General features: G+C 38.9%; 1 protein-coding gene across 1 annotated transcript; it reads left to right on the top strand.

Annotated features, from left to right (window-relative positions):
* The first annotated feature begins 31,395 nt into the window (after window positions 1-31,395).
* Window positions 31,396-103,366, top strand: LOC140616584 (ankyrin repeat domain-containing protein 26-like). The gene is given in 18 exon segments (XM_072797195.1): window positions 31,396-31,562; window positions 33,278-33,311; window positions 33,689-33,842; window positions 43,689-43,850; window positions 43,853-43,898; window positions 45,765-45,861; window positions 55,180-55,368; window positions 55,456-56,130; window positions 61,466-61,536; window positions 62,082-62,175; window positions 65,938-66,050; window positions 74,172-74,304; window positions 82,259-82,552; window positions 83,830-83,962; window positions 84,184-84,271; window positions 86,161-86,389; window positions 102,100-102,145; window positions 103,121-103,366. Coding segments are annotated over 18 exon segments (2,844 nt in total). The 5' UTR covers window positions 31,396-31,413; the 3' UTR covers window positions 103,258-103,366.
* Window positions 103,367-144,179: the final 40,813 nt, after the last annotated feature.

Below are 144,179 nucleotides of genomic sequence, written 5' to 3'. Positions count from 1 at the left end.
TTAGATTCACAGAAGACTAGGTTTAATTGTTAGCTTGACTCCTTGCTGGGTATGTGACCTTGGAAACATTACTTACCATCACCAGATACATATCCTGATATGAAAAGGAGGATAATAATATATCCTTCAAGAGTGGTTGTGTGTAAATAATTATATATATATAATCATGTGATTTAGTGCCTACCACATGTTTAACTTAACATCATTAACTGCAACTATGACTGTTTTCTTATCATTAGTGTGAATATTACTGTTTTAAGCCTACAGATAGCTTTTATACCAACCTGGCCTCCAGGTGGTTTGGAGGTACACTGTACCAGTTTAAGGAAGAAATGGGGATTTTTAAAATGATTTTATTTATTTATTCATGAGAGACACACAAAGAGAGGCAGAGACACTGGCAGAGGGAGAAGCAGGATCCAGAACTCCAGGATCATGCCCTGAGCCAAAGGCAGACACTCAACCGCTGAGCCACCCAGACGTCGCAAAATGGGGATTTTTTTTTAAAAAAACCCTTCACCTATTCAGATCAGTGACCTCGGCATAGTTTCTTGTTCATCAGAGGGTTTTAAATTAGCAACTTCTACTATGATACCCAAGTGGAACCAGAGACTTCTTTTTTGTCCCTTCATTTTAGCCGTGGGGTTAATTTACAAAAATGAGCACTTGGACATGTTAGTGGTCAATTCTGTAGCAACATGTGAGATATTACCCTGATGAAGTATATCAGATTAGGTGCTTAAATACTCTGAGTTCTTAAGGATGAAGTTATCTCTCTGTTATTTTAGAATAGCCCTTATGCTTGCTGTAAAATATGCTGTAAAAGATGAACCATGAAATATAGTCAGTCTTCTCTTTAGGAAGGTTTTCCTAAGATGTATATGGATGGACTGCAGAAGAATATGCTATTATTAATAGTATTAATATGTTAAAATAAAAAAAATAGTATTAATATGTAAGTTTACATTAAAATGCTAGTTATTACTAGGATACCTGGGCGGCTCAGCGGTTGAGTGTCTGCCGTGGGCACAGGGCATGATCCCGGGGCCTGGGGATCGAGTCCCACGTCTGGCTCCCTGTGAGGAGTCTGGTTCTCCCTCTGCTGATGTCTCTGCCTCCTCTCTCTCTCTCTCTCTCTCTCTCTCTCTGTGTGTCTCATGAATAAATAAGTAAAATCTTTTTTCAAAAGTGAAAATAAAACATGCTAGATATTTCTCAACTGAGGTTTAAAATATAGTAAAATAGTGTTACTTCCTATGTAACAGCTGAGAAGGTATAATTTGATTCAGCACTTTGGGATGGCAGTGAGTTAGAGCCTATCATCACCCAGAAACCAAGCAAAAGGCTAGACTAGTTAGAAGTAGCAATGGGTGCAGGGTTCTTTATGTCAGGACTCTTGAGACCTTTATCCTTAGGGATCCTCACTGTATCTGTTTCATTCCAACTATAACCCTTCTGCATGGGGTTCACATAATGTTATACCTGGGTGCTTTTTAAAAAGATTTTACTTACTTACTTACTTACTTACTTATTTATTTATTTATTTATTTATTTATTTATTTATTTATTTATTAATGAGAGCAAGCACAAGTGAGGCGGAGGGGTGGAGGGAGAGGGAGAAGCCGACACTCTGCTGAGCTGGGAGCCCAACACAGGGCTGGATCCTTGAGGCCATACCTGAGCCAAAGGCAGATGGTTAACTGACTGAACTACCCACCTCAACGTCTGTTTTGACTAACTATTACTTGTGTCCTAAGATGTTCAGTTTCATAGAAAACTATACTTTTCCTTGTGGGTTATCGCCTATACTTTCCCCCTTGAATTTCCCGAGAACCTAAGGGTTTCCCTAAGACCAGAGAGACAGTCCTCTTTCATAAGCCTTTTGGGTGGAAAAAAGGACATGCTCATCATTCTGTGGTTTCCTTTGATTCTGTTCCTGCAACATTGCTGTTGAAACTGGTTCTGCAGTCCAGTCATGATTGACTTTTGCTCATAGGATGCCCTTGCTGATCCTCATTCGTCAGTCCTCATGGTGATCCACACTTAGAATTCAAACTTACAACCCTTTTTTGTTTATTACATATGCTTATATGCTCAGCTGCTATTCCAAAGCCACCGGCGTGCTGTTCTGGCAGCTGGGCCTTCTGGCTTTAGCCCCATACACCCTTCCCTTCACACTCAAAAACCTTACGTGGAAACCATATATTAGCCCAGACCTTCATGATGAATTAACCTTCGAGGATTTTGTTTGTCTTTTCTGCTAGCAGACTTTAGTTAGGACCATTCTAAACTATTAAAGGAGTTCAAATAATACTACAAGAAGAGACTGGACTTTCCTTCCCCTTTGTTCCTACATCTGTACCCGAAGCCTGCTTTATTTTTTTAATTTTTTTAAGATTTTATTTTTATTTATTCATGAGAATACACAGAGAGGAGAGAGAGAGAGGCAGAGACACAGGCAGAGGGAGAAGCAGGCTCCATGCAGGGAGCCCGACATGGGACTCGATCCTGGGTCTCCAGGATCATGCCCTGGGCTGAAGGCCATGCTAAACCACTGAGCCACCCGGGCTGCCCCCCAAGCTTGCTTTAACTCCTGTGGAATACCTTTTTTATTAGGTCATGGAAGGTCTCATATTGCCCTTCCCAGAGTTGTGGGCATCACCTTGCCTGAGAGACCACGTTTTGGGTATAATACCTCATTAAATCCTCCTAACAGCCTTGTAATATAAGATGGTAAGATTCCTGTTTTATAGAGAAAGACTTTGAGTGGAAGAGAAGTGGCTGGTCTAAGAACAAAAAGCTGCTGGTTTTAGAGCTGGGACTTTGGGATTTGAGACACTTTCCATTATGGCAGGCTAACTCTTAGTTTACTGAGCAAAATGCCTTCAACTCATGACTGGTTCATCTTACTTTTGTTTCTCCTTTAATTATAATTACATACTTGATAAAAGTTTTTAGAACTAACAAATTTGAAGTACCTATTCGGGTAATTTAAGTTTTGATGTTAACCCTGATATTCTTTGAAAAATCTTAAGAATTTGATATATCTGGTAAATATTTTTCATATCAGTATTAAAAAAGTCTCATTGTTTATCACTCTTTCTTATACATAGCAGTGACCAACTAATTTCTGAACATGAAGAAGAAATGAAACCTGAAAATTCTTCACAGAATCATGATCTAGGTATGATTTTTTAGAGTGAATTACTTATGGTGGTCCTAACATAGATGAAGTCAGAGTAAGGCAGTTTTGATAATGAAAAAGCAATGAAAACAAAACGAAACAAATCGGATGTGTAAATTGCATGGGTGTTTGGTTTCTTAATTTCTTTCTTAGTAGTCTAGGATTCAGAATTTGAGAAGTTCTTTTTGGTAATTTAAAATATGAGGCAGTATTGTCTGAAAATAAATTCGTTATCTTAGTATTTTTTAGAATTTATTTCTTTATTCCTCAGAGACACACAGAGAGAGGCAAAGAGAGAGGCAGAGGGAGAAGCAGGCTCCATACGGATGTCTGATGTAGGACTCAATCCCAGAACCTGGGATCACAACCTCAACCAGTGAGCCATCCAGGTGCCCTCATTAGTTATGAGACTTAAAATCCTATGGGATAGCTTTGTGTAAATAAGGAAAAAAGATTTTCAAGTTAGTATGTTTTATGTTTCCTCTATAAACATGTTATAAAAATTACTGGTTATACAAATGGTATTTTGACTTTTACAAGTGGATTTCATTTAGTAAATATTATTATAGCGTGATTTGTCTCATTATCCTTAAAACTGGAACTCTGCAATACCTTGCTGGTCCTTTACACAAATGGCAAACAATAAGAACTGCAAAACTTAGCTAGTGTGCAGAAAGACCAATGAGATTGCTTGATTTTTTAGGTGATGACCTATCCTACGGAAGCCTGTTGAGGAGCACAGGTTATTTTAGATGCTGTTGCATCAACACAATCTCACTATTAGTGACTTCACTTCTCTTAAGTCAGAATGTGATATGTTGACTTCATTAGAACAATGTTCTCTCCTGTTTGTTGCATAATACTGTAGTTTTTTGGAAATAAGATACTCTGTTATTAGTCAAAAGATGATCATAATAAATATTCAAAAAGGGCAACTTGGGCTCAACAAATTATAATAAAAGCACAAAAATGTTCGCAGTCACAAAGATGTTACCGTTGCTCCCCAGAGGTGGCACCTAGTGTGTTGCATGGTCTGAAATGTAGGAAGAAACCTTTAACTTAGTGGATCTCTATCACAGAAATTCTTTAGGTTGGCTTTGGTTTTGCAAGTTATAGGAAGCAAAGATGGAATAGAGTTTTGGTCTTTCAAGGTGCTCATAATAGAATAGAGCTGTCTTTGTGTTGTGTTTTTTTTTAAGATTTTAATTTATTTATTCATGAGAGACAGAGAGAGAGAGAGGCAGAGATATAGGCAGAGGGAGAAGCAGGCTCCAGGCAGGGAGCCCAACATGGGACTTGATCGGGGAAGTCGGGGATCAGGGCCTCAGCCAAAGGCAGACACTCAACCGCTGAGTCACCCAGGAGTCCCTGTCTCTTTTCCTGCTTGGCTAATTAGCAACAGCTTCAGGCATATTTTCACATGACAATATCCATGACCAGAAGAACTGTGTTTGTCTTTGTGTCTCTTTTATATAGGAAGAAAACTCAGCAGCTTTCAGTAAACTTCCCCTAACATTTTATAGGCTAGGTAACATGACTTGCTTGTTCCTAAACCAGTCGCTGGTAAGTCAGGTACTGTGATTAGCTTAGAATAATCCTTTCTCCTTTTGCAGCTGGGGCGAGACCACATTCTTTGTGTATTGGGACACTAAATATCCAAATAAAGCTGTGGTTCTCCAGCAAGAATGAAGAATATGGAATGGCTGTTGGGGAGGGAGCCAGCAGGGATTGATAGGAGAATTTGAAATAGAAGAGTAATCAGATTAGATTTGAATTAGGGCCCTTTGGTTATGGCATAAAATGGGGATCACCAGGCTTTTCTTAAAAGGGCCAGATAGTGAATATTTTAGGCCCTGGGGTCTCACACTCTGCCATTGTCGTGTGAAAGTAGCCATAGCAATATGTATTGAAATAGATGTGACTGTGCTCCATTACAACTTTATTTACAGAACCAGATGGCAGGTTGGATTTGGCCTGTGGCCATAGTTTGCAGGCGTCTCGTGTGGAGGATAGATTGAAGAATACCAAGTTAAAGATACTGGAAGACAAAGGAAGCTTTTATTTCCTTAGCCAAGTATCAGTCCATTTTGAAATTTTCAGCCCTCTCTACTGAACAAGTCAGGAGGCTCAATTCATTCCATTTAAAATGTTGTTCTTGGGATCCCTGGGTGGTGCAGCGGTTTGGCGCCTGCCTTTGGCCCAGGGCGCGATCCTGGAGACCCGGGATCGAATCCCACGTTGGGCTCCCGGTGCATGGAGCCTGTTCTCCCTCTGCCTCTCTCTCTCTCTCTCTGTGTGACTATCATAAATAAATAAAGAAAAAAATATTTTAAAAAAATAAAAAAATAAAATGTTCTTTTTCTAGGCCTTATGTCTTTCTCTAGAAAAGGTTTTGAGAAGAGTTTATTTATTTATTTGAAAGATAGCACAAGCGAGGTGGAAGGACAGAGGGAGAGAGAAAAGCAGACTCCCTGAGGGTCTCCACCCAGGACCCCAAGATTGTGACCAGAGCCGAGCCAAACTTTGTGATGAGGCATTTCATCCTGAACTTAGCAGTCTCCACTGAGGAGCTGGAGAGGTTCCATTGTGTTCCAGCTAAATATGTATAGTCTGTTTTAACTGCTCCTAGTAGTGGAAGTCCAGGAAAATCATGCTATTTAAGTTTGCCATTGTCACTTTATGATAATGATTCTGCTAATGATACCATTTCCTGTCAGTCTCATAGGGTTTGGTTTGGTTACAATAATGGTCATTAGAAACATCCACTTGTATGTACCACATCCTGATAACTAGAATTCTTTCTTGCATTGGTAAATATAGAGGAGAAAATGAGATTTCTTAATGCATTAACTGCCTACCAATAGTACAATTAATATCCACTGTAGTGTGGTTTCCAGGTGTGGTCCCAAAGGAATACTTTTGAACAAGTCATCATCTGTCTTACAGTTTTAATATTCTGTATTTTTCTATTGTTGACTTAAAATGTATTTTCCTGCTTTCTTTACTAGTGGCTAAGAAGTCTGAAGAAGTCTCTTTAAGCAGGTAGGACTTTTATGGATTTTTTAAAAATGATGTGTTAACCAAGGAAGTGGAGAGGAAAGGATTTGTTGAGTGTTGTCTTCTGGGCTAGACACTGTATTATGTGCTTAATACGTCTTACTTATTACTTATTAGTCATTGCAATAGTTTCACCAAGGAGCTGTGCTGTTATAGCCTACTTTTTATTAACTAGTCAGCTGTAGTTCAGGGAGATGGATAAACTGACCCAGGATTCCATAGTTAATGAGTAGCAGACCCATGATTTGAATGTTAGCCTGCGTGGCTCCCACATACATGGTTTGCCCCTCAGCAGCACTGGAATTAAGATACAGATCTTAGATCATCCCAGAATGTCAAATTTCATTACATGTTAACTCTGATTTAGAGTTTTCTTAAGAACCAGGCAAGTCCAAGCATTTTCCTAATATATTTGACACAACTAGTGATAGCTAGAGGTAATTATTGCAGTGGTAACTAGTTTCTTGTTTTTACTGTCAAAGATTTTGGAGTGGATCTCAGTTACCTATGGCCACAGTACCATAGCTTTTACATAAGCAAGCCCTAATCAGGCAAGCTCTTAGATATAGTGACGTCTGCTCTCCTTGAGATGAGTGATATTTCTGAAAGTGAAGGATATGTAATCTAGGTATAGACCATGTAACGTTAATTAAATTTATCATCTATTTAGAGGGTATTTCTAAACAGTTGTCTATTTACTGACTTCTCAGTCTAATTTTCCCTTTAGGCTGGCACCCTTGATAAGTTCTGTGAAGCTTTTTCTTTTTTTGTAGACTTTTTTGCTTTTATCCATGTCCTTTCTATACTCTTTTCTTGATTTTTTTAAACTTTCTTCTCCAATTTTCTTGCTGTTTCTTTTATTCCATTACTTTTTATCATTTCTGCAGCTAAGGATTCTCCATTTTTCTAAAGACAAAATGAAAAGCAGATAGAATTTCAGGGTTTTAAAGAATCTTAGAGATGTGTTAATCAAAATACTCTCTGATGCTGTAACCCATGTTTAACATCCTTACCAAGTGGTTGTTGAAGTGGAGAATTTGAAACTCAAAAGGGATTAAAGTGACTTACTTGAATTTGATAACTGACAGAAATGAGATTTAAATTTAGATTTTTTCCCTTTTCTCTCATCTTTGATTTAATAATATAAAGATAGGGAGTGGGTCTAGTGTACACGAGATGGGAATTAGCAGGAGAGGGCATGTTTCAAGAAGAACCACACTGGGTTGAATAGGAAAAAGAGTTTTAGAAATGATGACAGAATATTGGAGTTTATGACAAGATAGACAAAGGTCAATTACACAAAGAAAGAACACAAGATATTGATTGTTGTTTATAAAAGCATATTAAAATAGAGCGTTCAAGAGAGTCCTGAGCATTTCTTTTTGTTGGTTTATTTATTTATTTATTTATTTATTTATTTATTTATTTATTTTAATTTTTATTTATTTATGATAGTCACAGAGAGAGAGAGAGAGAGAGAGAGAGAGGCAGAGACATAGGCAGAGGGAGAAGCAGGCTCCATGCACCGGGAGCCCGACGTGGGATTCGATCCTGGGTCTCCAGGATCGCGCCCTAGGCCAAAGGCAGGCGCTAAACCGCTGCACCACCCAGGGATCCCGGATAGCTCTATTTTTATTTAACTTTTTGAGGAAGACTTTGTATAATAATCAGGGGTAAGAAAACATTTTGGGACTATTAAATCTCTTATAATCTTCACCCCATGAGAAAATGTAGGTTAGTAAATGGCGGAACTGAGATTTGAATCTGTATTTGAATGATCTCCAAAACCTGTGTTCTTTTTGTAATGGTGTTCATTTGGTAATGGTGAATATTACAATTATTTTTACGAAATGTGATACTTGTAATCCTGAAAACTATCAATTTTTTTTCTAGACTGTCCCGAAACTAAACTTAAGAAAGCAAATGGCTGCTTTTCTGCAACCCAAGAGTAAGCTATTTGAAGATTTGTGTTTTTCATGGAGTTTTGTCCATTTTTGTGTTATTTAGTAATTCAAAGTTACAGATATCTTCATGTACTCTTTACTTTGTTTTTCATTAAATAGAAGCAAAATGTGGTCTTGTGAGCCAAGAAGATAGACCTTTATTTGCTGACAACAATTTTGCAAGGGAAGATAAGACTGAAACTCTCTGTAAACCATCAGTCAATGTCTCTGACTATTCTCCTCTTGCTTTTGTATCACCCGAAACTCCTCAAACGTCTTTAGCAATGCTTGGTGTTACAAAGGTAAGTTGTTTTGAACTTTGTCCCCCATGTTTTTTCACATACTATCCTCTTGATATCCTTATAATGAAAAGAATCTTAGGGAGAAATGGAAGCCCTCAAGAATATAAGAGAAAACAGTGTAATAACAACAGAGAAGTAAGTACTGGGTTGAGATTTATTACGGTTGGTGGGAATAAACAAATCTTAGGTATGCCATTATGGAGGGAAAGAATTAGAAAGCAACTGGAAAGAATAGCTAGATGGATGTGAAGATGAGGGGAGGGGTTGTGAGGTAAGAATTCATTTAATAAGGATGAGATGAATGTAAAGATAGGAGAGTTTAGAGAGATTATTATTAAAAACACAGCAGTAGTGAGACTAAGGTAGAACAGATGCTGTATATTATAAAATGCGGTAGAAATTATTTTAAATGCAAGTTAATAAAAGGCAATACAAAACATGCTCAGATTCTTCAGAATGACAGCTGGTTTTTATGAAGAACTGGGAGGAAATTTTACCCTTTTAAGTTTAATAAAGTATGATAGCCTATATTTAATTTAGCAAGAGTTGTGTTTATACATAGTACAAAGTGAAGTCTGTTTTAAGCCATAATCAGATTTATTATGAGTTTTGAACTTTGGCTGTTGTCTTTCTTGTGGTTTCTAATTAAACTTACTGTGTGGTATAATCTTGGTCGACTTTATATCTTTTGAGAATAGAGAGGACGTAAATAAACATTTTAGTTTTTTCATTAATTAAAACTGAATTTTTTTCTTAGGTAAGTGAGGTTCTTAATCTCTATCCATTAAATGAAAAAAAATAAATTTTAAGCTGCAAGATTCTTAAAAAATATAAAAACTATTTTCTGGATTCTGATGTATCTTTTTTTAAATATAAGCTTAGAATAGAGACACATGTCAAATGAATAAACTCATGATTTGTCATTTTTTTATAAGATGATTTATCATTATAGAATCGTAAGGAAGGAAAAGTTGCCCATAGAGTATACAATATTATTTGTAGAAGGATGACCTTTATTTTCTCAAAGATCTCCAACAGTGGATACATTTTACGTTATCTCGGGAAACTTTAGTCTTCATAGTTGTTATATTTTGTATTTTGTATTTTTTAATTTTGTATTTTATTTGTAATTTTTTTTTATTGGAATTCAGTTTGTTAACATATACCATAACACCCAGTGCTCATCCTGCCAAGTGACTCCCTCAGTGCCCATAACCCACTCACCCCAACCCCCTGCCCGCTTCCCCTTCCACTACACCTTGGTCATTTCCCAGGGTGAGGTGTCTCTCATGTTTTGTCACTCTCACTGATATTTTCACTCAATTTCTCTATTTCCCTTTATTCCCTTTCACTAATTTTTATATTCCCCAAATGAATGAGACCATATAATGTTTGTCCTTTAAAGACTGACACATTTCACTCAGCATAATACCGTCCAGGTCCCTCCACCTCAAAGCAAATGGTGGGTATTTGTCGTTTCTAATGGCTGAGTAATATTCCATTGTATACATAGACCACATCTTCTTTATCCATTCGTCTTTCGATGGACACCGAGGCTCCTTCCACAGTTAGTCTATTGTGAACATTGCTGCAAGAAACATCGGGGTGCGGGTGTCCTGGCATTTCACTGCATCTGTATCTTTGGGGTAATCCCCAGCAGTGCAATTGCTGGGTCGTAGGACAGATCTATTGTTAACTCTTTGAGGAAGCTCCACACAGTTCTCCAGGGTGGCTGTGCCAGTTCCCACTCCCAGCAACAGTGCAAGAGGGTTCCCCTTTCTCCACATCCTCTCCAACATTTGTTGTTTCCTGCCTTGTTAATTTTGCCCATTCTCACTGGTGGGAGGTGGTATCCCATTGTGGTTTTGATTTGTACTTCCCTGGTGGCCAGTGATGCAGAGCATTTTCTCATGTGCTTGTTGGCCATGTCTATGTCTTCCTCTGTGAAATTTCTGTCCATGTCTTTTGCCCATAGCATGATTGGATTGTTTGTTTCTTTGAGTTTACTAAGTTCTTTATAGATCTTGGATACTAGCCCTTTATCTGAAAGGTCATTTGCAAATACCTTCTCCCATTCTGTAGGTTGCCTTTTAGTTATGTTGACTGTTTCTTTTGCTGTGCAGAAGCTTCTTACCTTGATGAAGTCCCAATAATTCACTTTTGCTTTGCTTTCTCTTCCCTTCAGGGATGTATCTTGCAAGAAGTTGCTGTGGCCAAGTTCAAAAAGGGTGTTGCCTGTGTTCTCCTCTAGGATTCTGATGGGTTCCTGTCTCACATTTAGATCTTTCATCCATTTTGAGTTTTTCTTTATGTATGGCATAAGAGAATGGTCCAGTTTCATTCTTCTGCATGTGGCTATCCAATTTTCCCAGCACCATTTATTGAAGAGACTGTCTTTTTTCCAGTGGATAGTCTTTCCTGCTTTGCCGACTATTATCTGAGCATAGAGTTGAGGGCTCACTTCTGGATTCTCCATTCTGTTTCCATTGATCTATGTGTCTGTTTTTGTGCCAGTACCTCACTGTCTTGATGACCACAGCTTTGTAGTACAACCTGAAATCTGGCATTGTGATGCCCCCAGCTATGGTTTTCTTTTTTAATATTCCCCTAGCTATTTGGGGTCTTTTCTGATTCCACAGAGGTCTTAAGATGATTTGTTCCAACTTTCTGAAGAAAGTCCATAGTATGTTGATAGGGATTGCATTAAGTGTGTAAATTGCCCTGGGTACCATTGACATTTTCCCAATATTCATTCTGCCAATCCATGAGCATGGTATATGTTTCCATCTCTTTGTGTCTTCCTCAATTTCCTTCAGAAGTGTTCTGTAGTTTTGAGGGTAGAAACCCTTTACCTCTTGGTTATGTATATTCCTTGTTACCTTATGCTTTTGGGTGCAATTGTAATTGGGATTGACTCCTTCATTTCTCTTTCTTCAGTCTCATTGTTAGTGTATAGAAATGCCACTGTTTTCTGGGCACTGATTTTGTATCCTGCCACACTGCCAAATGGCTGTGAGTTCTAGCAATCTTGGAGTGGAGTCTCTTGGGTTTTCTAGCTGCATTATGATGTCATCTGCAAAGAGGAAGAGTTTGACTTCCTCTTTGCCAGTTTGAATGTCTTTTAATTCTTTTTGTTGCCTGATTGCCGAGGCTAGGACTTCTGGTACTATGTTGAATAGCAATGTTGAGAGTGGACATCCCTGTCTTGTTCCTGATCTTAGGGGATAGGCTCCCAGTGTTTCCCCATTGAGAACGATATTTTCGTAGATGGCTTTTAAGATGCTGAGGAATGTTCCCTCTATCCTTACACTCTGAAGAGTTTTGATCAGGAATGGATGCTGTATTTTGTCAAATGCTTTCTCTGCATCTATTGGGAGGATCATGTGGTTCTTGGTTCTTTCTCTTGCTGATATGATGAATCACATTGATTGCTTTACAAGTGTTGAAGCAGCCTTGCATCCCGGGGATAAATCCCACTGGGTCATGGTGAATCATCTTCTTAATGTTTTGTCAGATCCTGTTGGCTAGTATCTTGTTGAGAATTTTTGCGTCCGTGTTCATCAGGGTATTGGTCTATAATTCTCCTTTTTGGTGGGGTCTGTGTCTGGTTTTGCAATTAAGGTGATGCTGGCCTCATAGAACGACTTTGGAAGTACTCCATCCCTTTCTATCTTTCATAACAGCTTTAGTGGAATAGGTATGGTTTGTTCTTTAAACGTTTGGTAGAATTCCCCTGGGAAGCCATCTGGCCCCGGACTTTTGTGTCTTGGTAGGTTTTTGATGACTGCTTCAGTTTCGTCCCTGGTTATTGGCCTGTTCAGGTTTTCTATGTCTTCCTGTTGCAGTTTTGTAGTTTGTGGTTTTCCAGGAAAGCACCCATTTTTTCTCGATTGCCTAATTTATTGGCGTAAAGCTGCTCATACTAAGTTTTCAAGATCGTTTGTATTTCCTTGGTGTTGGTGGTGATCCCTCCTCTCTCGTTCATGATTTTATTTTATTTTCTTTTATATTATTTTTTAATTTTTATTTATTTATTTATGATAGAGAGAGAGAGAGAGAGAGAGAGGCAGAGACACAGGCAGAGGGAGAAGCAGGCTCCATGCATCGGTTGCCCGAGGTGGGATTTATTCAGTAAAGACACAGAGAAAGCTCTTAGGAGTGGGAGGGGTCCCAGCAGGGTTGCCCTCAATGAATGTTCTTATTCTTCCGTTCTGAAAGCTTACTATACTTTTTGAAGCATTTCATACCTATATCTAAAATCTTTTGCTATTATTTAAACATAATTTCAAGAAAAGTTTTTCTTCCTACTTTGCCATTTCCTTCAACCATTTTTTCCTACCAATGAAAATTCCAAGCCTTTGTTATCTAAATGAAGCAGCAGCCACCACAGTGTTCTGTTTATACTCAACATGATGTACCCCGAAGTTTCTTATCATGCCAAGTATCTTATTTTAAGGCTAAAAAACTTTCTGCCATTAGGAACAGTTTAAATGTATAGCAAATGTACTTATTAAAGAATTTGTTTCAATAGTTTTACTGTCCTTTTATCCTGGTGGAAATAGAAAGTAGAGTTAGGTGTTTTGTTATTTCCTTGTTGAAATGTACTTATAAGTCAGTCTTCTTGTCTGTGAAAATATTTACTCTGGCCTTCCATGTTCAGTTAGAGTTAATGGCCAAATGAAGATGAAAAGGTGCACTTAATTGAGATAGCATAGATGAGGTTTTTAAATGTGTTGGTTTTCAATACATGCTTTTCTTATTTGTATGTCTGATTGTGATTAAAGTAGAGCATTTGAATATTTTCTTAGAAAAGGATTTGGAAATCTTTATGCAACTCATTATTGATGTTAATTTTAACAGAGTATTTCTGCAAGACTTCCAAAGAAATCTGTTGATTGTTTACCTGGAGCTGCAGATCAACAAGGGCAAAGTATATTCAGTGAACAAGTAGAAGGTAAGAATTGTATTTTATAAAAAGTCATTTGACAGAATGTTGATTTAAAACAGAAATTCTCATGTATCCTAATTTCCAAAGAAAATCACCTATTACATGCATAGAAAGGAGAAAGATGAGAAAAGGAGGTGAGTTCTATATTTTTTCAGGTGTCAGCTGCAGATTAAATTAAGAGTACGGCTAAAGGAGCTAAATTACTTGTTCCATTTCCAGGTATTCCAAGACCTAAGGAATGCCTGGAAATAGTTGGAAAAGAGCAAAGAGGGAATGATGAGAATGGCTGAGAGTACAGGGAGTAAATGGAGGAAAATAAGCAATGCTTTATAGTGGAAGGTGGTCAAATGAAAGAATTTTTTTAGGAGGAAGAGCAGGGTATCCCTGGGTGGTTCAGTGGTTTGGTGCCTGCCTTCAGCCCAGGGCATGATCCTGGAGTCCCGGGATCAAGTCCCACATCAGGTTCCCTGCATGGAGCCTGCTTCTCCCTCTGCCTGTGTCTCTGCCTCTCTCTGTCTCTCTCTGTCTCTCTCTCTCTCTGTGTGTGTCTCTCTGTGTCTCTCATGAATAAATAAATAAAATCTTTAAAAAAATAAAAGGAGGAGCAAATTATTTGAAATGTGGGGATATCAGGTGAGCTTCCAGTACCAAAACTTGTCAGAGTAGTATACCAAAATTTTCCCACTCTTAACAGTTTTTCTCGCTGTTGGGAAGACATTATGGATTGACCTAGCTGATTATGCAGAGCTATGTCCTAGTCAGCTATAAATGTATGTATGTTAGGGGTGCCTGGGTGGCTCAGTGAATTGAAGGTCTGCTTTTGCCTTGGGCCATGATTCCCGGGACCTGGGATGGAGCCGTGCTGAGCTGGGAGCCTGCTTTTCCCTCTCCCTTTGTCTGCTGCTCTGTCTGCTTGTGCACGCTCTCTCTGTGTCAAATAAATGAAAACATCTTTTAAATAAATAAATGTGTACCTCAATGTCATATAAAATGGTGGCACTTCATAAGTTAGTATTATTTCATGCAAAAAAAAAATTGGAAAGAAAAAGAGAGCAGGGTCAATTAGATGGAGATCAAGGAAGCTTTAGCCCTGATAAAAAGTCCGTTAGAACATTATGACTTTTAATACGTCTTCACTTTCAGAATTGATAGTGATGAACTTGAGGTTTGATCCTAGAAGGTTAAGGTAAAGTAATACAGTGGCAGCGTTCAGTATGACCCAGGATTTCTCAAATTGTAGGGAATCACCCGAGACCTTGTTAAAAATGCAAGGTCTGGAACATCAGGTCTGGAATCTGCATTTTGACCTCTCAGGTGATGCCAGTGTCTGTGGTCCTTGGGTCATGTGCTCAGTAGCATGGGTATAGACTTTCCTGTAGAGAAATCTGGAAGAGCTGTTGGATAGTTCAAGACATAACAAGGTCAAGAAAAAGCATTATTTTGTTTTTATTTCTGAACATGTTTATAACCAGAGGGGAGCAGGAGATACAGAAATAGAAGGCATAGATGTAAGATTCTATTGCTAAACAAAGAGGAAAGAAGTGGTGGAGAAAATCCATAAAACGGTTGTAAAAGCAAAAAAAAAAAAATCAAGACCATAGATCATGAATTACTTTTTAAAAAGATTTATTTATTTATGTTAGAGAGTGAGCGAGCAGGGAGGGGGCAAAGGGAGAGGGAGAGAGAGTCCTTAAGCAGACTCCTTAAGTCTCCTGCTGAGTGAGGAGCCCACCATGGGACTTAATCCCAGGACACCGAGATCATGACCTGAGCTGAAATCAAGAGCTAGACTCACAACTGACTGGGGCCACCCAGGTGCCCCCAGAAATTACTTTTGAAGACAGGGGATAGTGAAGGGAAAGAGGGAAAAATGAAAGAAGTCTTAGCTAGGAAATTTTGGAGTTGGTGAGGAAACTCTAGAGAATTCACTTTTTTTTTATGACAGACATAGAGAGAGGCAGAGACACAGGCAGAGGGAGAAGCAGGCTCCATACAGGGATCCCAAAGTGGGGCCGGATCCTGGGTCTCCAGCATCACACCCTGGGCCGATGGTGGCACCAACCCTTGGTCCACCGGGGCTGCCCAAGAACTCACTTTTTAGATACCTTGAGTTTATTTCTACTGAAACAGATTAGATCACAGCTGCTCCACAAAGAATACTGAGAGCAAATGGAGTGCTAGACTTGGGATAAAACATAGCCACCATTCATCTTCCTCAAATCTATTGGACCTCAAAGATATATGTTGCTTCGATATTCATTATTCAAATGAGACTAATTTGAATATGGAAGCATGGGTGTTCTTTTTTTCAGATAGCTCATTTTGGGGGATGATAGCTGTTTCAAAGAAACCTTTTCAAGACTGACATAGTCTACCAAATCAAACTAATTTTGGAAAATAAAGAAATCATAGGGTCCATTCCTTAAATGCTAAAATTGTTACTATCAATAAAGATGACACTGATTTTGAAATACAAAAGATTTTTAGTATCTAAAAATTCGGTGGCAATTAAATTGATTTTTTTTTTCAGTTTGGTAGTCATGGTTCCATATTGAAAGCTTATTATACATTATTTCTTAAATGTGTTTTATATACCTTCTTGTGTGCATGGGTCAAGAAACTTTAACATGGCTAAACTAGAGGATACAAGAAATGTAGGCATACCAGTGGCCCACATGGGTATAGACAAAAACGAATACTTTTATTGACTATTATCCTACAAGTATATCCAGGCTGATCAATTCATAACACTGTTTTTGGTGACAAATAAATTACGCATTCAATAAATTATGCATTCATCATAACTGCGTACTGCCTAAATTACGGGACAAATTGAAGAACATGGCAAATACTTGTAGTAGAATGGTATCGATGATTCTGCTGTACTGCAATCAGGATGTGCTGTTGCCTTCAGCTTTCACGTTTATCCTCTCAGAGTCCTCATTTGTTCCTCTGATTAAAGATTGCTTTTCTCCCCCATCAATCAGCATGTTCACGTTGGTATATGTGCAACATTTAGTGATTTCTGTTTTAATTATTTCATTTGAAACATCATCTTACTTTTGGAATCCTAACTGCATGTTATGTTGAACATATATTTCTATTTTTTATAGTATTTATAATGGGTTCCTATTTCTGTCTTGTTGCTGTCTTAATCCACCTTCCTGTCTCTAGAATCAAGACCAAAGCCTAATGTAATCACTTTCAAAGCCAAGCATGAGGATTCAGCTTAATCCTAACTGCATGAATGTATAGTTGGCTTTCATATTTACGTATAATTAACTACATGTCCCTTTTGTGTTTTAGATTCTCCTGGAAAAGATCTTCTTCACTGGGAGGTAAAGCTTTTGTATTTTTATTTTGAATTTTTAACTACAGATTGTATGAAATGCACATTGTTTTAATCATATTGTTTCAATACCCATCCAGTCTACCACTAAAGTGAAAGATTCTGTTCCTAATGAAGCAGTCGCAATGAGTGATAAACAAACACCCAGATCAGGTATATTTTACAGTACAAATATACCTGTGGAAAGATGTGCACTAAACTGTTGAAATGCCCATTGTCTTCTTATACCAAATTCTTCTTTGTGTGTGTGTGTGTGTGTGTGTGTGAGACAAATTTAATCGAAGGATGTGACATAAATAAGGTAGATGTCATTGCTGATATCCACGTTTGAACAAAAGATATTTACAAGCATAAGAAAAAGAGATTTTAAAAATGTAAGCTTTAGTTCAAGTTTCTACTTTTAAGTTTTGAAATCCTAATGTCCCTGGTTTGGAATTCCTTTACTTCTAAGGGGTTCCCAGAAGTTAATTATTAGACTCTAAGATTTTTCTGGTGTTCACCATACTTATTTGAATTCTGACTTTTACCCAGAGTAAAGCTTCACTTGCTAACATGTCAGTTGTGTTAAATGAAGTTAAAACTTCATTTCATCTTTGTGTTGTTATATTGATCATTTTAAGCCAAACACTTGTTCTGATTGTGTGTGTGTGTGTGTGGTGACTTTGATTATTAGAAATGTGGGACGGAATTAGTTGTATCTTAATATTTGGTAGACACAATCTTTTAAAAAAGTAATTCTGAACCCTTTCAGCCTAGGGTCCTTTTCTACTATTTAAAAATTATTGAGAATTCCAAAGAACGTCTGCTTAAGTGGGTTATATCTGTTGATATTTACAATCTTAGAAATTAAAACATTTAAAACAAGGATACACAATCTCATGTTGTTAGCCATTAGAGCTGTGATCCACTGATCATGCGAGTTGCGATGCTATCACACATTTTATCTTTAGAAAACTTTATTGTACACTTAATAAGAAAATGAGAGTGAAAATGTCAAATAGCATTTAGTATGCTTGTGAAGATAGTTTTCACCTCTTGGATTTTGTGAATCGATGGATCTTGGGACTCTGGGGATTCTCAGATGACATGGGAGAACTGATTTAAACCATGTACAGGGTTCATGGATGCAAAATGATAAAGGGGCCCTTGTGATGAAATGGGCATTAAAGTTTCATTTCTGCATTTCTTGCTTTTTTGTTTCCCTTGTCTTAAAAGGTTTAAATCAGACCAATCTTGTTTACAAAGGGACAATAGTTTTGTTATATATTCATTTTCTGTTTCATGGCATTTTCTGTTTCTGTTTTTGGATCTCAGTGTGGACTGAGACTTATTTTGTTTTTACATGGAAAGGATTATATTACCCAAGTCTTTCATTTCTCATATAAATATGATATTTGTCCAAAAATTAAATTCTGAGGATGTTGGTGCATTGAGGAGAGACCATCTCATTATTATTAAAGTAGTACCATTCATCACAAGTTTTTTAAATCTCACGTCTTTAGAACACAAAATGCATATTTAAACATAAAATAAATGATTAGACATCAGTTTTGTTGCTAAAAACATTCAGACCTTGAAGACTCTTAATTATTAATGGACAGAGCTTTTATGGAATATAGAATATGTAATAGAGCTTGGTGAGTGAATTAAACTGTGTAATAACAGAGAATAAAAAAGAAAATGAGAGAGAGTTAAATTCATCTGTGTGAATGCCAAGTATAGGACATATAAAATATAATTAGCTACGAATGAGTAGTAAGTAGTGTGTCTGGGAGAAGAGCAGGCCTTGTGGCTGTTTCTCTAACAAAAGAATTTGTACAGATTTGTTAAGTTTGTATTGTTTACATTCTAATAAAGGAAACTTTGTTTTCAGATTTTTCTGATTGTGATTCTAGTTTGTCCCTCAGTAATGAGACTTGTCAAAGAACTGGGGATTTGAAAGTTGATAATAAATGCCCATTTGTATCACAACCAATGATCAAAAATGAGTCAGCATCCACAGAATTTGGACAGATGACCTTAATAGATAAAATATTAATATTGGAGCTATGTTTCAGTTAGAGAATTCTGTGCTCCATGGCCTGTGTGAATCACTGCTACTAGAAAACAGCAAAAAAGGTAAAGAATCAGAGAGAGTTCCGTGTCCTCATGATTTCACCATAGTTCTGATTTTTCAAAAATAATTTTGTGGTAAAATTTACTTTGTGTTTACTCCTTTCATGCAACCTACCACCAAACAGAGCATCTTTCAACAAGACATTTTTGCATTCTTCCTCTAACCAAAGCCACATATAAATAAGAAAGAGAATTAGGAGAAAATAATTTCTTTTAGGCTCGTATTCAGCTTTCACTTGAGAGTGGGTAGCGGGATTAGATTTAGAATTTGGGGACCAGTTGGGAAAACTAGGTAGAGATGTAAAGATTGTTTACTCACAATGTAGTTTCTTAGCTTTATTTTTATAGCTCTAAATTCATAAGTATTGGTCACACTATATTCACTGTAACAAACAAAAGCACCTTCCCAAACAGAATATTAAAATATTTCCTATGTTCTCTATGACTTTATTTTGGAGTTGACTTTCCCAGCAGTAATTGGAATCATTGAGAATTTACTACATAGTGTCCTCTTCTCAGCTGTGTAGGCATAGTCCATCTCCTTGTTTGATTATTTTTATTTTACTTTTTTAGAGAGTGTCAGAAAGTAAGGAGGGAGGGATGGGCAGAAGGAGAAAGAGAATCCCAAGCAGGATCCACACTCAGCACGGAGCCCACTGCGGGACTCAGTCTCTCACAACCCTGAGATCATGACCCAAGCTGAAATCAAGAGTTGGATACTTAACTGGCTGAACAACCCAGGTGCTGTTTTATTATTTTAAATGAGTAAAGAGTTCCCAAGGAATATTGGTTTTAAGTATCAAATATCATTTAAAAAGAATATATGGAAAGTCAGTTCTAATTCTACTAAGATTTTCAGTTGATTAACCACATCTAACATGTGTTCTACTTAATGTATCAGTTAATCCAGTGTCCTTTATCAGTCATATGATCACGTCTGTACTAACATATCGTATAATATTTTTTCACCCCTGTAGTTTTGTTATTTTCTTTCTTCTAGAATTAACTCATTTTCTAAAGATTTTCAGTTATCTCCAGGAGTAGTGAGTATAGGCTGTAAATCGAAGTGTATTGATCTATACAAGTGATTTGTTTGCTGTTACTTCTTTGTGAGCTTGGTAGATCCAAGAAACAGGACTTTAAAAAGAAAACACCTATAGGCTCCTGTACCACAGGAAAATGTGAAACAAAAACGATTACAAAGTACATGCAAGCAACATAAAACAGTTCATGTAAAATATATCTCTTTTCCCTTGATGCCAAGATTGTTGTTGATTCACTTAATACAGATTTATTCTGTACTGAGCCCTGATGATTTTATATTCTGAATATTTCTGGAACCATTCTGTCAGTTCAGGTGTGTATCATCTTTGTTTTGCATTACACTTTCTAATTCATCTCCTGTCTTTGATCACAGTACCCCTCACACTCATCCCTCCCCACAGTATTTAGAGTGATCTGTCTCAAATGCATATATGACCGTGAACCACTGTTGAAAACATATTTATGTCCAGGCATCTTAAAATTACATACAAAGCTTTCATAATCTTGACTTCTGCCTAAGTCTTCATCTTTAGCCCTTTATACCGTCTGCCCTTATCTCTGGTATCCTGAACTGCTAGTGATGTCTTCCTCTGTAATCTCTCTATTTTAGACAAATATTTACCCTGTTGTGTGCTTCTCTACCTTATCTTACTACAGCCTTGCATGCTCTCCCCATTTTCTGCCCTCTAATCCCTTTGAATCTGTCTGACGTCACTGTTGCAGTCTCAGTTTAGGCATTATGTCTAGGAAAGCTATTCCTGACACCTTACATCTACATGCTTCTTTAAACCCGGTCCCCTATCTATCACTTAGTGGGAACTCAGTAAGTAGTACTAAGTAACATAAAGACTGTTTACTTTCATAAGTACTAAGTAACATGATTTAAGAGATTGTCCCCTACAGGGATGCCTGGGCGGTTCATTCAGTTGAGTGTCCAACTCTTGATTTCAGTTCCAGTCATATCTCAGACTTGTGAGATGGAGCCCCGGGTGGAGCTCAGCACTGGGGGTGGAGCCCGCTCAAGATTCTCTCTCTCTCTCTCTCTCATCGAGATTGTCCCCTACAGTGTAGGAGCAAAAGAACTAGACACATAAAGAAGTAGTTTACAGTTCAGGTGGTGAAGGTGCACTAGAAAAAGCTGTAAGGTATTAAGGTAACCCCAAAGAAAGAGATGCATTTTTATCTGAGAAAGGATAGCCATAATCAAGGATGACTTTACACAGCAGTCTGAGTCCTAAAAGATGCAAGGAAATTTGTCAAGTAGTAGAGGAAAATAATTTCAGAAACGTTTACTTATTGGGCACATACACCCATAGGATGTATGTCCAGTGTATCCCAGAGGATATACACTGATAAAGACATGAAAAGTACTAATAATTTTGGAAATGATGAATAACGTTGTGGTTGAAGCTTCAGGTGTTGTTTAAGAGGTACTGTTACAAAGTAGAGAATAATCTCGTGATTTTATATGTTTCTACTGGATTTTAAACTTTTGTTTCTGATTGTTTTGTTCATGGATGTTAGTGGATGAATTTGTGAATGAATCTTGGAGATGTTTGTGTGCCTTTAACCTGGTGACGTTTAGTATTTCTCAAATGGTTTGTTGAAATTTTAGATAATTAGAAGTATTTCTTAAATATTCAGCTAAAGATGAATTTAAACTCTTCAGTGATAAATGATATTTTCTATTTTTATAGAGGTAATAGCTTTTATCTAACCATTCTAAGTAGTCCATTTTAACTAAATATATAGATTTGTCGTCAGAACCAGACTTAGAAGTGGCATCACAGCAAAAGCAAGAGCGAGAAAGGCCTGATAAAAGTGAAAATAACCACCCCCAGGTATGTAAAGCTTTAAATTTAAATTTCTGATTTTATATTGTTTTCCCTGCTTTTCTAATATTACATGTTTCAAGTGAAACTCTTTGAGTGGATATATTGAAGTCAATAGAGTGTAATTTAATACTTAGTTTTTATAAAATTTTACGAGTTACAAAACTTAAAATGCTATGATTTTTAGTAACTAAGTTTAGCTAAACTTCATCCTTGGAATTTAGGCAAAAAAAAATCTTTTGAGACAAAAATAATTCTAAATATTCTTTGCTTCTTCTATTTTTGTAACTTCTTTACATGATAAAGAAGGTAGCATCAAATATTGAGTCATGTTTAAGCAGTTGAAATTATGAGCAGTATAACAATGATGACTACTGACTTAGACTCATGTACAAGGAGTGATTATTCTCAGTGGTTCAAAGTGTCTAGTTCTCTATTTCCAGTTACAAATGCCAAGATTAAAGATTTATTCTGCTTTGTGATCTCTGTGTAGTTGACTTGAGAGAATGGGGTCATGAAATCAGCACGATCGCCTATGTAAAATCACACCTTCCAGGATGGGACCTTTGTAGTTGGATTATAAACAATAACTCTTTCAGTTATTTCAGCATAGGAAATCCATATTATTAATATTTTTCTTATCCACTCTCAGTGGACATTACAATATATTAGAGCTGGATACAAGCAGATAATCTATAGCGATGTCTAACACTATCATAGTATATAATTTAAGTTAAAATATAGGAATTTATTTTTCTTTGATGTTAATTGATATTTGCCCCCCAGAAATGAGTTTGCCTATTATCTAGGTTTCAAACTTGTAAAAACTCCTGAAATGCATTGTCGGGGCTCACTCTTTAAGATACAAGGGAATAAAGTGTTTTTAAGTTTGTAACATTAAAAATCATCTGATTCATTTTTTGGTAGATGTAACTGTATTGAATTGTTTAGTTAAGAAAAACCTGACAAAATAGAAGTGAATGGATTTATGCTTTTCTTCTGTCCTCACTTCTTAGTTATAATCCAGTGACTTAGGAACAGCTAATAACTAAATTTTAATTATTTTCTATTTTTCTTTGTCCGTATTTGATTACCTAAGGATAAAATTATTTTACAAACATGTATCCTGGCTGAAAAGACATCTGAAAGCCAAACCAAGCAAATTAACATTCCACTTGTGCGACTGCAAAATATGGCTTGAGAACCAGAAATGAATATGGAATGTGATAGACAGGGTGATAGATCTGTACATTCAGAACATCCTCGTGTGCACAAGAAGTATGAGGAGATACAGATGAAACAAGGCAAATTAGATTGGAAAAATAATGTGAAACGCATGAGCAGAGAGTTAAAGCAGAAGATTGGTAAAACTTGTGAAAAGTACCAAATTATTACTCATCCTAAGTTAGAACCACTACGTGGTAATTCTAAAGAAACAGACTTAAAGGAAATACCTCCTAATGTGACAAAAGTTACACTTGATTGTGAGGAAAAAGATGAATTTGGAGTGTCTGTCTCTGTAGTACCTCAGGCCTTTCCTGAACAAAAAGAGCCTATTCTCGAAAATGCTATTCTCTCTCATTCATACTCTGGGTCCCCAGACTATGCTTGCCAGTCATCTTCTAAGCTTTCTTCCCATGAAAATGATAACAAACCAGGTGAGCATGTTTTTAACAAAAATGAGAGTCTTGATAGCGATCCAGAAAATAAAAAAGTAAGGAACCCACTAGTTACATTTGAAGTGAAAGAAGACCAAGAGTTTGACATGCAGATGGCCAAAAGTTTGAACCAAAATACCACCAATAGTAAATTAGACACTGGATATATCCCTCCGTATAGTGACCCAGAAAGCCTTTTTGATTTGCGGCTTGCCCACTCCAATGTGGCGAAACAAATGATTCAGAAGAAAAGGCATGATACTTCTGCTATTACAAACACTTACAAGAAAACAAAACCAATACAAGACTCTTTCCAGAAGCCATTAGATGCAGATAATGACAGTACTAATAACTATAAAAGTACGGAACCTGCATTAGAAAATGTGAGTTCTTCACCACGTCCTTTCAGAACATCAAAAGTATATCAAAAAGAAGAATGACAGCAAGATATGCAAAATCTGCAAAGGTTTAAGAATGAGAAAGGCATGTTACAAGTAGAACTCCTGGCTTTGGAAAAAGAGAAAGTTGAACTTCAAAAAGAGGTAGAGAGATTCACTTTGCTGCTGCTCTTTTGATTTTTTTGTCTTTGTCAATTATCTGAGCCATTTTGATTTTCCACTTAAGAAAAAAGCTCATGTATAAAATGGGGTCATCTGAATATATAATTGTGTTCAGAAATAATATTATTTCTGCTATCTAAATGATAGGAATGCAGGAAAACATAAGATTTGTGTTCCTTAAGTTTCTTTCAGTTTCCCAAGTGGCGTGTGAACTGGGAAGCTCTTTTCGCTATGCACCCTGTGACCTCATGAACCAGAGTAACCATAGAGAAAATTGCTTTAAAAATGCGATTATCTTGGGGCGCCTGGGGGGCACGGTCAGTTGAGAGTCCTAGTCTTGTTTTTGGCTTGGGTTGTGATGTCAGGGTTGTGAAGAGGAGCCCCACGTCAGGCTCTGTGCTCAGCATGGAGTCTGCTTGAGTTTCTCTCTCCCGCTGTGCCTCTCTCATGCTATCAGTCTTGTTCTCTAAAATACATAGATCTTTAAAAAATATATCATAATATCTAGGATTTTTATCTATTGGCTTAAATATAAGTTGCACTTCTATAAACAATAAAATGGAAAAGAAGTTGGGATGCCTGGGTGGGTGGCTCACCTGTTGAGTGTCTGCCTTTGGCTCAGGGTATGATCCCGGGATCTGGGATTGAGTCCCACATCAGGTTCCCTGCATGGAGCCTGCTTCCCCCTCTGCCTGTGTCTCTGCTTCTCTGTGTGTGTGTCCCTGATGAATAAATAAATAAAATCTTTAAAATAAATGAATACATAGCATGAAAAAGAAGCAATAACTAAGAGAAGGGATATAAACAAATATTTCATCTAAACCAATCTATTTATTGCTTCTGTTTATTGCTTCAGTATGTATAGTCTTCTCTGCTTTCCTCAAACTCTTGGAACTTCAAATTCCAACACGACCACTTTTTGAGATATTTTTAAGAACAAATATTTGCATTATCACCAGTTTTTTTCTCCCATGTTTTTAAAAACAGACTCCTTTTTTTCTTTTAGGATTTATTTACTTACTTACTTACTTACTTATTTACTTATTCATTTGAGTGTGTGAGCAGGGTGAAGGGGGTAGAGGGAGAGAGAAAGGGAGAGAAGCAAACTCCCCAGTGAGCGTGGAGCCTGAAGCGGAGCTCAATCCCATGACCAGGAGATCATGACCTGAACTGCAATCAAGAGCTGGAGGCCCAACTAACTGTGCCACTCAGGCATCTCCTCTACATTAAAAAAAAAAAAAAAATTTTTTTTTTTTTTTTTTTTTTAGATTTTATTTGACACCGAGAGAGAGAACACAAACGGGAGCAGGTGTAGGAGGGAAAGGGAGAAGCAAACTCCTGGCGGAGCAGGAAGCCTGATGCACGGGTCTTGATCCCAGATCCCGGGGATCTTGACCTGAGCCAAAGGCAGATGTTTAACTGACTGAGCCACCCAGGTGACCACGTGTGTGTGTGTGTGCATGTGTGTGTGTGTGTATACACATATATGTGTTTGTTTAATCATCACTCTCAGGTGTTTTTGTTGAATCAAACCTTTACATTTTGTTTAATAAAGTATGATATATTTTGACACATACGACTTTTATCATGTAGGTAGCATAGATTTTCAGCAAACCTTCAGTATTTGACTCTAAGGGAGAAAACTGATGTTTGAGGTGAAAAATAAACAAAATCTAGAGATATCCTCCTTTAAAATAAAAATTAGCTAAGCGCCTCATCCCCAATTAAGGTATTAAATTACTGTGCCAAAGTCACACTTTTAGCATAGCTGATTAATAAACTTGTTGGGTCATTTATTTGATTCAGCATCAAGGAATTGTATCATCTCTTTGATGCTAGGTAATGCCACTTTAGGAACTTTGGACAAATCATGTAACCTTTTTTGGTTTTATTCCCATTATCAATAGAAAATGGGATTAAAGTTGATAATTACTTTTATATTTTATATACTATAAAATTTTATGGTTATGGAATGTGAAATTTGGGGAGCATTACTCATTTCCCAAAATTCTACACTAATATTAGTTTTGCTCCTTTTATGTTGTGGTGAACTTTGGTTCACATATTTTAATGAACACTGTGACTTTTTTGATAGCCCTGGGATCCAAATGAAAAAAGAATTATAAAAGGCAGTTGGGGAAAGAATAGCTCAGTGCAGAAATGGAAAGCTTCGTCTTTGTTCCTGGAGCATCACAATGTCACATCCTTTGAATCTTTCGGTGTAAGCAAAATCCAGATGGTAAAGACGGAAGAGGACAGATTTTTGTGTCTTTTTATTTCTTTGTATCTGCTGGTCAGATGGGGTGAAGTTGGGAATGTTAGGTGGCAAAGTGTAGATATGAACACAAAATTAAGAAAGTCCTTTTTGGAATTCTGGAAAATTATGTTGTTCTATTCCAACAGAAGTGAAGCAGAATTTCCAAAAATTGCAATTACAGGTAATGATAAAGTTAAGTGCAAGATAGTTTTATTGATTAAAATTACATTAAAGAGTCAAATGATACAATTAATGAAAAAAGTTCTTTTTAATGAATGAAGTTGTAACTATCAAATTTCCATTCAAGACTGGAAAAGAAAGGAAGCAGCACACGAGTAATAAAATGGAAGGAGCAGAAAACATATATGATGCTGCTGCTGCTGCTGCTGCTGCTCCTGCTCTTGGTACTGCTCTTGCTGTTGCTGCTGCTGCTGCTGCTCCTGCTGCTGGACTAATTCAACAAAGAAAGACTGGAGAAACTGATAACCACCTGTTTCCTACTACGCAGAATGAAGATTCTGATAGGTAAGCCTATAGCAATATTTAAACAGTAGATAATTATTATTTTTCTATAAAACAAATTCTGTTTGGAGCTAATCATGTTTAACACATTTTATATTTTTAGTAGAGATATTCCACCCAGGGTGCTAAACAGAAAAAGGCAAAGACCGGTAAGGTATCAAATTGTTTTGCAGGCATAGTGATAAATATTTAACTAAAAAAAAAAAATAACCTAGGTTAGCAAATGTAAGGAAAAAGTCATTCTCATACACTGTTGTTAGGTGAAAATTGTCAGATCCGTTGCACCTGAGTGGCTAAGTGGTTGAACGTCTGCCTTTGGCTCAGGTTGTGATCTCGGGGTCGTGGGATCGAGTCCTCCATCAGGCTTCCCATGAGGAGCCTGCTTCTCCATCTGCCCATGTCTCTGCCTCACTCTGTGTCTCTCCTGAATAAATAAATAAAAATCTTTAAAAGAGAGAGAGAGGAAGAAAATTGACAAATCCTTTCTGAAGAGTGATGTAGCAGTGCATTTCAAATTTCACATATGCTGTCCCTATATCCCAACGGCTTCATTGCCAGGAGTAGATCCTATAGGAAAACATGACTTGTGTCAACACTTAGACACACATATTCTAAGAACATTTATTATATATTATTATATTTATAAAACATGACAGATATATTAAGAATACTTACATAAACATGTTACATATATATGTTAAGATTATCTATCAAAAACTTGGAGGGAGTCTAACTCTCCATCCATAAGGAAGTAAGTTTTCACACCTATAAAATAATGCAGCATGTAACTATCTGAGAAAATGAATTTAGGTCTGCAGGGTTTTGATTGTTTAACAAATTTAAAATTTTTAATTTTTATTTTTATTTATTCATGAGAGACAGAGAGAGAGAGAGAGAGAGGCAGGCAGAGACACAGGCAGAGGGAGAAGCAGGCTCCATGCAGGGAGCCTGATGTGGGACTCGATCCCGGGCCTCCAGGATCACACCCTGGGCTGGAGGCAGGCGCTAAACTGCTGAGCCACCCAGGGATCCCCCAAAGTATATTTAAAGTGTTTGGTTTGATGTCTTACAATAACTTTAGAATACTTTTAATATCTGCTGAGTTGCAAAGGGAAGTTACCTGCTACACTGGCACTCTACCTTATTACCAACAAAACTGCTAATTATTAGGTTTTTGGTTTTGGTTCCCAATGCACGAGTGCTCAAATGTTGGACTCTCAAATTGATCTGAATATTATTACGAAGAGATTTCACATGGCAACTTGTCCCATATTCTGTATAAACATTTGATCCCTATGCTGTAAACCAAGAGGTTGTTAATGCAGTGAATCTTCTTTTTCAGGCACTTTGCATACAGGCTATTATTTTTCCTTTAAAAATGTTTTTAAGATTATTTATTTGAGAGAGAGAGTGTGTGAGTGCAGGGAGCGGCAGAGGCAGAGGGAGAAGCGGGGAGCCTGAAGTGGGGCTGATCCCGGGACTCCAGGGTCATGACCTGAGCCGAAGGCAGACGCTTTACCAACTGAGCCAACCAGGCGCCCCTTATTCTTCCATTTTAAAGAGCATATATTTCAACATGCACCACATCAAATTTTTCAATAGTGACTTCATATTATATAATCTTCGAAAATTCACTTTCCATTAATTCTAAACACAGTGGATCTATTAAAACATAAGTCAGATTATGTCCTCCTCTGCTCAAAACCTAATGGCCTCCCATTCACTCAAGTTCTTTCTAATAGCTACAAGGCCTTATGTGACTTGTTCATCTCGGGTCCCTCCCTATCCTTTCCTCCCTCTGTCTCTCTGATTTGAACTACTTTCTATCCCTTTCCTTCTGTTCAGCCACACTTGAATTTCTCACTATTCTTACCCCCCACCCTCATTATAAACACTTCAGGCATACCTCTGTACTTGCTATAAACTCTCTGTGGAGTGCTTTTCTCTCAGGTATCCTCATGGCTTACTCCTTGCTCCCTCTTTTTCTCCCTGGTTTTTGCTTCAAGGTCACTTTCTCAGCAAGGCCCTTCTTGGTTTATCCTGACTAGTATTTCGACCACCCCTTCTGCTACAACACATTGAAATTTGATTTCTCTGCTTTAGTTTTTCTCCTCTCATACTGTGTAGTTTGCCTAGGTAGTTTATTGTTACTATGTTTACTATCCTCGTGAGTAGGGTTTTTTTCTGTTCATGGCCGTGTCCTCAGTGCTTAGAGAACATTCTAGCATATATAGTGCTATTCAATAAATGTTTGTTGAGTGAATGGAGTTTAACTAAACCGTGTGTATTGTTTTTAACATAATACCAATTCTCACTTAAACAGAAAGAACGGTTGGTATGGGTCCATTCTGACAATTTAACCTGTCCGTTATCTGCATTTTGTGGATTATTTGGGCCTAATCTTGTGGTTACTTGCTACTTATTCTTTTACTGGTATTTATGTTAGTTTTAATTATAGTAGAATGGAACAAAGGAAGAGCAAACTTCATTTATGTTTCATTAAGGAAAATGAAATATGGTGGTAAATTATTATAGGACTTTAAACATTTTTGCCAGAGGATATGAGCCCTCAATATCTGAAATATAAAGGTGAAGTCGGAATTTACTGCTGACTAATAAGAGGGAGCTATGCTGGCCACTTACAGTCTTTTCTGACAGAGTAGTCTTCGCTTTCTATATACAGTTTCAGGAAAAGTGGAGTTTAAGACTTGGGAGACTTTCAGAGAATTAAGTGGTTTGTCATCATCTGAAGCCACCATGGTAATTTGGGTAAGACTGTTGTTGATTGGTTGGCACTCAAGACATGCGTATTGGAGTGATTTTGTCCCACATTGGCTATACTTCATGAGGGAGAAGCTGACATTGGTTGGCTAGTGAGTGAGGACAGATGGCATTGATCATTACAAACATTTAAAACTGGTTCTGATGGGTTCTCGTTACCATGGCTGCATGTTAGCATTCCCCCGCCAACATAACTGTGAGGTGTCTTTAACCAGTTGTTTTCTATTTAAAAGTTGCTTCTATTAACTGTTTTCAAAATGAAAGCTATTTTGTATCCATAATTACAGATTTACTTCTGAAATTTGGGTCGAGAAGAATTGTTTAATAATTGCTTTCAGGAAGATCCATCTTTTTTGGATGTTTAATTTAACTAGAAGAGTTATCTGTATGGCAGTTTTAAAACAGTAATTGCTGGTTTTGTTTTTGTTTTCAGTGCCCTAAAGTTATTCAACCGATAATCTCCTATGGGAAAATTCAGTCTTTTTGTAAATTTACATAGCTATATGCTCATATTTTCTTGCATGCATTTAGTCCATGAAAAAATATATATAATTTTCTGTTGGTAAATCTAGCTTTTTGTATTAGGATTAGATACTAGGCTAAAAGTATGCACAAGTTACCAAAACATTTTCTTTTTCTTTGTCCCTTTAAAATTATTTTTAAAAATGTATTTATTTGAGAGAGAGAGAGAGAAAGAAAGAAAGAAAGAAAGAAAGAAAGAAAGAAAGAAAGAGTGAGCAAGTGGGGAGAGAGAGAAAGAGATGGAGAGAGGATCTCAAGCAGACCTGGGGGTGATTCCACGACTTTGAGATCATGACCTGAGCCAAAACCAAGTCAGACACTTAAACTGACTAAGCCCTTCCAGCTATTCATTAAACTTCTCATTTTGTTTATGTAGTGTATTCCTCATTTTATTGAATTAACTGTTTTTTAAAGATTTTATTCATTTATTTTAGCGAGAGAAAGTGTGTGAGCTAGGGGGGAATAGCAGAGGGAGAGGGACACTGTGCTGAGTGTAAGCCTGATGCAGGGCTCAATCTCATGACCCTGAGATCATAGCCTGAGATGAAATCAAGCGTCAGACACTTAATTGCCTGACCCACCCAGGCACCCCTGAATTGGCTTTTTGTGTTTTCTGGTAGCTCCTTGAATTTCCTTAAGACTGAGATTTTGAAATCTTTCTTGGATAAATTACAGATCTCCACGTGTCTGAGATTGATTACAGGAATATTATTGTAATCCTTTGTTGGTGTCATATTTCCTTGATTTTGTCATATCCTTTTGCATTGCTGTCTTTGCCTTTGAAGTAGCAGTCACCTCCTCCAGTCTTTAATGACTACCGCTCCCATGTGTCCAAACCTGATTGTTTTGCTCTGGTGATGTGCTAGAACTTCTCTACAGGAAAGCTGGTTTTCCACGAAGACTCTCTACCCCCATGGGTGATTATCTAAGTGTTTTCCAGGGGCTCCCAGATGATGGCTGTGAGGGTGAGGGTGGCGCCAATTTATGGGCTTTTGCTGGATCCACAGCTGGGTGTGTAGTGCGTATGCCTGTTACCCGATGCATGGGCAGATGAGACTTTTCCTCCGTGCCTTGGTGAATGGCACTTGATTCCACAGGTCCTACACAGGCAGTTTTGTCCCCACAAATGACATTGTATCATAATTGTATATGTGTATTTCCTTGCATATGGTTGCACTTCATAACTGTTCTATGAATTAATAAATGAATTCAGATGGGTAACAGATGTTTACAAAAATTTTTTTCATTCCTTACCAGTAAAATTATTAGAAAATATTGGCTTTCTAATGGATATTTTAACTGGATTTTTGTTTTAAGTAATGATCCTGGTTTGTCTATCATGGAAATAAAGAAAGATAAAAATGTAAAGTGGGCATCAAAAGCATCTGTGATTACACCAGGCTTTGAGGAGGCCGATTCCCTAACTGGTAGTCTACTATGAGTGAGTAATGACAACAGTCTAAGTGAAATGGATCAGGATGAAAGAAGGTAAAATCCCATAAATTCTTTATTTCCCTCTGAAGGAACGTTAACTATGATTATTATATAAGTAAAACACTGTAATATAGTGTCGTACAGGCTGAGGGAAGAAATACTCAAGTATATCAAAAACACCACTTGAAAGGTTAGGATGAGGAGGAGTGACTTTTTTTTTAAGATTTCATGTATTTATTTGTGAGAGACAGAGAGAGAGAGGCAGAGACATAGGCAGAGGCAGAAGCAGGTTCCCTGTGGGGAGCCCAAAGTAGAACTCGATCCCAGGACCCCCAGATCAGGATATGAGTTTTGTGGTAAGAGGTTGTTTATTTAGAATCAGTTCCACCGTGCAGTATTCTCATATAATTGAATATTCAGATACTATCCTTCATCGATTGAAAAAAAATATATATATATATAAAATAGTAAATATACAGACACATAGGTGATTCTGAATAGAACTAATCATTTCTTGATAGGTTTTAAGGTATTCAGTACCTTTGACAGTATCATGAATAGCTATGATTTTGTGAGGGGCTTTGGAGTATCTGATTATATTAAGTTAATATTTGTTTAGGTTCTGGGGAAAGGGGAATGGTTTTGTTTATTTACAATATGTTTATTTACAATTGAAAAACTATTCATCTATCATAGATTATTACTTTTGGATTATAAAGTTCTAAATTACAAGAGCCACGGTTACTGTACCAGCAGCGTCATTGACACATATTGTGTGCTTCATGAGTAATTGTTGAATCCATGAATAAACATTTGAATGAGTAAAGGAATGCCCATTAATGAACTTCTTTAGACGAATTAAATCTTCAGTTTATTGAAAGTAGATTTTCAATACTGCCTAGGTATGAAGTGTTTTAATTAAAAAATGTGTGTGGGATGCTGGGGTCGCACAGCAGTTGAGTGTCTTGCCTTGGGCTCAGGGCGTGATCCTGGGGTCCGACACCAGGCTCCTTGTGGGGGAGCCTGTTTCTCCCTCTGTATGTCTCTGCCTGTCTCTCTCTGTGTGTCTCTCTAGTGAAGGAATAAATAAATAAAATCTTTTAAAAAAATAAAAAATTAAAAATGTATGTGAGATTCAGAAATTATTTCTAGAATAATTATAGCTAGAAATGGAATAATACTATAGATTCAATTGGTATCACATTACTTAGAAATACTTAACTTACTTTTACCACATATTTTAAAACACATGTTTGGAAGGGACATTTCCTAGACTTGAGTTCTGGGTGGTCTGCTCCTACCAGGTGTATGGGCTTGGGGAAGTTCCTTAGAATTTCTGTGCCTCATTTGCTTCCTGTGAAAAGATACCCAGTATAATTGCCTACTTCATACGGTTTGTGTAAGGCCTAAAAACCCTTTAGGATATGTAAACTGTCCCAAATAATGCATAGTAGTTGCACAGTAAGACTTCAAAACACTAATATCACGATTATTTAAAAAGGGCTTATGTCATTAAAAAAACTTAGTTTGCACTTTCCAAATTGATTTAGTGAAAACTTGTTTTTATTGAAAATGACAACAAAAAATGTGGTATATTTACCCCTATCAAATAATGTAAGTAACGTTATGATTTTCCTTTACTTTTGCAATTTTGATCTAAATTTAATACTTTGTTAATATTGCTATTAATATTGCTTAGATATGCTTTAAATATTCTTTGTATTTTAAGTATTTAATATTTTCCTGAAAAGAATCCTTCCTCTTTTTAGACCTGCAAAGAAAACATCTAAGGAAAAGAACAAGGTAGACAAACAAAATATATAATTCTATTTCATTTATGATATATTTTTATTATAATTCTATTTCATTCATGATATATTTTTATTATATTATTTTGATATTTCATATTTATCAGAAACATTATTCCATGGTAAAAAAAATTACTTTATGAAAGCATAGTGAAAAAATGAAAATTTTCCTTTGTTGTATAGACATCTGCTGTGAAAAAATTATTCAGAAACACCAATTATTGATAAAGGTCTTTTTGATAAAAATCAGTTCTTTTAAAAAGTACCTATGTTTTTGCTTTTATAAAAAGATGGATATTTATCATCTTTCTACACTTAGTATATTTTATAAATATTTGGATGACATTTTGAAATAGTATTATTTATTTGTAGGTCAAAAAGCAAGTGAATTCTGCGGAGCATCTTGATGACGAGCATCTTGATGACTTAACTCAGTCATCTGAAGCAGCTTCAGAGGATTGCAAGTTGCAATACTCTGATTATAAGAGTTCCCTGTTGCTCATTGAACTTGGCATGGATTGTAAAGGTAGGGCCATCGTATAAATATAAAGCCTTTTTCTGTATATATGGTTGTAGTAATATGTGCACATCTCGTCTAGCGCTGCGCCACACAACACTGAGGAGTTATAGAGCTACTCATCTCAGAAGTATGTTTTATATTAAAATAGAGAACTATTGAATACTCTCAGCCAAAGAACTATAATTTCCATTGTGGTTGTCCACGTGGGAATGGCACACTTGATGTGTTTGTGAACTCTGCTTCTCTTCTGTGTCTTCACCCAAGGTCAGGTTACCATTATTTTTCTCCTAGATTACTGAGCTAACCTCAGGACTGTTTTCCCTGCCATTCCACCTCTCAGGATCTTGGTGTACACTGCAACCATAATTACTATACATTTTTAAAAGTTTACATTTCATCACGTTACCCCCCTTGCTTAAAGCTTAGCTATTAGTACTTAATGCTATGAGGTGAAAGACCAAGGGCCACTAGCTTCATTCATCTTGTATGGTTTCATATCCATCTTTCCATCCATGTCTCAGCCACTGTCTTAGATGGTTTTTCATATAATAGAGGCTTTCTTTCTCCAACAGCCCTAGTTAGGTAAACTGCACGTGTATGAAGTATATAATTTGATAGTTTTGTCATATATATACACATGTGAAACCATAACTGTAATTTAGACAGTTAACATATCCATCACTCTTAAGTCTCCTGTCTCTTCATATTGCCTTATTATGAAACTGCCAAATTGTTTTCTAAAGTCATTTTACTATTTTCTAAACCCACCAGCAGTGTGTGAGGGTTTCTAACTCCTCCATCTATATTTATCAGTACTTAGTATGATCAGTTTTTTAATCGTAGCCATGGATGGGTATGGTGTATATATGTATACACACACACACATAAATACATATATATGTGTATAAATATATACATTTATGGTTGTAATATACATTTCCCTAATAACTGATAATGTTGAGCTTATTTAACATCTGTATATCTTCATTGAGCTGTCAAAATTTTTGTCATTTAAAAAGTTAGGTTTATTTCTTATTTGTCGAGTGTTGATAAATCTTTGTTTTTGTTTTTGATATCTTATTATTTTTTTAAATTGGAGTTCAATTTGCCAACAGATAGCATAACACCCAGTGCTCATCCCATCAAGTGCCCCCCCTCAGTGCCCATCACCCAGTCACCCCAACCCCTCGCCCACCTCCCTTTCCACCATGCTGTGTTTGTTTCCGAGAATTAGGAGTCTCTCATGTTCTGTCACCGTCCCTGATATTTTCACTCATTTTCTCTCCTTTCCACTTTATTCCCTTTCACTATTTTTTATATTCCCCAAATGAATAAGACCATATAATGTTTGTCCTTCTCCGATTGACTTACTTCACTCAGCATAATACCCTGCAGTTCCATCCATGTCGAAGTAAATGGTAGGTATTTGTCGTTTCTAGTGGCTGAGTAATATTCCATCGTATACATAGACCACATATTCTTTATCCTTTCATCTTTCGAAGGACACCAAGGCTCTTTCCACAGTTTGGCTACTATACATTGCTGCTATAAACATTGGGGTACAGGTGTCCCGGCGTTTCACTGCATCTGGATCTTTGGGTAAATCCCCAGCAGTGCAACTGCTGGGTCATAGGGTAGATCTATTTTTAAGTCTTAGAGGAATCTTCACACAGTTCTCCAGAGTGGCTGTGCCAGTTCACATTCCCACCAACAGTGTAAGAGGGTTCCCTTTTCTCCGCATCCTCTCCAACATTTGTTGTTTCCTGCCTTGTTAATTTTCCCCATTCTTACTGGTGTGAGGTGGTATCTCATTGTGGTGGTTGTTTCTTTTTCCCTGATGGCCAGTGATTCGGAGCATTTCCTCATGTGCTTGTTGGCCGTGTCTATGTCTTCCTCTGTGAAAATTCTGTTCATGTCTTTCGCCCATTTCATGATTGGATTGTTTGTTTCTTTGCTGTTGAATTTACTACGTTCTTTATAGATCTTGGATACTAGCCCTTTATCTGATAGGTCATTTGCCAATATCTTCTCCATTCTGGAGGCTGTCTTTTAGTTTTGTTGACTGTTTATTTTGCTGTTCATTTTTGCTTTGGTTTCTCTTGCCTTCATGGATGTATCTTGCAAGAAGTTGCTGTGGCCAAGTTCAAAAAGGGTGTTGCCTGTGTTCTCCTCTAGGATTCTGATGGATTCCTGTCTCACATTTAGATCTTTCATCCATTTTGAGTTTTTCTTTGTGTATAGTTTAAGAGAATGGTCTAGTTTCATTGTTATGCACGTGACTGTCCAGTTTTCCCAGCACCATTTATTGAAGAGACTGTCTTTTTTCCAGTGGATAGTCTTTCCTGCTTTGTCGAATATAACTTGACCATAGAGTCGAGGGCCCATTTCTGGATTCTCTATTCTTTTTCATTTTCCTAGGTGTCTGTTTTTGTGCCAGTACCACACTGTCTTGATGATCACAGCTTTGTGGTACACCCTGAAATCTGGCACTTTGATGCCCCCAGCTCTGGTTTTCTTTTTTAATATTCCCCTGGCTATTCGGTGTCTTTTCTGATTCCATACAACTCTTCCGATGATTTGTTCCAACTCTCTGAAGAAAGTCCATGGTATTTTGATAGGGATTGCATTAAATGTATAAATTTCCCTGGGTACCATTGACATTTTCCCAATATTCATTCTTCCAATCCATGAGCATGGCATATTTTTCCATCTCTTTGTGTCTTCCTCAATTTCCTTCAGAAGTGTTCTGTACTTTTGAGGGTAGAGATCCTTTACCTCTTTGGTTAGGTTTATTCCTAGGCATCTCATGGTTTTGGGTGCAGTTGTCAATTGGATTGACCCCTTAATTTCTCTTTCTTCAGTCTCAGTGTATAGAAATGCCCCTGATTTCTGGACATTGATTTGGTATCCTGCCACACTGCTGAATTGCTGTATGAGTTCTAGCAGTCTTGGGGTGGAGTCTTTTGGGTTTTCTATGTACAGTATCATGTCAACCACAAAGAGGGAGCGTTTGACTTCTTCTTTGCCAGTGTGAATGCATTTTATTTCTTTTTGTTTTCTGATTGCTGAGGCTAGGACTTCTAGTACTCTGTTGAATAGCAGTGGTGAGAGTGGACATCCGTGTCTTGTTCCTGATCTTAGGGGTAAGGCTCCCAGTGCTTCCCCATTGAGAATAATATTTGCTGTGGGCTTTTCATAGATGGCTTTTAAGATGCTGAGGAATGTTCCCTCTATCCCTACACCCTGAAGAGGTTTGATCAGGAATGGATGCTGTAGTTTGTCAAATGCGTTCTCTGCCTCTATTGAGAGGGTCATATGGTTCTTGTTTTTTCTCTTCTTGATATGATCAATCACATTGATTGCTTTACGAGTGGTGAACCAGCCTTGCATCCCAGGGATAAATCCTACTGGGTTATGGTGAATAATCTTCCTAATGTATTTTTGGATCCTATTGGCTACTATCTTGTTGAGCATTTTTGCATCTGTGTTCATCAGGCTTATGCTCTCTACCTCTCCTTTTTGGTGGGGTCTTGGGTTTTGGAATTAAGGGGATGCTGGCCTCATAGAATGAGTTTGGAAGTACTCCATCTCTTTCTATCTTTTGGAGCAGCTTTAGTAGACTAGGTATTGTTTCTTCTACAAATGTTTGATAGAATTCCACTGGGAAGCCATCTGGCCCTGGACTTTTGTGTCTTGGGAGGTTTTTGATGATATCTTCAATTTCCTCCCTGGTGTTTGGCCTTTTTGGACTCTCTATTTCTTCTTGTTCCAGTTTTGCTAGTTTGTGGTTTTCCAGAAATGAGTCCCATTTCTTCTAGATTGCCTAATTTATTCACGTATAGCTGCTCATACTAAGTGTTTAAAGTGGTTTGTATTTCCGTGGTATTGGTGGTGATCTCTCCATTTTCATTTGTGACTAATTTGAGTCTTTTCTCTCTTGTTTTTAATAAGGCTGGCTAATGGGGATCCCTTGGTGGTGCAGCGGTTTAGCGCCTGCTTTTGGCCCAGGGCGCGATCCTGGAGACCCGGGATCGAATCCCAAGTCGGGCTCCTGGTGCATGGAGCCTGCTTCTCCCTCTGCCTATGTCTCTGCCTGTGTGTGTGTGTGTGTGTGTGTGCGTGTGTGTGTGTGTGTGTGACTATCATAAATAAATAAAAAAATTTTTAAAAAATAAGCCTGGCTAATGGTTCATGTATCTTATTCTTTCAAAGAACCAACTCCTGGTTTTGTTGATCTGTTTCACAGTTCTTTGACTCTCTATTTCATTGAGTTCTGCTCAAATCTTTATTAATTGTCTTTTTCTGCCGGGTGTAGGTTTTATTTGCTGTTCTTTCTCCAGCAACTTTAGATACAAGATTAGCTTTTATATATGGATTCTTTCCAGTTTTTTGAGGGATGCTTATATTGCGATATATTTCCCCCTCAGGAGTGCTATTGCTGTATCCCAAGATTTTGAACAGTCATATCTTCTTTTTTTTTTTTTTTTTTTTTTTTAATTTTTTATTTATTTATGATAGTCACACAGAGAGAGGAGAGAGGCTGAGACACAGGCAGAGGGAGAAGCAGGCTCCATGCACCGGGAGCCCGACGTGGGATTCGATCCCGAGTCTCCAGGATCGCGCCCTGGGCCAAAGGCAGGCGCCAAACCGCTGCGCCACCCAGGGATCCCTGAACAGTCATATCTTCATTCTCATTAGCTTCCATGACTCTTTTTAATTCTTCCTGAATTTCCTGGTTGACCCTTTCATCTTTTACCAGGATGGTAGTTAACCTCCACATGTTTCCATTTCTTCTAATATTCTTCTTGTGATTTAGTCCTGTTTCAAAGCATTATGGTCTGAAAATATGCTGGGGACAATCTCAGATTTTTGTTATCAGTTGAGACCTGATTTGTGACCCAGTATGTGGTCTATTTTGGATAAAGTTCCTTGTGCACTTGAGAAGAACGTGTATTCAGTTGCATTTGTCTGTAAAGTTCTGTAAATATCTGTGAAATCCATCTGGTGCAGTGCATCATTGAAAGCTCTTGTTTCTTTGGAGATATTGGGCTTAGAAGATGTGTCATTTACAGAAAGCGACATGTTAAAATCTCCCCGTTTTAGTGTACTATTAGCTAAGTATATCTTAATTTTGGTTATTAATTGACTGTTATACTTGGCAGCTCCCACATTCGGCGCATAAATACTCATGATTGTTAGGTCCTCTTGTTGGAGAGATCCTTTAAGTATGATATAGTGTCCCTCTTCATCTCCCACTACAGTCTTTGGGATAAACTTTAATTTAGATGATATAAGGATAGGTATCCCTGGTTTCTTTTGAGGACCATTTGAATGGTAAAGGGTTCTCCAACCTTTTATTTTCAGGCTGTAGGTGTTCTTAGGTCTAAAATGAGTCTCTTATAGACAGCAAATAGATGGGTCTTGCTCTTTTTATCCAGTCTGAAACCCTGCGCCTTTTGATGGGGTCATTAAGCCCATTCATGTTCAGAGTTACTCTTGAAAGTTATGAATTTAGTGCCATCATGATACCTATTCAGTCCCTGTTTTTGTGGATTGTTTCCTTGGACTTCCTCTTTCTTTTACAGAGTCTCCCTTTATATTTCTTTCAGAACTGGTTTGGTGGTCACATATTCTTTCAGTTCCTGCCTGTCTTGGAAGTTCTTTCTCTCTCCTTTTATCATGAATGAGAGCCTTGCTGGATAAAGTATTCTTGGCTGCAGGTTCTTCTCATTTAGGACCCTGACTATATCCTGCCAGCCCTTTCTGGCCTGCTAGGTCTCTGTGGAGAGGTCTGCTGTTATCCTAATACTTCTCTCCATAAAGGTTAGGATACTCTTGTCTCTTGCTGCTTTAAGGATCTTTTCTTTATATTTGGAATTTGCAAGTTTCACTGTTAACTATCGAGGTGTTGAGTGGTTTTTATTGATTTCAGGGGGCGATCTCTCTATCTCCTGGATCTGGTTGCCTGTTTCCCTTCCCACGTTAGAGAGGTTCCCAGCTATGATTTGTTCAAATATGCTTTTTGGTCCTCTGTCTCTTTCGGCGGCCTCTGGAACCCCTATTAACCCTAAATTAAACTAGATTTTTCCTTCTGAGGCTGTCATTTGTTTCCCTTAACCTTTCCTCATGACCCTTTAATTGTTTTTCTCTTTTTTTCCTCAGCTTCCTTCCTTGCCATCAACTTGTCTTCTCTGTCACTCCTGGTTCTTCTACCTCTTTAACCCTCATTGTTAGGACCTCCAGTTTGGATTGCATCTTATTTAATTGATTTTTAATTTCTGCCTGATGAGATCTAAATTCTGCAGTCATAAAGTCTCTTGAGTCCTTTATGCTTTTTTCTAGAGCCACCAGTAGCTTTATAATTGTGTTTCTGAATTCGCTTTCTGACATTGATTTGTAATCCAGATTTTGTAACTCTGTGGGAGAGAGGACTGTTTCTGATTCTTTCTTTTGAGGTGAGTTTTTCCTTCTAGTCATTTTGTTCAATGCAGAGTGGCCAAAAAGAAGTTGTACTGGAAAAAAGGAGAAAAAGAGAGGAAAGGGGAGCAAGGGGGAGGACAAACAGAAAACAAAAAGCAAGAGGAGGTATCCTCTGATTCTATATACTGTAAATCCCTTGACTTCCCCTGGGACTTTCCAGTGCTGCTTGGTCAATGCTTTTTCCCCTGTCCTTCCAGCTGGTTTTCTGGGGGGAGGGGCCCGCTGTGGTGATTCTCAGGTGTGTGCACCTGGGGGAGCTGCCCAGCCCCTTGCCAGGTGCAGGGCTCAGTGCAAGCTGTTTATCCTGTGAAGCTCCTGTTCAGTCCCAGGTACAAGGTGACAGCAGGAGGAACAACAAGAGTGGCGGCAGCCAGCTCTCCATCTCTTGAGTCAGCTCCCACAGTAACTACCACAGCTCCCAGTCCGCAGGGGCCTGGGTGGTCCGGGGGCAGGGGGCATAGATCTGCACAGCTCGGGGCCACGTGGCAGCAGGAGCGTCCTTGCTGCCCTGTGTCCTCCCGGCCTCTACCTGTCCCGGGGGGAGTGCCGGGTCCTGGGCTGTGTCCCCGGTGCCCTGGGCTCTGGGGCCTGCACTGCTGGAATCACATTCCCGGGGCCGCACAGTGGCCGCCACCTGAGCTGCTCCCGGGGCCCCACTGGGCGCGGTGTCCAGCCCTTTAGGGAGCTCAGCCCGTAGTGTATGGAGGGATCTCCCCCAGAGTGCAGTTGCTCTTTTAGTGCCCCTGGGAGCCTGAGGGCATCTGTACCCCTTCTGGGATCATGCCCGAGCTCCCTGCAAGCACCTTTCCTTCCAGGAAGATTGGTAAAATTTCTGCTTCTCCAGGACTGGGCTTTCCTGTCCTGGGGGCACTAGCTGCATGGCCTTTGCCTGGCTCCTCATGGGGGCTCCTCCCCCTTGGATGCTTTTTTATTTCTTTATGTTTTTCCGTCTTCCTACCTTGATAGAAGCGCGAACTCTTCTGACTGTAGCATTCCAGCTCTTCTCTCTTTAAATATCAGGCTGAATTCATAGGTTTTCAGGATGATTTGAAAGTTATCTAGGTAAGTTGGTGGGGACTGGTGACTTCGGGACCCTGCTTTTCTGCCATCTTGCCCTGCCTCCTTCTCTTTTTAATATATACCTCAGTGCTATAAATGGTGAGATGAGTGCTATTCTTGGAGGATTCCAGAAATTTTTAACATATTATGTTTTTATTTTCATTCAATATGTGATACTTTGTAATTTCTTTTTTCATTACTTCTTTATTCCAAGGGTTTTTTTAAAGATTTTTATGTATTTGAAAGAGAAGGAGAGAGAGAGAAAGAGAGCGCATAGGCGAAGGGAGGTCCAGAGGGGTAAGCGTCCTTCCCTCTGAGTGGGAAGCCCAACATGGGGCTCAATCCCAGGACCCGGAGATCATGACCTGAGCTAAAGGCAGACACTTAATCAATTGAGCCACCTAGGTACCCAGACCCAGGGGTTATTTAGATGTGCATTATTAATCAGTTTTCAAGTATTTGAGTATTTTCCAGAGGTAGGTTTGTTCTTCATTTCTAATTTGATCACTTTGTGGTCACAGAACACACTTTCATGACTTCAATCCTTTTGACTTAACTCCCTTTATTAAGGTTTATTTTATGACCCAGAATATAATCTCTTTTGGTAAATGCTCCATGGATACTTGAGAAAGATGGTGGTGGTCAAGTCTTCCATATCCTTGATGATTTTCTGCCTATTAAAATCTCAGACTAAAATTGTAAATTTGCCTGTTTCTCTTTGCAGTTCTGTTGATTTTTGCCTTATGTATTTTGATGTTATTAATAGATTCATAAGCATTTAGGTTTGTTATGCTTATTTGTCGACCCTTTCATCATTAACAAATGACCTTATACATCACGAGAATATATATTGCTTTGAAATCTATTTTGCCTGGCATTAATATTGCTACTCAAGCTCAGCCTTCTTTTGTCAAATGTGAGTGTGGTATATCCTTATTTTTGTCCTTTTCACAAATTTGTGTCTTTACATTTATTTATTTATTTATTTATTTGTGTGTGTGTGTGTGTCTTTACATATAAATTGAATTTTTTATAGGCAGCCTATGGTTGTCTCTTACATTTTTATCCATTCTGACAGTCTGCCTTTTTTTTAATCGAGGCTTTTAGACCATTTTCTTTCTTTCTTTTATTTTTTGACAATTTTCATTTACTCTGATTATTGATACAGTTGATATAAATCTCTCATCCTGTTTGCTTTCCATTTGACCTGCTTTGTTCCTATTTTCTTTGCTTTCTGCTTTCTTTTAGATTAATAAACTAATTTTTACGAGTTCAATTTATACATATATATAAATATACACATATGTGTATGTATGGGCTTTGTTTATTACTTAACAAAGCTTAAGATTTGCTATTTTAGTGATTGCTTTAGGGTTTAAAGCATATGACTCAAGCATCACAGTCCACCTTCTTGTAGTGTTATACCACATTATATGTAGTTTAAGAAAATTCCAATAGGGAACACGTGAGTAGCTTAGTGGTTGAGCATCTACCTTTGGCTCAGGGTGTGATCCCCGGGTCCTTGTATCAAGTCCCACATCAGGCTATCTCAGGGAACCTGCTTCTCCCTCTGCCTGTGTCTCTGCCTCTCTCTCTCTCCATGTCTCTCATGAATAAATAAATAAAATCTTTTTTTAAAATTACAATAGTTTACTTCCATTTCTTCTCTCCTAGCCAGATCCTTTGTGGGTCTGTGGGATTATAGTTTTCATTCAGTTTAGAAAGGTTTCAGTCATGTTTTCTTTTCTTTTTAAAAGATTTTAAAGTTCTATTGATAATAAGATTTTATTCATTTATTTGAGAGAGAGAGCATGAGCAGGGAGAGAGGCAGAGGAAGAGGGAGAAGCAGACTCCCTACTAAGCAGGGAGCCCACCATGTGGCTTGATCCCAGGACACCAAGATCATGACCTGAGCCGAAGGCAGACACCCACCGATTGAGCCACCCAGGCACCTGGTATAATCTCTTTACATTGAAGTTACTCAATATTTATTTCATGTATGAATGAGTTAATGTGAACATGCTCGGTCCCTTATATGCAAAAAATACTCATATTGTTTTATTTCACTTTTTAAAAGAACAAATTTGTGAGAGAGCATGAGCAGGAGATGGGGAGAGGAACAGAGAGGGAGGGAACGAGGGGGTAAAGAACCTTAAGCAGACTCTGTGCTGAGTGCAGCACCCAGTGCCAGGTTCAATCCCACAACTGTGAGATCATGACCTCAGCCAAAACCAATAGTTGGATGCTTTACCACCTGACCCACCCTGATGCCTCCTGTATTTTATTTCTGTTTTTGTTTTTCCTCTGGTGTAGATTCTGTTAGCGTATTGACAATCCAGAATGCAATTCTTAAATACAAAAGATCAATAGAATTAAAAAGAAAAGACTGTGAACAACTTACAATAAAACTTTTAAAAGTGGAATATAAGGTCAATGGACTAGAAAAGTTGCTATCAGAAACAAAAAAAATGAAATCTCAGAGCATCAAAAAGTGGAATGGGAACGAGAACTCTACAGTTTAAGGTATGACATCTTGGTTTTAAGGAAATATTTCAACTATTTACTTTTTTTTGTTTTAATAGACTCCACACTCAGCGTGGGGCTTGAACTCACAACTATGAGATCAAGAGTCACATGCTCTGTCAACTGAGCCAGCCAGGAACCCCTTGAAATACTTACTTTTATGCTGCAGATGTGTAGGAGAAGTTTTGTAATTACTAATTTGCCTTCTGGGATTTTATAGGGAAGGAAACTCCGTTAGAAATGTGAAGTATCAGAAGACGAATGGGTAAAGAAGCAGTGGTCTATGTATATACAATGGAATATTCCTCAGCCATTAGAAACGACAAATGCCCACCATTTGCTTCCACGTGGGTGGAACTGGAGGGTATTATGCTGAGTGAAATAAGTCCATCGGAGAAGGACAAACATTATATGGTCTCATTCATTTGGGGAATATAAAAATTAATGAAAGGGAGTAAAGGGGAAAGGAGAGAAAATGAGAGGGAAATATCAGTGAGGGTGACAGAACATGAGAGACACGTAACTCTGGGAAACGAACAAGGTGTAGTGGAAAGGGAGGTGAGTGGAGGATGGGGTGACTGGCTGATGGGCACTAAGGGGGGGCACTTGCCGGGGTGAGCACTGGGTGATATGCTGTATGTTGGCAAATTGAACTCCAATTTAAAAAAAAAAGTTGTAAAGTGTGAGATTCTTTGAAATAATACTGCAAGGTTTTAACAGTGAATACTTCTAATAATTTAATGTATATTCTAAAGCATAATTTTAATGACCATGTAGAAGTCCATCATATGTAAACCTCATTATTTAACAAATTGAATTTTGGTTGTTTTCCATTTTCCTATAGTTTAATTAATGCTATAAGGAAAGTCTTTTATTTAATTCTGTTTCTACAGTCTTGGTTAATTAGAATAAATACTTTAATATAGTATTGTGTTAATGTATAAAAATATTTAGTAGAGGTCTCTGATCCATATTTTTAAATTGTTCTCAGGAAATTTTATATTATATGCCCCCCAACAGAGTGTGAAATGGCCAATTTTTCTCAAGACAGAAAAATTGGGTTATTCTTAACATATGCAGGGGTTAAAAAGTAAGATGGAAAAATGATTAATGGTTAAGTTTTTTTTTAACATTTCTCACATATATAAAGAAAATTAATTCAAAAGTCTATGCTGAAAGCACATCTTACTCTATTCTTTACTTAATTAATATGGATCCTGTGATGTTTTTAAAGGAGTTTTAAAATGATTTATAAAATACATAATGATCAACAAGGTTGAGAATATTACAGAATAAGAAACACAAAAAGCATGGGCAATAGATTTTAGGCTCCCTAGTCTAGTGCTGGATCAGAGTCATCTGCAGGTGTATGGTGTGTAAACGACATCTGCTGATGCTGTCTTACACTGAAGATCATTTTTAGAGGTACCTGTGATGTTTTGTGAAATAAAAATGTATTTCTAGTGAATTTATAAAGTTGTTGATAAACAGCAACTTCTCTTTTTAATTAGTAATGAAATGATTTGTCTTAATTGAAGTGTAATTATGACTTTGTGGAGAAAAATGACAATTTTGAACCCTTTCTTAAATAATTTCAGAATTCCTTTGCTTACAACATCTCCCAGAGTTATTACTGACTAAAACTTACTAAGTTGCAAAATGCTTTCTCATTGCTTCTTTTAAACTATATATCTTTTTGAAGATATTGAAGTGATAAATTGAAAAACATGAGCCCTAGAAAGGGAAAAAAATTGAGAACAGAAAAATTTCCTTTGGATAATGAACCAGCATATGTGTAACCAGATCATAAAATAAAAGTTTTATTGCTAACAAAACAAATTTTAAAATGAACACATGCATTTGCAGATTGACCTTAAAACAAGAAAAAGAAAAAAGAAGAAGTGCTGAAATTTTATATATAAATATAAAGGAGCAATTAAGAAGTAAAGAAGAGCTGAGTGAAGTAAGTCAATCATAGACAGACAAACATCATATGGTTCTACTCTATGGGGACTATAAAAATACTGAAAAGGATTATAGGGGAAAGGAGAGAAAATCAGTGGGAAAAAGTAGAGAGGGTGACAACACATTAGAGACTCCTAACTCTGAGAAATGAACAAGGGATAGTGGAAGGGGAGGTGGGCGGGGGGGTGGGGAGACTGGGTGATGGGCACTGAGGGGGCATTTGACAAGTGAGCACTGGGTGTTATGCTGTATGTTGGCAAATCGAACTCCAATAACAAATATACAAAAAAAATAGTATTCCATCATGTAATACTCTGGGCATTCTGTTCTCGCGAAAGCTGCCTCTGAACATCATTTTGCTCTTCTATAACCTAGAGACACATTTTCATTAGGATTTTGGATCTTATCATTAAAAAAAAAAGTCAAAAGGCTTAAGAGAACTTAAAAAAAATGTTCAAGAGTGGTCTTTTTTATAACAAGGCTTTTCATCCTCAATGAATAATTCAAATTTTAAATTAAATGACAGCAAAATGTGCCATAGAGTAAAAATACAAGTAGACATAGTATTGTGAAATAAAATTTCTGTGTAAAACATTTAACTAGCTTCATCAGTATCTCAAGGAAATCTAGCTCATATTTCAACATTAAAAAATTCAAAACTGGGACACCTGGGGGCTCAGTGGGTTAAGTGTCCCAACTCTTTTTATGGCTCAGGTCATGATCTCACGATCACGAGACTCCGAACCAGGTGAGGCTGGAGACTCAGATCATGAGACTCAGAACCAGAGTCTGCTGGAGATTCATTTCCCTCCCTCTCCCTCTACTCCTTTCCCCCCAGCTCATGCTCTGTGTAAAAATAAATACAATTCCATAAATCAATAAATCAATATAACATTTATCTCATTTTACCTTCCATCCCTTCATTCAAAATATATACATAGGGCATATGTGAGAGGCCAAGAATTCCAATAAGGTAGTAATTGTAGCTACAAAGATCATGGTTGCTATTAGGTTAAAATGAAATGTTTAATCTATTTGAAGCCTAATAATATGTATTATATCAAAGGGATACTATAAATAATATTGATGGAAATATACAATTACTGCCAAAAATTTACCTGATTCAAATTATTTTTTACACCCTTCAATTCCAAGTTTCGTCTTCTAAGATTAAGTTGAAGTTGTTTCATTTCAACTTCTTTACTATATTGCTCTTCTTTACTTCTTGTTTTTTATAATAAATTTATTTTTTATTGGTGTTCAATTTACCAACATACAGAATAACACCCAGTGCTCATCCCGTCAAGTGCCCCCCTCAGTGCCCGTCACCCATTCACCCCTACCCCCTGCCCTCCTCCCCTTCCACCACCCCTAGTTTGTTCCATGCACATTGAAGTTCCATGCACATTGAAGCAAATGCTGGTTATTTGTCATTTCTAGGGACTGAGTAATATTCCATTTTATATATAGACCACATCTTCTATATCCATTCATCATTTGATGGATACTCAGGCTGCATCCACCGTCTGGCTATTCTGGAAAATGCTGCTATAAACATTGGGGTGCAGGTGTCGCGGTTTTTCACTGCATCTCTATCTTTGGGGTAAATCCCGAGTGGTGCTATTGCTGGGTCATAGGGTAGCTCTATTTTTAACTCTTTGAGGAACCTCCACACAGTTTTCCAGAGTGGCTGTACCAGTTCACATTCCCACCAACAGTACAAGAGGGTTCCCCTTTCTCCACCTCCTCTGCAACATTTGTTGTTTCCTGTCTTGTTAATTTTCCCCATTCTCACTGGTGTGACGTGGTATCTCATTCTGGTTTTGATTTGTATTTCCCTGATGGCAAGTGATGTGGAGTGTTTTTTCATGTGCTCGTTGGCCATTTGTATGTCTTTTTTGGTGAAATTTCTGCTCATGTCTTTTGCCCATTTCATGATTGGATTGTTTCTTTGCTGTTGAGTTTACTAAGTTCTTTATAGATCTTGGATACTAGCCCTTTACCTGATAGGTCATTTGCAAATAACTTCTCCCATTCTGTAGGTTATCTTTTAGTTTTGTTGACTGTTTCTTTTGCTGTGCAGAAGATTTTTATCTTGATGAGGTCCCAATGGTTTATTTTTGCTATTGTTTCCCTTTGCCTTCATAGATCTATCTTGCAAGAAGTTGCAGTGGCCAAGTTCACAAAGGCTGTTGCCTGTGTTCTCCTCTAGGATTCTGATGGATTCCTGTCTCACGTTTAGATCTTTCATCCATTTTGAGTTTATCTTTGCATGTGGTGCAAGAGAGTGGTCTAGTCTCATTCTTCTGCACGTGGCTGTCCAGTTTTCCCAGCACCATTTATTGAAGAGAGTGTCCTTTTTCCAGTGGATAGTCTTTCCTGCTTTGTCAAATATAACTTGACCATGGAGTCGAGGGCCCATTTCTGGATTCTCTCTTCTGTTCTATTGATCTATTTGTCTGGTTTTGTGCCAGTACCACACTGTCTTGATGATCAAAGCTTTGTAAGACTACTTGAAATCCGGCATTGTGATGTCCCCAGCTCTGGTTTTCTTTTTCAATATTCCCCTAGCTGTTCGGGGTTTTTTCTGATTCCACACAAATCTTAAGATTATTTATTCCAGCTTTCTGAAGAAAGTGAAGAAAGTCCATGGTATGTGGATAGGAAAGCATTGAATGTAAATCACCCTGGGTTAGCATAGACATTTTGACAATTTTAATTCTTCCAATCCATGAGCATGGAATATTTTTCCATCTCTTTGTGTCTTCCTGGATTTCTTTCAGAAGTGTTCTGTAGTTGTTAGGGTATAAATCCTTTATTTGTTTGGTTAGGTTTTCCTTGGTATTGGTGGTGATCTCTCCTTTTTCATTCGTGATTTTATTAATTAGAGTTTTTTCTCCTTTGTTTTTTAAAAGGCTGGCTAATGGTTTACGTATCTTATTCTTCCTTTCAAAGAACCAACTCCTGGTTTTGTTGATCTGTTCCACAGTTTTTCTGGTCTCTATTTCATTGAGTTCTGCTCAATCTTCACTCTCTCTGTTCTGCTTGGTGTAGGTTTTATTTACTGTTCTTTCTCCAATTCCTTTAGGTGCAAGGTTAGCTTGTGTCTGAGGTTTTTTTCCAATCTTTTGAGGGATGCTTGTATTGCAATGCATTTCCCGCTTAGGATTGCTTTGGCTGTATCCCAAGGATTTTGAATGGTTGTATCTTCATTTTCATTAGTTTCCATGAATCTTTTAATTTCTTCTCTAATTTTCTGGTTGACCCATTCATCTTTCAGCAGGATGGTCTTTCTCCTCCATGTGTTTGAGTTTTTTCCAGATTTCTTCTTGTGATTGAGTTCTAGTTTCAAAGCATTGTGGTCTGAAAATATGCAGGGGACAGTCCCAATGTTTTGGTATCGGGTGGCCTATTCTGAGAAAGTTCCATGAGAAGACTGTGTATTCAGTTGCTTTTGGATGTAAAGTTCTGTAAATATCTGTGAAATCCATGTGGTGCAGTGTATCGTTTAAAGCTCTTGTTTCTTTGGAGATGTTGTGCTTAGAAGATCTGTCGTTTGCAGAACGTGCTGTGTTTAAGTCTCCTACTACTAGTGTATTATTATCTAAGTATGCCCCTACTTTGGTTATTAATTCATTGATAGACTTGGAAGCTCCCACATTAGAAGCATAAATATTCATGATTGTTAGATCTTCTTGTTGGATAGACCCTTCAAGTATGATATAGTGTCCCTCTTCATCTCTTAACTGCAGTCTTTGTGATAAACTTTAATTTATCTAAGGATGGTTACCCCTGCTTTCTTTTGAAGACCATGTGAATGGTAAATGGTTCTCCAACCTTTTATTTTCATGCTGTAGGTGTCCTTATATCTAAAATGAGTCTCTTGTAGACAGCAAATAGATGGGTCTTGATTTTTTTATCCAGTCTGAAACCCTGCGTTTTTTGATGGGATCATTTAGCCCATTCACATTCAGAGTACCTATTGAAAGATGTTAATTTACTGTCATTGTAATGTCTATTCAGTCCTTGCTTTTGTGGATTATTTCTTTGGGCTTCCTCTTTCTTTTACAGGGTCCCCATTAATATTACTTGCAGAGCTGGTTTGGTGGTCACATATTCTTTCAGCTTCTGCCTATCTTAGAAGCTCTTTATCCTATTCTGAACCAAAGGCTCACTGGATAGAGTATTCTTGGCTGCATGTTCTTGTCATGTAGAACCCTGAATATTTCCTGCCAGCTGTTTCTGGCCTGCCAGATCTCTGCGGAGAGGTCTGCTGTTAATCTAATATTTCTCCCCATATAAGTTAGAAATCTCTTGTTTCTTGCTGTTTTAAGGACTTTCTTTTTCTTTGGAATTTGCTTGTTTCACCATTAAATGTCGAGGTCTGCTTTTTTTCCCTTCCCCTTGGTGGGGGACCTCTCTATCTCCTGGATCTGAATGCCTTTTCCCCTCCCCAAAATTAGGGAAGTTCACAGGTATGATTTGTTCAAATATCCTTTCTGGCCCTCTGGCCCTCCTGTGGAACCCCAATTATGCGTATATTTTTTCCTTCTGAGGCTCTCGATTATTTCCCTTAACCTTTCCTCATGGTCTTTTAATTGTTTTTCTGTTTTCTCTTAAGCTTTCCTCTTTGCCATCAACTTGTCTTCTGTGGCACTCACTCTTTCCTCTAACTCATTAACCCTCATTGTTAGGACCTTCAGTTTGGATTGCATCTCATTTAATTAATTTTTAATTTTGGACTAAGTAGATCAAAATTCTGCAGTCATGAAGTTTCTTTAATACTCTCTGCTTTTTTACAGAGCCACCACTAGCTTTATAATTGTGCTTTTGAATTGGCTTTCTGACATCGAATTGTAATTCAAATTCTATAAGTCTGTGGAAGAGAGTACTCTTTCTGATTCTTTTGTGGTGAGATCTTCCTTCTAGTCATTTTGCTCACTGCAGAGTGGCTGTATGAATGGGCTGAGTCAAGAATATCAACCACAGTCTAAGTCAATTTCACCTTAGATGATTGTTTTTAAACATTTCATTTATGTATTCATGAGAGACACAGAGAGAGGGGCAGAGACACAAGCAGAGGGAGAAGCAGGCTCCATGCAGGGAGCCTGATGTGGCACTTGATCCTGGGACTCCAGGATCATGCCTTGAGCTGAAGGTAGGCACTAAACCACTGAGCCACCCAAGGTTTCTTATCCTTTGATGATTCTGACAAGGTTCCTGACATGAAATTGAAAACGAAGAGAAGAACAAAATAACACAAAATGACCACTAAAGTGAAAAACAAATTTTAAAACAAAGTAGTAGAAAATAAAAGGCCAAGAATGCCAAGGAAGAAAAAAAGAGAAAAAAAAAGCAAAGGTAAAGAGGGGAAAAAGAAAAAAAGAAGTAGAAAAATAAAATGTTGGGGGGGACTGGGACATGGTGGTGGTGATGAAGTTGTAGTGGAGGGAGAATGTAGTCTACCTGAAGGGTCCTAGGGGGTGATCCTCTTGGTCCTGGGTGTATTAAGTTCTGTATGTTAGAAGATACTGAGTCCCAAATTTCTATAAACCAGAAATACTTGTAGAGAGACCCAACATTGTTCCCCAAAACATAAATGAGATAAAAAGGGGGGCAGAATGGGAATGAAGAGAGAATATAGTCTCACAGAATGAACCAGCACGGTATACCACTTGGTTCTGGGTGCATGCTCGTCCTGTTTTAGAAGGTATTGTGCCATTGTAGAACAAAATGAGGTAGAGAAAACAAAAAAGCACACACACACACACAAAACATATCTCGTCTAGCTCCCAAAATTAAGTTGAGTATGTTGAAGGGAATCTAGAAGTGGAAAATCTATCTAAGACGTGTAATTGTAAAAATATGAGTCAAAAAGGAAGAAACCTGAAAATGAAGAGGTGGCAAAATATTGTAGTTAAGGTGGGAAAAGAGAAAGAAAATTGGAAACTTACAGTCTGATATAAAAATGAGTTGTACTGGAACATGGGGGTGGGTGGGGAAGAGGGGTACCCTCTAGTTCTATATACTGTAGATCCCTCGACTTCCCCTGGAGCTTTCCAGCGCTGCTGGGTGGGGAACTTGCTCTTCCCCTGTCCTTCCAGCTGGTCTTCTGGGGGAGGGGCGGGCTGTGCCGATTCTCAGGTGTGTGTACCTTGGGGAGATGTCCCGCCCCCTGCTGGGTGCAGGGTCACGGGGAGCCGACCTGACCTCCCGTGAGGCCCGTGTCCCCTGGCGGCCACGCCTCTCCCAGGCACCGGGTGACACCAGGAGAGACAACCACACCGGCGGCGGCCAGGTCTCCCTGGCCCTGGAGGGCGCCCCCTGCAGTGACTCCCGCCATCTCCCAGTCCACAGGGGCCTGGATGCTCCCGGGGCAGGAGGGGCAGGAGTGTCCTCGCTGTCCTGGGCCCTCCCCGCCTTGGCCTGTCCCGGGGGGAGCAGGATCCCGGCTGTGTCCCCTGGGGTCCGGGGCCTGCGCTGCTGGAGTCTGGCTCCTGGAGCCCCTCCCAACACACCGGCTTCTCCCCGAGGCCCCGCGCAGCGCGCTCCAGCCCTTTACGGAGCTGGGCAGGTGTGGGGGGCGCTCGACCCTGCGCACTTCCTCTGTCAGTGACCCCGGAGACTGGAGGTCCCCACCCCCCACGTCCTGGCGGAGTTCCCAGCTGAGCGCCTTTCCATCCCGGAGGAATCCGGGGCGGATTTTAAAGCTCCCACTTGTCCGCTTCTCCGGGGCTGCGCTTTCCCGCCTGGGAGGCTTTCCCTGCTGCAGGCCTCAGCCCGGCTCCTCCGGTGCCCCTCCCCACTTGATTCTTATTTTTCTCCGCCTCCTTACCTTGTTAGGAGCGAAAACCCTTCTCTCTGTAGCGTTCTGACTGTTCTCTCTTTAAATCTCAGTTCGGGGGGATCCCTGGGTGGTTCAGCGGTTTGGCGCCTGCCTTTGACCCAGGGCTGACCAGGGCTGAGTCCCGGGATCGAGTCCCACGTGGGGCTCCCAGCATGGAGCCTGCTTCTCCCTCCTCCTGTGTCTCTGCCTCTCTCTCTCTCTTTCTCTCTCTATCATAAATAAATAAATAAATCTTTAAAAAAAAATCTCAGGTCGGGCACTTGCCGGGGGAGGGGGGGCACTTGACGAGATGAGCACTGGGTGTTATACTATATGTTGGCTAATCGAGCTCCAGTAAAAAAATAAATAAAAATCAATCATCAATCAATCAATCTCAGGTCGAATTCGTAGGTGTTCAGGATGATTTGAAAGTTATCAAGGTAAGTTGGTGGGGCCAGGTGCTTGAGGATCCCTACTCCTCCCTCACCTTGCCCCCGTCCCACCCAAGATGGAATTCTAAACAATCACCTTTGCAAACGAAATGAGACAGAAATGTCTCATACTAAAATGAATTCTGAGGTATTTTCTTTAGTTATTTTGAAGTACGTGTGTATGTATTTGTACGTATGTATATTTTATTTTTTGGAATTATTATTTTTCTCCATGCATGTGTATATTTCTAAAAAACCAACCCTGTACATTATGGAAAGTACAGAGGATTTTAAAAGAATACATATATATTTGTGGGTGAGTGTGTGTGTATATATATACATATATACATACGTACATACATACACATACGGGCCTATATAGGGAGGAGTGAAGTTTGTAGTCCATTCATTAATTTAAATGCATTTGTCTGCAGGTGTCAAATAGTGACATTCATAATGCCCTTATCTGAAGTAGAAGTTTTTATTATTTTGGAAAATAGTATGGAATTTATGAGCTTTCCATAAGCACAAAACTCTTGCTACTAACAACATATGTTTTAGTTTTTGGCAATTCCTTCACCACCTCTATATTCATAGAGGGGTTAGTTTCACACTTCCACTGATGAACAGGAGGAAAAGTGTAGCCCGTTTTAAGATCTTACTTCAGATGTTAGTCTCCTACTTTTGAGATGAGTAACAATTTGCTCCAAGTAGTATCTGATTTCATTACAAGGAGCTTTTTTTTAAATTTTTTTTATTTATTTATGATAGTCACAGAGAGAGAGAGGCAGAGACATAGGCAGAGGGAGAAGCAGGCTCCATGCACCAGGAGCCCGATGTGGGATTCGATCCCGGGTCTCGAGTATCGCGCCCTGGGCCAAAGGCAGGCGCCAAACCGCTGCGCCACCCAGGGATCCCTACAAGGAGCTTTTGAAATAATCATATGCTGTAATATATACTTACTGATAATTTATTGATAAGTCTTTTGTTCCTAGTAAAATAGCTCAGTGTATTTTCCCTTCTTCTGCATTTATTGCCATTTTAAACATCTGAAGAGGAAATAAAATTAGTTGCAGCCACAAATAATCTCATGATTTTTCTAGGAGCTACATAAATTTTACCTTAGTTATGGTATTTTGAAATATAAGGCTTTTTTTTTTCTTTTTAAAAGACTTTATGGATTCATTTGACAGAGCACAAGCAGGGGGAGTGGAGGCAGAGGGAGAGAGAAAAGCAGGCTTTCTGTGGAGCAGGGAGCCTGACACGGGACTTGCTCTCAGGATCCGGGGACCATGACCTCAGCCGAAGGCAGAGGCTTAACTGACTGAGCCACCCAGCCACTCCTGAAATACAAGGCTTCTTTTGTATTTAAGATTCACACTAGAGAAGTAGCTGCAGTTTGGTGCCAGAACAGTGGTAGTGGGTACAAAGACCTGGGGAATGTCCTGCAGCTCACTTAGTATTTTTAACCTCTCCATTCTGGAATTGTGATAACTAAAAGAGATAATTAATGTGTGCAGACATGTTTGTAGTACAATGCCTAGATTTATTAGTTATCAGTAGATAAAATTCTTATAACTGAGTATAGAAATGTTAGAAAAGTCGAATACGTATGGAATATTCTCAGGACAAAGTGAGGTTAGGAAATTGAATCTGTCCAAATATATGCAGAGCTAAGGGTTTTCCTGTGGACTGTGTTAGACATGAGACTATAAACTCAATTTTAGTGTAGTCAGATGTATTAGTTTTTTTTCTTTCAAGCCTTCTGAGTTTGTTGTAAACCAGAGAAAGACCTTTCCAATTCTGAGATTCTTAGGATTTTGTCATGATTTCTTTTTCCTTTCATGCATTCATTGCTTTCAATTAAACTTTTGAACTTTGGGGAATTTATGCTTGTATAAAAGTTTGAGCTTGGATCCAACTTTGTGTTTTTCCAGTTGGATATCCACTTAACTGCAACCTATTCCTTGTATAAACATAGGATATTCTTTGATTTCAGAGAAAATCATGATAATGTCATTTTATTGAGGTCCAGCTAAAAGACTCTTGTTTTACTTAGGTTTCTCCTCCTCATGAAAAAGAAAAAGGTCTGTTACATGAAAACCGCATGTTGCAAGATGAACTTGCCATGCTAAGACTGGAAATAGACACAATAAGGAATCAGAAGCAGGAAAAGAGGTATTGTGAAGACACTGAAACTGAAAAAGAAAAGAATGACAGTCTTCAAAACGCCATAAAACTGAATGAGGTAACATTAACAAATACCGTATTCCAATCTAGTGGGCAGCTGAATGTTGTGACAACTGAGAATACCATGCTGAACTCTAAATTGCAGGATGAAAAGCTAAACAGAGAAAGACTGGAAGCAAAACTTCAATCATACCGAGCTAGACTCGCTACAGCTATACAGGATCGTGATCAAAGTCAGGCATCAAAAAGAGACCTAGAACTTGCTTTCCAGAGAGCAAAAGATGAGTGGTGTCATTTACAGGACAAAATGAACTTTGAGATGTCTAACCTAAAAGATAACAATGAGGTGCTTTCTCAGCAACTTTCTGAAGTCGAAAGTAAATTTAATGCCCTAGAAATTGAGCTCCAGCATACAAGAGATGCTCTCAGAGAAAAGACGTTGGCTTTAGAACATTTACAAAGAAACCCAAAACAAACACAGGGTCAGAAGAAGGAAATTGAGCAGAAATCTCAAAACGAACACGGTAAAGTGAATAAATACATTGGAAAGCATGAATCCTTAGAAGAGAAATTATCTCAACTACAAAGCGAAAATATGTTGCTCCGAGAGCAACTAGATGATGCCTACAGCAGAGTGGAATGTAAAGAAAAGACTATAATTGATCTCAAAGACCAGGTTCAGGTTATTGTAAGAATGGTTCGAGTTGCAGGTGAAAAACGAAATCTTCTACTGCGAGAAAAAAATAAGGAGTTAATCAATAAATGTAAACAGATAATGGAAAGAGCATTTAGATATGAAGATGAGAAAGAAGAAAGAGAAGTAAGTATTCAGAAAGACAAATATTTTTCAAGCTTCCTATTAGAAAGTTCAAAGTAATGTTTGGTTATGGCTTATTCGTACTATTTTTTTTTTTTGGAGAGAAATAGTGCACCTGCACCTAAATGGGAGTGGGGCAGATGGAGAGGGAGAGAGAATCCAAAGTGGGCTCTATGCCCAGTGCAGAACTCCACTTCATGACCCCGAGATCACGACCTGAATGATTATGGGTCAGTTTTGAATCTGCATAACTTGTATCCAGCAAATAAAAATTAGACCTGAAAGGTGCTTTAATTTGAATAAAAATGCACGTCATCTATGAGAAACTTCAAGAGGTTAAGTTATACATTGTTAAAGAAAGGAGTCTGATATTAATAATTTATTGTTAGTACTACTAAAATAGTTTTAATTCTTGTCACCACGTTTTAATACCATGATGAACAGATAAGTGGAAATGCTCATACCTGAGTGTTTTGACCTTGAGGTTCAAGTAAGTGGATTACCTTGACAACTAACTCCAGATTTGTCACATGAACTGAAGTGTAGGTGCTGTATCTCAGTACTTTTTTTTTTGATAGCTTTTTAAGCATTTTCAGTTAGCATACTTTTATTTTTATTTATGTAAATTTAAATGTTTAGTCTCAAATCATTTATTCTTGTGACCTTTTCACTCTTTGAAGGCATCTACTTTTCAGTAAATCATAATTTGGGATAACTGGTGACTTAGCAAAGCTGTATTTGATTTCATCTTCCCACCACGGTTTATAATTTAAGCATTTTTCAAATAATTTGCTCATTTCAAAACTCCATTGGTAACTACCATTTGGGCTTTTCCAATAGAATTGTATCTTTGTGATTTATTAATTTGGCACTGGATCTCCATTTTCAGGCTACTGAGGGAAGGATGGCAGGATTCTTGTATAGCAGGAGTGGAGTGAGCATGGACAGGGGAGGGATCTCTAGGAGCTGAGGCCAGGAGGGAGGCAGAAGCCAGGTTATGTAGGGGGCTTGAGGGCCATTAGTATGACTTCACATTTGTTCTGAGATAGTAACCTATTGGAAGGATTTGAGCAGAGGATTGAGTATGTGAAGAACTTGGAAGTTAATTTTAGCCTCTCATAAAAAAGAGAGAAAATATTTGATTAATGTAGAATTTACCACTGCTAGTCTCACCTATACAATACCCATTTCTTTTTGAGACTTCAGCAGGCTGGGAAGCTTTGCAAATTCATCAACAAGGAATGGAGAGTGGGGCTGAAATAATTATGTAACATAATACTGACTAGGCAGGAGGGATAACACTTTTTGTGTCTTTAACTGAATTCACTTAGCAGTGTGTACATTCTAGGAATAAAAGGTGAGTTGTATGTGGTGATAAAGTACATACGTTAGAATTATATTATTAACATAATAATAGGATGATTTCTAAAATCAGTAACAGAAGGTCTTATTAGGTAGTTATGAGAGAACTTCAACAAGAACTGGCTGATGCCCTAAAAAAGCAATGTATGTCACAGGCTTCACCAGAGTTATCACATTATCGTATTAATTTAGAAGATGAGGTACAGGATTTAAAAACATTGGATCAAATCGAAAGTCAGATTTGTATTACATATAACATGTCAACAGTTCATCTGTAGCTGGTTAAATAATATAAATGTTTTAGGATGCTAATTTCCATGGACCACTTTCTTTTGTATTTTCATTTCAATTTAGCATAATTTTAGTGTCTTCACCATGCACTTATTTATTAAATTCTGACTCTTCATTCTGCTCTCTCTGTGTTCTATGTTTTTCCTTATAGCATTTACCCATTCACAGAAATTGAGGGACTTTTTTCTCCTGTTATACAATTTTTTTTAACGATTTATTTATTTATTTGAGAGAGAGAGAAAGAATGCATGTCCATGCACACTCATGAGTAGGGGGAGGGGCACAGGGAGAGAGAAAGAATCTCCAGGAGATTCCCTGCTGAGTACAGAGCCCCATGCCAGCTTAAACCCACCACCAATGAGATCATGACCTGAGCTGAAATCATGAGTTGGACACCTAAACCAACTGAGCCACCCAAGTGCCCTAAAAACAATGTTTTCTAATGAGATCTCTATTACCATGATGAGGCGAGCTAGATAAAATCAGAAGATAAGGTTTAACGGAATGTTTCAGAAAATCATCTTACTTCTCATCTTCACTTTTATTGATGGATATAGACTCTGTACTGATTTCAGGAAAACTTGTAAAGAAAGGTTACAACTAGTGGAACTGAGGCATTTCCTTCATTTTCTTTTCCTTTTATATATTTATTTTTAATATATTTATTTATAAATATTATAAAATATTTATATTTTTAATATTTATATATTAAAATGCATGGAAATATTCAGATGATGTATATAAAGCCAAAAGAGAGAATTAAGAAAATTATCTAGGTCCTGCCATTGACTCTTTTTAAAAGCTTTATTGAGCTATAAATACACCTACCATACAGTTGACCCATTTAACATGTGTTGTTGTCGCTGAGTATATTTATAGGGTTTTGCAACTATCACTGCCATCAGAACATTTTCATCACCCTGAAAAAAAACCCTTAGCTGTTGCCCTTGACCTCGGGCAACCAGAAGTCTACTTCTTGTCTCCATAGAGTTGCCTATTGTGAATGTTTCCTATAAAGGGAGTCACACCACGTGTGGTCCTTTGTGACTCGCTTCTTTCACTTCCTGTTTTCAGGGTTCGCCTGTGTTCTAGCATATGTCAGTGCTTCATTTCTTTTTCTGGTCAGACAGTCCTCCATTGTGGGCTAACGCCCTTGTTCATTCATCATTTAATGCACCTTTGGGTTATTACCATTTTGTGGCCATTAATAATGCTGCTGTGAACATTGGTTTAGTTGTGTGGACATCTGTATTTCTCTGCCATCAGATTTTATCCTTTAAGTTAATTGGGGTGATTTTTACCATCTCTCACCCTTTTTTATTTACTCATTCTACCCTTTCTGTCTTTTTAGTTTCCCTTCCTCTTGCCTAATCCTACACTATTGAGTCCTGGCTCATTGTCTCTCATTCTCCATGAGGCTTTCTCTGATTATTGTAACTCCCCCTGAACTTACTTTCTTCACCCGTATTATCTAGTCTGTGCAGACCAGTTTAGTCCTTTATTTTACATGTATTATCTAGTCTGTGCAGACCAGTTTAGTCCTTTATTTTACATTGTTTTTATTTTTTTTCATGAGCAATAATTCTGTCTTCCTGTGTACAAATGTATCTAAGAGGGAAAATATTTTATGTGTATGGTACCTGTCCTTGCCTAAATTTGAGAATATCTTAACAGTTTTTAGGATAAAATTAAGTACTTTATACCATAGCAGTAATTTCTGATTGAAACACATTGACATAACAAAGCTGTATTCTAAATGTATTTTAAGCAGTTAAGTGTAAAACTGAAAGCATTTAATCCGATCGGACAAAGTATTCAATCAGATGCTGTTTTTTTCTGATTATGGCAAAACAGTCTAAATATGCCTGCCTTCATTATGCAACCAGAACTGAGATTTACAGAGTTCCAGCACTTTACCAACTATAAAGCTCTGAGGACAGGTTTTTTTTTTTTTAAGTTTATTTATTTTATATAATCATTCATTACATCTATTGTGGGGCTTGAACAGGAACTGAAGGTTAACCATTGGATGTTCTTTTAACTGAGCCAGCGGGTGCCCCTGAGGGCAGCTTTTCTGATATGCCACACCACGGAGCCTTAATTAATCTCTACTCATCAGAGTATTTGCTAAAGCCCTCTAACATAAACAGTTGCTAAGATGAACAATATGAACATAAAATGATTTGGGAACATTGGGTTAGCAAGAGTCCATTATTTCCACGTCAGTGGCTTTACCTTGCCTCTGATGGTCATGTAAGTTATGTATCACTCAGTGTAGGAGTTACTGTTTGCACTGTAGTCCATGAGCATTGTTCACTGAGTAGTATAGAGAGGAGGTAAATTAAAATTATTATAAGTGGAGGAAAGTACCATTGGCTAGTGGAATTTTTGAAAGTTTTTTCTTGGAGATTTAAAAAAATTAACTTTTGTTTATTTACTCATGAGAGACAGAGAAAGAGAGGCAGAGACACGGGCAGAGAGAGAAGCAGGCTCCATGCAGGAAGCCTGATGTGGGACTTGATCCCAGGACTCCAGGATCAAGCCTGAGCCAAGTCCCAGGTCAAGTGATACATAACCGCTGAGACACCCAGGCATCCCGTTTTTAAAGATTTTACTTGAGGGAGAGGGAGAGAGAGAGAACATGAGTGCACAAGCAGGGGGAGGGGCAGAGAGAAAGGAAGAAGCAGACTCCCTGCTGAGCAGGAACCCTGATGTTGGGGTCTCAATCCCAGGACCCCAAAATCATGATCTGAGCCCACAGCAGATGCCTAACTGACTGAGCCACTGAGGCACCTGTAGTGAAAGTGTTTTGAAGTCCTGAGGCTATATCCTGGGCCTTATGCTCCCCATTTGCTACCGCTTTCAGTGGTATGAAGAATGATTTCAATATAACTTGTGTAAGAGACCACTTTCATTGGCCTGCCGTCTGCCTAAAATATCAAATATCATTAGAACGTAAAACACAACAATAATAATGCTAATTGCAGACACTTAGAATTTGGTATGTGTCACATACTCTTCTAAGTAGTTTATGTATATTCCCTAATTTAAACTTCCAACTATCACAGTGAGGTAGATACTATTATTAACTTCATTTTACACATGAAGAAACTGAGACACAGAATTTGAAGTAATTTTTCAAGGTCAAACAGCAAATGCCCAGGGGAGTTGGGAATTCAAATCCAGGCATTCTGGTTCCTACAGAGATCCTGCCTCTAAAGCTGTTACTTGAAATATCTGATTGTCCCTGAAAGCAGCATGTTAACTTGTATAATCACTGGAATGCCCATGGTGATTTGTAAATGTGAATATTTAAAATTGTAATTGATGTGGTGCTTGGAATAGAAAACTAGAAAAGTTTACCATAAGGTAATTTCCTGTCTTTCTGCCTTTGAACAATACGTAAATTTGTATGTGTACCTGATAAAATATAATTTAAAAACGTTAGAATGTTGTTTTTTAATACTAGAAGAGTGCTCAGAAAGCTTTTCTGTCAGGGGATTGTAAATATTTTGGGCTTTGCATGTCATAGGTCTCTATTGTAGCAGTATAATTCTGGGGAAGCCTTAAATCAGTATGTAGAGGAAAATGTGGCTGTGTCCAGTGACATTGTATTTACAAAAACAGATGATGGTGGTTTTATACTAGATTGTCAGTAGTTAAAAGTATTTCTTTTCTTTTTTAGCTACAAGAAGCAAAGGAGTTACAAACAAAGATTGTAAGGTGCATTCAGAAGTTCAGAGATGACATAAAAAAGTATGCAATTTATTTTAAGATTTTATTTATTCATGAGAGACACAGAGAGAGACAGAGACATAGGCAGAGGGAGAAGCAGCCTCCCTACAGGAAGCCTGATGCAGAACTCAATTCTGGGACTCCAGAATCATGCCCTGATCCAAAGGGAGGCTCTCAACCACTGAGCCACCCAGGCGTCCCGCAACAGGACAATTGAAAGCAGCACAGAAAATAACTTGAGTATTTATAAAGCAGATAAGTAGTATAGTATGAGAAATATATCCATTATGATAAATACATTGTTGTTTAGCTGGGTAAAAATATCAGCTTTGTGGGATTTTGAAATGCATAATTTTTGCTTACGATCCTTTTTTTTTCTTTTTTGCTTACGATCTTTAAATTTTGTACATTAACCCCAAAACACAACCAGAAAAATGGCACAATTGCCAAATCTACTTTTTAAATTTCTAAGAATTTATGTAAGACCTTTAGATGTTTGTTTAGAAATTATGTGGTATGTTTAAAATTTGTGTCTGAGAATAAATATTTTAAAATATGCATTTTAGGCTTGAAGTTGAAAATGCCGAGTTAAAAGTTACAGTCAAGGAGCAAGCAGGCCAAATTGAACAGCTTCAGAAAGACCTGTTAAGTTCAAGTTCGGTAAGTCAGTCTCTTAATTTCTGTCCTAAGGAGAAGGAATTTTTATATCTCTAGTAGTAGTGTATAAGAACATTTTGGATAATATGAAAATTCTCACTCATAAAAATATTTATTATATTCATATGGTTGCTATTTAACTACTCTTGGTATAATTCCTCTTTATAGATAAAGTTGACTGAATGCATAAATTAATCACTTTTATAGTAAGATTTTAATAAAAAGGATTGTGATAGCCTAAGCAAAACAGTATTTTATATATATATATCACATTTTGTTTATCTGTCAGTGATCATTTGGGTTTTTCTACCTCTTAGCTATTGTTGGTAATGCTGCTATGAATATTGGTATACTAATGTCTGAGTCCCTGCTAATATTTTTCAATATGTTTAAAATTCCCCAAACTTTGAGTAATAATTTGATCTTGAATGCTGACTTTCTCTTATAATCTCAACCCTTCACTGAGATTTTGAGAATGAATTACTTTACTAATAATTTGTGGTGATTTGTAATTACAAATTGGTAGTGTGTTGTCTTCATTAAGAATGACTACAAGGGGGATCCCTGGGTGGCTCAGTGGTTTGGTGCCTGCCTTGGGCCCAGGGCATGATCCTGCAGTCCCTGGATTGAGTCCCACATGGGGCTCCCTGCATGGGGCCTGCTCCTCCTCTGCATGTGTCTCTGCCTCTGTGTGTGTGTGTGTGAGTGTGTTTGTGTGTGTCTCATAAATAAATAAATAGAATCTTAGAAAAAAGTAGAATGACTACTAGGTAATTATGCAAACATTTTTCTCAAAGGGATGTAGTTTTCTCCTTGTTGGATTTTGTAAAGGAAAAGAGATGCCAGTGAAAAAGTAGAAATGACTGCTCAGTCGGGGCCTTAGAGAGTAACCTAGTGCTCCTAGCATTCATTGCAAGTTCAGAAACGAATGTTTTTCTATTACCTTGAGTTAATCATACTTTCAGAGATTTAACAGTCCAATCTCAGAAAAGATTAATGTGCAATCCAGGACTCCAGTTTATTGATAGGTAGTGAAAACTATATAACCATTTATAAGCAGTACATGATTATCGTGCCATTCATACCGTCCTTTGTAGGAGTGGCTACCAATGATTTAAGATGAGAAGATCGCTTTGGGACTTCTAAGTTGGAACTATGAGGTAGATGGACCTACAACTAGTTTCTTTCAGTGACATAAGTTAGGTACATGCAAATTTCATTAAACAATCATACCTATCAGGGGAACTAGCACATTCTGTTGACTGGTCCTTTCTGTGGCCAAAGAAACATCGAAAAAAACTTTTTTTCCTGACTTCATATAAAACTGCTCAAGTTGCTTTACTGTACTTTTCATGCAGTTAACTTGACAAGGAGTCTTATCTCTGACTGAGAGTGCCATGAGTTGTCCCCCTACAATATCACACAGGAATCTATTAGGAAGCCACCACATATTACAGAGTTTGTAAGAATATCCATAGATATTCTGTATATTCCTATAGAAATGAATTAGGGTTATGGTATAAAATGATTAGCCACTTTAAGCTTACCCTATAAAATAAAAACTTAAATAGCTTTCCAGCAACTTAGTTCATAGCCCTAATTTCTCTAGAAGGTTCTCACCTCATGAATCCCCAGGACAGAGACTACATCTGTGTTAAGATATTTCATGGACACCATTTTGAGGTGAAGAAATATGGATTGGGAAGAAGAGTTAGCTCTAGCTGACTTAAGCCTCTGAACAAAATAGTCAAGTATGTGTCTGAAAAGAACTTAGAAGAAGACTTCCGTAAGTTCACGTCTCTATGGAATAGGAAAGTATTCAAAAGGAAACAAAGGCAAACCGTTCATAATCCAACCCTTGGGAAGAACTTTTGCATTATAAAAGAAAAGCAAGACAAAGTACAATGGTCAGCATCCTGAGGGTAAAGGTGCCCCCCCCCCAGATTAAAAAATAATACACTGGGATCCCTGGGTGGCACAGCGGTTTGGCACCTGCCTTTGGCCCAGGGCGCAATCCTGGAGACCCGGGATCGAATCCCACGTCGGGCTCCCCGTGCATGGAGCCTGCTTCTCCCTCTGCCTGTGTCTCTGCCTCTCTCTCTCTCTCTCTGTGTGTGTGTGTGTGTGTGTGTGTGACTATCATAAATAAATTTTAAAAAATTAAAAAAAAAATACACTCGAGATGCCTGGGTGTCTCTCTCATTAAGCGTCTGCCTTCAGCTCAGGGCATGATCCTGGAGTCCTGGGATGGAGTCCTCCATGGGGCTCCCTGCATGGAGCCTGCTTCTCTCTCTACCTGTCTCTTTGCCTCTCTCTCTCTCTCTCTCTCTGCCTCTCTCTCCCTGCCCCCCGCCCTCTCCCTCCATACCTCTCATGAATAAATAAATGAATAAATAAAATCTTTAAAAAATAACAACTCAAAGTAATCCCAAAAAGAGTCAAGATAAAATGTACAAGATTAACTGTGTGAGGTGCCTGTGTGGCTCAGTGGGTTAAACATCTACCTTAGGCTCAGGTCATCACCTCAAGGTCCCAGAATCGAGTCCTGTATACATCAGGCTCCCTCTGCAGCAGGGAGTCTGCTTCTCACTCTGTATCTGCTCCTCTCCCCATTCATGCTCTCTCTCTCTCAAATACATAAATTAAAAAAACTATAAAAATAACAGATTAGCTAACTAGAAAGGTAATGCACATCAGGTAACAGGTATTGAATGTGTGGTTGAAAATATTGTCTATGAGGAACTAGAAGGAAGATGGAAGCATACACATGACCTCAGTAAATGGGTCAAGGCTGAAAGTGTAGAATAGAGCATCTGGTTTTGAAGCCTTGGGATTTGGAGAACTCTGAGAGGATGTAAAAAAGAGGAATAACAAGGGTCCAAGGACTGAATGTCAGCGTTTGTTGTCATTTAGAAATGAAATGGGATTAGAAGAGCAGAGGGAAGATGTGGCATTGTTTTCAGCTGCTGCTGAGAAGTAAAGCAGGATCAGGACTTGTAAAAACAGATCCTTGATGATTGTCAAAATTTTTTAGTGGAATTCCAGGATTGAAAGTCAGATTTTAGTGTAAAAGACGCGATGAAAAGATGAATCTGTGGCTGAGATGATACATTAAAGAATGTTCGAGTCCAGTGAAAGGGGAAAAGCAAGATGATCGAAAATGCTGCAAGAGTAAGGAAACGTTTTTATAGAATATTGGGAAGCCTTGAATTTTATTTAGAGAGAAAAGTGGTCAATAGAAAAGAAGAAATTGAAATCTTGCAGAGAAATGTTTGAAATGCTTGCAGAGAAGGAGAGTATCTCATCCTAAAGTCAGATGATCATCAAAATTATAATGGGGACAGTATGGGAATTTTTCAGACTGTATCTTAAGCTGTGATCTCACAAAACCCAGAGTATCTTAAGACATTGGTGAAACTGCTTCTAGGACATCTCTAGAAACTCAGATGTAAGTATAGCCACCTTAAAGATTTTTTCATTAATGTGGATTAAAAACCTCTGTATTTCCCAAGTAAATTTTGGCAATTTAAATTCTAGAAACAAAAATGATGAAAATATAAACTCAGTTGAAGCTGTTTTAACAAACATCCTTATTTTTGAGATTTCTTTTCATTGACATTTGGTTCATAATCTACATTTTATATGTATTTTATAAACCTGTCTAAACACATATTACTCATGGATTCATGAGAAATAGCATTTTATAAAAGAAGAAGGAGTCTCTTGATTTTTGAAACTAATGTTCTTAAAAAATTGTTTCCAAAGTGTGGTGATGAAAAGGAAAACCTAAAGAAATGTATGGAGTTAAAACAGCCTTTGCAGTTCAGGTTGGATCAAGAAGTGAAGAAAAATGAGGAATTAGAAAAAGAGAATACTGGGTAAAACTAATATTTCACATCACTTTAACCATTAATTAACTAATTTATCTGTAATTGTAGTTTATAAAAACCTAAATAGAAATTCTTGCCAAAATACTACATTTACTCTTCCGTGATTCCTTAAATAATAACAACAATGCCTTTGACATATATTGTCAACTGCGCTTTTCATTGTCCACCGTGAATTTTTTCTGCAAGATATCTTTGTTCTTAGGTAATCTTTCCTTTTAACAGTGTTCTTTTTTTAGACCAGATATCCTAATCTCTAAAAACTTAACTGTGTCATTATATAACAACATCAAAAGTTATCTTGGATTCGCTTGTATTTCTTTTTATTTTATATTATTTATTTGAATTCAAATTAATTAACTTATAGTGTAATATTAGTTTCAGAGGTAGAGTTCAGTGATTCATCAGTCTTATGTAACACCCAGTGCTCATGCCATCACATGCCCTCCTTAATCCCCATCAGGCAGTTACCCCATCGCCCCCAATCCCTTCCCCTCCAGCAACCCACAGTTTGTTTTCTAGTATTGAGTGACTTATGGTTTGTGTCTCTGATTTCATCTTGTTTTACTTTTCCTTCCCTTCCCCTATGCCCGGAGCCAAAGGCCTACTCTCAGCCACTGAGCCACCCAGGGGTCCCAAGATTTCATTATTTATTGGCTAAGTAATATTCTGTTCTCTCTCTCCCTCCCTCTCTCTCTCTCTCTCTCTGTCCAATAAATAAATAAATATGATTATTTATTTATATCACGCCTTCTTTATACATACCTCTTTTTTTTTTTAAATTTTTATTTATTTATGATAGTCACACAGAGAGAGGGAGAGGCAGAGACACAGGCAGAGGGAGAAGCAGGCTCCATGCACCGGGAGCCCGACGTGGGATTCGATCCCGGATCTCCAGGATCGCGCCCTGGGCCAAAGGCAGGCGCCAAACCACTGCGCTACCCAGGGATCCCTATACATACCTCTTTCAAAGAACATCGGATCTCCTAGTTTGGCTATTGTGGATATTTACTGGTATAAACATATGGGTGCAGGTGCCCCTTTGGATCCTGACCAAAGTGATCTTTGGGATTCATACCTTCTAGTGCAATTGCTGGGTTTTACATAGGTAGCTCCTTTTTCAACTCTTTGAGGAACCTCCGGTACTGATTTCCAGAGTGGCTGCACCAGGTTGCATTCCCACCAACATCGTAAGAGGATCCCCCTTTCTCTGCATTCCCGCCAACATCTGTCATTTCCAGACTTGCTAATTTTGGCCATTATGAAAGGTGTGAGGGGGAAACTCACCATGGTTTTGATTTGTATTTCTCTGGTGCCAGCTGATGTTGAGCATGTTTTCATGTGTCTGTTGGCCATATGTATGTCTTCTTTGGAGACATGTCCTTTCATTTCTTCCCATTTCTTCATTGGGTTATCTTTCTTTGGGTGTTGACTTTGATTAGCTCTTTATAGACTTTGCATACCAGCCTTTTATCTGATAAGGCATTTGCAAACACCTTCTGCCATTCTGTCAGTTGTCTTTTGGTTTTGTCAACTGTTTCCTTGCTGTGTAAAAGCTTTTTATCTTGATGAAGTCTCAGTAGGTCATTTTGGCGTCTGGTGACATGTCTAGCAAGAAGTTGCTGCAGCCGAGGTCACAGAGGTTGCTGGCTGTGTTCTCCTGTAGGATTTTAATGGATTCCTATCTTACATTTGGGTGTTTCATCCATTTTGACTCTATTTTTGTGTATGGTGTAAGAAAATGGTCTAGTTTTATTCTTCTACATGTGGTGGTCTGATTTTCACACACCATTTGTTGAAGAGACTGCTTTGTCTCCATTGGATTTTCTTTCCAGTATTGTTGAAGAGGAGTGGACCATAGAGTTGAGGGTCCACTTCTGGACTTACTCTTCTGGGCCATTGATTGACATGTCCGCTTTTGTGCCAGGACCATACTGTCCTGTTGATCACAGCTTTGCAATGGAGCTTAAAGACTGGCTTCTAATGCCACCAGCTTTGGCTACGTTTTTCAACATACCTTTGGCTATTCGGGGTCTTCTAAGGTTCCAAAGAAATTTTAGTATTATTTACTCCAGCTGTATGCAAAGAAGTTGGGGGCAGCCCAGGTGGCTCAGCGGTATAGCTCTGCCTTCAATCCAGGGTGTGATCCTGGAGACCCAGGATCGAGTGCCACGTTGGGCTCCCTGAATGGAACCTGCTTCTCCCTCTACCTGTGTCTCTGCCTCTCTCTGTGTGTGTGTGTGTGTGTCTAATGAATAAATAAATAAAAAATCTTTAAAAAAAAGTTGGTAGTATTTTGATAGAGATTGCATTGAATGTAGAGATTGCTCGAGCTTGCATAGACATTTTAACAATATTTGTTCTTCCAATCCATGAACATGGAATGATTTCAGTTCTTTATGATGTCTCAATTTCTTTCCAGAATGTCCTGTCTTCTTCAGAGTACAGATCCTTGTCTCTTTGGGTGGGTTTATTCCGAGGTATCTTATGGTGTTTAGTGCAATGGTAAATGGAATTGACTCCTCAGTTTCTCTTTCTTCCATCTCATTGTTAGTGTATAGAAATGCAACTGATTTCTGTGCATGGATTTCCTATCCTGCTGCTTTGCTGAATTCAGGAAAGGGTCCTAACAATGTTGGCGTAGAGTCTTTTGAGTTTTCCACATAGGATATCATGTCCTCTGAGAAAAGTGAGAGTTTGAGTTCTTTTCTGATTCAGACGCCTTTTTATTTTATTTTATTTTTTTTGTTGTCTAAATGCTGAGGCTATGTCGAACAACACTGGTTGTCCAGAGAGTGGACCTCCCTGTTGTGTTCCTGACCTTAGCGGCAAAGCTCTCAGTTTTTCCCCATTAAGAATGGCATCGGATAAAGAAGATGTGGTTTATGTATACAATGGAATATTACTCAGCTATTAGAAATGACAAATACCCACCATTTGCTTCAACGTGGATGGAACTGGAGGGTATTATGCTGAGTGAAGTAAGTCAGTCGGAGAAGGACAAACATTATATGTTCTCATTCATTTGGGGAATTTAAATAATAGTGAAAGGGAATATAAGGGAAGGGAGAAGAAATGTGTGGGAAATATCAGAAAGGGAGACAGAACGTAAAGACTGCTAACTCTGGGAAACGAACTAGGGGTGGTAGAAGGGGAGGAGGGCGGGGGGTGGGAGTGAATGGGTGACGGGCACTGGGTGTTATTCTGTATGTTAGTAAATTGAACACCAATAAAAAATAAATTAAAAAAAAAAAGAATGGCATCGGGTGTGGGCTTTTCGTAGATGGCTTTTATGATATTGAGATGTGCTCCCCTCCTCCCTGCACTGTGAAGAGTATTGATCCGGAAAGGGTGCTGCACTTTGTCAACTGCTTTTTCTGCATCTCTTGAGAGGATCCTATGGTTCTTATCCTTTCTTTTATTTCTGTAGTGTATCACATTGATTCATCTGCAGATGTCGAATCACCCTTGCAGCCCAGGCATAAAACCCACTTGGACATGGTGAATCATCCTTTAATGTACTGTTGAATCCTCCCAGCCAGTGTCTTGGTGAGAATTTTGGCATCCGTGTTCATCAGGGATATTGGAGTGTAATTCTTCTTTTGGGTGGGGTCTTGCTCTGGTTTTGCGATCCGAGTAATGTTGGCCTCACAGAAAACACTGGAAGGTTTCCCTTCCATTTCTAATTTTTATAAACAGCTCCGAAGAATAGATTAATTCTTCCTGGAATGTGTGGTAGAATTCTCCTGGGAAGCCACCTGGTCCTGGACTCTTGGTTGTTGGCAGATATTTGATGACTGCTCCCATTTCCTTGCTGGTTATGGGTCTGTTCAGGTTTCCTGTGTCTTCCTGTTTTCAATTTTGATAGAAAGGGATCCATTTCTTCCAGATTGCTTAGTTTGTTGGCATATAGTTGCTCAGAATGTGTTCTTATATTTGTCTGTATTTCTCTGGTGCTGGTCGTGATCTGTCTTCTTTCATTCACGATCTTATTTCTTTGGGTCTGTTCTCTTTTTGATATGTCTGTCCAGGGGTTTATTGATCTTATTCTGTCAAAGAACCAGCTCCGGATTTCATTGATGTGTTCTGTTCCTTTGGTTTCTATTTCATTGATTTCTGCGCTGATCTTTATGAATTCTCTTCTCCTGCTGGTTTTAGGTTTTTTTTGTTTGTTTGTTTGTTTTTGTTTTTTTTTGTTTTTTTTTTTGTTTTTTTTTTTTTTGTTTTTAGGTTTTAATCTTCTGTTCTTTTCCAGCTCCTTTAGGTGTAAGGTTAGCTTGTGTACTTAGGACCTTTCTCATTTCTTGAGAAAGACTTGTATTGCTATATACTTCCTTCTTAGGATGACCTTTGCTACATCCCAGATGTTTTGAGCAGTTGTGTTTCCATTTTCGTTCGTTTCTATGAGGTTTTTAAAACTGTGCTTTTATTCCTTGGCTTGATTCTTTAACTTCCGTGTATTTGAATTCTTTCCAAATTTCCTCTTGTGATCAAGTTCCAGTTTCAAAGCATTGTGGTCTGAAAGTATGCAGGGAATGATGCCAATCTTTTGGTATCAGTTGAGACCTCATTTATGACCCAGTACATGATCTAGTATGGAACATGTTCCATGTGCACCCGAGAAGAATGTGTATTCTGTTGCTGTAGGATGGAATGCTCTAAAGTTATCTGTGAAGTCCATTTTGTGCAGTGTGTCATTCAAAGCCCTTGTGCCCTTGTGGATCTTCTGCTTAGATGATCTGGCCGTTACAGTGAGTGGTGTGTTAAAGTGCCTACTATTATTGTATGACTATCAATGTGTTCCTTTAATTTTGATATTAATTGGCTCATAAGGGGGCCTGGGTGGCTCAGTCGGTTAAGCCCTTGCCTTTGGTCAGGTCATGTTCTCAGGGTCCTGGGATCAAGCCCTCATCAGGCTCCCTGTTCAGTGGGGAGTCTGCTTCTCCCTCTCCTGCTGCCCTTGCTTCTGTTCTCTCTCTGTGTCAAATAAATAAATAAATGAAATCTTAACAGAAAATCGGTTTATATAGTTGGCTGCTCCTACTTTAGAGGCATTAAAACTTATAATTGTTCAATTTTCTCTTTGGATAGACCCTTTAATTATGGCATAGTGTCTTTCTTCATCTCTTAATGCAGTCTTTGGTTTAAAATACAACTTGTCTGATATCAAGATTGCCACCTCAGTTTTTTTTTTAATGTCCTTTAATATGATAAAATGGTTTTCCACCCCCTCACCTTCAATCTGGGGTTGTCTTTGTGTCTAAAAATGAGTCTCTTACAGATAGCATATCGATGGGTCTTGCTTTTTTTTTTTTTTTTTAATCCACTGGGATACCCTGTGTGTTTTGGTTGGGGCATTTGGCTTGTTTACATTCAGAGTAACGATTGAAAGATATGGATGTAGTGCCATTGTATTACGTGTCAAGTCCGTGTTTTGGTGTACTGTGTCTGTTCCTTTCTGGTCTGTTACTTTTGGGCTCTCTGTTTGCTTAAAGGTTCCCCTTTACCACTTCTTGCAGGGCTGTTTTAGGGATCACAAATTCTTTTAGTTTCGGTTTGTGCTGGAAGCTTTTTATCTCCCCTTGTATTTTGAATGAGAGCCTTGCTGGATAAAATTCTTAGCTGTAGATTCTTCTCATTGAGCACCCTGAGTATATCATGCCAGCTCTCTCTGGCCTGCTAGGTCTCTTTGGATAGATCCGCTGCCAGTTGAATATTTCTCTCCTTCTTGGTTCAGGGCCTCGTGTTCCAAGCTGCTTTCAGGATTTTCTCTTTGTGTCTGAAATTTGCAAGCTTTGCTTGGAGATATTGACCTGTTTTTTATTGATTTTGAGGAAGGTCCTCTGTGCCTCCTGGCACTTGAGTGCCTGTTTCTTTCCCCAGATGAGGGAAGATCTCTGCTATAATTTGCTCAAATATGCCTTCTTCCCCCTCCTTCCCCTCTTTTTCTGGGATCCCCATTATTCTAACATTGTTTTGCTGTGTGGTACGACTCATCTCTCAAATTCTCCTGTCATAGTCCAGTGGTTGTTTCTCTTGCTTTTCCTCAGCTTCTTTATTCTCCATTGTTTTGTCTTCTATATCACTACTTCTCTGTGAAACCTCATTTATCCTAGCAGTTAGAACCTTCATTTTTGATTGCATCTCACTAAGATTAGCCTTTTTTTATCTCAACTTGATTAGATATCAGTTGTTTTATTTCTCCAGAAAGGCATTCTCTAGTGTCCTCTGTGTGTCTTTTAAGCCCAGCTATTATCTTGATGGTCATTATTCTGAACTCTCACTCCAGCCTCTTCCTTCTATCCATGCTGATTAGGTTCTGGGCAGTCAGTACTACCTCTTGTTCTCTTTGTGGCAGTGAGTTTTTCCATCTTGTCATTCTGTCCAGAGAAGAAGAGATGAGTGAGAGAACAGAATAGAAAAATATCAAGAATGACCCCAGATAAATACATGCTAAACAAATCAGAAGAGACCCGAAGCCAATTTAAAGGTTAACAAAGGAGATAATAGAATTAGAAAGATCAAGAGAGCAGAGCAGTACACCGATACTATGTGAATTTTGGTCTTTTTGTTAGGAAATTGCATCCCCAAATGGTTAAGAGGAAACCTTGTATATATACAAAAATAAAATTAAATACAAGGAAAGTCTAGAATGTAAGTGTAAAAATGGAAATTAAAAGTCAAAATAAAAAGGATATTATCAGAGATCCCTGGGTGGCGCAGTGGTTTAGCGCCTGCCTTTGGCCCAGGGCGTGATCCTGGAGACCCGGGATCGAATCCCACATCGGGCTCCCGGTGCATGAAGCCTGCTTCTCCCTCTGCCTATGTCTCTGCCTCTCTCTCTCTCTCTCTTTTCTCTCTCTCTCTCTGTGACTATCATGAATAAATTTTTAAAAAAGGATATTATCACCCAGTTGAACAGAACTGAGTAATATACCATATCCTATGTCTTTTTGTTAGAGAAATATATCCCAAAGGAAAAACAAGCAGGACTTACATGTATATAGAAATAAAATTAAGTACGGTGAAAGAATAGAAGGTAACTCTGAAGGTGAAAGTTAACCAAGACTTGCAGAAAGTGGTCACTTTTCTATTTGTAGAAATGTTGCAATTCTTTCCTTAGATCTCTGGTTGATTTCACAGGTGTTCAGAATGATTTGAAAGCTCTCTGGCTGAATTTCTGGGATCAGACAAAACTATGTTCTCCTCTTGCTCTGCCATCTCTGACTCAAGTGGCTTACATTTTCTTCCTGCATTTTCTAGTTATAAAATATATCATTCATACAAAAATATATGTCTGACTTCATGAAGAATAAAATGAGCAATTTCACTAGTCAGATTTTTAAAAAAGTCTTTCCGATGTCTCTGAAGCTCCCACCTGGCTTCCTTTCTGCTTATTTGCTGAGTATTTAAATTTTGCTCTGATCCGCCAAAACTTTTCTGTCATTTAACTTTGTTTCTCTGCATTGTTTGGCATCCTTCACTTTCCTAAGAGTGTACTAGCCAAGGTATTCGATTTTTGTTTAAAACAGTCTCATAGGCCATCATCATACATTCTCTCTCTGCTGATTTCCTTTCTTCTAAAGCTCTGCCTCTTCCTTCTTCCTCTGAATTCAAACTTTATAAATATTTTTCTTTCCTGTTTCTCTTTCTGTTTTGAATGATCTCCTTTGATGTTTTTTGTCTGTATTTTCTTTCCTTCTTTTAGACTGGGGTAGGTGGGTACCAAAATGTATTTTTGTGTCTTTATAAAACATTAATAGATGAGGATGCTTTTCTTCCTCACCGTGGATTACTAGCCTCTACTACCTAATAATAGATTAATTTTTATATTCACATACTGAAAATAGATATTAATAATAACTTACAAGAACTCTTAATATAGTTACCCTGTTAACTCTTTAACTGCCATATGTGTCATAAAAATCTTTTCCATATTTTTTTACTTAGCAATGTAATTTAGTTGGTATTCTCTCAAACAATGAGAGATTGGAACAAATGAGATATCATAAGTATAGATTTGTTTCTGTGATAGAACATATTATCTATTTAAATAAGTATTAAATATTTCTTCTTAAAGGACCTGACTTACTCATTCTATACCTTCTGCAGGCTTAAGAACCACTTAATAAACATGTTAAGAAGGATGTTAAGTAAATATGAAAATGGAGAGCTTCCTTTCTATGGAGATTTAAAAACCAGTCAAACGGAAATGGAAATTCAGATTAATATGCTAAGACAGAAGGTAATTTTTAATTAGTTTTGGGACTCTAAAATCATTGGGAAATAAATCCCTCTGTGATTTGAGCAGTAAAATACAGATTTTCCTAGTAATCTTACATACTTGATATATATTTTTGGTAATAACTTTATTGAGATATAATGAACATAAGATGCATATTCAAAGACTACCACAATCCATTTTAGAACATTTTGTCACCGTAAAAATAAACCCTATGCCCTTTAACTGGCACCTCATGCTAGTTTCCCCCTCCCTATTCTTCTTAGCCATAGGTAGTCACCATTCTAGTCTCTGTCTCTATCGATTTGCTGCTGATTTTGGACAGGTCATCTCAATGGAATCACCAAATATTTGATCCTTTGTGACTGCCTTCTTTGGTTTAGCATGTTTTTAGATTTATTTTGTGCCATGTGTCAGAACTTTATTATTTTTTTAGTTCTGAATACTATCCCACCATATGGACAGCCCACATTTTATTTATGTATTTATCATTTGGTGGACGTTTGAGCTGTTACACTTTTTGGCTGTTGTTAATAATGCTGTTGTGAATGCACATGTACAAGCTTTTGCGTGAACATTTCACTTCTCTTGGGTATATACTTATAAATGGAATTGTTAGTTCATATGTTAAAGGACCTTTAACATTTTTGGTTTAAACCTTTTGAGGAACTGCCAGACTATTTTCCAAACTGGCTGCACCATTTTACATTTATGTCACCAGTGTTTGAGGATTCTCATTTTCCCTGATTCTTGTCAATGTTTGTCATTATCTGTTGTTTTTGTTATAGCTATCCTATTAGGTGTAAAATGACACGTTGTAGGGGTATTTTCATTTGTTTCAAATTTTTATTTGAATTCTCGTTAGTTGACATATCATGTAATATTGGTGTCAGGAATAGAATTTAGTGATTCCTCACTTAAATACCCAGTGCTCATCAGTACAAGTGCCTTCCTTAATACCCATCACTCATCTAGCCCCCCCTGCCCACCTCGACAGCAACACTTAGTTTATTCTCTATGGTTGAGAGTCTCTTATGGTTTGCCTCTCTTTCTCTCCTTTTTTTCCACCTTCCCTTATGTTCATCTGTTGTTGGTTTTTTTTTTTTCTTAATTCCACATAGGAGTGAAATCATATGGTATTTGTCTTTCTCTGACTTATTTCACTTAGCATAATACACTTGTTGAGTTCCATCTGTCTTGTGGTTTTAATTTGCATATTTCTTAGAACTAGTGATGTTGAGCATCTCACCTTTATATGTGGTCATTATTCATTTCTATATCTTGCTTAAAGAACTAATCATTTATTTTGCCCATTTTTATATTGGACTGTCTTTTCATTATTGTAAGAGTTCTATCTATATCCTAACTACAGACCCCTTATCAGGGATATGATTTTCAAATATTTTATTCATCACCTTGCCTTTTCACTTTTGCTTGATGGTTACATTTGAAGCATAGAAGTTTTTATTTTTTAGATTTTGATGAAATCCTTAATCTGTTTCTGTCTTTTGATGCCATATTTAAGAAACTGTTGCCAAATGCAATCACGAACATACACACCTGTTTTTTCTATGAGTTTTATAATTTTAGCTCTTAATATTTCATGTTAAGTTTGTACATATGTTGTGAGGTAGAGGTCTAATTTTATTACTTTGTGTGTGGATATCCATTTGTCTCAGTACCATTTGTTAAAAAGACTATTCTTATTCCATTTTAGTGTCTCGACACCCTTGTTGAAAATCAATCCACCATAATTTGAGAGTTTATTTTTAGATTCTCAATTGTAATACATTGACCTATATGTCTATCCTTAGGCCACTACCAAATCAAATTTTATGAGAATTCTTTCCTAGTCCTCTTGCAAATTACCACTCATTTATATTACAATTATGTAATAAGTCAATGTAGTAGAACCTAACTTTACTCCTGTAGAGACTTATACTTTTTGAAGGAGCCTTTTGCCAGCTTATGTCTTGCTGACTACCTGACACAATGAGAAGCCAGGCTCAAAAAGATAGAGTCCCATTTCTCTTCTCCAGTAATACCTGTAGTTTCTCACTCAGTGCCTCCCGCATCCATTTCCATCGTCTTGGTTGTAGGATCCACTGTCTACTATGTACTTCGTTGTGTTTTATTAACTTGTTATAATGCATAGACTCACCCATAGATTTCACCATCTAGGATATAAAGGATTAACTCTGGGTTATCAGCCTTCCTGTTTGGAAGTCTTGCTAATCCATCATCTTAAAGTTCACAATTAGATACTCTTTTGACGTGGTTCTTGTGCATACAAGACTGGTGCCGATCCCGTTCTTGGCACAGATCCTACATTCTTGGAAAACAGAGTTGCCTGTATCCATCTTCTTTTACTGAAATAGAAAGATATGCATAGCTGTACTTTGATAGGTCAATACGTAATTAATAGAATAAACATTTCATTACATTATGTCAAGAATACACCTGTAAAATATCTTGTTGCATTTAATTGAATTATCAGGGAAGCCCGGGTCCTCAGTGGTTTAGCACTGCCTTCAGCCCAGGGCGTGATACTGGAGACCCAGGATTGAGTCCCACGTCAGGCTCCTTTCATGGAGCCTACCTCTCTCGCTGCCTGTGTCTCTGCCTCTGTCTCTGTGTGTGTGTCTCTCATGAATAAATAAATTAAATATTTTTAAAAATAATCACATTATCAGAGACAAATAGTAGGCGAGCAATTTGAATCACAAAAAAATTTCAAAGTGAACCTATATGATATGGAGAAGCATTCTAGTACGATATAAAGATGAGATAGTCTTACTACCTCCCCTGAAAAATAAGCTTGCAGTAAGATAAAGGAGAAATTATATTTAATTTAAGTGTGCCAAAGGACAATACATTTGTTTCGCTAATGAAAAGATTAGAAATTATTCCATAACGTTCTCCTTATTTCATCACTGATGAAGGGAGAATGAAGATTATTGATTTAAAAGCACTCAATGGGGATCCCAGGGTGGCGCAGCAGTTTGGCGCCTGCCTTTGGCCCAGGGCGCGATCCTGGAGATCCGGGATCGAATCCCATGTCAGGCTCCCGGTACATGGAGCCTGCTTCTCCCTCTGCCTGTGTCTCTGCCCCTCTCTCTCTCTCTGTGACTATCATAAATAAATAAAAAAACGCAAAAAAAATTAAAAAAAAATAAAAGCACTCAATGCTGCCTCTTTCTTTTAGAATTGCAGTTACTTGAATTCAGATAAAAGGTTCCGTTTTGCTTATTAAACTTTTACTAGTTGTTCAGCTGTTATACTTCAAATCACATGTCTCTCTGCTTGCCAGTCGTTTTTCTCCCCTAACATGAGGGGAAATTTAAAAGAGGAGTTCTTGTCTAGTTTTAATAATTTGTAATTGAAGGGATTCTTTAGAAAAAAATGTCTTAGAGAAAGGAAGATGGTGGCAGGGTAGGAGGAGCCTAGACTCACCTCATCCTACTAATACAACTAGATACCTATCAACTCATCCTACATACCCCAGAAATCTACCTGAATACTGACAGAACAAAGGTCACAACTAAAGAGAGAGAAGAGGCCACTTTAAAGAAAGTCGGAAGTACAGAGATATAGTTTAGAAGAGAAAGAGATCCTATCTGCAGCAGATGGGAGGGAGTAGTGGTCCCAGCGAAGGGCAGGAGAGAACACCTGGGAATGCACGTAGCCACTGGCTTGGAAAAGGAGAGTGGCTGAATTTACTGAGTTCTTGCAACTATGGAGGGATTAAAGCCTGGAATTTTAAAGGTTATTGGGTTTGGCTACGGTAGAAGGTGTAGGGCACTATACTTGGAGAGAGGCACACAGAACGGAAGCAGCTGGCTGGTGCCATTTCCCTCCCCTGGCCCTGAGCACAAACACAGAGCCACCTGTGGGAATCAGTGTCACTCTGACACCAGCTGCCTAACTTGCTTACACCAGCCACCACCCGTTTGCACTCCAGGGGAACTGCCCTTTTCAATCATGCTTGCCTCAGTTCCAGCACAGCAAGCCCTTCCCCCAGAAGACCAGTACAAACCCCTGCGGACACCATGTGTCCCGACCAGAGTTTTGCAGGGTCTCAGTTCCAGTGGAGTGTGACAGGTCTCATTTCGCAAGCTAGTTCAAACCTGCTAGATTCAGGCCAAGTACCAAACACTGCCCACAGCAGATACTGAGAGCCTATCTCTCAGATGACTGGCCTGAGGGATAGAGGAGCCAGAACCCAGTAGCAGAGTGCATGCCACACACCCTGGAGACCCTCCCTCAAGCACCAGGCCCTGGGCACTACGGGACCATTTTCAGTGGTCCATTACTTTCAGGAACAAGTGACATAACTGGCTTTGCTAACCCAGAGAAACTGTCAGAGACCTAGACAAAATGAGAAGACAGAGGAATTTATCTCAAATGAAAGAACAGGATAATGCCACAGGGCCAGAGATCTAAGTGAGAGAGAGAGAAATAACGTGCCTGGTGGAGAATTTAAAGCAGTGACCATAAGGATGTTCAGTGGACTTGAGTAAAGAATGGAAGACATCAGTGAGACCCTTACAACAGAGATAGAAGAGTTTAAAAAGAATCTGAGATGAAGAGTGCAATAAATGAAATTAGAATACAGATCTGGAATATTCTCTAGACTAGATCATACATTAGGCCACAAAACAGGCCTTAGGAAGTACAAAAAGATTGAAGTCCTACCATGCACCTTTCCTGGCCACAATACTATGAAACTAGAAGTGGACTACAAAAAACCGTCTGAAAAGACCACAAATACATGGAGGTGAAATAACATCGTACTATCAATGTGTGGGCCAACCAGGAAATAAATGAAGAAATTTCAAAATACATGGAAACAAATGAAAATGAAAACACAATTGTCCAAAACCTTTTTTTAATATTTGTTATTCATTTATGATAGACAGAGAGAGAGAGAGAGAGAGAGACAGAGGAGGAGGGAGAAGCAGGCTTCATGCTGGGAGCCCGATGCGGGACTTGATCCCGGGTCTCCAGGATCGCGCCCTGGGCCAAAGGCAGGCACCAAACCACTGCGCCACCCAGGGATCCCTGTTTTGTTTAGTTTTAATGGAATACTGGAACACCTATGAACACATGAAGAACGCAATTTTTAGTGTAATTTACCCACTGGCCACAGTGTTCTATATTCCTTTCACATGAAAAATGCACTCACCTCCTCCCAGTACCTCCGACAAATCTCAGTTATCATGGCATCGGGTTCAGGATGGAGTCCAAGATCTTGCCATCTTAATCAGATGCAGCGGGGATAAGGTGCCAGGGTTTTGTTGTCTAAATTTTAGTCCCTGGAGTGCAGGTTCTCTCAATAGGAATGAAGACTTGAGAATTAAAGAGAACAGTTCTCTACTATTGAAAACACAACATTCTGGTTACTTGCTAAAGACTCTTCCATTCAGAAAGAAAATGGAAGTCACACTAGACCATAGCAGGTTTGAAATGCAGCCTGATGCATGCTGTCCATTTTTCAGTCAGACTTAGTCTGAAACCATGGAAATTTTTCTCCATGGCTCTCTGCTATCTATCCTCTCTGAGCTCTTGGTTCTGTCCAATGACCTGTGTTTGCAGTTGTGTTTTCAGCCTGCTGCCTCCCTGTGGGGACTTCTAAGACCCAAAGGCCTATTTTCAGTCTGTGCTATCTAGGTCTCTTTTAGTCCAAGCTCGCAAACAGTGGTTTTGATGCTATAATTTTCTTAACTTCTTGAGTTTTTCTGTGAGAATCAATGGATTGATTTTATGTCAGTAGAAAAGCCAGTCTCCCGGATCTTTTTGAGATAAACTTTTCAACTGGGCTCTCCTGTGAAGCTCATACTCTTAAGATCCTTAAAGAAATTTGAGACATACCTGAAATCCTTCTGAGGTCTTAACAAAAGGTTTTATAATCTTGGCTTCATCCATAGGCCATGTTTTCCTGGATTTGCTCTTGACCCAGGATGCATTTCTTTATTTTAGCATTATTTGACATTTCAGCATATGGAAAGGCTATAAATGTGGAAAAAATATTTGCACCCAGTTTGTCCGGGTCTTTCATACTGCATAGACCTTGTTTAGTTTATCTTTTGTGTCCCGTTTTACTTTCAAGTGGTTTGTGGCGCGAGTTCCTTTTCCTCTAGTGTCATTTTCTTCACTTGCCTGGAACCTTTACTGTCAGCCTCTTCAAGGGCCATCAGGTTTCCATTAACAGTCTGTTGGAAGCCCTTTTGGTTTTCATTCTTACTCTTCCCTACATCCTTTCAGTTTCTACCTACCTCTCGGTTCAAAGGAGGTTCAGGTTTAAATATTTTAATGTCAGCACCCCATGTTTAATACCAGTTTCTGTGCCAGTTATTTATTGTGGCATCATAAACCACCTGAAAACCTAGTTGCTCAAAACAGCATTTATTTGGTTCACAAGTGTTTAGTTTAGGCAAAGCCAAGTAAGGCCAACTCATTTCTTCTTCATTTGGTGTCAGCTGAGATGACTGGAAGCTGGGGACTAGAATCATCTAAAATCACATTCATGCAAATGTTTAGCTGTTGAGGCTGGCTTTTGGCAAGGACGTTAGCTGGGTCAGTCTCAGCTGAAATGTCTACATGAAGACACACCAGGTGGCCTGGGCTTCCCACAGCAGCTAGATTCTAAGGGTTAGTTTCCCTAGAAGAAGAATGTCAATGGAAGCTATATCACATTTTTTAACCTAGCCTTAAAAAAATCACACAGCAGTTCTGCCGAATTCTATTCACTGGAAACCAATTACTAAGGTCAGCACATTTTAAGGGGTGGGATTATCATGGGAGAAGTGTCAAAAAATTTATAAAACCACCACATCCACTTACCCTGTCTTATCAATCATATCCAGAAGAAAGAAGTTCTTCCCAACTCAGAATCACTGAAACCCTGTCAGGTTTTTCAGTGGTGGTTTTTGGTGCTTAATATGTTCCCTTGTTTTGTGGGAGTAACAGAGGATTATAAGATAATACTATTCAATTAGGCGGTTTTTTTTTTTGTCCGAAAGTATAAGTTTCATCTCACTAAATTTTTATGCTGAGAGGTGTGGTTTCTTAATCCTGAGAATCATTTCTCCTGGGAATGCAATTCAAATTAATGTAAATCATTTGTAATTCAGAAAAAGGCTTGTGGCTTAGAATCAGTATTTATAGATTCAATAATTAGAGTCTTATTTTCAAGGTCTTCTCTTAGGAAGCATTTATTGGTTCAGACCTACATAAGTCAATATGATATTACTAAAACTTTTTAAAAATTAATGGGAGTATTCATTGGGACACTCGAGTGGCTCAGTGGTTTGTGTATCTGTCTTTGGTTCAGGGCATGATCCTAGGGCCTTGGGATCGAGTCCTTCATCGGGCTCCCTGTGGAGCTTGTCCCTCTGCCTATATCTCTGCCTCTCTCTATGTGTCTCATGAATAAATAATTTTTAAAAATTATGGTGTGTTAGGATGGGGGAAGGGGCCAGAGACTTTCTTTTCTTTTTTAAAATTTTATTTGAATTCCATTTGCCTATATAAGAGACTTTATACTAAGAGGTGACTTACAGTTATTTTATGGAGGAAAGATCTGAAGCAGTCATAGAAAAATATATAAAATGAAGTACAAATGTTGTGTGGCAAAGACAATGATAGCAGAGATCTTTTTTAATAACTCCTAGTGGTTTTAACACTGTTCTTAATTTTCTAAGTGCTTCAGGGTTCCACATTCTAAGACTCTACTACAATATAGATTATATTTTATTGCAAATGAATTTATTTTAAAATGGGAGCACCTGGCTGACTCAGTCAGTAAAGCATATGACTCTTGATCTTGACGTTATGAATTCGAGCCTACGGTTCAGTACAGAGACTTAAACATAAAATGTTTTTTAAAATGTTGGTTATAGTTTTGAGTTAAACTAATTTCATTCCATTTCCAAACTGTATTGTTCTATTCATGCAGATTGGTGATCTTAGAGCAAGATTGGAAACTGAATCTTCAAGATGTATAGACCTGGATGCAAAAAATCAAGTTCTTCAACAGGAGTTATTATCTATGAAAGCAACAGGGAGGGAATGTGAAAAACTAAAACAGATTAAAAAGAACTTGGAAGAAAAAGTAGTAAACCTCAGAAGTCATGCAGAAGTCAATGTGGTACAAGGCATTCAAGTAGAAAAGTATTATAAATGGGAGATTGACCAGAGAGTAAGATTGATTGTAGAAGAAAGATTAAAAGAAGTCAATCTATTTTTACAGGTTAGTTTATTGATCTGTGATATGCTTTCATTTATTTCATTACAAATTACACTTTGGTTATATGCATTGTGTAGGTTTCCTCTGCTTCCTTTACAGCAATCTGTTTGGTATATTTCTGGAGGCATTCGTTCCTCCCTGTAAAGATTTCAGTTTTCATCATTATTCTCACTAAATTGATCTTTCAGAATGATTTATGACCAGTATGTATGAAACAAGACTATTTTTTTGAGATTTTATTTATGTGTTCAGGAGATACACAGAGAGAGGAAGAGAGAAGCAGAGACACAGGCAGAGGGAGAAGCAGGCTCCATGCCAGGATCACACCCTGGGCCGCAGGCAGGTGGTAAACCGCTGAGCCACCCAGGGATCCCCTGAAACAAGACTATTAAGAGGAAAAGAAAAAATTGTGATTTAAAACTTTTACCATGGGGAAAAAAATAAAATAAAATAAAACTTTTACCATGGAGATTCCTGGGTGGCCCAGTGGTTTTAGCACCTGCATTTGACCCAGGGCGTGATCCTAGAGTCCCAGGATCGAGTCCCACATCGGGCTCCCAGGGTGGAGCCTCCTTCTCAGCCCGTGTCTCTGCCCCCCTCTCTCTCTCTGGCTTTCATGAATAAATAAAATAAAATCTTTAAAAATAAATAAATTTAAAAAAATAAAACTTTTACCATGGAGTATCTAGGTGGCTCAGTTGGTTAAGCAGCAGACTCTTGATCTCAGCTCAGGTCTTGGTCTCAGGTTTGTGAAATCAAGCCCTGCATTGGGCTCCATGTTCCATTCCTAGGTTATTCTTCCTTTTTGAAGATTTCATTTATTTATTTATTTCCTTATTTATTTATTGAACATGAGCAGGGGGATTGGCAGAGGGGGAGAGACAGAGAGACAGAGAGACAGAATGAATCCTGGGTAGACTCCATACTGGGTGCGACACAGGGCTTGGCCTCAGGACCTCTGACTGAGAACATGCTCTGAGCAGAAATCAAGAAACAGGTTATTCTCAAGTTGTATTATGCACTTTTTAAAATTTTTAATTGATTCTCTTGTTCTTTGAAGTATCAGATTGCATGAGTACTAATATAAGAATGATTAAACTTTATTTTTATCATTCAGATTCAATTCAGGTGACATTGGTGATAAATATTTTACACTTCAGCTTTTTTTTTACACATTTAAAATTGCTCTCTGAATCATTGAGTCCCAACTGAAGGAAAGAAATATACTATAATTACTCAAGTTTTAGCTGTTTTAAAACTGTGCTTTTAATTTGCTTTAGAGACAAGCAGCATCTCAAGAAAACTTAGAGCAGTTAAGAGCAAGTCATGATGCTTCAATAAGAAGTCAAGTGGCACTCAGAATTAAAGAGCTGGAATCTGAACTTCAATCCCAAATAAGAAATTCTCAGGAACTTAAAATAGAATTGGAAAAGTAGGGATCCCTGGGTGGCGCAGCGGTTTGGCGCCTGCCTTTGGCCCAGGGCGCGATCCTGGAGACCCGGGATCGAATCCCACGTCGGGCTCCCGGTGCATGGAGCCTGCTTCTCCCTCTGCCTGTGTCTCTGCCTCTCTCTCTCTCACTGTGTGCCTATCATAAATAAAAAAAAAATAAAATAAAAAAAATAAAACTTAAAAAAAAAAAAAAAAAAAAAAGGAAAAGTACAGGCAACTCTACCTAGAAGAATCAGAAATGCGAATGTCATTGACAAAAAAACTGAGCAAGTAAGTTAAAACAGAATCAATGAAAATAGATTTAGCTTATTGATTTGCCTCTAAAGCATAATTTTTATGGAGATGGGTTCATGAGATTAGTAGGAAGTGAAAGCCAACTGGATAGTATAATTTTGGAAAATAACATTTGTAAATAAACTTACCATTTTATGTTCATCCAGGATAGTTTGCCCCTCTCCTCTTTTTTTTTTTTTTTTGTGTGTGGGGGGGTTATATGATTTTACTTTTTCCCGTTAATATTTTCAGTTACTCTATCTTGTTGTCTTTACAAACTAATTGTTTAAAACTTTATAATTTAGACAGCATATTATTTTTTTAAAGTTGATATATTTTATTTAACACAATACATCAAAAAATATCCTTTCAACTTGTGATCAATATAAAATTATTACTGAGATATTTCATATTTTTTTCATTCGAAGTCTTAAAAATCTAGCATGTATTTTACAATTATGGTATATTTCAATTAGAACACTAAATTTTCATTGGGAATACGTGTCTATATTTAAACTTCATAAAATTTATAGTGGAAAAAGCAGATTCACATACTGCATCTCTACAACCCTACTTAAAATTTTTTTTATTTTTTTTAATTTTTTTTGGAGTTCAATTTGCCAACATGTTGCATAACAATTTGCCAACATATTGCATAACAACCAGTGCTCATCCCGCCCAAGTGTCCCCCTCAGTACCCATCACCCAGTCACCCCAATCCCCTGCCCACCTCCCTTTCCACCATCCCTTGTTTGTTTCCCAGAGTTAGGTGTGTCTCGTGTTTTGTCAACATCACTGATATTTTCACTCAGTTTCTCTCCTTTCCCTTTATTCCCTTTCACTAATTTTTATATTCCCTAAATGAATGAGACCATATAATGTTTGTCCTTTTCCGATTGATTTATTTCACTCAGCATAATACCCTCCAGTTCCATCCACGTTGAAGCAAATAGTGGGTATTTAGACAGCATATTACTATAAAATTTTTTGTCAGAATTACCCTAAATAGAAATATTAATGAGTTCATTTTTGGAAGATTACACCTTTAACCCAAAAGATCAAGTGCCAATACTATACAGGTTGGTAAATTAACTTTCTTGATTGTGTCTTTGGTATTATTACTAGAGAGCCTGAGGGTGGGGGAAACCTTTGTATGTTTTCTACTTTATATAAAAGTATACATGTGAAACAGAGAAAGATTCACACTGGGGTGAAAGGCAGTATAAATCCCAATGTGGCTAAAAATAGCATCATGGTGGGCATGAGGGTGTGTGTGGAAGACAAAAAGGGCAGATTCTACTTCCAGGGCCTTGGTAAGTGTGTTATCAGCTAATTGCCTCTGGAGCTGTTTCGGTCCTTCTGATCACTGCTCTGCCATCTACCTGGCCCCTAGAGGTTGTTGGTCTGAGGTATTCCTCAGTGCGAAACCCTCAATTTCTCTGAGGCAATGAGTAAAATGTACAAGAGTGGTGAAAGCACATCCTTGAAAATGTCTTTGAGGGATGGTTTATTTTTATGTTCTGAACTGGTTTACTAAATACAAATATGTGTAACGGCATTCTCCAGAATCTTGTAATTACAGCCATTCCAGAAGGTAGCAAGTATTACCTGTCAATCCATGTGCATCACTGTCAGCCATTTCTTTCCCTCCCCTAATTTGAATTTCTTGTTAGTTAGTTATCCCTGGAATCATATATACTCCTTTGGAATAATTTTAAACCTATAAATATATATAGTAGCTCTGCTCTGTCACATTTTCAGTGTTAAAACACTGTTTACTGGCACATTCTGTTTGCTATTATGGAAACTTAAAAAAATGCAGGTCATGCAGGAATGATTTGGGTAGAAATAAAATACTAAGCACTTGTGTTGTGTAATCTTCACAGGACTAATGAGAGGCTGGCAGATATCACTACCAAATATCTGGTGGAGAGACAGCAGAACAGACCTTTCCATAGCACTCTTACTATGGGACCAGTCTTGGAAGGGCCTTATGTTGGAAATTTGACTAGTAGTTTACTGCTGGATAGAAATGTTACTCCAAGAGAAAATGTAATGATTCCTACCTCAAGGCCGCAGACTTCAGTTAGCAGCATTGAAACTCACTTGTTCAAGGTTAGTTATATTATCTTTCTTTTCTTGAGTTTCAGATTTCCAATAAAATTTTTGTTTTTAATTTGGTGAAATTCTGAGTTAACTGAATAATACTCATTAAGTAAAAGTTATACTGGTTTGTGCTAATAAGGAAATGGGACAGAAATTTTATGGTATTTTTTTAAGCTCCTGGAGCTCTTATTGTCAAGAGATACCTATTATTAACTTTATTCAATAAATACAACTAAACTGACACATTTTATCTTCTTATTTTTTAAAGATTTTATGTATCTGAGAGAGAAGAGAGTGTGCCCATGAGTGGGGAGAGAGGTAGAGGGAGGGGGAGAATCTCAAGCAGGCTCCCCACTGAGTGTGGAGCCTGACTCAGGGCTTGATCCCATGACTCCGAGATGATGATCTGAGCTGGAATCAAGAGTTGGATGCTTAACCAACTGAGTTCCCAAGGCACCCCCAAACAGACCCATTTCCTTGAAAAGCTATGTTAAATTGGATTTTGGAAAGTAAATATTATTACCTACTAACCCAAAGTACACTTAGATGCTTTGACTTATTCTCTAATTAGCAATAGTTTATAATATGTTTAAAGTTTGCTGTAACCCAATTTTCCACCCCTATGCATAAGTGAATGATTAGAATCCAAACGCTTAACCATGTAGGGATATTTATTATTTTAACTATTCCACGGTAAGTCCTTTTTATGAATTAAATAAACTTGTAACACTAAATTGATAGTTCTATGTTTTGGGGGCACCCGTATGACTGAGTGGTTTAGCATGTATCTGCCTTTGGCTCAGGTCATGATCCAGGGGTCCTGGGATTGAGTCACGCAACAGGATCCCCATAGGGAGCCTGCTTCTCCCTCTGCCTATGTCTGTGCTTCTCTCTCTGTACTTTTTATGAATAAATAAATAAAACAGTTTAAAAAATGTTGTAAGTTTTGGCATTTTCTTACATGAGAGCACATCCCTAATTGCTTTCTTATAACACCTTTTTTTTAACTTATATTACTTCTATTTCAATTTTTATAAAATGGCTTGCTGAGCAACTGTAGAGATTTTCTAAATAAGTAAGTCAAAGAAATATTTGATTCTTTCTTTTCTTTTTTTTTTTTTTGAGAGAGAGAGAGAGAGAAAATGAAGGAAAGCAAGCAGGTGGTAAAGGGCAATGGGAAAGAGAGAAGAGAGACTCTTAGGCAGGCTCCATGCTCAGAGTGGAGCCGGATCTCATGACCCTAAGATCATGACCTGGGCCAAAATCAAGATTCTGACACTTAACTGACTGAGCCACCCAGGCACCCCACAAATAATTGGATATTTCAAATGAAATTTACATATATTTACCTTGATGCCATCACTTGAATGATTGATGACTAAGATGGCAGTGATAGGGAGCCTTTAATAACAACCCATTTCCATTATGTATCATTGTTGTTAAAATACCCATTTCAATCAATGCACATAGGCTTATGATTTTGATAGTATATTCGTGGTTTTATTAATGTAGAAAAATGTAGCATAGACTCATGTTAAATGAAGCCTTAGTCTTGTTCTTTCATTCGACTTCCTTGTTTTCTTGCTCTATTCTCTTCTGATTCGATGACTTTTAGTATTATGTTTGGATGCTTTTCTTCCTTTTGTGTATCCATTATAAATATTTGGTTTGTGATTACCATGAAGTTCATATATAACATCCTGTGTATGTATAGCAATCTCTTTTAAGTTGATGGTTACTTCAGTTCAAACAGATTTTAAAAACACTGCATTTTTACACCCTGCCTTGTTTTATAAATTTGATGTCATAGTTTACACCTTTGTATTTTGTGTATCCCTTAACTAGTTACTGTAGATATAATTGATATTATTCCTTTTGTCTTGTAACCCTCATACTGGCTTTATAAAAATGATTGGTCTATTACCTTTACTGTATGTTTGTTTTTATGATAAAACTGTCTCATTATTTTCTTATTTCTAGTTATGGTCTTTCTTTCTTTCTTTCTTTCTTTGAGAGCAGAGTGAGTGAGAACACAAGTGAAGGGGAGGGAGGGGCAGAGGGAGAGGGAGAAGCAGGCTCCTCTCTGAGCAGGGAACAGGGAGTCCCTTGCAGAGCTTGATCCCAGGGTCCTGGGAGACTCTTCACTGACAGCCGTCCAGGTACCCTGGCCTTTTCTGATTAAAGAAGTCCTTTTAACATCTCTTATAAGACCTATTTAGTGGTGATGAACTTCTTTAAGTTTTGTGTGGGAAACTCTATCTTTCTTTCAGTTCTGAATTATAAACCTGCCAAAAATATCCTAGGTTTTTTCCTCTTAGCACTTGGAAAATATCATGCGACAATTTCTTTTCTTTTTTTTTAACTTTCTTTTTATATGATAAATTTATTTTTTATTGGTGTTCAATTTACCAACATACAGAATAACACCCAGTGCTCATCCCGTCAAGTGCCCCCCTCAGTGCCCATCACCCATTCACCCCCATCCCCTGCCCTCCTCCCCTTCCACCACCCCTAGTTCATTTCCCAGAGTTAGGAGTCTTCACGTTCTGTCTCCCTTTCTTTTTTTTTTTTTAATTTTTATTTATTTATGATAGTCACAGAGAGAGAGAGATAGAGAGGCAGAGACATAGGCAGAGGGAGAAGCAGGCTCCATGCACCGGGAGCCTGATGTGGGATTCGATCCCGGGTCTCCAGGATCGCGCCCTGGGCCAAAGGCAGGCGCCAAACCGCTGCGCCACCCAGGGATCCCTCTGTCTCCCTTTCTGATATTTCCTACCCATTTCTTCTCCCTTCCCTTCCATTCCCTTTCACTATTATTTATATTCCCCAAATGAATGAGACCATATAATGTTTGTCCTTCTCCGATTTTTATTGGAGTTCAATTTGCCATCATTTAGCATAACACCCAGTGCTCATCCCAAGTGCCCCGTTCAGTGCCTATCACCCAGTCACCCCCCGCCCACCTCCCCTTACACTACACCTTGTTCATTTGCCAGAGTTAGGTGTCTCTCATGTTTTGTCACCCTCAGCGATATTTTCACTCATTTTCTCTCCCTTTATTCCCTTTCACTAAATTTTATATTCCCCAAATGAATGAGACCATTATAATGTCTGTCCTTCTCCGATGGACTTATTTCACTCAGCACAATACCCTTGAGGTCCCTCCACGTTGAAGCAAACGGTGGGTATTTGTCGTTTCTAATGGCTGAGTAATATTCCATTGTATACGTAGACCACATCTTCTTTATCCATTCATCTTTCGATGGGCACCGAGGCTCCTTCCACAGTTTGGCTATTGGGGACATTGCCGCTAGAAACATCGGGGTGCAGGTGTCCTGCCGTTTCACTGCATCTGTATCTTTGAGGTAAATCCCCAGCAGTGCAATTGCTGGGTCGTAGGGCAGGTCTATTTTTAACTCTTTGAGGAACCTCCACACAGTTTTCCAGAGTGCATGCCACAGTTTTGGCTGAAAAATCCACTGATATCCCTGTAGTGGTTCGCTTTGATATAACTAATTGCTTTTCCTTTCCTTTCTTTTCTTTTTTTTTTTTTTCTGCTTTTAAGATTCTCCTTTTCTCTTTCATTTTTGACTTGTTATTATGTGTCTTGGTGTGAAACTCTTTGGGTTCCTTTTATTTGGGACTGGCAATGCTTCCTGGGCCTGGAGGCCTGTTTTCTTCCCCAGGTTAGGGAAGTTTTTAGGTATTCTTTCTTCAAATAAGTTCTTCATCCTTTTCTCTCTTCTTTTTCTGGGACCTCTCTAATGTGAGTTTTATTATACTTGATGCTATTCCAGAGGTCCCTGTATCTTAATTTTTCAAATTATTTCTTATTTTTGCTTTTCAGCTTGGATGATTTTTACTACCCTTTCTTGCAGATTGCTGATCTGTTCTTCACATCTTTTAATCTGCTGTCGATTGTGTCTGGTGTATTTTTCATTTCAGTTATTGTATTCTTCAGCCCTAATTGGTTCTTTTGTATATTTTCTCTTTGTTGAAGTTCTCACTGAATCCGTCCATTCTTCCAAGTTTGCTGAGCATCTCTGTGACCATTACTTTGAACTCTTTATCAGGCTGACTCCTTATCTCTGTTTCATTTCATTATTTTTCTGAGGTTCTTTTTTTTTTTTTTTTTTTTTCTGAGGTTCTATCTCATGGCCTTGTTCTTTCATTTAGAACATACTCCTCTGTCTCCTCGTTTTGTCTGACTTTCTCTGCTTGTTTCTAAAATTGTTCTTCCCAACTTTTCCCTCTTCAAAATATGTTGCTTTGAACAATGAATGTTAGTTATAAAGTCAAGCAAGAAGAAACATTTTTCAAAGTATTGTCTGGTCATTTCTCTCATTGGAGCTATGGTGGGGTAGGTGGCAGAGGACAGTGCTCTTCTTTTTCTGAGTTCAGAGCACAGGAGTCAGGCAGATGGAGTTAAACTTAGTAGCCTTTGTTACTAATACATGCTAACAGATTGGAGAATGTGGTTTGGGTGGGTATGTAGCCACAGTGGGCTTCCCAATTCTTTATCCCAAATTAGGCACTTCCCCACACAGTTGTAAATGGAGGAAACAAATGTTTGATGCCCATCCCACGAAGATGAGAGCAGACCTGAATTCATGTTACCATGAGTGAGCACATCTTTTCAAAAAAGAGATTTGGAATCTCCTAAGCACTGCCTAGTGCCTTCTCCCCAATTCACTCATTAGGCAAATCTCCCTTCCTGCTGTGAGGGAGGTAGAGATAAATCCACTTGTGGGTAATGATGGTTTACCTCTAATTTCTGACTGGATTTAAATTAAAGTTAGTCCTGTCTTTTGTACATACCAACTCTCATAATGATGAGAGGTTGGACAGAGCATACTAGGTGGTAAAGAGAAGTCTGTTTTGTGTTTAATAATCCACAACATAGATAACTCATTTGTTGATTGATTTTGGTAAACCAAGTTTTATCTGGAGGAAAAGAATAATTCTTTCCAGGAAGAGTTTCCTCCATTTCAGCCTCTTTGGTTCAACTAAAGATTTTCTCCTTCAAGTTCCGTGTCTTGTGGTTTAAAAAATTTGTGCTTATAAATGCAGTCTATTAACTGTTCCCAATAGGAGTAAAGATCATTTCCATTGCTGTATTTTTATTCATAAAACATTAAAATTTATCATTTAAATTACACTTTAGACTTTAAAATTTATAATTTAATTAGAAAGCTGTTTTGTGCCTCATGCCTAGTCGTTATTGAGCCACATGACAAACTTTTATGTGTTCATTTTCAGTCAGTTATAGTTAAAAATGTAGGTATTTTTCCTGAAGATGATGAAGCAACTGGCATAAAAACTCTCAGTTCAGGAGGACCTAAAGCACATTCCTGGCCTGCAACTCTTTGGTCTTTTGACCTGAGGCAAACTGCAATCTTTCTGAGGCCTTCTTGTCTCTTATGTAAAATTAGGGACTTTGGGATCCCTGGGTGGCGCAGCGGTTTGGCGTCTGCCTTTGGCCCATGGCGTGATCCTGGAGACCCGGGATCGAATCCCACATCAGGCTCCCAGTGCATGGAGCCTGCTTCTCCCTCTGCCTGTGTCTCTGTCTCTCTCTCTCTGTGACTATCATAAATAAATAAAAATTAAAATAAAAAAAATTAGGGACTTTGACTAAATTAGTGACTACCTTTTGGAAAACAATATTTTTTTCAAAGAATGGAACTTAATTTGTTTTTGTTTTGTTTTGTTTTTTTGTTTGTTTCTGTTTTTGCATTAAACTGTATTATACAAAACCGAGACCAGTGGAGCTGTGTAGCTAAAAGAGAGATGAGACTACAGCTGTAGACTTTTGTCCCTCAATCCTACAGTATCCCCAATGGAACCTTAGATTTCTATGATTGGTTGTTTGGAAACAAACTGTTATGAGAAAATCCTTCTAATTAATGAGTCTTCGAATTAAAATTTGCTGATACGTTGTTTTTATGTGTATAATTTTCTTACCCTCTTATGTTTTTGATAAATGGAAAAGTATAAATAAAATTGCAAATATGTTCTCTTTATTAATGGATTGCAAGCTATTTCTACCATCTAACTCAATTCTCACCTGGAAATAAACCAGGGTCACAGAAGCAAGTATTTAGGAAAAGACTTTTGGCGAAAAGATCATTATATTACTTTGATCATTCCTTAAGGAAATGAAGGCAGGCACTTAAGTGACTGGGCCACCTAGGCACCACTTAGTACCGTATTTAGACCCTATTTTGGGAATTCAATGAGAGGATGCCTTTTATAAGAAATAGGAGCATTCTAGATGGGAATATTTGTAATGCACATTTGATCCTTGACCAACATGGAATTGAAGCTGCAGGTCTAGTTAGCCTACACATGGACTTTCTTGGCTGTTGTGTTGTACTGTATTTTCTCTTATGTTTTTCTCAATAACCTTTTTTTCTCTAGCTTACTTTATTTTAAGAATATATTCTATAACACATGTAATGTACAAACCATGTGTTAATGGACTGTGTTATTGGTCAGGCTTCCCATCACCAGTAGGCTCTTAGTAATTAAATTTTGGGAGAATCAGAAATTATACAGAGTTTTGACTGCACGGGGGTAAGTGCACCTAACCACTGTGTTGCTCAAAGGTCAACTGTAGTCTGAAATATTCCTAAATATTTCATAATTAAGTAGATAATGATAACTATAGTAAGTCAGGTGTTTCAAAAATTGGTCCTAATTCATAGAAAGGAAACAAAGTTACAGTTAAAATTTCTTTTCCTTGTTTCTAATTCTAGAAACTTATCAATGCGAAACTAAGTTGGAAAACTGGTGCTAGCTTATATTTTTTCCTTTCCTGAAGCAGATTTTCTGAAATCTCTGTGTTCACATGATAAGAAGTACATCAGTCATCATATAGATAACAAAATAGTTTTACTCAATATTACCAGGAGAAATTCCACATGACTTTATGTAGTCCCACTTCCATTGTTTTATGTATTTAAGAGTCTGTGCTGAAAAATAGAGCATACAACATACCTCAAGATTTTGTTTTTCTAAAAGTGCAAAAGTGGAAAGCTCATTCGGAGGAATAATTTATTAAACAAATGATTAATCTCTCATAAAGGGCACTTTTTCTGAAAATCACAAACTATTAAAGTGTAAAATGACTCTTGTTTACAATTTTGTAACAATAAGATCCTTCAGAAGTTATGTATATTCTTTTATTTCACATTCCTAGCTCCATTGGTTTCTTTACTATTTTTTATTTAAATTCAATTAACTAGCTTATAATGTTATGATATATATATCATGCCCGGAGCCAAAGGCCTACTCTCAGCCACTGAGCCACCCAAAGGTCCAAAGATTTAATTATTTATTGGCTGAGTAATATTCTGTTCTCTCTCTCCCTCCCTCTCTCTCTCTGTCTAATAAATAAATATGATTACTTATTTATTTATATCTACATCACATCTTCTTTATGCATACCTCTTTCAAAGAACATCCATATCTCTCAGGTTGGCTATTGAGGATATTACTGGTATAAACATATGGGTGCAGGTGCCCCTTTGGATCCCGACCAAAGTGATCTTTGGGATTCATACCTTCTAGCGCAATTGCTGGGTTTTACATAGGTAGCTCCTTTTTCAACTCTTTGAGGAACCTCCGGTACTGATTTCCAGAGGAGCTGCACCAGGTTGTATTCTCACCAACATCATAAGAGGATCCCCCTTTCTCTGCATTCCCGCCAACATCTGTCATTTCCAGACTTGCTAATTTTGGCCATTATGAAAGGTGTGAGGGGGAAACTCACCATGGTTTTGATTTGTATTTCTCTGGTGCCAGCTGATGTTGAGCATGTTTTCATGTGTCTGTTGGCCATATGTATGTCTTCTTTGGAGACGTGTCCTTTCATTTCTTCCCATTTCTTCATTGGGTTATCTTTCTTTGGGTGTTGACTTTGATTAGCTCTTTATAGACTTTGCATACCAGCCTTTTATCTGATAAGGCATTTGCAAACACCTTCTGCCATTCTGTCAGTTGTCTTTTGGTTTTGTCAACTGTTTCCTTGCTGTGCAAAAGCTTTTTATCTTGATGAATTCCCAGTAGGTCATTTTGGCATCTGGTGACATGTTCTAGCAAGAAGTTGCGGCAGCCGAGGTCACAGAGGTTGCTGGCTGTGTTCTCCTGTAGGATTTTGATGGATTCCTATCTCACATTTGGGTGTTTCATCCATTTTGACTCTATTTTTGTGTATGGCATAAGAAAATGGTCCAGTTTTATTCTTCTACATGTGGTGGTCTGATTTCCCACACCATTTGTTGAAGAGACTGCTTTGTCTCCATTGGATTTTCTTTCCAGTATTGTTGAAGAGGAGTGGACCATGGAGTTGAGGGTCCACTTCTGGGTTTTCTCTTCTGGGCCATTGATCGACATGTCTGCTTTTGTGCCAGTACCATACTGTCTTGTTGATCACAGCTTTACAATAGAGCTTGAAGTCCGGCTTGTAATGCCACCAGCTATGGCTACCTCTATCAACATATGTTTGGCTATTCGGGGTCTTCTAAGGTTCCAAACAAATCTTACTATTATTTACTCCAGCTATATGAAAAGAAGTTGGTAGTATTTTGATAGAGATTGCATTGAATATATAGATTGATGGAGCTAGCATAAACATTTTAACAATATTTAATTCTTTCAATCCATGAGCATGGAATGTATTTCCAGTTCTTTACACCTTTCTCAATTTCTTTCCAGAATGTCCTGTCATATTCAGAGTATAGATCCTTTCTCTCTCTGGGTAGGTTTATTCCTAGGCATCTTATGGTGTTTGCTGCAATGGTCAATGGAATCGACTCCTCAGTTTCTCTTTCTTCCATCTCATTGTTAGTGTATAGAAATGCAACTGATTTCTGTACATGGATTTCCTATCCTGCTGCTTTGCTGAATTCAGGAAAGGGTCCTAGCAACGTTGGGGTGGAGTCTTTTGGGTTTTCCACATAGGATATCATGTCCTCTGAGAAAAGTGAGAGTTTGAGTTCTTTTCTGATTCAGACGCCTTTTTATTTCTTTTTGTTGTCTAAATGCTGAGGCTATGTCGAACAACACTGGTTGTCCAGAGAGTGGACTTCCCTGTCGTGTTCCTGACCTTAGCGGCAAAGCTCTCAGTTTTTCCCCTTAAGAATGGCATCGGGTGTGGGCTTTTCGTAGATGGCTTTTATGATATTGAGATATGCTCCCCCCCTCCCTGCACTGCAAAGAGTATTGATCCGGAAAGGGTGCTACACTTTGTCAACTGCTTTTTCTGCATCTCTTGAGAGGATCCTATGGTTCTTATCCTTTCTTTTATTTCTGTAGTGTATCACATTGATTCATCTGCAGATGTCGAATCACCCTTGCAGCCCAGGCATAAAACCCACTTGGACATGGTGAATCATCCTTTAATGTACTGTTGAATCCTCCCAGCCAGTGTCTTGGTGAAAATTTTGGCATCCATGTTCATCAGGGATATTGGAGTGTAATTCTCCTTTTGGGTGGGGTCTTGCTCTGGTTTTGTGATCAGAGTAATGCTGGCCTCACAGAGAATGCTGGAAGGTTTCCCTTCCATTACTAGTTTTTATAAACAGCTCCGAAGAATAGATTAATTCTTCCTGGAATGTGTGGTAGAATTCTTCTGGGAAGCCACCTGGTCCTGGACTCTTGGTTGTTGGCAGATATTTGATGACTGCTCCCATTTCCTTGCTGGTTATGGGTCTGTTCAGGTTTCCTGTGTCTTCCTGTTTCAGTTTTGATAGAAAGGGATCCATTTCTTCCAGATTGCTTAGTTTGTTGGCATATAGTTGCTCAGAATGTGTTCTTATAGTTGTCTGTATTTCTCTGGTGCTGGTCGTGATCTGTCTTCTTTCATTCATGATCTTATTTCCCCAGATATGGTTTTCTTTTTTAAAATTCCCCTGGCTATTCGGGGTCTTTTCTGATTCCACACAAATCTTAAAATAATTTGTTGTAGCTCTCTGAAGAAAGTCCATGGTATTTTCATAGGGATTGCATTAAACGTGTAAATTGCCCTGGGTAATATTGACATTTTCACAATGTTAACTCTGCCAATCCATGAGCACGGAATATTTTTCCATCTCTTTGTGTCTTCCTCAATTTCTTTCAGAAGTGTTCTATACTTTTTAGGGTATAGGTCCTTTACGTCTTTGGTTAGGTTTATTCCTAGGTATCTTATGCTTTTGGGTGCAATTGTAAATGGGATTGACTCCTTAATTTCTCTTTCTTCAGTCTCATTGTTAGTGTATAGAAATGCCATTGATTTCCGGGCATTGATTTTGTATCCTGCCACGCTGCCAAATTGCTGTATGAGTTCTATCAATCTTGGGGTGGAGGCTTTTAGGTTTTCTATGTAGAGTATCATGTCATCGGCAAAGAGGGAGAGTTTGACTTCTTCTTTGCCAATTTGAATGCCTTTAATGTCTTTTTGTTGTCTGATTGCTGAGGCTAGGACTTCCAGGACTATGTTGAATAGCAGTGGTGAGAGTGGACATCCCTGTCTTGTTCCTGATCTTAGGGGAAAGGCTCCCAGTGATTCCCCTTGAGAATGATATTTGCTGTGGGCTTTTCGTAGATGGCTTTTAAGATGTTGAGGAATGTTCCCTCTATCCCTACACTCTGAAGAGTTTTGATCAGGAATGGATGCTGTATTTTGTCAAATCCTTTCTCTGCATCTAAAGAGAGTATCTTTAGCTTTGGCTAGTATCTTGTTGAGAATTTTTGCATCCATGTTCATCAGGGGTATTGGTCTGTAATTCTCCTTTTTGGTGGGGTCTTTGTCTGGTTTTGGAATTAAGGTGATGCTGGCCTCATAGAACAAATTTGGAAGTACTCCATCTCTTTCTATCTTTCCAAACAGCTTTAGTAGAATAGGCATGGTTTCTTCTTTAAACGTTTGATAGGATTCCCCTGGGAAGCCATCTGGCCCTGGACCTTTGTGTCTTGGGAGGTTTTTGATGACTGCTTCAATTTCCTCCCTGGTTATTGGCCTGTTCAGGTTTTCTGTTTCTTCCTGTTCCAGTTTTGGTAGTTTGTGGCTTTCCAGGAATGCGTCCATTTCTTCTAGATTGCCTAATTTTTTGGGTCCGTTCTCTTTTTGATATGTCTGGCCAGGGGTTTATCGATCTCATTAATTCTGTCAAAGAACCAGCTCCTGACTTCATTGATGTGTTCTACTGTTCCTTTGGTTTCTATTTCATTGATTTCTGCTCTGATCTTTATGAATTTTCTTCTCCTGCTGGTTTTAGGCTTTAATATTCTGTTCTTTTCCAGCTCCTTTAGGTGTAGGGTTAGGTTGTGTATTTAGGACCTTTCTCATTTCTTGAGAAAGGCTTGCATTGCTATATACTATCCTCTTTCGATGACCTTTGCTGCATCCCAAATGTTTTGAGCAGTTGTGTTTCCATTTTCATTTGTTTCTATGAGGTTTTAAAATGTGCCTTAGTGCCCCAGTTGGATTCTTTAACCTCTGTGTATTTGAATTCTTTCCAAATTTCCTGTCAAGATTGAGTTCCAGTTTCAAAGCATTGTGGTCTGAAAGTATGCAGGGAATGATCCCAGTCTTTTGGTACCAGTTGAGAGCTGATTTGTGACTGAGTATGTGATCTGTTGTGCAGAATGTTTGTTCCATGTGCACCCGAGAAGAATGTGTATTCTGTTGTCATAGGATGGAGTGCTCTGAAGTTATCTGTGAAGTCCATTTTGTGCAATGTGTCATTCAGAGCCCTTGCGTCCTAGTGGATCATCTGCTTATATGATCTGGCCATTACAGTAGTGTTGTGTTAAAGTACCTACTATTATTATATGACTATCCATGTGTTCCTTTATTTTTGTTATTAATTGCTTTATAAGGTGGCCTGGGTGGCTCAGTCGGTTAAGGCTCTGCCTTTGGCTTAGGTCATGTTCTCAAGGTCCTGGGATCAAGCCCTGATCAGGCTGCCTGCTCAGTGGGGAGTCTGCTTCTCTCTTTCTTGCTGCCACTGCCTGTGTTCTCTGTGTGTGTGTGTGTGTCAAATAAATAAATAAATGAAATCTTAACAGAAAGTTGGTTTACATAGTTGGCTGCTCCCACTTTAGACACATTAAAACTTATAATTGTCCAATTTTAGTTTTGGATAGACCCTTTAATTATGGCATAGTGAGTTTCTTCATCTTTTGTTGTTGTTGTTTCTTCTCTTAATGCAGTCTTTGGTTTAAAATCCAATTTGTGGGATGACCAGGTGGCTCAGTGGTTGAGCATCTGCCTTCGGCTCAGGTCATGATCTAGTCCCACATCAGGCTCCCCGCACAGAGCCTGCTTCTCCCGCTGCCTGTGCCTCTGCCTTTCGCTCTCTGTGTGTCTCTCATGAATAAATAAATAAAATCTTTAAAAAAATCCAATTTGTTTGATATAAATATTGCCACTCCAGTTTTTTTTTCATGTCCTTTAATATGATAAATGGTTTTCCACTCCCTCACCTTCAATGTGAAGTTGTCTTTGTGTCTAAAATGAGTCTCTTTCAGATAGCATATCAATGGGTCTTGCTTTTTTTTTTATCTACTGTGATACCCTGTGTGTTTTGGTTGGGGCATTTGACTTGTTTACATTCAGAGAAAGGATTGAAAGATATGAATGTAGTGCCATTGTATTATGTGTAAAGTCCGTGTTCTGGTCTGTGTTACTTTTGGGCTCTCTGTTTGCTTAAAGTTTCCCCTTTACCACTTCTTGCAGGGCTGTTTTAGGGATCACAAATTCTTTTAGTTTCAGTTTGTGCTGGAAGCTTTTTATCTCCCCTTGTATTTTGAATGAGAGCCTTGCTGGATAAAATTCTTGGCTGTAGACTCTTCTCCTTGAGCACCCTGAGTATATCATGCCAGCTCTCTCTGGCCTGCTAGGTCTCTTTGGATAGATCCGCTGCCAGTTGAATATTTCTCTCCTTCTTGGTTCAGGGCCTCGTGTTCCAAGCTGCTTTCAGGATTTTCTCTTTGGGTCTGAAATTTGCAAGCTTTGCTATTATATTGGAGATATTGACCTGTTTTTTATTGATTTTGAGGAAGGTTCTCTGTGCCTCCTGGCACTCGAGTGCCTGTTTCTTTCCCCAGATGAGGGAAGATCTCTGCTATAATTTGCTCAAATATGCCTTCTTCCCCCCTCCTTCCCCTCTTTTTCTGGGATCCCCATTATTCTAACATTGTTTTGCTGTGTGGTACGACTCACCTCTCAGATTCTCCTGTCATAGTCCAGTGGTTGTTTCTCTTGCTTTTCCTCAGCTTCTTTATTCTCCATTGTTTTGTCTTCTATATCACTACTTCTCTGTGAAGCCTCATTTATCCTAGCAGTTAGAACCTTCATTTTTGATTGCATCTCACTAAGATTAGCCTTTTTTATCTCAACTTGATTAGATATCAGTTGTTTTATTTCTCCAGAAAGGCATTCTCTAGTGTCCTCTGTGTGTCTTTTAAGCCCAGCTATTATCTTGATGGTCATTATTCTGAACTCTCGCTCCAGCCTCTTCCTTCTATCCATGCTGATTAGGTTCCGGGCAGTCAGTACTACCTCTTGTTCTCTTTGTGGCAGTGAGTTTTTCCATCTTGTCATTCTGTCCAGAGAAGAAGAGATGAGTGAGAGAACAGAATAGAAAAATATCAAGAATGACCCCAGATAAATACATGCTAAACAAATCAGAAGAGACCTGAAGCCAATTTAAAGGTTAACAAAGGGGATAATAGAATTAGAGAGATCAAGAGAGCAGAGCAGTACACCGATACTATGTGAATTTTGGTCTTTTTGTTAGGAAATTGCATCCCCAAATGGTTAAGAGGAAACCTTGTATATATACAAAAATAAAATTAAATACAAGGAAAGTCTAGAATGTAAGTGTAAAAATGGAAATTAAAAGTCAAAATAAAAAGGATATTATCAGCCAGTTGAACAGAACAGAGCAATACACTATATCATAAGTATATTTTGGTCTGTTTGTTAGAAGAAACTACATCCCAAAAGTGTAAAGAATGAAAAACTTCATTATATGCAAAAATAAAATTAAATGCAATGAAAGGATAGAATGTAACTGTAAATATGAAAATTAAGATAGATTTTAAAAATATTATAATCAGACAGATGAAGAGAATAGAGCAGTATAGTAGATTCTGGTTGTATTTTAGTCTATTTCTTAGAAGGAACTACTTCCCGAAATGGTACAGAAAGAAAAACTTCAATATATACAGGAATAATATTAAGAGCAGTGAAAGGAAAAAAATAAAAAATAAAAAAATAAAAAAAAATAAAAAAAAGAGCAGTGAAAGGATTGAATGCAAGTGTAAAAAGGTAAATTGTAAGAGTTGATAAATGAAGAAATTGGTTGAAAGCAAAAAGAAAATTAAAATAGAAAGACTAAGGAGTCATGAGAAATAGCCATGAGTTCTATATACTGTTTGCCCCTAGCACTGGAGTTCTGCAGCTCTGTATGATGAGTAAAGTTGGTCTTAGCAGGATGTTGTTGCTGACCTCCTGAGGGAGAGGCCTGTTGCACTGATTCTTAGGTGTCTTTGCTTAGGGTGGGATTGCACCACCCTTGCCAGGGGGCCAGGCCAGGTAAGCAGCTCCAGATTGCTCTCTGTGGCTTTTGTTCCCTGAAGGCTTTCTGGGCAGCTTTAGAGGATGAGAATGAAAATGGTGGCCTCCTAATTTCCAGCCCTGGAATTGAAAGATCTCACTCCCTACTGTGTCTCCCTGGTTTCTGTCTGCACTCTGTATTCACTCAGCCTGTGACCAAGCATTTTTATCTCAAGCACAGACCCCCTTTCGATTTTCCAAACTTTGCAGACCCCTGTAGCCCCCATTCACACTGTGCCTCCAGGGGGGAAGGAGGAGGTCTTGCCCAGTTTTTCCTGCTTGGAAAGTGGTCACCTGACTGTTCCTCGGTTTGGGGTTTATGGCAACACTGAGCTGAATGCCCACTCCTGGGCTCACTGATTGCAACTGGCTTCCCCGCTCAAACGCCTTGGCAACTGCCATACTCAGGCGCCGCCCCCATTCCTTCTGTGACCCCGCCCCCCCAGGGATCCTGAGACCACACTGTCCGTCCCACTTAGGATGCTGCCCCCCGTTGCCACCTGAGCATCTTTCAGACAGGGATGTCCTCACTGGAACAGACCTCTTAAAAGTTCTGGTTGTGCACTCTGCTGCTATATCACTTTCCAGGACTTGCCTTCTGGCTTCCAGAGGTTCCCTGCCCCCCTGGTTTAATCTTCTGATATATGCCTCTGATTCATTTCTCCACACCTCCTACCTTGCAGAAAGCGGTCGCTGTTCTATTTGTAGAATTGCAACAATTCTTTTCTTGGATCTCTGTCTGAGTCCACAGGTGTTCAGAATGATTTGATACCTATGTAGCTGAATCCCAGACACCAGACAAAACTAGGGTCTCCTACTCCTCCACCATCGTCCTCTTCTTCCAGAAATTCTGTATATTCGATTGATCAATATTAATTGTACTTTTTATTAGAATCCTCTAAACAGCATTATAGGTTTCTTCTCAGTTATCCAGATTAAAATAAGTAGGGATTTATTTTATTTATGTGATTATCTTTCTATTTAAGCAAATTGTAGCTTTTACTTTCTAAAAGTATCATTTCCAGACCACGTTTCATACGCAAAATAAAATTCCTATAATAATGTCTCTTGTTTAACTTGAACATTGTAAGTAACGTTTAACTTATTTCAGATGCAGCAGATGTTGGAAGACAGTATAATCAGAGAACTAAAAGAAGGTATGTTGCCAAATTTACAAATTTAGATGGTCATTAATTTCTGAAATAAACCACAAATAGTAACTGGCATCCCTTCCCTTTGTTAAAATTTTGTCTAGATATATCTAATAAAAAATGTAAAACATAAACATAATGAATAAGAGACTTATTCCTCATTTGGTCATCGTGTTTCATACCTTTTTTAAAAACCTGCAGCCTGTATGCCTGTTAGTACTTTTGGCTGTAATCTTCCTTCACTTGTGCCATCGCTATGGAACTGTCAATCTGAAAATGTGGGCGTTCTCAAATTCTTGTTTCTGCTAGTGGTAGAAGACCAAACAGACCAGACTTGTCTTAGTAATACTTAGTTAAGCAATTATATAGTTCATATAGCTGTCCCTTGACAGGTGACATTTCAATCTCCAGCCATTGGGTTTTGCCATTGGGTAAAATTCCAGGTTTCTTAGCATGGAATATAAGCACCCAAATCAATTTGGTTCTTGCCACATTGGTGAGCCTTCTCTGTCGCTATTACCCTACTCTGCTGCTTTGCAGAGAGTAATCTTTCAGGTATCAGCCTTCCTATTCCCTCCACCGAAAAGCAGACAATATTGATAGAAAACCAGGATGTCCCTTCTGTGTGTTCTTATAATGTCTTGTTTTAAACCTGCCATGATATATTTGACTCTAGATATTGCCTGTTTGATTTTTCAGTTGATAGCATATGATTGTTCAGGGGTGGACTGTGCCATCAGCTTGCAATCTCATCTTGTAATGAGAAAACCAGAAGCTCTAGTGTTTATCCACAGTAGTAATTAATTCAATGGGCAATCGTGAGCAAACTTGATTTAATAGTAATCTTGTATTTTATATTGTAGTTATATGTAGATATTTTTCATCCTTTTAACACTCAGAAGATTCCAACTTTTTTTTTACTAACTTCTAGTTAACTACAAAGTATTTCAGATAAAGAATATTAAACTTTCTCTTTTTCAGTTGCTCATGATTGAGAATCAGGATTCTGTAGATCTTCTCCTTTAGGACCTACTGACGAATCAAATGTAAATCAAGATCTAGTACTGCAAGCATCACAAGAATATGTAGAGATTTTGAATAGAAAGTATATGATCTGAAAGATATATAGTAAAAGTTTATTACCTAGATGTTTAATATAACATTTTAATTGTTTCCCAGTAAATATCTGATGTACAAAAAATCTTTATTAAAGGAAATTTTGTTATATCGTGTGTAATGAAAGTTTATATATTAAGCTATGTTTCCTGGCATCTGATTAAATTTAAGCATATTTTCTACATGGAAACCAGCATTATTGAGTTTTACAGGCTCCAATCTGCCCAAGTAGATCGGACCAAGTTGTTGATAATGTTTTGGGGCTGGTAATTGGTAGTTGTTTTTTTTTTTTTTTTTTTTGTATTTTCTATGTTTTGTTACTAGACATACGGATTTAGACACACATCATTTTGATATACTGCTGCTAAAGCTATCACCAATGTTTGTATGTATTTCAATTTTTATAGTGCCATAAACCCTGTGTATAATTTCAATTTTAAATACTTATTATTCATAGTTCTTTCCTCATGGTGAAAAAGATTTGCCTAAGGCTTTTTATCTTTTCTTTTTTTTTTTTAATTTACTTTTTGAGAAGAGTCTTAAAATTAGAGAAAAGAAAAAATAGAGAAAACGACCTTTTCCCTCCAGAATGGTTTGAAAGTAAATTGTTAATTTGTGCCCAATTCCTGTGGCCCCTATATCCTGCAAGTCAGTACATTCCACATAGCTACCGTACAACCCTGCCAATCAGAAAATCAACACTAATACAATTGTCCCTTGAATAATGTGGAGCTTAGGGGGGCACTGATCCTCTGTGTGAAAATCTGTGAACTTTTGACTCCCCAGGCACTTAACTACTACTAATCTACTGTTGACCAGAATATTGTACCAAAACAGTCAATTAACCTATTTTTTGTGTGTTATATGTATTCCATTCTATATTCTCCTTATAAAGTAAGCTAGAGAAAAATGTTATTAAGAAAAATCAGAAGAGGGTAGCCTGGGTGGCTCAGCGGTTTAGCGCCGCCTTCAGCCCAGGTGTGATCCTGGAGACCCGGGATCAAGTCCCACATCAGGCTCCCTGCGTGGAGCCTGCTTCTCCCTCCGCCTGTGTCTCTGCCTCTCTGTCTCTCTCTCTCTCTCTCTCTCTCTGCCTCTTATGAATAAATAAATAAAATCTTTTAAAAAAAGATCAGAAGGAAGAGAAAATACATTTACAGTACTGTGTTTTTTAAAAATTGGCATATAAGTACACCCATTCAAACTATGTTAGGTATACATTATGTTTTTAAATTTAAATTCAATTTCCCAACATTTAGAAGGGTCATCTTTTTCAGATAAAGTTTTCGATAATTCATCAGTTGCATGTAACACCAAGTGCTCATCACGTCACATGCCCTCCTTCATGACCATCACTGATTTATCCCATCCCCCCATTCACTTCCCTTTCAGCAACCTTCAGTATGTTTTCTGGAGTTGAGTCTCTCATGGTTTGTCTTCCTCTCTGATTTTTCCCCATTCAGTTTCCCCTCCTTGCACTATTTCTTATATTCCACCTATGAGGGAGACCATATGATCATTGTCTTTCTCCAGTTGACTTGTTTCACTCAGCCTGATACTCTCTAGTTCCATGCCCATTGATGTAAGTGGTAGGTATTCATCCTTCCTGACGTCTGAGTAATATTCCATTTTGTATGTATACCACATCTTTTTTTTAAAAGAATTCATCTATTTACTCATGAGAGAGAGAGGCAGAGACACAGGCAGGGGGAGAAGCAGGCTCCATGCAGGGAGCCGGACATGGGACTCTTCCCAGATCCCAGGATCATGCCCTGAGCCAAAGGCAGACACTCAACCGCTGAGCCACCCAGGGGTCCCATACCACATCTTCTTTATCCATTCCTCTGTTGAAGGACATCTTGGCTCCTTCCACAGTTTGGGTATTGTGGATATTGCTACCATAAACATTGAGGTGCAGGTGCCCCTTCATTTCACTACATTTGTATCTATGGGGTAAATACCCAGTTGTGCAATTGCTACGTCAACTATCCCCTCTATCATCTAAACCTCATATTCTGGGCAGCCCCGGTGGCGCAGTGGTTTAGCACCGCCTGCAGCTCAAGGTGTGATCCTGGAGACCGGGGATCGAGTCCCACATCAGGCTCCTTTCATAGCATGGAGCCTGCTTCTCCCTCTGCCTGTGTCTCTGCATCTCTCTCTCTCTCTCTCTCTGTGTGTCTCTCATGAATAAATAAAATCTTCTAAAAAAATAAAATAAACCTCATATTCTTTTAAAGCTCTGACATTTGTCTGTAGTATCCTTTATAGCAAGGAAGGTCCTATTCAAAACCATGTACTGAACTAAGATGTTGTGTTTCTTAGTCTCTTTCAGTTTAGAACAGTTCCTTAGTCTTTCCATTGATTTTTGTGACTTTTAATCCTTTGAAGAGTTCATTCCAGTAACGTAGAATGTCTTTTCAGTGTGGGTTTTTCTTACGTATCTTATGTTTCCTTATGATAAAATTAAGATTATATTTATATACATATACATATATGTATTTTAGCAAGAGCACAACTGAACTGGTCCTCTACTCTTCTCATTGCATCATATCATGTGACCTACAGTTTTGATTTGTCCCATGGTTGGTGACGTTGATCGCTGGAGTAGTATCTTCAGTTTTCTTCCCCGGAATGTTAACTTTGCACTTTACAATTAATATTTTATGGAGAAGTACTTTGAGACATATAAAAACCTCCTTTCTGAGATACCCTGTACCAGGCCACTTCTGCAGATGATGTGCCTCACTTACAGGCTCTGAAAACCCATGCTGGGCTGTTCTTTCCCTGTGTGGATGCCTCCTGAACCTTTGAAGTCTGTGATACCTCATCCTAAGTTACTCACCTTTCAGAGATGCTATGTCTTGAGCTCTAAGACTGTTCAGGTGGCACTCCTACATTTATGCCTTCCCAATTCTGTGCCAGGCTCCAATACCTCCCTCTGGGACACCACCGCTCCTTGTTTCTGTTCCTGTGCTTTTGGACTGAAATCTTTGGGAACGGAAAGGATAAAGGGGGAAAGGGCTCCATAGGTCTTTTATAATCAACTTATGAAGCTTTACAATGCAAAGATTTGGATTGGGATTGCATTGAATCTATAAATATTTTGAAGGGAAGAGACATTTATAATACTGAGTTTTCCAAACAATATTTTAATTGCTCTACTCTCAGTGTTTAAAAAAATTTCTTATAAAGATCCTGCAAGATATATTTTAGATTTATTTTCAGTTATTTGATACTTTTGATCCTATTTTAAATTATTTTTAAAAATCAACTTCATTTCCTGTTTATAGCTTATAGAAATAAAAATACTTTGCATATTGAGCTTAGGATCAGCTATCTTTTTTTAAGATTTATTTATTTATGATAGATGGAGAGAGAGAGAGAGAGAGAAAGAGAGAGGCAGAGACACAAGAGGAGGGAGAAGCAGGCTCCATGCTGGGAGCCCAATGCAAGACTTGGGCTTGCAAGATGCTGGGACTCCAGGATCATGCCCTGGGCCAAAGGCTGGTGCCAAACCGCTGAGCCACCCAGGGATCCCCAGGATCAGCTATCTTGATAAACTATCTTACTATTTCTCATAGTTCTGGAGTCTAGGAAGTCCAAAATCAAGGCACTGACAGATTAGTGTCCAGTGAGGGTCTGCTTCCTGGTTCATGAGTGCCTGTCTTCCTCCTGTGTCTTCATAAGGGACAGGGTCAAGGGAGCTCACTCCAGCCTCCTTTAGAAGGGCACTAATCTCAAATCAGGAGGACTAAACCTTCATGACTTAATCACTTACCAAAGGCATCACCTCCAAATATCATCACATTGAACACTAAGACTTAAAACCTGAGTTTGGAGGTGTGGGTATAGAAATATTCAGTGTAGAGTAAGGCTGTTCCTTGTTCTTGGCCATATAGACTTCACAATATGGCTGCTTGCAATATGGTTCACAGTAATCTCTTGTGATACTTGTATATCTGTGGCATCAGTTCTTTTATCTCCTATTTTATTTTATTTTATTTTATTTTTTTATTTTATTTTATTTTATGGAGTTAAAAGTTTTTTCTACTTGAGTATAGTTAACCCGTTACAGTAGTTTCAGGTGTACAGCATAGGCATTCAGTTTCTGTATGCATTATACTATGCTCACCACAAATGTAGCATCCATGGATTTTTTTAAGCCACTTTTAAAATAAAAAGGATTTTACTTACTTAAGAGAGCACAAGGAATTTGGCCTGAGATTTAAAGAGAAAACAGCTGGAATGCTACAGTGAAAAGATTTTGCACTTCTATCAAAGTAGGAAGACGGAAAAAATAAAAAGCATCCAAGGGGGAGGAGGCCCCGCGAAGAGCCTGGCTCAGACCTGGCGGCAAGTGACCCCAGTACAGGAAAGGCCAGTCCCAGAGATGCAGGTTTACCAATCTTCCCGGAAGGAAAGGCACTTGCAGGGAGCTCGGGCAGGATCCCAGGATGGGCAGGGATGCCCTCAGGCTCCCAGGGGCACTAACAGAGGAACTGCGCCCCAAGGGAGAGGGCGCCACATACTATGGGCCGAGCTCCCTAAAGGGCTGCAGCGTGCACCCGGAGGGGCCAGGAGCGGCTCAGGCGGCGGCTCCGCTTCAAGGGGGCTGCATGGCCCAGGAGCGTGATTCCAGCGGCACAGGCCCCAGATCCCAGGGCACCAGGGGAAGCAGCCCAGGATCTGGCACTCCCCCCGGGGACAGGCGGAAGCCGAGAGAACACAGGGCAGTAAGGAGGCTCCTGCTCTGGGTGCAGCCCGCCTGTGGAGCACCCAGGCCCCTTCGGACTGGGAGCTGTGGTAATTACTGCGGGAGCTGACTCCAGGGCTGGAGACCTGGCCGCCGCCACTGTTGTTCCTCCTACTGTCACTTTTTACCAGGGACTCAGCAGGGGCCTCATAGGATAAACAGCTCCCACTGAGCCCTGCACCTGGCAGGGGGATGGGCAGCTCCCCCAGGTGCACACACCTCTGAGAATCAGCATTGCTTGTAGAAGCAGGCCCATCCCCCAGAAGACCAGCTGGAAGGACAGGGAAAGCAAGTTCTTGACCAAAGCAGTGCTGGAAACTAACAGGGGAAGTCGAGGGATTTACAATATATAGAATCAGAGGATACTCCCTCTTGTTTTTTGTTTTCTGTTTCCGCCAACCCCCCCCCCTTTTTTTTTCTCTCTCTATCTTTCTCCTTTTTCCAGTACAACTTGTTTCTGGCCACTCTGCACTGAGAAAAATGACTAGAAGGAAAAATTCACCACAAAGGAAAGAATCAGAAACATCCTCTCTCCCATAGAGTTACAAAATTTGGAATACAATTCAAATTCAGAAAGCCAATTCAGAAACACAATTCTAAACCTACTGGTGGCTCTAGAAATAAGCATAAGGGATTTAAGATACTTCATGACTGCAGAATTGAGATCTCATCAGCCTGAAATTAAAAATCAATTAAATGAGATGCAATCCAAACTGGAGGTCCTAACAATGAGGGTTAATGAGGTAGAAGAACCAGTGAGTGACATACAAGACAAGTTGATGGCAAGGAAGGAAGCTGAGGAAAAAAGAAAAAAAAAAGATCACGAGGAAAGGTTAAGGGAAATAAATGACAGCCTCACCAGGAAAAAATCTACGTTTAATTGGGGTTCCAGAGGGCACCGACAGAGACAGAGGACCATAAGGTGTATTTGGACAAATCATAGCTGAGAACTTCCCTTACTTGGGAAGGGAAACAGGCATTCAGATACAGGAGATAGATTCCCCCCCTCCACCCCTGCCCTGGGGAAATGAATAAAAACCGCTCAACACCTCGACCTTTAATAGTAAAACTTACAAATTCCAAAGATAAAGAGAAGATCCTTAAAGCAGCAAGAGACAAGAAATCCCTAACGCTTATGAGCAGAAGTATTAGAAGTATTAGAATAACAGCAGAGCTCGCCACAGAGGCCTGGCAGGTCAGAAAGTGCTGGCAGGATATAGTCAGGGTCCTAAATGAGAAGAACCTGCAGCCAAGAATACTCTATCGAGCAGGCGCTCATTCAGAATAGGAGAGATAAAGAGCTTCCAAGATAGGCAGAAACTGAAAGAATATGATGAGCACCAAACCAGCTCTGCAAGAAATATTAAGGGGGACTCAGTAAAAGAAAGAGGTAGTCCAAGGAAACAATCCACAAAAACAGGAACTGAATAGGTATCATGATGACACTAAATTCATATCTTTCAATAGTAATTCTGAACGTGAATGGGCTTAATGACCCCATCAAAAGGTGCAGGGTTTCTGACTGGATAAAAAAGCAGGCCCCATCTACTTGCTGTCTACAAGAGACTCATTTTAGACGTAAGGTCACCTACAACCTGAAAATAAAAGGTTGTGGAACAATTTGCCATTCAAATGGTCCTCAAACGACAGCAGGGGTAGCCATCCTTATATGAGATGAATTAGTTTATCCCAAAGACTGTAGTAAGAGATGAACAGTGACACTATATCATACTTAAAGGATCTATACTAGAAAGGACCTAACAATCATAAATATATATGCACCTATTGTGGGTGCTGCCAAGTATATCAATCAGGTAGTAACCAATGTTAAGACATACTTAGATAATAATACACTTATACTTGGTGAGTTGAACACAGCGCTTTCTATAATCAACAGATCTTCGAAGCACAACATCTCCAAAGAAACGAGTGTTAAATGATACACTGGACCAGATGGATTTCACAGATATTTATAGAATCCTACATCCAAACACAACTGAATACACATTCTTCCCAAATGCACATGGAACTTTCTCCAGAATAGGCCACATACTGGGTCACAAATCAAGTCTTAACTGATACCAAAACATTGGGATTGTCCCCTGCATATTTTCAGACCATAATACTTTGAAATTAGAACGAAATCACAAGAAGTAGTTTGGATGGATTTCAAACAGGTGGAGGTTAAGGACCATCTACTAAAATATGAAAGGGTCAACCAGGAAATTAGAGAAGAATTAAAAAGATTTGTGGAAACTAGTGAGAATGAAGATACAACCATTCAAAATCTTTGGGATAGAGCAAAAGGAGTCATGAGGGGGAAATACATCACAATACAAGCATCCGTCTCAAAACTGGAAAAAACTCAAATACAAAAGCTAACCTTGCACCTAAAGGAGCTGGAGAAGAAACAGCAAATGAAACCTTCACCCAGCAGAAGATGACAACAAAGATTCGAGCAGAACTCAATGAAATAGAGACCAGAAGAACTGTGGAGCAGATCAACAAAACCAGGAGTTGGTTCTTTGAAAGAATTAATAAGATAAACCATTAGCCAGCCTTATTAAAAAGAAGAGAGAGAAGACTCAAATTAATAAAATAATGAACGAGAAAGGAGAGATCACCATCAATACCAAGGAAATACAAACGATGTTAAAAACTTACACCAATGAATTAGGCAATCTAGAAGAAATGGACGCATTTCTGGAAAACCACAAACTACCAAAACTAGAACTGGAAGAAATAGACAACCCGAACAGGCCAATAACCAGGGAGGAAACTGAAGCAGTCATCAAAACCCTCCCAAGACACAAAAGTCCAGGGCCAGATGGCCTCCCAGGGGAATTCTATCAAAACTTTTAAGAAGAAACCATACCTATCCTACCAAAGCTGTTCGGAATGATAGAAAGAAATGGAGTACTTCCAAACTCATTTTATGAGGCCTGCATCACCTTAATTCCAAAACCAGACAAAGATCCCACAAAAAGGAATTATAGATCAATATCCCTGATGAACACAGATGCAAAAATTCTCAACAAGACACTAACCAATAGGCTCCAACAATACATTAAAAAGATTATTCACCATGACCCAGTGGGATTTATCCCCGGGATACAAGAATAATGTCATGAAAATACTTTGTATGATACTATATTGACAAATAGATTTTACCACACATTCTTCCAAACCCACAGAATGTATAACACCAAGAGTGGATCATAATATAAACCATGGGCCTTGAGTAATTATGATGTATCAGTGTCGATTCATCAGTTGTGACAAGTGCCCCCCTCCCCTGCCCACTGGAAAATCTTGACGTAAGAGAGGCTCTCTCTCTGTCTCTCTGTCTCTGTGTGTGTGTGTGTGTTTTGGGTGAGACAGGTATGTGGGAAATCTCTACTTTTTCCTCAACTTTTCTGTGACTCAAAAACTGCTCTGGAAAAAAAAAGTCCTAATAATTAATTAGTTGAGCTGCAGAAGAAAAGTCTGAGCTAGCAGAGGTTAGTTCATGAGGTTTAAGGAAAGAAACTATCTCTATGACATAAAAGTGCAAGGTGAAGCAGCAAGTGCTGATGCAGAAGCTGCAGCAAGGTATCCAGAAGTTGTAGCAAAGAGAATTAATGAAGGCAGCCACACTGAACCGCAGATTTTCAATGTAGATTAAACAGCCTCATAGTGGATGTTAGGACTTTCATAGCTAGAGAGAAGTCAATGTCTGGCTTTAAAGCATCAAAGGACAGGCTGACTCTCTAAGTTAGGGGCTAATGCAGCTGGTGACTTTAAGCCAAAGCCAATGCTCATTTACTATTATGAAATTCCTAGGGCCCTTTAGAATTATGCTAAATCCCTTCTATCTGTGCTCTATAAATGGAACTGCAAAGCCTAGATGACCGTACATCTATTTATGACATGGTTTCTTGAATATTTTAAGTCCACTGTTGAACTGACTGCTCAGAAAAAAAAAAAAGATTCGTTTCAAAATATGACTGCTCACTAACAACGCACCTGGGCACCCAAGGGCTTTGACAGAGAGGTACAGTGAGATTAATGCTGTTTTTCTACCTCTAATACAACATCCATTCTGCAGCCCATGGATCAAGTGGTCATTTTCAACTTTCAAGGCTTAATATTTAAGAAACACATTTCATACAGCTATAGATGCCATAGATACTGATTTCTCTGATGGATGTGGGAAAAGTCCATTGAAAGCCTTCTGGAAAGGACTGACCACGCTAAATGCTATTAAGAACATTTGTGATTTGTGAGAAACATTCAAAATATCAACAGAAATAGGAATTTGGAAGAAGTTGACTCTAAACCCCAAGGATGACTTTGAGGGGCTCAAGACTTCAGTGGAGGAAATAACTGCAGATGGGGTGGAAACAGCAGGAGAACTAGAATTAGAGGTAGAACCTGAAGATGTGACTGAACTGCTGCAATCTCATAATAGAACTTGGATGAAATAAGTCAGATAAAGATCAATACCATATCATTTCACTTATATGTGGAATTTAAGAAATAAAATAGATGAACATAGGGGAAGGGAAGACAAAAAAGAGAAGCAAACCACAGGAGACTCTTATCTACAGAGAACAAACTAAGGGTTTCTGGAGGGGAGATGGGCGAACAGGGTGATGAGCATTAAGGGGTGCATTTGTGATGAGCACATGATGTTATACATTAGTAAGGAATCACTGTACTCTACTCCTGAAACCAATATTGCACCACATTCTAACCAACTAAAATTTAAGCAAAAACTTAAAAATTTTTAAAAGTACTAATGCCAAAAATGATGGCTTTAAAAGTGTGGGGGGGAAAAACCTCAACCGATAGTGAGTTGCTTCTTATGGATGAAAAAAGAATATGATTTCTTGAGACGTAACCTATTCCTACTCCTGGGAAAGAATCTGTAAAGACTGTTGAAATGGCAATAAGGGATTCAGAATATTACATAAACTTAGTTGATAAAGCAGCAGCAAGGTTTGAGAAGACTGACTCCAATTTTGAAAGAGGTTGTACTGCAGGTAAGATGCTATCAAATAGCACCATATCCTACAGAGAACTGTTCATGAAAGGAAGAGCCAATTGATGTAGCAAATTTCATTGCTGCCTGATTTTAGCAAATTGGCACAGCTACTCCAACCTTCAGTGACTACCAGATGCGGACTTTAAAATAACTGTGATTGGGCAGCCCCGGTGATGCAGCGGTTTGGTGCCGCCTGCAGCCTGGGGTGTGATCCTGGAGACCTGGGATCAAGTCCCACGTCGGGCTCCCTGCGGGGAGCCTGCTTCTGCCTCTGCCTGTGTCTCTGCCTCTCTCTCCCTCTGTGTTTCTCATGAATAAATAAATGAATTCTAAAAAAAAAGTCTCTTTTCTTACTTCTCTTTTCATTTTCTCTTCAAATATATTCATCTCTTTTGTTTCTTAAATTCCACATAAGTGAGATCATACGGTATTTGTCTTTCTCAGACTGACTTATTTCACTTAGCATTATATTCTCCAACTCTGTCCATAGCATGACAGATGGCAACATTTCATTCTTTTTCATGGCTGAGTAATATTTCTCGCTCTGTGTGTGTGTGTGTGTGTGCATGCGTGCGCACACATACACACACACACACACCCCCAACACCTTCTTTATCCATTAATCCGTTGATGGACATTCGGGCTTTGTCCATAGTTTGGCTTTTGTTGATAATACTGCAACAAACATTGGGGAGATTGTGCCCTTTCTGATCACTGCATCTGTATCTTTGGGGCAAAAACTCAGTAGTGCAGTTTCTGGGTCATAGGGTAGCTCTATTTTTAACTTCTTGAGGACCCTCTGCATTGTTTTCCACAGTGGCTGCACAAGCCTGCGTTACCACCTACAGTGGAAAAAGACTCCCCTTTCTCCACATCCTCACCAACATCTGCCATTTCCTGATTTGTTCATTTTAGCCATTTTGACAGGTATGAGGTAAGTAGCTCATTGTGGTTTTGATTTGCGTTTCCTTGATGCTGGGTGATGTTGAGTGTCTTAACATGGCTGTTAATTAGCATATTTACACCACTGATATTTAACATGATCCTGAGTATAGTTAGATCAATATCTACCATATTGGTTACTGTTGTCTGTTATTGCCCTTGTTCTTTGTTTCTTTTTATGTCTTCCAGTGTTTTCCTGCTTCCTTTGGTTTTAATTCAACATTTTGTGATTGCATTTTCTCTCCCTCCTTAGTATCTAGATTATGCTTCTTTTCTTATTTTTTAAAGAGTTTGCAGGATGCATTTGTAAAGAATCCAAGTGCCCTCACAGGCTTCACACACAATACACATTCCTCAGAACAAAGTATTCTCAATTCCTCCTTCTCATGCCGTAGGGCCCTCATCTCACTTACTCATAAGCTGTGATCACTGAGTACTTGGTTGCTGGTTTTTGAGCAAATCATTGTCTGTTGGGTCAATTAGGAATTCAAAAATTGTTTTATTTCACTTTTCTTTACTCATTTTCTTTTTTTTAATAATAAATTTATTTTTTATTGGTGTTCAATTTGCCAACATACAGAATAACACCCAATGCTCATCCCATCGAGTGCCCCCCTCAGTGCCCATCACCCATTCACCCCCACTCTGGATAGTACATGTATTTTAGAGTAACTTTATTATAGATTCCAATGGTAAATTGGAACATATTAACGTTGAGAATTGAGAATTGATTTTGAGACTTGAATTTGAGAATTTGAACTATTGAAATTTAGGGAGCCTTTCTGAATCTTAATTACATGTATGAAGAAACAACCTGAGGATTAATTGTGAGAACAGGTGCGAGAATATCCAGTGTACCGTTTTGCGTAAATATTTGCATATGACTTTTCTTTTATGGAATTAGCCCATGGCACTTATTTCAAGCAAAGGATTGGCATTATGCATGGAGGAACCCACTTTCTGTGATCATTTATTTTTATTTATTTATTTTTAAAGATTTTATTCATTTATTCATGAGAGACACACAGAGAGGCAGAGACACAGGCAGAGAGAGAGAGAAGCGGGCTCCCCACGGATGTGGGACTTGATCCCAAAATTCCGGGATCACGCTCTGAGCCAAAGGCAGAAGCTCAACTACTGAGCTGCCGAGGCGTCCCTCTGTGATCATTTAAATTTAGATCTGCACATCAATTTCCATTCATGTCATGCTATGCTCTAACTCTTCTCCAAAGAGTTATTTATAATAGAAACTAGCTATGACTGCTTGTTTAAGACAGGTGACACACATACAGTCTTCTTTCACTATTGTTGTTACCGGTTTCCCTGTATTTCCAGAGAGAGCTATCCACCTTCAAGGGAGTGGACATTTTTATGAACATTCTGTGCAGTGACTGTTGTTATGTTTTGAAATAGCAAAGAGATATTTCTCTAATTTCATGAGTTGGTTGAAGGCTATTAAGATTCTATTGATTAAAACTAAAAAGCCACCATCTTAACCAAGTGATCAAACTTATCTGACCCATAATTGGATCCAAGTAATAGCATGCACCTCCTGGCTGATCACTAAGAAGGGCACAATATCATCTCTGTAGTAATCCACCAAATAAAGTTTGTCTTTAATTCAATCTTGAAGAAACAAGCAGAAAAATTTCCATTGAGGAACATCGTAGCTGGCTTAGACTCTTCAAAAAAAGTCAAGATCATGAAATGACCAAAAAAAAAAAAAAAAAAAGACTGGTCTATTTTAGATTAAGGAGACAACAGTGATATGAAAAATGAATGATTCTTTATTGGATAGCAGATTTTGAGGGGAAAGGAGGTTCTATAAGGGCTGTAAGAAACAATTTTGTGGGAAATGGAAATATGAAGAGGGCTTATATGATAGATAATAATTTCACATTAAGGTAAAAATTCTTGGGAGTGAAAATAGAACAGCTTTATGGGAGAATGTCCTTGTTCTTTGAAGATATGTGCTGAATAATCAAGAGGGGAAGTGTCATGTCTGCCACTTCCTTTTAAATGTTTTAGCGAAACTGTGTGTGTGTGGGGGGTGGGATATATAGAGGGAAAATGATATAAGCAGATGTAGCAAAATATTGACACTGGTGAATATAGGAAAAGGAACCTGTGGGTGTTTACAGTAATGTCCTTGTAATATTTTCAAAGGCTTAAAGTTTTCAAAATAAAATGCTGGGTAATGAAGCAAATACCAGGTTTACATTTATGTATGAATACTTCTCAAGAGAAGAATGTTAACTCTAGTAAGATGACAGAAATATGATCGAGAATGATTTTTGGTTTACGTATCCATCTAGTTGGTCAACCAAAAAAATCACAATTATCCTTCATTATTCTTTCCTGATCTTACTCTGACATTCTATTTATCAGCAATCCCATCCACTCTCCCTTGACAGCAGTTACATCGCCTCCCTCTCTACTGCTACCACCTTAGCCCAACCTCCACCATCATAGGTACCCTGGTAATAGAGGTGACTCACCTGGAAGCTTCCCCTCCTGCCCTTCCTCGATCCACTCTCCCAAAAGCAGTTAGAGTAAATTTTTAAAATTATAAATTAAATCATGCTCCCTACCTCTGCTTATAACTCTCTGATGGCTTCTAATCCCACTTAGAAAAATAAAGTTCAAATTCCTATCTCCATGACCAGTCTTCTACCTCCATCCCTGACCTCTGCTCAGGAGGAGCTTTTCCTTTCTGGCCTCGCTGTCCCTCCACTATTCTAAACTTCTTCCTGCCCAAGTTTCCCTGTCTCTACCTGGAGTGCTCCGTCTCTTCTTTGTGACATAGCTGGTCCCTTCTTGTCCTTCATAGCTCAGTTCAAATGGCACCTCCTCTGTGAGGCTTCCTGTAACTCTCCAAACTAAAGTAGTGCTCAGTCTCTCATCCGCACATTGCCTAGCCTTCTTCCTCTGAATTTTACATATTATTATCTGTCATTTTACATTTTTGTTTATTGTCCGTCTTCATGAAACTTATGGAGCTTCACAAGAACAGGCATACTGTTGGCCTTGTTTGCTGCTGTACTTTTAGCCACTCAAGCAGTACCTGCTACATATAGATGCTCTAGAATTGTTGAATGAACTAAAGAAAAGGTAACAGTCTATAAATTACTGTGGAGGTATATCAGGAAGAGGCTAGCCAGAAACACAGAATCCATGCTAGTTATTAAAACAAAAAGGAATGTGTTTCAGGGGATCGTGTCCAGGGGTGATGAACTGAGAAGCCAAGCAAGCTCCGTGAGATTATTAGCCACCATCACCCCTAGACTGGGGGCAAATGGAAGAAGTTATACAGCTGAAGCTCCAGAAAGGTGTCGACTGAAACTGAAACTACAGAGAAGCATATTACTGATAGAGAAGCCTCCGAAGGCAGGGAAGAAGGAGGGGATAACCTATATATTCCTTTTCTTTGCTGTCTAGTCTCTGCTCAGTTGGAACCCAGGCAGAAGCTAGCAGACCCAAGAACTTGGGAAACATAATCTGTGTACCAGGTCCCCTCCCTAACAGGCGGCAGGATGGGGGGCAAGGTTGGAATGAGGGCAGACTGAGCAGATCCCTCCTGGAGCAGGAACCTCTCATTGGGACGCCTGGGTGGCCCAGCGGTTGAGTGTCAGCCTTTGGCTCAGGTCGTGATCCTGGGGTCCCAGGATTGAGTCCTGCATCAGGCTCCCTTCAGGGAGCCTGCTTCTCTCTGTGCCTGTGTCTCTGCCTCTCTCTGTGTCTCTCATGAATAGATAAATAAAATCTTTAAAAAAAAGGAACCTGTCATTGAATGAGAAAAATAAAAACCCATCCCAAAGCATTTATTCTTTTTTTTTCGCCTTTTTTAAAAGATTTTATTTATTTATTCATGATACAGAGAGAGAGGGAGAGAGGCAGACACACAGGCAGAGGGAGAAGCAGGCACCATGCCGGGAGCCCAACGCGGGACTTGATCCCCGGTTTCCAGGATCACGCCCTGGGCCAAAGGCAGGCGCTGAACCACTGTGCAACCCAGGGATCCCCTAAAGCATTTATTCCTTATCAGTGAAGGACGAGTTCTATTTAGGGGATCGGGATTGCTTGAGAATATCCAAAACATATGGTAACAGAAAAGTAAATAGACTATTTATTGTGGTCTTTTTCTGGGTGAACTGTTGACCCCTTGTTTTAATTTTTTAGCTATTTCAACTGTCTGGAGGTTAGCAAAAATTGTGTTACCTTACTATTAAAACATAAATAATATATTTTAAATCCTGTGTTTCCTGACTTGAAAGATACTGAGTAGTGTTCTGGCCCACATCTTTCTGGATTTTTAAGTATACACATTATTAGAAAGTAAAAATCACCAAAACATGCTTAATCATAAATTGCATTGATCCCAATCCACTTAAACTCTAGAATTCCTTAAAATTTGCAAAGATAGGAATCAGCAATTGAAGGAGGCCATGTCTATCTGGTCAATTGTGTCCTTGAAGCCACTGGCCCAACTGTGAGGTTGTGAAAGCAAGCCAGCTTGTGGACCTGCAGCTCCTTCTAGCAGGGTCAACCAGTTCTCCTCTTCCCACTCTTCCTCTACATGCCTGTCGTTTTATTTATCTTCCTGTTCCCTTCAGATGCAATAGGGATAGGAAGTACAATATCTCAGTACCTCCTCATGCCTCTGTCCTTCTCAAAATATCATGAAAGAAAACACAAAACAGAAAATATCCCAGATAACAGCTGTCCTAAGGGAAGCTACACTTCTACAAAATGAAAGTAAATGACTTTATATTTTGGTATATAAATATACCTGTGATGTTATATGGAACAGGCAAAGATTCTACTTAGGGTTCTAATCCCTCCAAGCTCATTAAGTAAGGGAAGGGGGAGGTTAGAGGAGGCACTGTTCAAAGGGTATGTCAATGTTCTTTTTTTTTATTTTTTTTTGTTAATATAATTTTTATTATTCAGTACATCTTTAGTTTTACTCATGTGTTTATTCCTCTTATTAATTTTTTCTAGTCTTTCCTTCATCTTTAACTTTCTTTTTTTTTTAATTTATGTTTTATTGGTGTTCAATTTACTAACATAGAGAATAACACCCAGTGCCCGTCACCCATTCACTCCCACCCCCCGCCCTCCTCCCCTTCTACCACCCCTAGTTCGTTTCCCAGAGTTAGCAGTCTTTACGTTCTGTCTCCCTTTCTGATATTTCCCAAACATTTCTTCTCCCTTCCCTTATTTTCCCTTTCACTATTATTTATATTCCCCAAATGAATGAGAACATATAATGTTTGTCCTTCTCCGACTGACTTACTTCACTCAGCATAATACCCTCCAGTTCCATCCACGTTGAAGCAAATGGTGGGTATTTGTCATTTCTAATAGCTGAGTAATATTCCATTGTATACATAAACCACATCTTCTTTATCCATTCATCTTTCGTTGGACCCCGAGGCTCCTTCCACAGTTTGGCTATCGTGGCCATTGCTGCTAGAAACATCGGGGTGCAGGTGTCCCGGCGTTTCATTGCATTTGTATCTTTGGGGTAAATCCCCAACAGTGCAATTGCTGGGTCGTAGGGCAGGTCTATTTTTAACTGTTTGAGGAACCTCCACACAGTTTTCCAGAGTGGCTGCACCAGTTCACATTCCCACCAACAGTGTAAGAGGGTTCCCTTTTCTCCGCATCCTCTCCAACATTTGTGGTTTCCTGCCTTGTTAATTTTCCCCATTCTCACTGGTGTGAGGTGGTATCTCATTGTAGTTTTGATTTGTATTTCCCTGATGGCAAGTGATGCAGAACATTTTCTCATATGCATGTTGGCCATGTCTATGTCTTCCTCTGTGAGATTTCTGTTCATGTCTTTTGCCCATTTCATGATTGGATTGTTTGTTTCTTTGGTGTTGAGTTTAATAAGTTCTTTATAGATCTTGGAAACTAGCCCTTTATCTGATATGTCATTTGCAAATATCTTCTCCCATTCTGTAGGTTGTCTTTGAGTTTTGTTGACTGTATCTTTTGCTGTGCAAAAGCTTCTTATCTTGATGAAGTCCCAATAGTTCATTTTTGCTTTTGTTTCTTTTGCCTTCGTGGATGTATCTTGCAAGAAGTTACTATGGCCGAGTTCAAAAAGGGTGTTGCCTGTGTTCTTCTCTAGGATTTTGATGGAATCTTGTCTCACATTTAGATCTTTCATCCATTTTGAGTTTATCTTTGTGTATGGTGAAAGAGAATGGTCTAGTTTCATTCTTCTGCATGTGGATGTCCAATTTTCCCAGCACCATTTATTGAAGAGACTGTCTTTCTTCCAATGGATAGTCTTTCCTCCTTTATCGAATATTAGTTGCCCATAAAGTTCAGGGTCCACTTCTGGATTCTCTATTCTGTTCCACTGATCTATGTGTCTGTTTTTGTGCCAGTACCACACTGTCTTGATGACCACAGCTTTGTAGTACAACCTGAAATCTGGCATTGTGATGCCCCCAGCTATGGTTTTCTTTTTTAAAATTCCCCTGGCTATTCGGGGTCTTTTCTGATTCCACACAAATCTTAAAATAATTTGTTCTAACTCTCTGAAGAAAGTCCATGGTATTTTGATAGGGATTGCATTAAACGTGTATATTGCCCTGGGTAATATTGACATTTTCACAATATTAATTCTGCCAATCCATGAGCATGGAATATTTTTCCATCTCTTTGTGTCTTCCTCAATTTCTTTCAGAAGTGTTCTATAGTTTTGAGGGTATAGATCCTTTACATCTTTGGTTAGGTTTATTCCTAGGTATCTTATGCTTTTGGGTGCAATTGTAAATGGGATTGACTCCTTAATTTCTCTTTCTTCAGTCTCATTGTTAGTGTATAGAAATGCCACTGACTTCTGGGCATTGATTTTGTATCCTGCCACGCTACCGAATTGCTGTATGAGTTCTAGCAATCTTGGGGTGGAGACTTTTGGGTTTTCTATGTAGAGTAGTATCATGTCATCGGCAAAGAGGGAGAGTTTGACTTCTTCTTTGCCAATTTGAATGCCTTTAATGTCTTTTTGTTGTCTGATTGCTGAGGCTAGGACTTTCAGTACTATGTTGAACAGCAGTGGTGAGAGTGGACATCCCTGTCTTGTTCCTGATCTTAGGGGAAAGGCTCCTAGTGCTTCCCCATTGAGAATGATATTTGCTGTGGGCTTTTCATAGATAGCTTTTAAGATGTCGAGGAATGTTCCCTCTATCCCTACACTCTGAAGAGTTTTGATCAGGAATGGATGCTGTATTTTGTCAAATGCTTTCTCTGCATCCAATGAGAGGATCAAATGGTTCTTGGTTTTTCTCTTGCTGATATGATGAATCACATTGATTGTTTTACGGTTGTTGAACCAGCCTTGTGTCCCAGGGATAAATCCTACTTGGTCATGGTGAATAATTTTCTTAATGTACTGTTGGATCCTATTGGCCAGTATCTTGTTGAGAATTTTTGCATCCATGTTCATCAGGGATATTGGTCTGTAATTCTCCTTTTTGGTGGGGTCTTTGTCTGGCTTTGGAATTAAGGTGATGCTGGCTTCATAGAACGAATTTGGAAGTACTCCATCTCTTTCTATCTTTCCAAACAGCTTTAGGAGAATAGGTATGATTTCTTCTTTAAACGTTTGATAAAATTCCCCTGGGAAGCCATCTGACCCTGGACTTTTGTGTCTTGGGAGGTTTTTGATGACTGCTTCAATTTCCTCCCAGGTTATTGGCCTGTTCAGGTTTTCTTTTTTTTTTTTTTTTTTATTTATTTATGATAGTCACAGAGAGAGAGAGAGGCGCAGAGACACAGGCAGAGGGAGAAGCAGGCTCCATGCACCAGGAGCCTGATGTGGGATTCGATCCTGGGTCTACCAGGATCACACCCTGGGCCAAAGGCAGGCGCCAAACCGCTGCGCCACCCAGGGATCCCTGTTCAGGTTTTCTATTTCTTCCTGTTCCAGTTTTGGTAGTTTGTGGCTTTCCAGGAATGCGTCCATTTCTTCTAGATTGCCTAATTTATTGGCGTATAGCTGTTCATAATATGTTTTTAAAATCATTTGTATTTCCTTGGTGTTGGTAGTGATCTCTCCTTTCTCATTCATGATTTTATTAATTTGAGTCTTCTCTCTCTTCTTTTTAATAAGGCTGGCTAATGGTTTATCTATCTTATTAATTCTTTCAAAGAACCAACTCCTGGTTCTGTTGATCTGTTCCACAGTTCTTCTGGTCTCGATTTCGTTGAGTTCTGCTCGAATCTTTATTAACTCCCTTCTTCTCTTGGGTGTAGGATCTATTTGCTGTTTTTTTTTCTCTAGCTCCTTTATGTGTAAGGTTAGCTTTTGTATTTGAGTTCTTTCCAGTTTTTGAATGGATGCTTGTATTGCGATGTATTTCCCCCTTAGGACTGCTTTTGCTGTATCCCAAAGATTTTGAACGGTTGTATCTTCATTCTCATTAGTTTCCATGAATCTTTTTAATTCTTCCTTAATTTCCTGGTTGACCCTTTTATCTTTTAGCAGGATGGTCCTTAACCTCCACGTGTTTGAGGTCCTTCCAAACTTCTTGTTGTGATTTAGTTCTAATTTCAAGGCATTATGGTCCGAGAATATGCAGGGGACAATCCCAATCTTTTGGTATCGGTTCAGACCCGATTTGTGTCCCAATATGTGGTCTATTCTGGAGAAAGTTCCATGTGCGCTTGAGAAGAATGTGTATTCAGTTGAGTTTGGATGTAAAGTTCTGTAGATATCTGTGAAATCCATCTGGTCCAGTGTATCATTTAAAGCTCTCGTTTCTTTGAAGATGTTGTGCTTAGAAGACCTATCGAGTATAGAAAGAGCTAGATTGAAGTCACCAAGTATAAGTGTATTATTATCTAAGTATTTCTTCACTTTGGTTAATAATTGATTTATATATTTGGCAGCTCCCACATTCGGAGCATATATATTGAGGATTGTTAAGTCCTCTTGTTGAATAGATCCTTTAAGTATGATATAGTGTCCCTCTTCATCTCTCACTACAGTCTTTGGGGTAAATTTTAGTTTATCTGATATAAGGATGGCTACCCCTGCTTTCTTTTGAGGACCATTCGAATGGTAAATGGTTCTCCAACCTTTTATTTTCAGGCTGTAGGTGTCCTTCTGTCTAAAATGAGTCTCTTGTAGACAGCAAATAGATGGGTCCTGCTTTTTTATCCAGTCTGAAACCCTGCGCCTTTTGATGGGGTCATTAAGCCCGTTCACGTTCAGAGTTACTATTGAGAGATATGAGTTTAGTGTCATCATGATATGTATTCAGTCTTTGTTTTTGTGGACTGTTCCACTGAACTTCTTCTTAAAGGGGAATTTTAAGAGTCCCCCTTAAAATTTCTTGCAGAGCTGGTTTGGAGGTCACATATTCTTTTAGTTGCTGCCTGTCTTGGAAGCTCTTTATCTCTCCTTCCATTTTGAATGAGAGCCTTGCTGGATAATGTATTCTTGGTTGCATGTTCTTCTCATTTAGGACCCTGAATATATCCTGCCAGCCCTTTCTGGCCTGCCAGGTCTCTGTGGAGAGGTCTGCTGTTACCCTAATACTCCTCCCCATAAAAGTCAGGGATTTCTTGTCTCTTGCTGCTTTAAGGATCTTCTCCTTATCTTTGGAATTTGCAAGCTTCACAATTAAATGTCGAGGTGTTGAACGGTTTTTATTGATTTTAGGGGGGGATCTCTCTATTTCCTGGATCTGAATGCCTGTTTCCCTTCCCAGATTAGGAAAGTTTTCAGCTAGAATTTGTTCAAATACATATTCTGGCCCTCTGTCCCTTTCGGCGCCCTCGGGAACCCCAATTAAACGTAGGTTTTTCTTCCTCAGGCTGTCGTTTATTTCCCTTAATCTATCTTCATGGTCTTTTAATTGTTTGTCTCTTTTTTCCTCAGTTTCCCTCTTTGCCATCAACTTGTCTTCTATGTCGCTCACTCGTTCTTCCACCTCATTGACCCTCGTCGTTAGGACTTCTAGTTTGGATTGCATCTCATTCAATTGATTTTTAATTTCTGCCTGATTAGCTCTAAATTCTGCAGTCATGAAGTCTCTTGAGTCCTTTATACTTTTTTCTTGAGCTACCAGTAGCTGTATAATAGTGCTTCTGAATTGGCCTTCTGACATTGAATTGTAATCCAGATTTTGTAACTCTGTGGGAGAGAGGACTGTTTCTGATTCTTTCTTTTGAGGTGAGGTTTTCCTTCTAGTCATTTTGCTCAGTGCAGAGTGGCCAAAAGCAAGTTGTATTGGGAAAAAGAGAAAAAGAGAGGAGAGAAAGAAGGAAAGAAAAGAGAAAGAGAAAAAAAAGGGAAGAGAAAAAAAAAGAAAGAAAAAAAAAGAAGAAAAAGAGAAAGAAAAAGAAAGGAGAAAAGAGGGGGGTGGGGGAAGGAAACAAATCAAAAAGCAAAACAAAACAAAACAAGAAAACAAAAAAACAAAAAAAAAACAAACAACAACAAAAAAAAAACCAAAAAAAAAAAAAAAAAAAGAACCACAGGGGAGTATCTTCTGATTCTGTGTTCTTTAAGTCCCTTGGCTTCTCCTGGAAGTTGTCAGTCTAGCTGGTGTTCTGGGGGAGGGGCCTGTTGTGCTGATTTTCAGGTGTTAGCACTTGGGGGAGCTGCTGTGCCCCTGCCTGGTGCAGGGCTCAGTGGGGGTTGTTTACCCCGTGAGGCCGCAGGAGGAACAGCCCCAGTGGCGGGGCAGCTCTGGAAACCTGGATTCAGCTCCGGCAGGAACTCCGGAGCTCTCCGTCTGCAGGGCCTGGAGGCTCCGGGGCGGGGCCGCTGATCTGCTCAGCTCGGGGCAGGAGCGTCCTCGCTGTCCTGGGCCCTCCCGGTCTCTGCCTGTCCCGGAGGAGGCCGGATCCTGGGCTGTGTCCCGGCGCCCTGTGCTCCGGAGCCTGCGCTGGTGGATTTGCGCTCCCGGGCCGCGCAGCCCCCTCCGCGGAGCCGCCGCCCGAGCCCCCCCCCCAGCTGCTCCGGGTCCCGCCGTGCGCGCTGCAGCCCTTAGGGAGCTCGGCGCACTCTCCTGGGCGCGCAGTTGCTGTTACTGTCCCGGGGAGCCCGAGGGCATCCCCGCCCTCCTGGGTCCTGCTCCAACTCCCCGCGAGCCCCTTTCCACCCGGGAAGGTCGGTGTAGCTCCTGCTCCTCCGGGACGGGGCTCTCCTGTCCTGGGGACACTCGCCCCGGCCTCAGCCCGGCTCCTCGCGGGCCCCTCCCCCTTGGAGGCCTTTTGTTTCTTTCTTTTTCCACGTCTTCCTACCTTGATAGAAGCGCGAACTCTTCTCACTGTTGCATTCCAGCTAGTCTCTCTTTAAATCTCAGGCCGAATTCATAGATTTTCAGGATAATTTGAAGGTTTTCTAGGTAGTTTGGTGGAGACAGGTGATTTGGGGACCCTGCTCTTCCGCCATCTTGCTCCTCCTCAATGTTCTTTTAAAAGTAATGGGTTGGACATATAAATCATAGGAGTAATGTTGTACAAAATAGTGAATGAAATATTTATACATTCCATTGAAGCTTAGCATGTGTTCCAGAGGGAGATGTCCTAGAGAGATGGGTCTTCCCCTTTGTTCTGAATCTATTTTTCCAATTGCTCTGACACAGCTGTTGGCTTCACAATCATTCTGAAGTTGATTAGATCAGAAAGCAAAGGCTTGCCTGCTCAGCATGACCAATGATAAACATCAAGGTTGTGGGTATTCCAGGCTTGTAGTTTATATATTGAAGTTGTTTTTGGTGTTTTGTGGGTCTCCGAGTGGTTCTCTAAATTTTCATCCTCCTGTATTTATATATCATTTGTAACTGAAAGAGTACAGCATAATGTGCATTGCATACACTTGCATAAACTCTACCAATCAAGTTTGAAAATGGCTGTCAGATTTATGGAGCACAACTACAATTACATTCATACACATGTTCAGCTAAAAAGCAGAAATAGAACCTTGTTACCTTTGTTTTGCTTGTTTTAATAAAACAAAACATTTGAATTTAACTTCAAGGAAGTAAATTGTTACCTGCTGAGAAATTCTTTTGACTTGCTGTTGGAATGATTTAATGTTTCCAAAGCATGATGTAGGTGAGCCTGAGTGCAGATTCTTTTATGTCCAAAGGTCAGAGAGGTTTATAAAAATTCCTAAGAATAATCAGAGATGGGGATCCCTGGGTGGCTCAGTGGTTTGGTGCCTGCCTTTGGCCCAGGGCGTGATCCTGGAGTCCTGGGATCGAGTCCTGCATCGGGCTCCCAGCATGGAGCCTGCTTCTCCCTCCTCCTGTGTCTCTGCCTCTCTCTCTCCCTCCCTCCTTCCATGTCTATCATGAATAAATAAATAAATAAATAAATAAATAAATAAATAAATCTTTAAGAAAAAGAATAATAAGAGATACTATACTAAGTGCTTTGCAATCACTATTTTATTTAATCTTCACAAAAACTCAAAGAGGGAAATACGGTTTTTATTTTCTGTTTTATAGATGTGGAGATTGAGGCTTTTAGATGTCTTCCTGAGATCTGGGTTAGCCTTTAGCACAGGTTCTGACCTCAGGTCCATCTGAGAACAAAGCTGCAGGTAGGGTAGTATTTTAGTGAAGTGCTTTTCTTCTTTTTAAAGAATTCTCCCAAGTGAGTATTGGTCTCTGGGTCTCTGTGACTATGAGCTTGGTCTGGAATGATTTGAGGTGGCATGGAGAACCAAACCTGGGTCTTTGCCAGCAACAGCATTGCTTCCACTTGCCTTTCTCAAGTCCCATTGCCAGCTTGGCTCCTTGAATGCTTTATCTTGCCATAGGTACCCAGTCTCGAAATGTAGGCTCTAAAGTCAATGTCATTTTAACTATGTCATCGGGAATAGCCAGCTGAGTTATTGAGTCATACAATTGTAGGGTTGGACATAACCTTATAGACCATCTGATGTAACCTCTCTTTCTCCAGGTGATCAGGCTGGTGGTCTCTAGGGAATGAAGAATTGTTCTAAGTCAAACTAGTGGGGTGGGGGCAGTCTGAATGAGAAACCACATATATTCACTCTTTCAACCATAAGGTATTAGTACACGCCATGTACTTTACCTTGGCAATAGATATTTTCCTCTTGACACTATAGTATACTATGTTGAAACGCCATTAAAGAAATAAATATTGAATAAGATTTTTTTTTACTTTTTAAAAATATTTTATTTTTTTATTCATGAGAGACAGAGAGAGAGAAAGAGGGGGGAGGGAGAAGCAGGCTCCAGGCAGGGAGCCTGACATGGGACTTGATTCCGGGTCTCCAGGATCATGCCCTGGGCTAAAGGCGGCACTAAACCGCTGAGCCACCTGGGCTGCTCAAGATTTTGTTTTTTAATTTTTAGAGAAAGGAGCTGTTTTTCATTTATTTTAAAATCCTTACTTGAAAAATCATTGATCATTCCTCATCAAAAAGAGAAACAGAAAATGAAATCGTTGTCTTAGAATATCCAGCAATAAAGATAAGCTCACAGGAGACCAAGACAACTCTTAAGGGTTTTTTTTTTTTTCTACTCATTCAAATATTACTACTTTGTAGGAATTTGGGTAAGAATCTGGAGGCTAAATCTCGATACACAGTTCCTTTAAGCTAATATAATTGCAACAACAAAAAAAAATGAGGAGTGGGCACGGAGGAGGATATCATATCCTAGATACTGACATTTCAAATAGCAGTAGTTGTGTGTTTCAGATGGGTACAGGCCGATGGGACACATGCCCTATAATAACCAGTACATTGCGGGTGTGTTTTGATGTCCTCTGCTCTTCTCACAAAATTTAAATCTGTTTATATAGTTCTTTGGCACAGTCATAGGACAAGAAGGCTACCTCCCCTGAAAGACCCTTCCTAATCACCAAAACTAAATTTAACCATCCTGTCACTACCAAATGGTTCCCTCTCAGTCAACTCACCTTCCTTATTTTCTGCCTAGTGCTTATGGCTATCTGGAATTGTCTAGTTAGTCTACTTATTTACCTGCTTCTTGCCCATCCCAGCCACTCACATCCAAATGTGAAAGTGGGGATTTCATCGGTTCTGTTCACCACTGTTTTTCTGAGTCCAGCTGGGAGCCTGACACATTACCACCAAGCAATAAATGTCTGTTCAATAGATGCATGAGTTTGCAATGGCACAGACTTGACCTGAAATATTTTCTCTGAGGGAGATAGAGTAACATAGGGACTGGGGAGGAGAACTTGGAGCTCTAAGTGGCTAAACAGCAAAGTGCGCTGTCCTGAGAATGTCGCGGCACCTCGGGAACCTGCACTTGATCTCCAGAATACCATGGGCTTACATTTCCCTGGACCAGGAGCTGCCCTGCTGAGAGTTCCATAGAGACTCTGGTCTCTTTGCCTACCGAGTCTAAGCATACTTGCATGTAGGTTAGCAGTGGGACAGCAATATGGTAATAATATGTGTGGGATGGATAGAAGGTATGTCTAGAAGGGATACTCCCCTGAGCTGTGAGAATCATCCTGGTGTGACTCAGGATCTGGGATACCCTATTAATTCCCCTTTGACAGATAAATAATAGATACCAGAACATACTCTATGGGATAGTACATTGTTAATTTTATAGTGATTCATCTGTAATCAGGAGTTCTGGGATACTCTCCTATTCTACCATAATTTAGTTATGATTTGATAATATCATTAGTACTTACGGAATACTGAATCTGCTAATATATTAGTAGGGATATTATAATCTGCTATTGTATTAATTTTTAGTTTGAGAAGGGGCATATGTTTTAAAACACAAGTGAAACATGAAAGTGGCATCGGGTTATCTGAAATTTATCATCATGTGTAATATATTTCTAATGTAAAACATATTTAATTAAGATATATCATCCATTGGTGTCAGAACTGGCAAATGATCCTATATATAAAACATATATATTTATGAATAACCGTGATATTGATCCCTTCAAATAAAATTGAGAATGTTCTTTTCTTCTTCTCCTCCTCCTCCTCCTCCTCCTCCTCCTCCTCCTCCTCCTCCTCCTCCTTCTTCTTCTTCTTCTTCTTCTTCTTCTTCTTCTTCTTCTTCTTTGCTTTAAAGCATTCCACTTTAGAATGTAAAGTCCTAAGTCCATCTTTAAAGATTTATTTGAAATTCTTGAATTTTTTTTTAAATTTAAGCATCACTGTTTATAGGGCTCATTTGGTGGCAGGCAACAGAGACTATCTTTGGCTAACAGCAGTAGAAGCCATTTATTGAAATGATAAGTAGATTGTGAAATCAAAGGCCTCTCAAAGAAGAGCTGAATTTGAGAGATCAAGGAGCAGGAACTAATGAGGATTCTGTTCAGAGCATCACTGTGATGAGGAAGAAATGTCAACCATTTTGCATCCTGTGGTCACTTAAGACAAACAGTTTTGGGAAATACATCTGATTGGTTCAGCTGAGTCAGATGCCCAGCCCTCCTATGGGTGGGAGACCATCTTTAATAAAAATTTAGAAATACAGAGGGACTTCCCCAGGGAAAAATTAGCATGCTGCCAGCACTAAATAAACATGAGAGAGAGAGAGAGAGATATGCTGGGCAAGCAAAAACACAAATATCCACTATAGTAAATGAGCTAATCCTGTCAGTTTCCCATAATTTGTTCTCAGAAGCATGGGAAATAATCTCTCATACTGATCACATCACCTTGAACAATGATAAAAGAATAAACTTAGATTAAATCTTAGTGTTGATTATGGTACAATACAGCCAGTGCGTTAAAAAGAAATATTAATTGATGGTGACATGGTAGGAAAGTGGAAGGAAATTAATATTTGGAGAGAGCCAAGTGTTATGCTAATTGCTTTGCTGGAGCCTCTCATTTAATATTCATGATGATTACAGGAAGAAGGCATTTTAAACTTATCTTGCTGATAGGGAAACTGAGGATCAGAAAGATTAAGCAACTTCTTTTCAAGGTCACATACTTAATGGCATACAAATAGAACGATGTGGTACAAGTGTTGTATTATTGTCAATACAATTCCAAAGGAAAACAATATGCAATTGTTAGTCTGCCTTGCTGATGTGATGTTGCTGTTGTCACGGATAATTACTACATAACTCCTCTTTGTTGGACCATCATGTTATCTTGAGACCTAATGAAATATAAGCATCTCTTCTCTTTTGCCAGTATTGTTAGGATTATGAATATTACCACCAAATAGTGTTCTCCCTCTCTTATTTTGCTAAAAATCTCAGTTGCCAATTTTTTATTTTAGGCCAGCCATATTATTGGTAAGCCTTTTATTTTAGGTCACGTTTCCTAAAAGCAGGCCTTGGGGGAGACATTTGGGTCTCAGTGATTTACTGTAAGAGTGCTTTTCAGGAAGCAAATGGGAAAAAAATAAATAAATCAGGGAAGTGAGGGAAGCAGAATAGGAAAGAGAAAAGAGTCAAGCAAGGATGTGCTCTCAGGGGAAAACAATCAGCTCTGTCCTGATCTTTGGGGGTCCTGGAACCTAAGTCATATTAGAAAGTATTTCTCTCTGGAAAGTGGGGACTCTGGGTAATTATCCGGAGGCAGGGCAGCTGTGAGCTCTTATGCACAGGAGCTGGGGGATGGGTGTACCGGCTCTATAAAGGGGATCTGGGTTGTTTTGTTGTTTTGTTTTGTTTTTTAAGATTTTATGTATTTATTCATGAGAGACCTAGAGAGAGAGGCAGAGACACGGGCAGAGGGAGAAGCAGGCTCCATGCAGGGAGCCCGACTTGGAACTGGATCCAAGAATACTGGGGTCATGCCCTGAGCCAAAGGCGGGCACTCAACCACTGAGCCACCCAGACATCCCATATAAAGGGGATCTGTCTACACTCATGTGCATTCAGGAGAAGAAGCTTTGCCAGGCACTTCCCTTGGTCAAAGGGGGAGTATCTTTGCTTCCTTTTCCCTCCCTCCTAGTAAGATAAGTCACTAACAAAACTTGCTTACAGGAGGATACAACTCACAGCTGAGCCTGTGAATTTTTGGCAGGAGGGCATGGGTCATTGGATGCCTAAGACAATGTTTAGCCGTTGGCTGGGCTCAGACCTGCTGTCATAACACAATGGCATAGTGGCCTCTCCCAGAGGAGACTAGAGTAGCGTAGCATCAGTGCCATGTAGCTATGATTCATGGCCATAGTTAGCAAACCCAGAGTTTAATGATGAAATTTTACAAGAGAAAAATGACACCTTTTTTGTTGTTTTCCTAGCTTTCAGACCTAGCTAAATGTTCATATCTTACTTTTATGATTTAGGAAGATAGCTCTTGTTTATGTCTCTCTCTATTTCTCTTTTCCTTATCTGCCTCTCTTGAATTGAGTTTTGCAAACTGATACACTTTTGTGGTTTAACAAACAAGAAGCTATTTAATATTATTTTAGTGTGCTAACACTGTGGCATTTCTGAGCATGAAGATTTTTAAGGTGGCATAAATAGGTATTTTCTACTTTAGCCTATCTTACTTCCAAAGGATAGCCAGTTTGCATTTATTTTATTTTTACCAAATAAATCTTTCAGTGCCCCATCGTGATCCTCCCATCCCTTTCTCCTTCCCTAGATCATTGTCTTAGTTTAACCCTTATCACTTCTTCCCTGGGATATTGTAATGGGTTGCTGTGTGCCTGTCAAAAGCATAATGGTGATTTACAGAGAAATCAAAGAATACAAGTCCCTTTAATATAAAGAAAAGATGGAAGATATCAACTGCGTGGGAATGGTTTCACAGAGCTGGAGATTCAGAAACATTCACCCCATTGGAGAGACAAATGTCTTTTTTTTCACAGAGGGATCCTGTTGCTGATAATAGGACCTGACGGATGACTGAGAATTTTTCTTTGCCCTTCTCACGTGGAGTCCCATACTCTCTGACCTATCCTGAAAGATGTAGGGGGTCTGGCTTTCTGCCTACTTACCTACTAAGTGCAAGAAATAGAATGACCCCAACACATCTGAGTGTATAAGTAGATTTAATTACAGACCAGTTCCTCTAGAGCCTGCATCCTCCCAGCCTGCAGAGTTTCTGGCACCTTTACTCCCATCGTTCAAATGGTTTTTCCTCCTGCAGATCCACTCCATTCCCTTACATTTTCTATATTGTTGCTAGAATCTTCTTTAACTAAATGTTTATATCATGTTATACATTTTGAGTTTTTTTCTCATCCATTAGTTTTTCACCTAAACTAAAATAATTAATTTAAAAAATTTTTAAAGAAATCTATGTCATTTTCCTACTTATCTTTCTCCGGTTCTCCATCATGTAATTGATCGAAAATTCTATGTAATTCTATGTATGTGCATATGCACAGACACACATTCATCTTGTACCAATTTGCAACTTATTCCCTCTTAGCACATTACGTGCACATTTGTGAACACAACATGTTTCTCAAACCTCTTTTAACTAAACATGACATTTTCTCTCTGGTTCAGCCTTACCCCTTGTCTACCTGAGCAAATCTCAGCCACTTTCATGTCTTCATGATTGAACCCAAATTTAACTCTCTCAACAGAGCTTTCAGTGACTTCCCAGCATCATTATTCACTCTTCTCTCCGGTATTTCTTAGCACCCTTCATCTATGTGCATTTTACTAATTTGTGATTGTTCATTTACGTATCTGTTTCCCCCTGAGGCCGTGAGGGCAAACGTGTAAATCCCTAGGTCTGGTTCCCTAAGGCTCAACTGGTTGTTTTCAGACGATGATGCTGGCCAAACATCTTGTAGAAACCAGTAGAAAACCTCACCCAGCCGAAACCTGCGCAAACATGCTCTTAGGCAGGGCTGTCTAGAAGCACTTGTGATTCGTGTAGAAGTGACTCACTGAAGGTGTGCTCTCACGGAAAAGCTTTGAGTCAGGGAAGCTGAGTAGGACGGGGAGGCGTTAGGCAAGGGCCTGCTTTCAGAAGTCCAGTTTAGCTTTCTCCCTTGGGAAGAAGCTCTGAAGCAGTTGCATCGCCTGCCTGTAGGCAAAAGAGCTGGGATTGTCTACTCTGGTCACGTGCGTGCACCCACCCCCCACCCCAGGGGGGCAGATAGTTGTAACCTCCCAGGCTACTCTGGGTAAAGGGGGTTTTTTAGACCAAAGCACGCCTCCAGAAAAGAGAAGGGCCTGGGGACAGGAATTTAATAAAGGAGATTAGCAGAGTCAGGATCGGCATCTGCTCCACATACTCAGATATTTCATGCCAAAGAAGGCAGTTGTTCTCATTGGTTGAAAGCTTGTTTTTTGTCAGGCGAAGTGCTAAGTACCCTCGCGTGTGGGACCGGGGACCCATCTGTCCTGGAATATAGTTAACCAACTTTCGGCCAGGTATAATATCATACGACAAACCTAGTTAGTGAGCCAGGGAAACAGTGTCTGTTCCTATAGTTCATTGAATTCAAGAAACAACGATTACAAGAAACATCATCATTTTATGTTTTATCACTCCAACTGGGAAGGAGAACAAAAGGCATCCTATTAAGCTAGTGTGCGGTACTTTCATATCATCCATTATGTGACACAACCTGCTCTCAGAGATGCGGAAATGAAAATTTTAAAAAAAAGTGCGCATGAAATTTGGAAATTTATGAATATTGATGGCCAAATGACAAGTAGAAAGATGTTTATATTTAGAATTTCACAATATTAGATTATTAATAAGTTTAATCTCTTAGAAATAAATTCTATAATGGGTTATTTAAAATGATTATTACTAACTTTTTATTTTATTTTATTTTAAGATTTTATTTATTTATTCATTAGAGATGCAGAGACATAGGCAGAGAGAGAAGCAGACTCCACGCGGGGAGCCCGATGTGGGACTCGATCCTGGGACTCCAGGATCACTCCCGGGGTCGAAGGCAGGTGCTCAACTGCTGAGCCACCCAAGGATCCCGATTATTACTAATTTTAAAATAATATAGTACATGCAAGTGTTTGTAAGAATTATATGTACTTGTGAGTTGATCAGAGGGATGGACTTTTGATAGAATTTACAAATAATTTTTGAAACTTATATCTAATTGAGGGCAATTATATGATGTTCTCATACACAATCATTATGTGTCCTAAGAAAAGATTAATTACATTTATCAATTGTTACTCAATGACTACTATGATTTGCAAGAATGATATATATGGTATTGAAAATAGTGTTATCACCTGCATACTTAAAAAATCTGCAGCGTATAACATACAACCAGTGAGACTATTGATAATTTCAAGATTTTTAAATAAATGGGACCACTCATGTGTACTTTTGTATGACACACCATCTTTCATTCCTACCCATTGCTTGCCTGGCACCTGCCACATTTCTAGAGGTCAAAAGCCAAGGACAACACCATTAATTCAATAAAAACAAGAGTTTTAGTTGGTGTAATGGCCCTTCTATCTCAGATTTGTGTTTTTCTAATTTTCCAATATTAGTATGAACATTATAGTATTAGTTATAATGTTTATGTTGGTGTGAACATTATAAATATTAACAATGAAACATTTTTTGAGTGAACATTCTTTGAGCAACAGCCAAATGAAATGAAACAGTCATGCTCTTTATGATTTGGTTCAGTTAGTTAATTGAAATATGAGAGATTTCTTTATTTAGTCTTTGTTAAAAAGGGCTTATTGCCTTAGCCAGCTAGTTGCTATTACCAAAATTAAAAACTATATAAATTATATAAAGCTATCCACCGAGGCTAGAGTAAAAGTGATTCTCCCTCCTACGGACGGAATGATGTCTTTGGTTGAACTGCCAGATACAAAATAACAGCACGAGATAAATTATTTTCTTGACCATTATTAAAGGATTAAAGGTAGGTCCCATATTTCTGCTGACCAGACTCATTTTCTCCTCCATGGTTGGTATGTCTTTGCTTGATTTTGAGTTGTTTATTACAGAGGAAATTGCTGCAATATTAAATAAAGCAAAGAGTGGCAAAGGATGAATCTCATATATAGTTTTTGTTTGTTGGCTTGGTTTTATTTACCATTGTCAGAGAGTCAGGTCAGAGATATTTTGCAAATTATCAAAATTTTCAGTGGGTTAATACCTTAACTGACTTTAAAAATACTTAAAAGCAGATTTAAAGATGGGTTCAAATGCACTTGGTCATTAACATTTTTAGAGCTGAAAGTCTGAGTCTTCAGAATGTTTTCTGCCATGTGTGAGGGTAGGAGGACTCGTAACAGAGAAAAAGTTTCATCGTATAGTATGTCCTTAGATATAAGCTTCAATTTTTCTCCTAAGAAACACTATCTTAAAAGAAAGCCCAAAGGATAACCTTTTAAGAGAATGTGAGAGCATCTCTCTGCTGGACCATTCGACTTGGCCCATGATGGAATCATATCATAGAAAAATTGAATAGCTTCAGATGTTATGAAATTGGGTCATCTCCTACCATCGTGACTGATCAGAAACTACACCAAAATCAGTGGGAGTGAGGAAAACCCATGGAAATAACTGAAGAGCTTAGAGATGCTTTACTGGGTATTTGATTCAATGATAGTTTAAACAGATAATCTTCTTTAGTTGTTCTTTAGTGTGAGTCCAGAAGAAATTTACTTTCCAGGCTAAGAGCAAGAGAAATGAAATGAGTAGTAGTATACATTTTTCTTTTTACTAATTATTTTCTAGTTTTTATAAATAATAGGGGAAACAGAGATCATTTACAGAAGAAAATAAAAATCACTTTTATTCCTACTATCCTGTGATTCATTCATCCAGTAGCAGGTGCTACATGCCAGCATTATTCTAGAAACTGAGGTGAAAGCCATAACTGCTAAAGACATTTCTGCCCTCATGCAGCTGACAGTCTCACAGGGGGGGGGGAGAGTAAAATAAAGTGGGGTCTTTACATTGCTCACAATGTCAGAGGGCATGGTTCACATTCTACTTTATGAGAATCTCATTCCCTGTAACTTTGCAACATGGCCCCAAGAAAGTAAGTTGTGGAATCTTGCTTACAGGAGGGAGGAAGAGGGTGTTTGGGGCAATGGCTAGGCTGCTAGGAAAGGAGGCATTAAAGACTTGAAGATGGTGCTATTGAAAGGAAGGGTGTTCTAGGCAGCAGGAACAACCTGTGCAAATAGAAGGGGATGTTTGGCAAGTCTGAAGACTGGAAAGAAGACCAGTCTTATCTTACTAGATTCTGTACAAGGATGATAGCAGGAGAAATATGTAAAGTAATAAAGAGGTTTATGAAATGAGTATGATATGCAGCCACCGGAGAGTTTTGAGCAGAGGAATCTGACTCACATTTTTAAAAGCTTACTCTAGCTGCTGTGTAGTGGATAGACTATGAGAATGGAAGCCAGGAGGCCTATTAGGAGGCTAATGCACTAATCCAGGTGAAAAATGATGGTGCTTCTGACCGGGGTATTTGCAGTGGTGAATAGAGTATAGGTTCTGGAAATATTTGGAATGAAGGGCCAATTAAATTTCTTTTCTCATAACATGTAAAATAGAAAGAAAAATAAAGATAACTTTGGGATTTTTTTTTGGTTATTATTACCATAATGGAGTATATCTTTCTATTACTTTTGTATGGATTTATGTGTGTGCTGTATGTATAAAATATTGTGAAGTTGTAATCCAATACCCCTGACTCATGTATGCACTTTTTCATTCACTTAATACAACATATATCATGACATGAGGATATTCTGCATCATATTCTGCATCCTTGAATATTTAGTTGAGAATATGGTATTTAAAATGAAAGTTATATAGCATTCCACAAATAGAATATATTACCCAATACATGGAACTGAGAACTGGGTTGGGTGCCATCAGAGATTGAGGGGTGACCTACAGAAGTCTTTCAGAGAAGGGACCAGCTTATGCATGCTATGCTCCTATCTTGCCACTCTAGAGCCCCTTTGCCTGGAGATTTGCTGAGCAGTGTACTCCTCAAGTTCGTGAGGAAGCCAAGAGTTAGCTGATCAGAGCTCTGTTCTTTGACAGGCAAGGATACCCTTGTTCTGAGGTCAAAGTCTGAGGTCAGGGTACCCCGATCTCCCTTCAGCACTGACTGGGCTATGCTAGCATAACACAAGCCTAGGAAGGCTGCTCACGAAGGTGTCTGCTACCTTAGTCTTCCCAGAGATGCTGCTAGAGTCCAGACATACACTACCATCACTGTCTCCACACAGGCAGTGAGTGTGATCTAGGTTCTGCTGGAACCTCATTCTTATTTATCTTAGACAGTTTTTTTCCCTCTCACTTCCCTGTCACTGTGGTGTGGTTGCCTTTCTTTTAATCTGGCATATTTACACCAAAATGACCAGAAATCATGCCTGCTCTCTGGTACATCTATATGGTTCCTAGCGTGTCCTTTTCCCAAGTCAAATATAGGCTTTTTCATAGTTTCATGTGGATGATTATGTCCACATATTCATATCACCATTTTGCCTGAAAGTCTCTAAAACAGTGTGTGTCGGGGATCCCTGGGTGGTGCAGCGGTTTGGTGCCTGCCTTTGGCCCAGGGCGCAATCCTGGAGACCCGGGATTGAATCCCACGTTGGGCTCCCGGTGCATGGAGCCTGCTTCTCCCTCTGCCTATGTCTCTGCCTCTCTCTCTCTCTCTGTGTGACTATCATAAATAAATTTTTAAAAAATTAAAAGTAAATAAAAAATAAAACTCTGTGTGTGTGTATCTGTCTCAACCAGAGCATTAGATGGGAGCTCCAAGTCACATGGTAATGTACTTCTTAAGTTATTGTTGAATAATTACATTACCTTATTTCCTTGTGGCTTTTAGATATGCTTTTATGAGTATTTCTGGCACTCAAGATAAATTTTAATCAGAATTGAAACACATTTTATTAATTAGATAGTATTACAAGTTATAGGATGTGTCTTAAGTTGAGACTTGCCTTTTATTTCATAGTAGAGATAGATACTGTTCAGATTTCAAGACATACACAGCTACACAGTGCATCCTGGAAAATGAAGGTCTTGCCTAGAGGGAAATAGGTGAAAAAGAAAATATGACCTCCTTAGACTTACTGTGGGCATCAGAGTTATGACAGAAAGATGCCTACACAGGATTAGGTCCCATTGGCTTCTACTCTGATGCAGCTCAATGTTTAGCAATGGAATGCCTGCTTTTTAGGCACTGTGTCTAGGCTCAGAAGAACCAACAATGAATAAAACATAAACTCGGGGATCCCTGGGTGGCGCAGAGGTTTAGCGCCCGCCTTTGGCCCAGGGCGCGATCCCAGAGACCCGGGATCGAGTCCCACGTCGGGATCTCTGCATGGAGCCTGCTTCTCCCTCTGCCTGTGTCTCTGCCTCTCTCTCTCTCTCTCTCTGTGTGTGTGACTATCATAAATAAATTTTTTAAAAAAAGAAATCAATCTAAAAAAACATAAACTCTAGTCTCATGGGATTTACTCTCTATTTAGGAGAAAGATAGTAAACACCTACATACCATGTCAGGTGGTTATAAGTGCCAAATATGTGGAAAGTAGGGTAAAAGGCTACAGAGTGAGGTGAAGGTACTATGTTATGTAAGAGGATCAAGGAAAACCTCTTTAATAAGGTGGCATATGGGTAAGAAAACTATAAGAAGCAAGGAATTAAGCCCTGAGGCTATCTAGAGAAAGCTTGTTTCAGGCAGAGGGAAGTCAAGTGCAAAGGCTCCCAGGTGTAAGTATTCTGGCTTCCTGGAGAGACAGCAGGGAGGCCAGTGTGAATGTAACAGTGAGCAAGGTGAGCAAGGTAGGAGGGTCACAGTGGGTCTTGAATCCTTTCTTGCCTGCCATACTACCATTACTACTTTGGTCTTATAGATCTTGAAGATGATTATATCTTTCAGAACTCCCTTTTAGAACAGAAATGCCCCCAAGGAGAGCAAGACCTTAAACTCATTATCATTATGATGTTAATTTTTCAGTTAACTTTTTAGAGATTCATGGATAACCAGCACACATTTGATTAAAAAGGAGTGTCTAGCTGGTAAATTAAGGAAGGACAATGTTATCGGGGAAGAGAGCGTGATAATGTAGGTGAGAAGATAACGAAACAAGTTTAATTTATATTGGAGACAATTGCTTCTTGCCTCCCTGAATATAGTTCCTCTTTAAGTCCCCCTTTCTTTTCAGGAGGACTCCACTTCTTGTCCACAGCACATGTTCCATTCTCCAGCCATATGCCGCTGTTTGGAGCCAATGATCTTTTGCCTAGGCTCAGAGGGAGGTGTGTCTTACGTAGTCTAAACCAATCATTACCCTTCCATCTGTATCAGTGAATGAGTTAGGAAATTGCACGTGACCCGTTTTGTCCAATGAACTGTGAGGAGCAGACTGTTGGGGGTAGGAGCCTTTAGTAAGATTTCTTACATTTTTAAAAGATACCAGAGGAAGAAGAAACTACTTGAGGTGGGCGATTATAACGTGGCCAACACTGCTGTGGTCATCTTGTGACCATGAGGCTAGATATCAACACACAGAAGATGGCTTGTCATGGTCATGTGGATGACCCAGACACTGCCCACTGATGGATATCTGGCCCTTGTTGCAGAAAGGAATCCCAGAATCCACACTGAGGGGGGGGGGGGGATTTCAAAACATGTATATATGAAATATATATAAATATAAGGTTATACATAACAAACATTAAAAAACCTTATACATCCGTAACAGAGAATTACAAAATATTATGATTATATATTATGCCCCCATTAAGTGCTGTGTTCAAAGAAAATGTTCATGGTATGTTGTCAGAAGAAGGAAGTGCACAGAAATACAATATTTTTTCTAGATCTCACATATATGGACAGAGGGACAACACAGAGAAAGAGAGAAATATATATTCATTATTCATAGGAAAAACTAGAAACAAATAGAGCAAATATTAATAGCTGTTACCTCTGTGTGATAGGATCAGAGATGTATTTTTTAAGCGCAGCTTTTATTTATTTTTAATTTTTTTTTAATTTTTATTTATTTATGATAGTCACACACAGAGAGAGAGAGAGGCAGAGACACAGGCAGAGGGAGAAGCAGGCTCCATGAACTGGGAGCCCGATGTGGGATTCGATCCCGGATCTCCAGGATCACGCCCTGGGCCAAAGGCAGGCGCTAAACTGCTGCGCCACCCAGGGATCCCAAGAGATGTATGTTTAATGTAATTTTTATACAATTGTTTTAATGCAATTTTGCATTTTATAGTGAGAAAGTAGAGCTTTTACAGTCTTATAAAAATCTTCAATTTTATGAAAATCAAAGGATGATCCATGTCCCTCATGGGTCTTCTCTAATACTACTTTTAAGGTACTACAGTCCTTTCCATGAACTGAAAGACTGGTCCCTCAGCTCACCTTAGGCCCACTCTGGCTACTATATTAGGCACTGGCCTCAATTTGCCCTTAAAGAAGCCAGAGGTCTAAACACCGGTGTCTTCAAAACTGCTGAGAATTCCCTGCATTTCTCTATCTAGTGTGGCCAACAGGGTAGCCCTCCAGTGAGTATGAGGCAGTCAACTCAAAGATGGCTTGGCCCTCCTCTGTGGCAGCCCGTCCTTGGCTTCATGATGTGCATAGTCATTACATGGTGGACCCAAGTCTTCATCAGGCTGTATTCTTAGGTTAGGACACTACCCATTGATGATCTACACTAAACAGGGATGGCAGAGACAGGTGCTACTGCAAATATGTTTTTTCCAAGGGCCAAGAGAGCAAAAGACTTAAGCATGCAAGTGGCATTGCTAAGGTTGCTGCATAGTACAAATTAGGATTCAAGTCAGCTTGAGTCATACAGAGGCTTGGGGCCTCTAAGCTAATTTATGATGACCTGCAGAGGCTAAAATGAGGCAGAATCTGGACTGTCCTACTAATTATGAGACTCTGGAAATGCCTCTTGAGCCATTGGTAAGGTAAGATATTTAGAGCTAAACTAATATGGTTAGAATACATCAAGGCACAATCTTAGTTCTCCTCCTTTTTCCTGGCATAAATATAGCATATAATCTGTCAGCCTATATATATATCAGAGTGGTCTTGGTGTATGGCTTATCTGTCCTATGATAGGGAAAGAAAATGAATGGTGGGGGAATAGGTACTCTATGTGTTCATATGTGGATAGTCTGCTGGTGTGACTGTCAGCATGGTGATGTCCTAAGTCATTAGAGTCTGGATTCCCCCAAATTCGGAGCCTGAGGCAAGGGGGCAGATAGTCCATTTGAGAGGTGATTCCCTGAAGCAGGAGCAAGGGAGTGGGAAGATGGGAAGGAGAAATGTCCAATACAATGGTGTGTTATCAAGGTCACTGAGAAAAAGATTACAGAAAAAGAAAAAAAAAACTGAGGTTGGTCAGTGGGATTCAGTTTTATGGAGATATGCAGAGAAGGTATGGAAGGACTTCCAGGATTGTCTGCCTGAAGTCTGGAAGGCAGGAGCATTTCTCTACTAGTCCCTATCTTCCACTGGTTTACTGTTGGTTTGGTGCACTCACCTTGAATCTGCAGACCAGCATCTCTGGCAGTCACCTCTGAGAGATGGTATTGGTCGTTTGCAAGGTGAGCCTATGCTTGCACGTAACTGTTCCTAGAGCTCAGGTAGCCAAGGGATGTGACTTTGGGGCCACCAATGTTCCTGGAGTTTTAATGTGTACCTTAAAAAACTATACCTTGACCTGCAGTCCTTAAATTGCATTTTGGGTCTTAGAGCTAAAGATTAAATAGGTTTGTCTACGTAGTCTATATTTTAATCCATTAGTTAAGTACCTACTATGTTCTAGGTGCCAGGGAAATAGAAACGGATAGGATACCTTCTAAGATTCCAGTTTGTTACAGGAGATAAGCTCTTTACAGTTAAATGTATTACCTACTCAAATAAGATATGCATAGAATGCCTAACATGGTATTTTTGTGGGGAAAGCTGTTTTTATTCCCAACTAAAAAGGACCCTCCAGAGGGAGGTAAGAGTTGGTATACCCAAACACACACACCCCTATACGTGCATGGAAGGATGTGTGCACATACCCATGTGCCCCCGTGTGTACATGTATTTGTGTGTAAAATTCTTTGAGAAAAGGAATGATTGCTTTATGTGAATTATTTATCCTTATTGTCAACATTCAAATCTAGAAGCATTATAAGATTCATGGAATGCAAAATGATCACACAATAGATTGGTTTTAGTGAGCATGTATTTTCTTTTCCATTCATATTGATGCTTTGGATGCTTTTATATTTTTGGTTCTGCGAAAGTTATGTTCATTGAGAAAAATAAAAATAAAAAGCATCCAAGAGGCTTATTCCTATGTTAGAATTTGTATTCAGCTGAAGAAAACCTTTGCACCTGCCACTAAAATGTATCCATTTCTGGGGTGGAATGCACCAGCTGTTCCCCAGCCTCCATCGGCACGCCAGGCAGTTCAGGACCGAGAAGGAGGCACCATATTCCAGGCAGATTAAACTGGTGGGGAAATTTCAAGTCGACAGAATGCAATTACCCAAATTGAAATTAGGCCAGGGGCATATCAGGAGGCCCTTCCCATCTGTTGGGTAAAAGGATCACCAGATATTTAACAAGGGCAAGTGGTCAGGATCTCAGTTCTAGGAGTCACTTAAAAAGCAGGCACTTAGGGGATCCCTGGGTGGCGCAGCGGTTTAGCGCCTGCCTTTGGCCCAGGGCGCGATCCTGGAGACCCGGGATCGAATCCCACATCGGGCTCCCGGTGCATGGAGCCTGCTTCTCCCTCTGCCTGTGTCTCTGCCTCTCTCTTTCTCTCTGTGACTATCATAAATAAAAAAAATAAAAATAAAAAGCAGGCACTTAAAAATGCTAAAGGAAAACTGTACCTGGCATAAAAATCATATCCCTTCACTGGAAAATAAATAACATTAGGCCTTGAGAAGATCAGCCTTTTTCTGCTCTGGGAGGAAAGAAATGTTTATGGATGGGGTGGTTAAATATTTCTACATCAGCTTCTCTTAGCAAGGACATGGTATAATGGACAATTGGTTATCCTGGGTTTGACAAAAAGAGATTTCCCAAACCAAACATATTGAATCGAATACATTTATCCCTGGTCAAAATGGATAGATCCTCCCATTAAGACCTTACAGAATAACACTGTTTGATTTTTCCAGGGACCTTGACACAACATTGTTTCTTTACCAGGAAACTAATTTTTAAAGTTTTCAGCAAAAATAAGTAAGCTGGATCTGGACACCAGATCCCATTTCAGAACCATCTTTGGTTTCCCATTGTCAAAACCACCAGATCCACAGGTCCACATTAGCACAGTGGTCCCTGACTGTTTCCCTCTCTCTGGACACCTGTGTACCTTTCTCTCAGGAGGGGAGAGAAAACTCTGTCTTAATCTTAAAATCAGAATGAACCCAAGCATTGGCATGAGCCTCCCACCCCCTAGTCAGAGAGAGATGAAGAATGGGCATCTGACCCCAGATGGTTGGATGGCATTCTAGGACATTGAGAAATAGACGGGCTTCCCTATGGCCCTTTTAATAATATGTCCTCCTTTATAGACCAAGAGAACTCAATGTTTTCAGCCTAAGGTCTGGGAGGGGAGGAAGAAAGAGGCATCTCTGGGTGAGATGTCTCCTTTTCCAGATGCTGCTTTTTTGGAGACTTGCTGACACTGGGTTCCTATGGGCCACTCCCCAAAGCAAGGTACCAGGGAGTCTCTTCTCTGTGCCTTCCCTGGGAAGGACTGTTTAATGCCATGCAGCTAATCCTGACAAGCTCTCAATTCTCTTTCCTACTGAATTTGGAGAGGAAGGAAAAGAGATGAGCTGGTAAGGGGTCTTATTCAGCATTGTTATTTTTTTCCTTTGTTGGAGTGGTTCACTTTTAACTCTCTTTGCTAGCCAAGAGGTGACATCCTGGGGACCCTGACAGTACGGCCACTCCTGGAAGGGGTAAGGCAAGGTTAACTGACAAATTTAGCACAGCTGCCCATTGGGGGGTTGGGGGAGAGCTACAGGCAGGCCATGTACACACTGAGTTACTTGCAGCATCTCTGTCCCTCCTCCCCTGCACACACATATGTACCTGTCATTGCAGCAGTTAAGGTAGGAGAGCAGTAATCCAAAAGTCTAGGGATTTCACACTGGTTTCTCCCATTCTGCAATGCCAAGCCTTCCTGGACAGTGTCCTAAAAATGAGCTCAGTGTGACCTAATGGTCCATCCTAGTCATAAGTGACCATTGTTCTTAACTCTGAACAGGTGTAAACATTTGCTTG

Source organism: Canis lupus, chromosome 24 (genome assembly GCF_048164855.1).
Source record: "Canis lupus baileyi chromosome 24, mCanLup2.hap1, whole genome shotgun sequence".
Lineage (NCBI taxonomy): Eukaryota > Metazoa > Chordata > Mammalia > Carnivora > Canidae > Canis > Canis lupus.
Note: the sequence above shows the minus strand (reverse complement) of the source record. Positions and strands in the feature narration are given on the sequence as shown.